Source organism: Hippocampus guttulatus, chromosome 4 (assembly GCF_054856545.1).
Source record: "Hippocampus guttulatus isolate MCC_2025c chromosome 4, RoL_Hgut_1.0, whole genome shotgun sequence".
Classification (NCBI taxonomy): domain Eukaryota; kingdom Metazoa; phylum Chordata; class Actinopteri; order Syngnathiformes; family Syngnathidae; genus Hippocampus; species Hippocampus guttulatus.
In genome coordinates this window covers 27,069,991-27,201,734 of record NC_141264.1, presented here as the reverse complement: position 1 = coordinate 27,201,734, position 131,744 = coordinate 27,069,991, and the positions used below count along the sequence as shown (strand labels likewise).

Genomic DNA, 131,744 nt, shown 5'->3' with positions numbered 1-131,744 from the left:
CCCCCCCCCCCGCCTTCCAAAAACACGCCGGCTCTTCGATGCCGGTTATTTGTCTGGCGAGCGCACGCGGAAAACGGAGCCCCTCCACTCGATCCGGTTCCGACTGCGCGGCGCCTTTTCTTTAGCGAAGGTGGGGAATGGCCTTTGTGTCACGTTCATTTTGAGGGCTTGCCAAGAAGAAGGGCGGGGCTGCTCCAATTCCTTCTGTCCTTTTCTACGGTCGACATCTCACCCAACTGGAAAAGCTCCACTTTTTTTGGGGGGAGGTGGCTTTTCCTCCCCGGACGAGGCCTACGGTGACTCTTTTTCTCCGCGAGCGTCACCCGACTGGTCCGTCTGGTTGCCGAAGCGACTATGCAAACGCCAAGTAGCCAAATGACACCGCCGGAGCCTGCGCCACGGCCGGCTGTCACCGTGACAACACGAGAGGCGCGGCCTGTTTGAGGGCGAGGCGGCATTTTCCACCGGTGACAAACGCGGGGCGGCGTTCGGAGTCCTCCGAGCGGAGTCCCCCCCCCCCGGGGCGAACCGCGGAAGCATTTACAACTCCGCGTGAAATTGCAGCCATCCGTTCGCAACGGTCAGCGGTCTTCATCGTCCATTTGACTCGCAAAGGCCATTTGTCTTCACATTAGCAGGCAAACGCGACAACAACAATCTAAGGAGAACGAAAAATGGTAGTTGCCCCGTCACAAACTTGAAGGGGAGGGGGCAGTCCGGAGCCCGGAAATGGAGCGCATTTCAACCCCCACGTCACTTGACGAAAGGATTGTGACGTGGAAGTCACAACCGAGAATCTATGACAGGCCACAAGAGGGAGCCGGCGTGCCGCTCTTTCAGCGCGACTTGCTGAAGCTGTTCATAGCGGCCGGTGCCGTTCGGTGGTGGGCTTCACTGGGAGGGGGAGCGCCCCCGCCGCCCCCACAACAAAGGCCGTAAAAAGCAAAAGCGAGGCCAAAGGTTCATCCTCGCTGCAATCAGCTTTTTTTTTTTTTTTTTTTTGTGTGGCTATGATGCTGATGGTGACCCTCGCAGACTGGAAAAGTCCCACGCGCCCGAATGTCGCCGCCAATGCCCGGCGGGGAAATCACACTGAGCCTCGCCGCCCCCCACGCACGGGAAGGCAAAAGGGGGTCGTGCTTCGTCTGTCTGTTGATGCGCGCTGCCCTCTAGTGGCGACTATTCCAGCAAGCCCGGCCGTCCATCCGCGTGATCCTCACAAGGGTCGCGGGGGGATGCTCGCGTTGAAATGTGACGACGGCGGCAGAGGTCACCGTTGGGGGTCGCTGGGTTGAGATGCGCTCACAAGGCGCAGACCAAAAAGGGTGACGCGACGGGCAAAAGAGAAGAAAGTGCCGCAAATGAAAGTTGCCGGCAAGGAAGCAGACTCCCATTCCAAGACTGGCGGTGCCCAAAGGCCTTGGTCCAGTGCCAGCGAGTAGTGCTGGCTGGGGGGGGGGGGGGGGGGGTCTATAAATTGTCGCAGAGTCACACCAGTTAAAAAAAAAATGCACGGCGAACGCACCTACACAGAAAGCTACACATTGGACTCCAAGCCGCATTTTGGGGGCCAATCCCCCCCCCCAACAGTAGAACTCGGGCCGATACCGCAGATCCGACGGCGAACGAGTTCCGGTTGGTTTCAAAGCTTCCACTTCGAACGACGCAAAAGCTTTTCTTTCGAGTTGAAAATGAATCGGCGCTGGCTCGCATTGTTAGGATCAAAACCGGCCGTAAAAACTGAACGACGGTTCAGAAGTTTGGGATTGCGATCGTCACCGGTCAGTGGAAATTGTCGCCGGGAATGCAGCAAAGTATTTGGCGGCCGCCAAAAGAAGTCAAAGAAGAAGAAGAATGAAGTTTGGACAGTTTTAATTTGCGCAAGAACAACAAACCAATTGTCTGTCTTATGTGGCCAAAACTACAGAATATCATCATCTGTCAAAAGGCATACGGCCAAATATTTTTAGACGCAGGAATACGGGTTCGATTGACAGCTTTCGAGGGTCCGATTGAAAAAGGGACCCGAGAAAGAAAGTATCTGGAAACCCCGAGTGGCTACAAAAAAAAACAAAAAAAGTCCATCCAAATAAAAATGAAGACGACATTTCTGAAATGGGCATCCAAACTCCATTTCGGGCCACCGCCTGTGATGAAAAGGAGCCGCGGGCCGCCGTTTCGTCAAATTCAAGCTTCGATCGTCACCGCGGAGCGGTGGAGGCTTTGGCGCGCCGCCGCTTTGGATTCGATCCGCGTCGGTGCGGCTTTTCGAGAAAATCGAATCGGGAAGGAACGCGAAGCGGAGAAGGGGGAAAAGGGCCGGCCGGCGGCCTTCGATTGCGAAGAGCGTCGAGGCCGAGCGCGGAAATGCGCGCGCCGCCTCCGGAGCGACCGCAAGTCCCGCGGCGGGGGCGGGAAGAGGCCTCACGCTTTGAGTCTCAGCTCGGGCCGCACCAGGGTCACCAGGCCGATGAGCGAGGAGAGCAGGCCGCAAAAGGCCAGCGCGCCCGGGTCCGACCGGTAGATCCCCAACTTGTCCAGCGGGATGGACAGATCGCAGGCATTTTTGACGGTGTCCAAGAGGACGGCGGGGTGCGATTTGAAGGCGCGCAGGAGCAGGAGCAGGAGCGCCAGGGCGTCCAAATGAGGGATGACCGCCGGGGCCGCTCGGGGACTCCGGCTCAGATGCAAAATCATTCGGGGGCCGGAGCGCTCGTCCCCGGCCCGCCGCAGCGCCGGCCGCAGGAGGAGGTACGCGTCTCGGCTCAGGCTCATGACCAGCGAGAGCAGGTAGAAGCGCGAGGCGCCGGCGCCCCAGCGGCCCCGGTCCAGATTGGGCAGGAGGCCCGCGCCGGCGGCCCACAGCGCGTTGTCGCACATCAAGTAGAGGGCGCGGTTGACGTTGGCCGCGGTCAGGCAAAGGCAAAGCACCGGGTCGGAGAGCCGCGCGCTCCGCTTGGCCGCCTCGCCGGCGTCGATGGCGTTCCCCAGCCTGAACACTGACAAAGACGACACGAGATGAGGGAGGGAGGGCCTCCGCCCGTTCCTTTCATCGGCTCGCCGCCGACAAGGCTCACTTCCAAATATCCCCCGATGAGCGCGCGCGCGGAGACATTTTGGCAGGGAAAACCACGTTTCCGACTGCATTTTCGGAATCGGAATCGGAATCACTTGCCACTGGAATGGCACAAATGGAACGTTCTTCATGAGAACATTTGTCGACATTTGTTTGCTACGGAGGATTTCAAAGGTGCGTCGAGTGCTCATTCCGTGTCGTTGTTGTTTTTTTAGAAAAGTCCACCAAAGTGGTGGCCTCTTGTCACATGCGTCTTGTTTTCTTTCCCAAAACGGATGGTCAGGCATGACAATTGAAAATAGGACTGTTTGGAGACTTGACGGGATCTTTTGGAAATCATAGGCCGGTCTGATCAGCACGCAAACTAACTTTGACATGAAACTTTTCATGAGAAAGAAGAAAAAAAAAAAGAGCTGGCCCCGGTACATTTACGCAACGACAAATCGATCGCTCGCTTCGAAAGACAGAGTTCGCCGTTTCGAGGTCAAATAGGAGTTGCAAATATTCACCTCAAACGCGGCGCGTACAAGTTGCGAACAAACAAGCTCGGCCGTACTCACACTTTCGTCCGACACTCAAGTTGGCCTCCAGACTCTTGAATTTGGTCACGAGCTCCTTTCGCCGGGACTGGTTTCGCAGAGCGTGCGCGCACAGGGCGGACGCGAATTGGGTCGCTCTAAACAAGCGGGCATAAGACGACAGTTGTCGACCGAGAAATACTTGTCGCTTTTCTTCCCTTTCTTTTGCCACGAACTGACCTGAGAAGACGGTCCCTTCCCTGGCTCTGGTTGATGACGTTTTGCAGCGCCTCCATGGCTCGACTCGGCCCACTTGTTGCACGGCGCGCTCTTTCCAGCTGAAAACTTACCCGGACTGAGCGCAATGCCCAGCGACCGTGTCGCTCCGCAACGAGGCTCGGTTTTCAAGAAAAACAAAGGACGCTTTGCATCGACCGTTTAAAAAAAAATCCACTTAAATGACGCTCGTTTCTCGCTTCGCAAGCAGGTGCCTTGGCTGGATTCTTTCAACCCGGAAGTGTTTGCCTACGGAAGCCGAGAAAGTCTCCGTCACGGTCGATACGCTTGACCCACGGGATAAAGTCCACACACGAAGAAGGCCGGAACCGGCATCGAACCCGAGACCTCCGCGCTGTGAGGTCGGCGCGCTCACCGCTCGTGAATATCAAAAAATGAAACGTCCAAAATGCGGGCCGAGACTCGCTTCCCGCTTTGAGAGCTGCAGCGCCTTGGTGACACTCGCGTTCGCATTTCTGCCACCTCCAAACGAAAGCTGCTCGGGACAATGTTCGCAAGTTGGACGTGAGCTCACCTCAGTCGCCCGGTGCAGAAGGCCGAGCGTCTTCCTCGACCTGCTCGTGGCACCCCCGTTGCCGTGGTAACGAAGCACCTTCTCACAGTGACCGGAGGGGGGCGCGCTCTCTCTCTCTCACGCACACATCTCGCTCGCTTTCTTCACTATTCATCATTGACTTGTTGGCCTTCTCTTCTTTCCGTCTCTCCCCTTTTCGAACTTTTCCCTCCCATCTGTTTTTATCCGTGCCGTGAAAGAGTATTTGCCCCCTTCCCGATTTCTGTGTTCTTTACATACTTTGCACACACCAAGTTCTCCGTGCATCAAACCAATTTTAAGATCACACAGAGACAACCCGCGGAAATACAAAATGCCAATTTAATGAAGGGACAAAAAAAAAAAGACAAATCCAAAGCGAGCCGCCCCGATGCCCAAAAACAATTGGCCCCCGGACCTCGGAACGGGTTGGGCCACCCTCGGCAGCCGCGAACCGGAATCGAGCGTTTGCGGAGGAATTGCGGCTCACTCGTCTTCGCAGAACGGCTTCATCCATCCATCCGTTCTCCCATCCGCTTTATCCTCGGGGGGTCGCGGGGCGTGCCGCGGCCTAGCCCGGCCGTCTTCGGGCAGTAGGCGGGGGACACCCCGAACCGGTTGCCGGCCCGCGGCGGGGCGCACCGAGACCAACGACCATCCGCGCTCACACTCACGCCGCGGCACAATTTCGAGTGTCGAACTCTTGTTGAATATTTTCACGCTCCCGCGCGAGGCTGTGCGAACCCGACTCGCCTCGCAGCTCGCGAGCGCCGTGGATAAGAGCGGACGCCGCGAGGGCGGGACGCGCGTCCGCAATCTGGAACGGCTTCCTTTTCTCTTCCCTTTCGAGGATCTCCGAAGGCGCGCGGGTTTCCGTTCGCCGGCATCTCATCGGTCATCGGGCCCGGCGGCGAAGTCGCTAAGGAGTTTACGGCCGTCGGTTCTGGCAGATTAGGCTTTTCTCCTCTAATCCCGCAGATTAGCGCCCGCCCGAGGGTGTTCTGCGGCGCCTGCCTCGCATTCGATCGTTGCGGGAGGGAGCGCGGCTCAAATGGCGCACTCCGTCCTCGCGGGGAGTACGCAGGCCCCGGCGCTTCGTCGCACGTGGGTTTCGGCCGCGCCGCGCCGTCCGCATCCAACGAAGCGTCGCTTGCATTTCGGGTGGTATTCCGGGGCGGCGCCGTCGAAGCCTTTGGGGGCGGTCGGAGGCGCGGCGAGCGGCGGGCCGCCGCCTAAATGGAGCCGCGGCCCGGCTGCGAGGAGGAGCCCGCGCGGACGGCGGCCCCCGAGGGAAGGGGGCAGCGGCCGAGCGGGACCGAGAAGGATGGCGGCGAGAGCCCCGGGGGAGACGGCGCTCGGGACGACTCCGAGAGGCCCCGAGTCCGAGGAGGGGAAGGGGCGCCGACGCCCAAGAAGACGGTGCGCTTCCGAGAAGCGTCCGCGGAGGAGCCGCCGCCGCAGGGGGCCGGAGAGGAGACCGACCTTTTTCCCGACTGCGCCCCGGAGGAGTGCGGCGGCGTCGCCTTCGAGAAGCTCTTCCAGAAAGAAGACTGGCAGCGGCTCACGGGTAGGACGCGGCCCGCCTCGGCGTCTCCGGCGCTCCTCCGCAAGCGAGCGACGGGGGCGCGCCCGGCGCGCGGCTCCGTCGCTCGACCGCGAGCTTTGCGATGCGCTCGCGGGGACGCGCCGGTCCGCCGCTCGCCCGAGGTTTGCCGCTTCATTCGGAAGAGCTCTCGTCGCCGAGACGACGGCCCGCCCCGTCCCGCCCGCAGACGACCGACTGCTGCGCAAGAAGGTGCTGGAGCCGGCCCCCCCCGGCGCCCCTCGGCCCGTCTGGGGCCAGCAGGCCGCGGTGAAGATGCGGGCCGTCCTGGAGGACCGCACCGTCGTGGAGAAGGACCGCAAGCTGCTCTTTACTATCGGCGAAGGAGACGTGAGCCGGGTAAAGACCCGCCGCCGTCCGAGAGCCCAACCTCGGCGTTCGCCGACTTCCCCGGCTGAGGAATTTGGCTTTCGTCAGCGCCTTCGTCCGCGCGGCCTCGGTGCGATGACGAAGGGCCGCTCCGTCGGAAGACGGCGACGTGCTTTTGCATCCGTTGCTTCCGGGCAAGCGGGGGCGACGGGGCTCGGCGCTCCGAGAAAAGTCTCTTCTCCTTTTTGCCTCGCAAAGAAAGGAGAGGAGAAAAAACACGCTCCGTGTCACACGGAGAGCTAGCTAGCGCGGACTTGACTTTTGTGCGCTCAAAACAAGGCGCTCTCCTCGTTTTGCCGACTTGGCGACACGAACCGAAAAAGAAAAATAGCAAGCCGTCCCGTACTTGCAAAGCAAACCGGGCGATGACTCCCGTCAACGCTCTCGTTGGTTTCGCCGTCAAATTGAGAACGGCGGAGTGCGAATCTCTCCAGAAGGTCGCCTGCCGGGAAAGGAAAAAAAAAAAAAGGGACGGTGGCCACGCGTGACCGCAAACGTTTGCGGTCCGCGCCGCTGCCTGCTCGGCGTTTTCCGGGAAAAGCGGCCTTTCCCTGGCGAGAATCCAGGCCGGCCTTTCGCTCGCAACGTTTCGGAGGGAGCGCGGCCTTCTCCGTTGAACTGCCCCCAGACGGCCGAGGCGCTCCCGCCAGAACGAGCGGCAAAGCCCATTTCATCCTTTGCGTTCTCTTTCATGTCAGCGCTGCGCGCGCAATTCCAAAACGCCCGCAACGCTTGCGAGGACGAGCAAAGGGCCGCTTGGACGGCCGCCACCTTTCTGGTGAGAAAAAGACTCGACGGATGCTTCTCGGGGCGGCCGCAACGGATGGGCGGCGTTCCCGCTCGTGTCACTCGGCAAATTGCGCTCTTGTCACGAGGCGCCGCGCTCATGTCCTGTCCCGTCCGTGTGCAGGCGCTGGAGGAGGGCGTCGTGTCCATGCGCAGGGGCGAGACGGCGCTGCTGCTGGCCGATTCCCGCTACGCCTACGGGCCGGCGGGCAGGTGAGGCTGCGGAGGAGCGCCGCCGTCCGTCTTTTCTCTTGCCGGCCGGCGTTCTACCCGTCTGAGCTTTATGATCCGGATTGGGAAATGCTTCGGACAAGTCGCGGCGTCGGAAAAGGACGACGTGGAACGGCCGACGAAGGCCTTGACATCATGCTCGTCGAATTTGACGTTTTTTCCAAAAAATATTGTATCGAGCTGATTGTAGGGCGGCGCGCTTCCAGCGAGCTCGGCACATTTGGCTCACCGTCTGAGCTTCGACTTTTTGGGGGGGTTTTTTTCAATGTAAACCGCTCGCATACGGAAAAAAAGGGTTGTGTTTCGGCGCCGTTGCCGTTTCACTGCGCGTCGAGTGACATGAGTCAAAGTGCAGAAATAACGCACGCTCGACGGCACAGGACAAAAGCAAACGTTGGGGGGGGGGGGGGTGCGACCGTCACCCAAGGTGTGCTCTTACGTCAATGACAGCCTTCGTACGTTGAGGCGTGACAACAAGCGGCCTTCGTTCCGCGCCGGTTTTCAACTGGCCGTTTGAAATCTCTCGAGGCGCGCGGGTCGTCGCTCGCTCGCTCGCGTGGCGTCGCGAAACGGCACCGGCCGGCGGCAAATTTGAATCCGAGACGGCTCGCCGCGTCCCCGCACGTATTCCGGGTGGCGATTTGAAAAAGGTCCCGCGTTAGCGCTGGTCGACCGGCTCGGGAGCGGCGCCGTATCCGTTTGGAGCTTTGCGTCTGTTTCCAGAGAGCCCGACATCCCCGCCGGAGCTCCTCTGCTCTACCGGCTGCAGCTGCTGGACGTCAGCGACAAAGCGGACCCGCTGAACCTGCCGCTGTCCGATCGCATCCGCGCCGGCAACCGCAAGCGGGAGAGAGGCGACTTCCATTTCCGGCGGGAGGAGTACGGCATGGCCGCGCGAGCCTACCGGATGGCCCCGGATGCGCTCGCCACCTGCGGCGGGGGTAGCGCTTCTCGTCACGTGTCCGTCGGCGCCGCGACGCCGGCGTGAAAACCGTCGCAACCGCGCCGGCGCCGGCGTTTCCTCGCCCGCCGCGCGAGCGAGCCGGCGCTCCGGTAGCCGCCGACAAAGCTGCGGCCCGACCGCGCGAAGCGCTCGCCTCCGTTCGCTCCACCCGTCGGCGCGGCCTTCTCGACGAGGCGCCTCAAAGTGAACGGCGCCGGCAAATCCCCTCCCGGGTCTGGAGGCCAATTTCCGGCAACGCCCGTCGTGACCCCGCAAAGGCCGAAAGGCGCAAATGCGGTCGCTAACGCGGACGGGTGGTCGGAAAGTTTCCTGCCGCGCGCGCGGGGCGGGGCTTCGGGGCGCCGCGCCAAGTTGTCGTTCAACCTCTCGCCAAACGACCCCCCCCCTCCCCCCCAGATGCCGGCGAGGAGGACGAGCGAGAGGTGCGCCACTACCGGGTCAAGTGTCTGAACAACCTCGCCGCGGCGCTGCTCAAACTGGAGCGGCGCCGGGAGGCGCTGCGCGCCAGCCGCGACGCGCTGGCCCTCGAGCCCGACGACGTCAAGGCCCTCTACAGGGCGGGAAAGGTCGGGTGCCGCAAAAACCCAAAAAGCATGGCCTCCGACTGACCCCTTCTGAAAAACGCTTGCGGGCTTTTCTCAGATCCTGTCGGACGCCGGCGACTACGGGGAGGCCGCGCGGCTGCTGAAGAAAGCCTTGAAGCCGGAGCCCAGCGCCAGGGTGAGACAAAGGTCCCGGCCGTCCCGCGAGCGACGCCGGCGAGAAACGAGCGGCCGGCCCGAGCTCCTTTTGTCGTCGGTGCGTTTGTCCGACAATTGGGTCGGCGTCGCCGAGCGCCGATCGGATGTCGCTCCAAAGACAAAAAGGGGACGGAGCGCGGGGGCGGACGCGCGGCCCCCCTCCCGGCTGGTTTTTCTCGCATGCGACAAAGTCGGCGAGTTGTTCTTTCTCAAAGATGGACTTTTTTTTCCTCAGGCCATCCACGCCGAGCTTTCCGAGCTGGTGAAGAGGCGGTCGGGCGGCGAGGCCGCACGCGATGGCAAAGCGGAGGCCGCCGAGATGTCGGGCGACGACGTCGCGCCTTTTTCCCTCCCCTCCAAACCAGCATCGGTCAGATGACGAGCAAAGAAAAACAGACGACCCCCAGGGTGTCCCTCACCTGCCCTCACTTGGTTGTGTTTCAGCCCATCCGGTGGAAGCCGATGGCGGGAGCTCCGCTGGTGGCGCTGGGCGGCTTCGTGGCATCGCTCAGCCTCCCTGCGAGGAATTGAACAATTGAGCGTCCTCCCTCGCTTACGCCTCCTTTTTTTGTTCAATCGCAGTCATTCTCAGGGACGTCCGCACATTTACTGTACATATGCGCGCGGGCAAATAACGGAGGGACTGAAAACGGCCGGCCTTGAAAAAACCAAGGTCGCTCATCAAGAGAGAAAAGGCAAACCTTTCGGAGGAAATCGAGGTCGACTGGCAGTTTGGCACGCGAAGGGGCGCGGTGAAGCTGACCAAATAGGAGCAAGCCTTCCTCGGGAGCCACCGACTTGTTTGTTGGCTGTCCGCTTCGAGGTCTCCGACCGAACACAAAACAAAGGTCGCGCGCTCAACTCACAACAACCGCAGAGCTGCGCTTCGACGGCCGCAAAGGGAAATGCCGAAGGTTTAATTGCGCGCGCGTCTCTGCGGCCGTTTTGCGATCGGCCGTGAAGCCGGCCGCGGCCATTTGAACGCGACAGAAGCGACGAGTGTCGCCGGGTCGTGGGCCAAGGCGCACCGGCGCCCCGCGAGCGATCGCTTTCCGCGCCGAGCGGATGTCCGGCCGGCGCCGCCCCCTGGTGGCCGAGCGCCGTCGGAGGCGTGGCTCGACCGAGGCCGGGGCCCTCGACCCTCGACTCCGCCCGCACGGATTCGCTCGCCCTTCCAAATGCGGTCGTGCGGCGGGGCCAACTTGGCGACTTTGTCGCTCTTTTGAGAGACGGCGGTCGGCAGGAACGAGCGGCGGTAGCTCTCCTTCATGCGGCGCGGGCGTATGGCTCTCTGGCCGAAGGAGCCGCCGGGGTGGCCCGGAGGGGGCGGGAGGGTCCGTCCATCGTAGCTAGCATCCTCTTGTTGCCCACCTCCTCCTCCTGATAGCGGAGGAGGCTTGGAATTGCGACAAGAAAGGGAACCGGAATCGACGAAATAAAGTCCGTTCGTAATTCGAAACCTATTTCGGGTTTTTTTCAACTCACCTTTTGGATCTCCCGCGACGTGACTCCTCTTCGACAGCCTGCGCGCGTGGTCAATTATGCAAATTGAGGGATGGCGTCGGTGAGCGACTTTCAGGACGGCCGACGGGCGCTTTCCTTCCCGAGGCGTCGGCGACCTCCTTCAAACGATCGGCTCATCCGCAGAAGCCTGACGGCGATCCTGATGCGAGTCCCGCGTGTTGGATAGCTGCCCTCCGGGAGCGCATTCGGACACCGCCGGCCGAGACGCTCAAAAGCCACCTTCGCTCGGACGCATTTTTTCGGGGCCCCGAGAAGACGCGGGAACGTGCTTCCGGGTTCACCCCGAACGGACGTCAAAACGGTTCCGCCCCGACCGACGAGTCCCTTTCATTCATTTTCCGCCTTCGATGCGACTCGATTAAGAACGCGCGACGTCACAAAACGGCATATACGAGGAAAGGGCTTGACCCCAAAAATCGAAGAGGGAAAAGACGCCGCTTCCAATCCGTGTGGGCGGAGTCAAGCTCTGAGGTCCGAACCCGTACCGGGCCGGGCCGACTGAATTGAGGCAAAAAGGCGGACCGACACACTCGATTCCTCGACGTTGCGTCATTCCCGCGTTTTTTTTTTTTTTAAACACAATAAGAGAGAGCGCCATTTCCCCCTCGGGAAACCAACAATTGAAGCGGAATTCAAATGTCAAGGTGCCACCCTATTCGATCACGAGCACCCGAATCCCGAGTTGTCACATTTGAAATCACTCTCCCGAAAAATGTCCAAAAACGGAATTGGCCCACTCACGTTCACAGAGTTTGATCGCTCCGTTTGTCGTGGCCAAAAGACAGAGGGAAGCGCAATTCGGAACCGATCTTAGCAGAAATTTTTATTTGAAAAACATGCAACACTTGTCATTTTTAAAAAGTGCAATGACCAGTGAATGTGTTCAGATTGCTCGACCGCATACACCGAGGTCAGATAAAATAGTTCCAAAAATACTCCGTTTCATTCCACCTCCGATTTTAAAATGGGGGAGAGAAAAAAAAAAAACTAATCACGTGCAGGTTGGGCTTGCAAAGCAGTAAAATGCGATTCGTGAGAAACTGTGGAATGGGTAAAAGTACTTACGAGCCCAAAAATACAAAAATATACAGCATCTTTGTACAGGTGGTCTTTCCAGGCCATGAAGAGAAAAACTAATAAAATTCTATCTCCATATACAAAAAAAAGTCTCTTTTCCAAAGTGCATCTAGAGGCGGCAGCAAGTGCCAAAAGTCTTCCTGGCATTTGTGGCCAAAAGGTCCACCGGAGACGTTTTGTGTTTCACTTTCACCATCTTCTTCACTTCTCTTCAAAGGGAACGAAGGAGAGCGGCACAAAGTCAGCACGGCGAACGAACCACGTTCCCAAAGGCCGACAAGCGGGAACCCCCCCGCCCCCCCAACCCACCTGGCCAGATGGAGCACCGCCTCCACCACGTTGGTCCCTTCTTTGGCGCTGGTTTCGCAGAACAACGCGCCGTACGCCTGCAACGCATCAACGGTGAGGCTGAACGAGTCATCAAAACGTGTTTCCGCGGGACCGTTGGATGAAAAGGTCACCTTGACGGTCAACCGATACATCGCTTGAGGATTGCGCGTTTGTGCAAAATGGAAAGAAAGAAACGGTCACAAATGAAAATGCAATCGCAGAAACAAACAAAACAAAAAGTGCACCGCTTTCATCGTTCAGCCCTCCCGCACAAATTCAAGCAGAAATACTGGCGACGCCGCACCCGCACGCGTAGAGCGCACCCGTGAACGAAGCCAACACGTTAAGGTGGAAAAACGCGCACGGTGGACACGCAAACTCGGGCACGCGCGGACCCAAACCGAGGCGTGCCGTGCCGCCTTAACGCGCGAGCGACGGGCACAAACAAACTTTGGCCGGCACCTTCCCTTTTGCGCCGGATGAAAAAGGGCCCTTATTTCTGCGGCCCCCGCCCCTCCCCCTCATTCGTCGGTGTTTCAAGAAATGGGTTTCCTACGATGCGGGAATATCAATGGCGCGCAGGTACGAGCGAGCCGCTCTTCCTCCCGCTCAAAACAAAACAAGGCGGCGCGGCGGCGCATCCCCGATGAGCTTCGGACGTGCAAAAATGGAGAGAAAGAGCAAAGGGAGCGCCGCTCGGGCCTACTCCACCGACCGTGGCCAACTTCTCTCCGTGCAAAGTGCTGACGCAGCGTCTGGCGGGCGTCTGGCCTCTCATGTCCACCTTGTTGCCGATGATGCAGACGGGAACCGCGTCCTCGGTGGCGTCCTGGATGAGGAGCGCGAGACGTGAGCGGCTTTGGCCGGGCGCGGCGCGGCGCGGCGCGGCGGCTTACCTGGATCTGATCCAGCCAGTCTCGGATGTTGAGGAAGCTGCTCTCCGAAGTCACGTCGTACAAGAGCAGAACGCCGTGAGCTTTGCGGAAATAAGAGCGGGCGATACTGCGGAACCTGCGGCCACCAAAACAAAAAACAGGGCCCGGCCTTAACCGCCGGCCAAATCCACAATTGCTTTCCCTCAACCAAGTCCAGATGCCGGATACATTTGCACGAGTTCAATGACTTCATTTTCTTTTAGCTCCCTCCAGTGGCAAGCAGAGGCATCGCCGAAATAGGTGTGGATTTTTTTGGAAGCCGCTACTCGTTGCGGGCATCCGAGTACGAGCGAGCGGGATGGCTCCTCGCGGAGCTACGCATGGTATTGATCCGGGCGAGCGACCGCGGCACCTTTCCTGTCCGGCCGTGTCCCAGATCTGCAGGTTGGTCTTCTGGCCGTCCACGAGCATCTTCTTGATCTGGAAATCCACCCCTGACGGCCGAGAAAAAGACACCGGCGTCACCTCCGACGTGGCGGACGGCGGACGGCTCGCGGTCGCGGGCATTCGCGCGGAGGGCCACGCACCCAACGTGGTCTGGATGTCGGCTCTGAACTGGTTGAGCGCCAGCCGCAGCAGGAAGCTGGACTTGCCCGCGCCGGCGTCTCCGGCCAAGACCAGGCGGTACATGGGCACGGCGTCGTCCGCGTGGGCCGCCTCCGGCTCCGCCGTCTGAGTACCGCCCCAAAAAAACAAACAAACAAAAAAAAAAACATTTTTTCTTTTAAATCTTCCCTTATTTTTGCAACTTCCGGCGCTTTTCTTCAAAGATCCGATTTGGCTGCCCAGTCTCAAAATGTACTCTCTTACACACACACAAAAAACAATTTCACGCTCTTAATGAACAACTGTTCATTTATTGAATGAATCAATGAATGAATGAATTGTTTCCTCTCCCTTGATTATTGCCGACTCGAATAACATTTTTCATTACGATTATCAAATGACGATTTCCAAAAAGGGACAAAAAGTATTCTTCACAAATGAAGGTTTGTCGTATTTTTGCTCAGAATTCGGAGACCTATCCGGCACGAAGCTTGGCCGTCGGTTGGACTTCTCGTCACTCGCAAACGTAAAATGCTCCGTACGTGCGCTCAGAGCGCCGCACTTTGTTTTCAGCTCGGGATACGCGGACGCTTACCAAAAAGCGACGTGATGCGAGAGCGAGGACTCGATGAGTTTTTGGACTCCTTTGAGTATGTCAAAGGCACTCGACTAGGACATCCAACGATGACCCGTGGTTTCCTTTCCTTTGATTCTAGATTTCCTAACTGGTCGCCATGTTCAATCAATCCGTCGTTTCAAGTGCTGAGCTCTTGTTGAAAGTATGAAGACTAGTCGGTCGTGCGACATTCCGAGCTATTCGGCGGCCAACTTTTTTTCCTCGAGGGTTGTCCGCTTTGACTGCCATCTGGTGGTGAACTAACAGAACGCAACGACCTCAGCTTTGGAGTCCACGGAGGCGCGGGTGGAATTGTATTTGGGGGGGGGGGGGGGGGTCGCCGCCCTCACGACGGACACGGTCGCGCGCGAGACTTTGACCGCGTGCCGCTCGGCCCGTTGCGTGCCGCCGAGTCGGCGGACGAGTTGCCCGGCTGCGAACCGGCTTCAAGCCTTGGCCGGTTTGCGCCTCGTGAACGTGCGCCGGCGGGCGGGGCGGGGCGGGGCGGGGCGGGGCGGGGCTTACCTCTTTGGCAAAGGCGGACAACTGCCTTCGCATGGACGACGCGTTGGAACTTCCCAAGCTCTGCGCCAAGGACAGCCCCGCCTCAGACTTGGTGTCCAGCAACTGCCGGGTGAAGACAAAGAGCGAGTCCGATCATGCCGACCGGCCAGGTTCGCCCCCCACCCACCTCGCCGTCGGAGTGGGCGCAAGAGTAGCTGCGGTGGACGGTCTCGGTGGAGCCTCGGCCGTCGTCCGTGTCCAAGTCCATGTCGGTGTCCAGGTCGCTGACCGAGCTCTCGCTGGCGTCCGGGGGCAGCGAGACGCCGCTGTCCAGGTATTTGTCGGCCCACAGGGACACGTCGGACATGCCGGAGCTGCCGGCAAAGACGAGTCGACGACTCCCAAGGTCATTTCAAACATCGCAAATAGGGTCGCGATTGCCGCCGCCGCCGCGTTTTAGACGGGAGAGAAACTTCCGTCTAAAACGTGGCAACAAATCCCCTTCAAAAAAAAAAAAACCCCGCCGAGGCCGCAGAGCTGAATCAAAGGGGACAAAAGGGACAATGTTGCATTTCTCCCTCCAACTTGACTCGTGAGACTTCCCCTCCATATTTTTCCGTGTCACTTCCCGCCATTCAACTTGCGATTTCCTCCTGCGAAAGGCGAAGCTCGGAGCCGACCTGTTGTGCTTGAGGGTGCTCTGCCTGACGGGCTTCATTCTGCGAGCGGGCGCTTCATTCTTGGCGGGGACCTGGCGGGGAAAGCAGGGCTCAGCGTCGGGCTCAGCGTCGGCCGACGGAACGCGCGACCGCAAAAGTAGCCCGGGCGGCGCTCGCCTTGCGCTTGACTTCCGATGCCAACGCCGAGCGCAAGCCGTCGTTGCTGTCGCACAGCTGCTTGTTCATGTCCCTGCCGGGAAACATTGGCCCACACGGGGGTCAGTTGGGGGGGGGGGGGGGGCATGCATACATCCGACAGCAACACATGTGGTTGTTGTTTGAAAGAAAGGGGGAAAAAAAACAGCAGAACCAAACTTGCAAAGCGGCACCGACGCGTGGCAAGAAAGGACCTTACTGTAGAATCTGGACTTGGCTGGAGTAAGACTCGTACTCGATCACCATCTTCTTCAGCTGGTTGGTTTCTCTGCGGCCACAAAGCAAAAAGCCAGGCGTGACGACGACGACGGACGCGGAGCCGGTGGGGCGGCGGCGCCGCCGCTCACCGTTCGCGCTGAGCCCGCTCGTCGGCGTACATGTCCTTCAGCTTGTCCAGCTCCGAGCGCAGCGCGCCCACGTCGGTCCGGGCCTCCAGCAGAGACGAGCGCAGCTGCTCGTTCTCCTGACGAGAGACCGGAGCGGACGGGCCGGCCGGCGGTGAGCGCCGCGCGCCTGCCTGCCGGCCCGCCGCCGCTCGCTCGAGTGCCTCACCTGGGAAAGTTGGCCCACGTGTCGGCTCGCGTCGAGCCGCTCCTCCTCGGATCGGGCCGACCGAGACTCGGCTTGACTCTACGCCGCAAAAAAAACCCCTTCATCCTTCACTTTAGCCAGAACCAAATATTCCTACCACCAGAAAGCCTTGAGAAAATGCCGAGTGGAAAAGGACGACCACAAAGTCCGCCCTTACAACGGCGGAGTTGGACTTTTTGAATGAAGAGGAGCCACTTGGATGGAAGGCGCCGGCGTCTTTTCGCGAGCGGCCGACTCGAGCGCCTTCAAAGCGCGCGGTCCAAATGGCCTCCTTCCGACGCAGTCCAGCGTCTCCGCGACTCAAAGCCCAGAACCAAAAGGGTCCTTTGCTTTTCTTTGACGGCGGAAAAGCCGCGATCCAGCTCCGGTGCGGCGTCCCGGCATAACACGACCGCGGAAGGTGCCTGGCTCCGTCCCAGAACCCGTTTTTCTGGACGCCGCGCCCGCCGCGCGGCGCGCGGCGGGAGGGCGAGCGGAGGAGCTCAAGAAAGACATCCGGGAGCCGGTCGTCAACCGGCTGGCCGGAAATTTGCTTTACGCTTCCGACGGGGAGACGTGACGCGGGCCTCCGCTTCCGCCTCGGTTGGCACGCGCGGGCACGTTTCTCCAGCTCGGAGCTTTGTTCCGACGCCGATGACGTCGCCCCCTCGGCCCGCTCCCAACCGGCTCGCCGGGCTCGGAATTTTTGGCGCGTGAAAAGCGACGGAGCCGGAAAGCCCCAGCGCCAATCGACTTGGACTTTTGTTCTGGCGGAACGCGCGTCTTTTGCTTCTACTTTTGACTCCGAGCACAAGTCGGTGCTCGTCGCGCGCAGCGGGTCACCAGACTCGTACTCGTCGCTACGGCGCGCCCGCGCTTTTGGCCCCTCGATGCGGCTAAATTGCGACTCGCCCGTCGCCCTCGTCCGAGACGGGCTTTGAATCGGACCCGAAAAGCCAGGCGACGCTCTCGCCCGCCCGCCTACCCGCAGGAGTCGGTCCGCGGTGGCCTGCAGGTCCGCAATCTGGTCTTCGTGTTTGCGCCGCAGGTTCCACAGGACTTCTTCCATTTTCTTGCGCTCCTTCGGACACAAAAGCCAAGCGGTCAGAGAAAGCGCGGGCGCCGCGCGCCACGCCGGCGTCTCGGCCCGGCCGCGCGGCGCCCGCCGAGCATTCGCACATCGAGAGGAAATAAGCCGTCGAGGACGGTGCGCTCGGGTGCCGCGCGTTGGCGCTCCCGTCCGGAACCGCCGCGGACGTTCGCCCCCCCCCCCCCCCCCCCGACGCGTCTACCGGTGGAGTACGCGCGACAGCCCACCACAGACTTTGGCTGGGGTACAATCGCTGTTACAAAACAGTTTAGTTTTTTTAGCGGCGCTCACGTCGCGGAACGCGGCCGAGGCCGCCGCCGACGGGACGAGCTCAAAGTGGCGAAACATTTTCATTGAGCGGTTGCTCAAGTACGACACCGGTTATGAGGTATGGCGCCGCTTTGTTGGGAATGCGACCCGGGGCCTCCTCTTTGACAAAACGTCAGCGCGAGTCACGATGCCGCCGCGCGCGGGCCGAGCCTTTTGGCGCTCGCGCGTGCGGCCTCACCTCCTCCTCAGCGCCCGCGAGTCGCTTCTGCACGTCGTCCTCCAGTTGGGCCGGCCGGCTGCCGCTCATGTCTCCCGCTCTGCTCGCACACAAACGCGCGTCAACGCGCGGCGTCGCTCCGCTAAGGCAGACCGTTTCCGAATACGCCGGCGAACGGCAGGTGGGGGGGCGGAGCGGAGAACAGGTAGAGCGGCCCTACTTCCTCGAGCGAGGAATGCGACTTGCGGCGGCCTCGGCCTCGCCTCGCCGGCAAAACAACCGGGGAGACTCTTGAAGAGAAAAACTAAAAATAGTCTCTTCCTGGTGCTAGCAAAAGCGGCCTCTCATTTCAAGATGCTTTGTGGAGAGCTTTCAATAAGCGCACGACGAACCAAGTTTTGGGTTCGTCGGTGCTTTCTCACGTGACGCGGCGGTTGCTCGAATCCAAAAAGAACCAAGCCCGCGTCGCCGGGCAGCCCGCTCAGCAAGCGTTTGGATCGTCGGCGCCAGTCGGGAAGCCGACGCGTCGCCTCGGCCCGCCCATTGTGGAGTCGCAACAACGAGAAAGAGCCGCGAGCGACTCCTTCCAAAGAGCCGCCGCTCATTCAAATGGCATCTCTTCAATGAACAAATGGTCACATCCGCATCGCCAAATCACAACGGCACTGCAAATGTCCCCAGCGTGGGACAAATAAAGCTTATCTCATCTGCTGGCGCGTCGTGGCCTTCCATTTGGAGCACGTTCTCTTTTTCGGCATTTCGTTTGACAAACGCCAGCGACCAAGCCGACAGAGCGACAACGCGATTGGAAATTCAATGGAGAATCTCCTGGACATTCCCCCCGCCCCCCGACGTCCGCACGCCATTTCATCGCTCACCCATTTGAGACAAAACGCTTCTCGTCAGTTCTCCAGGGAAACGTTTGGCACCAGTTCTGAATCCGCCCTTGCTTTTTTTTTTTCTTCCTCCCATTGAAGGGTCGACAACGGCAACTTAACGAATCGGTTTGGCAAACGACGTCGCCGTCTCGTCTGGAGCCGGCGGTCCGCATTGGCGACGGTCCGCGTGGTGCAAAAGTCTGCCGTGGGAAAGTCGAGATGGCGGCAGGAAACCAAACGGGTCGCGACCGAGCGCTAACGACCAAGTGCTTTCGGAGATCATCGTCGTCGGGGGGCACAGCTTGATGCACCTGCGCACGGAGCCTTGCGCTCAACCGGACCGGTCCGGCGCCAATTCTGACGGGATCGTCCTTCCGACGGGGGGGGTTCCGCGGTTGACTGAAGGCCCGTGAGCACGTCGGCCTGACGGCGCGGGGTTCCATTCCCGCCCCCCGGCCTTCCCGTGTGGCGTTTGCACGTTCTCCCGGTGCCCGCCCGGGTTTTCTCCGGGTACTCTGGTTTCCTGCCGCATTCCGGCTGGGAACGGTTCTCTGTCTGCGCGTGCCCTGCGATGGGCCGGCAAACGGTCGGGGGCGCGCCCCGCCCGCCGCCCAAAAGACGGCCGTGACCCTCGCCAGGATAACGCGGCTCCGATCGCGGCCGTTTGAGACTTTTCCGAACGTGAAAGTTGTCGAGACGAGTTGCCTCACCGCCTTAAAGTGGCCTCCGGCCGCTCGCGCCGCAGTCCGCCGTCCGGGCTCTGGCCCACCAGCGAGGAGACGACTTGCTCGTGCTGCTGCAGCAAAAGCGGCTCGGCGCACGCCTCCGGCGTCCGGTGAAGATCTGCGAGCCGCTCGCTCAGGCTTTTGCGCAACGGGGGAGAAGGGCAGCCGGATCGGGGCCGCGAAGACGCCAATCCGCGCATTTCGGCGACATCGGCGGCGGCTCGAGAGCGACGCCGCCGATGTCGCCGACGCGTTTGAAACCGAGAGCTACTTCGCGTCACGTGACCCGTCGTCTCACCGTCCTCGGACACCCGTTTCACGACGGAGGGAAGCGCCACGCGTCAAGACGCAAGCCTTGATTTCCACCAATGTCAGCCGCGAGGCTCCGAGTAGGACACGATGCGAGTAAGGTCAATTAGGTGTGCCCGCGTCACGGTCGAGGAGGCCTTTATGCGTTTCGCTGGACATTTGGGGCCATACCCGATGATGCATTTTCGCTCAGGGTTCACGGCGCAGAGTTATGCTTTCATCTTCCAACAGGTGGGACGGAACATGAAATATTCACCCGAGGACTCGAACACGCCAGTACAGTATTTCCCGATCTTGAGCGCGTGGGAAAAAACCCCGCAAACGACGCGAGCGCGACGTGGTCCCGCTCCTCCTCACCTTGGGCAAAGAACGCGTTCGGCATCGAAGCGGGCGGCGAAGTCCGCCGCCTCGGCCGCCACGCCTGCCGGAACCTGGCCGAGAAGCTGCCGTAGTCGACGCAGCCGTCGTCGTCCGCGCCGAACTTGGCGAACAACGTCCGGATCTCGGACTCGGCCGCGTCGAGCTCCCGGCGCACCGCCGTAAAGTCGTCCGGCTCGATTTTGCCCGACTGGTTGACGTCACAGGCGCGGAAGAGTTTTCGGAGGTCGCTCGGCTCCACGTTTGACGCACGCGCCGACTTCAGAAACGTCGAGCGGCCACTCGGCCGGCTTCTTCTTCTCCCATCGTCCAAACGCAAACACACGCACGCGAGCGCACGAGGGCGCGAGCGGGCGCGTCTCTTGAAGGTGAGCTCCGAGCGCCCGATTGGCCCGAGGAAGGGCCCGTGGGCGGGGCCGCTCGGGATTTAAAAGGACCCGGATGTGCCTTTGCGGATGTGCGCCTCCTCACAACGTCCCGCTTTGTTGCTCATCCGCCACCGCGTCCTATTTCTTTTTGCGAGAGGAAAATAAGATGAGAAAACCTTTATTCGTCTCGCAATGGAGAAATTCCCGATTCACAGCAGCAAAGTTATGAAAGGAAGAAGTAGAACAACAAAATATAGGAGCTCGAGGAAATCGAGTGCGGCGCAGTTGAAGAAACTATCCGTTTCATCTTTATTTGGAAAATGAAAATATAGCGCCTCTTTATATGCGATACAAAACTAATGAAGAGAAACAAGAGTGGATTTTTTTTTTCTGTTGGTTTCCCAATTTGTTTACACCGGCAGCTCAATTGACAAAATACGACTTTCGGTGACATGTCCCACTGACGAACGTGAACGGCGGCGTGCCGCGGGCAACTCTCGGCTCCGACTCCACCGAATCGGTCCCAAAAGGAGTCCCGATTGCCGACAAAGAACGCGATGCTCTGCCGCGGGGCGGCGGGAGGGACGATGAAGTCACGTTTTCCTTGATCCGAACGCTAAACCGACTCCACGGGTCACCCCGTGAGGGAGTCGAGCTCGGGTCACGGTTCTCGCGCCGTACAGAGGCGCTCTGAGCTACAAGTTTCATTCGTTCCACGACCACGCTTGGAAGACAAAACATTGGTCTCTCAAATCCTTCGGGATGTGCCCCGCCCACGCCGAGAAAACGAAAAAAGCGCACGCCTTCTAAGGACGTCGCGCCGCTCCATTTGGGGAGTGCGCCTCGGCCACCCGGGGCGGCGCGATACGGCCGCGAGCTTCGACTGCGCACGGAGCCCTTCAAATCTTCCGTCCGCTGAAGTCATGTCAGAAGTTCTTAGCGAAGGACCCGCAAAACGCTCGACGGCCGCGAGTATCGGGATGTCGTCCGGCTCCGTGTATCGCCGCACCATTTGCGCTCGAGCATCCGTCGCCGGTGGCTGCCGGCGAGGCCGTTCTGATTATTTTGAAATCCACAACGCGTATTCGTCTTTGCTTTACGTTTCATTTGGCGGTCGAGTTCAACGGTGCTCGTTGCTCAGATTTCTGCCTGCAAATCTGAGCAAAAAATGGAACCGTAGGTCATAAAAATAGGTCCAAAAAAAATCCCAGAAGTTGGGTCACTCATATCCGGAGGCATCGGCGTGCATACTTTTTGTTTCCTTGAGTGTGCAGAAATGCGTATCTTGGCTGAACAAAGGTTCTGAAAAACTGAAACGCCGCCAAGAGTGTTTCAAGCTCGCCTTGGTCTGCGAGCGACATTTGATATGCCGCCCGAGCCGCCTTTGACTTTCCGGACAAAAAGGGTGAAAGCGGGCGATCGCCGAGGGGTGAGCCAGAGGGCGATCGCCGTGCGCGGTCGAGTCAGAAATGCGGCGCCGCACGCGGCCACGGTCCGATATTTTGCGGTCAGTCAGTGCTCGGCGATCGGCTCCACCGCAAAGCTCGAGTCCGTGACGGAGGCCGACGTCTTGTGCCGTCAGTGAGCAATTGTAATTTCACCCCCCCCCCCCGCCCCCCACACACACACAAAAAAACCAAGTCAGGCATTTTCCAATGCCCGTGACCAAAGAAAACGCTCGCATGGCTCATTGTCGTTGCGTGCTTAAGTCGGGAAGTTCGGAGCCGGCATCGCCCGCATCCGCCAGCGTCGCGGTGGTGACCACGGCGTCATTGCGCTTCCTCTTCAGGTCGACGACGTTCCGTGACGTCGCCGGTCGCGGCGCGCCTTTGCGTAGAGCGCCCAGCTCCGGATGCCTCGGCTTGGTCTGGCCGCGCTCGCTCAAGTTGACGGCGAGCCGCGGGCCGCTTTCTCCCAGCTTGGAAAAGTTTCTCTCGGCGGCACGAGCGCTTTTGTCGAGTCGCCGGCGGGCGCGACGACTTTTTCCCCTTCGGCCGAAAGAGTTGGCGCGGACGTCTCGCGTCGAGTCAAGGCAACGTTCGCACATTCTACAAAGACTCAAGCGGCCGCCTAAACCGCCGACGTCACTCTCGCCGGCGTCGGGAGATCCGCGTATCATTCCTGGAGTGGCCGCGCCCCCGCTGGGAATAATCCTCCCTTTGCCCCCGACCGCATTGGAGTCCAAAAGCAAGAAACGGAATGTCTGAGCTCTCGCCCGTCGTCTCGGCTTGACCCGGCGAGAAGTCCGCTGGCCTCGGAGGGGTTTGCGTCCCGTCGTTTGGCTTTACGCCGGCGAGTCCCTGATCTCGGAGGCCGGTCTGACGCGAGGCCGCGGGCCGGCGGCGGAGACCTCCGGGCGGCCCTCCCGCGGGGGCGGGGGCCCGGCGACCGACTCGGAGAAGCTCTCGCCGCCGTCCGGCGACGGGCGCCGGGGGCCCCCGCGGTCCGCCGGCAAATTCCCGGCGGGCTCGGCCGCCGACGGGGGCCTGTAGATGAGGAAGAGCGCGAAGACCGGCGGGGAGAAGGCCAGCAGGGCGCACGCGGCCACCGGCTCGTTCCGGTAGGTCTTGGCGGCGAGCCGCGGGGAGCGAAGCCGGCGCTCCCGGCCGCGCGCGCAGTAGTTGGCCAGCAGCCGCCGGAAGCCCCCCCTCCAGCGACCAGCGCTCGTAGGTCTCTCGGCCGCCCGGCCGGGCCGCCGCCGCCGGGCCCCCCCTCCGAGCCGGGGTAATGCGAGCGGCCCGACGACTCGCCTCCGCGCCAGCTTGGAGCGCGGCTCGCGAGGCAGCGCGCGGAAGGTGTCGGCGGGGATGACAACGGTCCGGCAAGGCCGCGCCCCTGCCCGCAGGCAAAGCCACTTGAGCTTTTTCCCGCAAATAGTCGGCCATTTGGACGATTCCGGTTCTTTTCGGTGCGGGCCGCGGTCCCGCATCCCACCGGAACGGATCGGCGCCTCACTTAGGTGCACGCGCAGACTCGGCGAAGCGCGCGCCGGCCGCCGTCTCGTCGCAGACGGCCCGAGCGTCGGCGTTGTCCACGTCCCGCCGCAGAAAGCTGCAAAAACAAACGGGACTGAAAAAGACGACTTTGCCGCCGTTCCTCTTCTTCCCGAAATAGCGGAAGGCCGCGTACCGGTTCGGCTGCGCCCGCGTGACGTCGACGCACCGCCTGCCATTCCAGGCGCAGTACGGAGAGGATGCAGTCCCCGCAGCTGGCGTAATTGCCGCAGTTGGCGAGCGGGACCGAGACCGGTTCGGAGAAAGTGGAGACGTACAGAAGACCCCGTCGAGGAAAGGGGGAGGAAAAAAGAAAAAAGAAAACATGGGTCCGGCGGAGGCCTTCGCCGTTCCGGTCGCAGGACGACGGCCCGGGAAGACGGCGCGCGGGCGAGCCGGTGCCGCCGAGAGGCTTTACCCTTTGCGAGTCCAGCTGCGGGTGCCGCACGGGCCGCGAGTGACGGAAGAGCAGCGGCTCCTGGATCGCGTGCATCTTCTTCTTCACGCTCACGGCTTTGTGGAGTCGCCCGTCATCTACAAACAAGACGCGCGGCTTCAAATCGAGGGGCCGCCGCGCTCGCTCGGCGTCGGCGCTCACTCGGGAAGAGAGCTCGCCCGCGATCGTCGGCTGCCGGGGCACCCGTAGGAAAGCCAGGGGGAGACGACCTTTCCGACCTGTGCCGACGAAGAGCACGCGGTAGGCCCGGCCCGCCGCCACGTGATGGACGGCGATGCGCGTGTAGCGCGCGCGGCGGTTGAGCAGCGGCGGCTGTCCGCGCAGCACCTCGTCCGTGAGGAAGTGGTCCTTCGCGAAATTCGGCGCCTTGTCCGGCACCCGCGGCGACGACAGGACGCCTCGTTTCCGGGCCGCGTTGGCGATGCACTGCGAGGGGAGGCGGGGCAACGAATCATCACGAGAAACAAACAAAAAGCTTCCGGCTTTCTCGTCAACTCTCGATCGAGACATCTCAGCTCAGCTCAAAATAGTGGCCCCCAAATGCCACGTTTGGATTGTCTCGTCAATACATTTCCGGGACGGCGCCGGCGGCAATTGATTTGACTCGGAAGAAATGAGACGGCGCGGCCGGCAAAGACGAGTCAATGGAGCGACGCCCAACGCACGTTGGCAGCCGGCCGCTTTTTGGACTCGGCCAAAAGCTTCCGAGCAAAAGTTGCGGCCGGAGCGCGGTTCCCGGGTCGTCCGGCGGGGGGACTCGCCGCTCCCGGCCGGGGCTCCGGCACGGCTCCGTTGAAAGTGGACCCCTGCCGCGTTTCTCGGTTGAGCTCGCGGTCTCGGCCGTCGAAGGCTTTGCGCACCCGCTCCACGGTGAAGGAGCACACGGCCGAAGTTCCCGCGGCGCCGTTGGACCTGTCGAACGGCGGCCGCAAGCGTACAACAACTCGGTGGACGCTCGGGGGGAGGGGGGGGGGGGGGGGGCTTGCCCCATTTTTTGTGTCTCTCGGTCGAGAGAGCGCTTTCGTCCTCCTCGAGGCGGAGCTGTTCCCGGCGCGCCGTCCTTGTTTTGCCACCCCGTTTGGGAGCGGTGCCTTTTTCCACCGATTCTCCTTTGGACCCAAACGTTGGTCGGCGCGGCGATCGGCGGCGGCTTGAAATCGCTTTGCGGCCAGCGGCGCCTCCGACGACACAAAGCTCCCCCAAATGGTTTTTGCCGGCCCCCGCCCGCCGCCCGTCACCACCGCGAGGGGGAAGCGCTTCACCCATCGGAGGCCCGGAGTGGGAACTTGCCAAAGACGAGCTTGTTGTTTTTCGGAGGCCCTTACCTTTCGCCGGCGCTCCCGCGCGCCGATGTCGGCGGGGTCGAGGGCAAAGAGAGCCTCGCGGGCGCCCACGTACAGCGCGCCGTCCTCTTTGCTGAGCAGGAGCGACGTGAAGTTGAAGAGCCCGCCCGCCGAGAACCTCGGGCACCTTCTCTCCTCTGCATGTGCGGAGCGCCAACGCTTGGTGAATGGCCGGCGGGTCACTCTCTGTTCAGCAGGGGGGGCACCCTAACCGTAACCCGCTCTTTGAAGAGGCACCCAAGATCACGTTTGGTGACGACGTAGGCGCCGAGACGAACGAAAGCAGGAAAAACTTTTTGGGTAAAACGCGACAGTACGAGGAGGCGCCGCGGCGGGCTGAAATCACCGTAGGAGAAGGCGAGGCGAGGGGTGACGTCACGCTGGCCAGCGACCCGGCGCAGAGTCACAACGAGCAGAAGCGCGCAGAGCGGCGCGGCGAGGCGGCCCATCGTCAGCGTCCGCACGTCACCCGAGCGCGGGCGGCCGGCCCGCGCGCTTGGCCTTCGGCGTCCGGCGTCCAAGGTTTCCGCTCTGTCAGGGGCGCGCCTCGCCGCTCCGGAGGGACGGCCCGCGCCTCATGGGCCTGGCGCCGCGTCTCCGCCGCCGCGAAGGCTCCCTCGGAGATCTGCGCGGAAAGGAAACGGCGAGATTAAAAAGCGGCGAGCGACGAGAGATCCGTCCGGGCCGTTCTCCAATCCGCCGACGTTCATCGGGTAAAGGTGAAGCGACCCCACTCGGGAGTTGTGGGACAGAGCGGCTGCCGTCGGGTGCATTTTAGGCCTTTCGTCGTAAGCGGCGGGTTGCCGCGCCGAGCCCCGCGTGGGCAAAGCTTCACGAAGCCCTCAAGAATGACACGCGCGTCACAAAAAGCCCACCTCGCAAAACGAGCGCCGACGAAGCGTCCTACGTTGGCCTTGCTCGCTCAAAAGCAGGCCCATGTGCCCCCTAGTGGCCGAGGCGTGCGCAAGAAAAGGAGCAGAACAACGGCCGTTGGACTCGAGTGGTCACCGTTTGTTTCCAAACGCTCCGCTTCGCGGCACCGTTGGCGTTTGTTTTCACGCAGCCCAATAGTCACTGGAGGGGGGGGGGGGGGGGGGTCTTCTCCCAAAACTGGCATCTGGCGGAAACCTGATGCCCGCGAGCATCCCGTTTCAGGTTTGTGGAGACGCGGGTGGTTTTGGCCCGTGGCCGCCACGTGACCAAAACGTTGGAAATAAGAGGCCCGGCGAATCTGATCGCAGATACGAGTGAGCGGCGCGCTCCCATCAAACGCTTGAGCCGAGGTTGACCGGACGCCATTCAATCGGTCGGGAAATTCAATGCCGGCGTCATCCCCGCCTCAATCAAAAGCGAGCCGCGGCAAAAGCCGCCGATGTTTCGCTCTCAAATCTCGCGACGGCAAACGCCCGCCTGAGGAGGACCGGCGTATATTTCTTGAGCGGGCAAGCATGCCGACTTTTGGCCAAGCGCACCGGTCTGAAGAAGAGCGAGACTCGTGACGCGCGAGACTCGTGACGCGCGCGCGCGCGCACGCAAGCTAGCTGGCAAGAGCCCCGGCCCGAGAACAAGGCTCCCTCTGACGGCCTAACCAGCCAGATGCCACTCCGCGCTCGCCGACTGAATCCTCCCTTTGACCCGACGGCGTGCGCGGCTGCAGATGGCCCCCGTTTGGCAAGGCTAATGTTGTCAGTCGAGGGAAAGCTAGGCGGCGGCGCTCCTTTGGACTGGAAATGGTGACGCAAAGCGAGAAAGTCCCGGCCGAGCGGCGCGGACGGAGCGCAAAATGACTTGTGGAGCGGGAGCTCTCTCCACTTTGGCGGAGATGCGGTCGCCAGACGGGAATCGCACGGCGTGCTCGCGCTTGGACGCGCGACGGGGATTTGGTCGGATGCGCTCACCGATGACTTTCCTACAAACAAGCGAATGACAAACCGCCCTTGTGCCGCCTTCGCAATCGTCCAAATAGTGTGGAACGTTGACGTCTGCCCGACGCCACTTTTCCTCCCTCCGTTCCTCCACGCCGGAGGCGGCGCGCGTCTATTTCGGGTGGCAAAAGCCCCCACGCGGAGGCTCGCGGCGCCCATTTTGGGACGGCAACGTGAGACGCGTGCTCGGGTGACAACAGGTGCGCGTGGCGCACCTCCTCCTCCCCCGCCTGGCTCGATCTCGGATCTTATCTTGGGATGCCGCGGTCACCGTCTCCCAAACTTGTTTTGGGAAGTCCTTTCTCATCTCCTGCGTTCGTGAGCACTTTGTGCCGCTTTTGAAAAATGAAAGGTGCGATGAAGGACGGACTGAATGCGAGTCATGCCGCGCCGTCGTGTCGCTGCTAAAACGCTCTATTCTATTTAAGAGCAAACACACGCACCAAAATAAATAACTTGCATATCCTCTGGCGTAGCGAGGAATCACTATTTATCTCATCACATGAAAAAACAACGACGTTTGTAAAATGAGTTTTGCTTTGAATCGAGTCCACTTTGCCCCTAGAAATGAACGGCAACGCCACTCATCCGTTCCGGCCCTCACAAACAAACACACCGAAAAATGCCAGAGTATTGCTGGGCCTGTGCGGGTTTTCTCCGGGTACTCCGCTTTCCCGCCACATTCCAAAAACACGCGTGCGTGAATGAGCACTCAAAATTGCGCGTGTGGACGGTTGTTCGTCCGCGATGGGCCGGCAAGCGGTTCGGGGCGTCCCCCGCCTACTGCCCGAAGAAAGCCGGGCTAGGCCGCGGCACCCTCGTGAGGGTGAGCGCATCGGAAAACGGATGGATCGCTTCAAATGCGGCGCATCGAAAGACTTGAGACCGAGATCAATCCTATCAAAACGTGGCTTTCTCCCCCCGACATTTTCGCCGGGCGGGAAGCGAAGCCACGCCGCCCGCACGCTCGTCCGCCAATGAAGCGCTCCGGCGTCGGTGAACGTTTGGCTCATTCCTGGGCCGCTAACTCGCCCGACTGCAAAGATCAGCGACCCCGGCGGAAAAAAGGCGCCCCCCCCCTCCCCCCCCAGGTGGGACCCTAAAACCGTGACCGTAGCGTCAAAACCCAAAGGGGTCTCGGCTATGCTTTATGGGGAAAAGAGTCGGCCAAAACAAGCGGTCGCACGGATGCTTTCCAAACAAAAGGGGGTGGGGGGTAGATGTAAAAAGTCCCGAGGATAAATCGCTTATGAGCGCCATCTACATGGGGGCGGACTCGACATGAAATATTAACTCGGCATCCGACTTGAAGGCAAAAGCGCCGACGCCATCCGGGGAGCGAAAAGTCGGAGCGAGAGTTGACGTCACGCGTCAAAGAAATCCGCACGCGGACAACGACGCGCCAGCTGCCGGTCTCGTCTTTGCGCGCGGCCGCTTTTCAAACTAGTCGAAAAAGCGCTGAGCGATGACGTCACCCGGTCGGTTGGACGCGCGCGCCGGAATGACGCAAAAGAGGACGAGACTCCGCAGCGGCGCGAGCGAGCGGAAAGCCCAAAGCGCACGCGCGCAAAGAAATGACGGCTCGCCTCATTTTGTCCGGTGACGTCCGGCGCGTTTTGAAGTCGGTGTCGAGTCGGCTTGAAAAATCGAGCTGGGGACGGATGCTTTGATTCGGTGCGATCAAACGCAACCGAGTCGATTCGACACGAACCGCCAAGCGCACGCCGGCGAAGCGATTGCCACGGCAGCCGACGACAAACGCTTCCGTGAGCGGCGAAGCGCGCGCTCGGCCAAAGCCGGCCGGCGGCTTCTCTGGCCTCTCCTCGCGCTCGCTGCGTGCAGAGAGTCTGTCTTTTCTTCAACGATTACCTTTCGGCAGAAGAGGTCCGACGCTCTCGGTCAAGGGGTGACGAGCGGCCGAGAAGCCCCCGCAGGCAGGAGGACGGAGGCGGCTGAACTGGCTGGCACAGCATCTCACACGTGCATCCGGGACGGCACACCGGAACGGGGAGGGGGGGGAATATATATTTTTTAAAAAACCCCAAGCAGGAGTGGGGGTTGCTGGAGCATGACATCATCGGCTGCGCTCAGCGCAAGGGCTGGGCGCGGGCGAGCAGGCGGCGGCGCCTGCGTCGGATCAGCCGTCACCGCCGACTTCGTGGGACGCGCGTGTGAGCGGCGAGCTTGCTTCCGGGTGCTCGCAAAGCACGCGCCGATCGTCAAGCCGGCCTCGCGCGCGGTGAGCGGCTCTTCGGGGCCATTTGCGCCATCTCCTCGCCACAGTTGCCGCTGGCTCAAATCGACACGACAACTGCTCGCAGGCGATCTCGTTGTAATGCGCGTCTGCACCTTGATGTCCTTGCAGCAAAAGCAAAGGCGTGCCTTCCTTGGGCGAGGCATGTCCGGCTGCGGCCCTCGGGGGCCCCTGTCCCGCCCCTTCTACCAGCCGGCTGAGTTCAAACGATCGGCCGGCCTTGAGGCGGCCCGAAGACGAGCCCCATCGTTTGAATTGGCTGGGGGGTGGGGGGGGGGGTCGCGTGGACAACCCGACTTTGGCCAGACCGGCCTAAGGTCTCGTGACCCTTTGAGACCGATTTGACCCCTCACGGTCGACCTCACGGTGCAGAGGTACCGGGCTCAATTCCAGCTCCGGCCTCCCCGTGTGGAGTTTGCGTGGCTTTTCTCCGGGTCCTCCGGTTTCCTCCCACATTCCAAAAACATGAACGGCAGACTGATTGGACACTCGAAATCGTCCCCCGATGGTTGTTCATCCGTGTGCGCCCCGCGATGGGCCGGCAACCGGTTTAGGGTGTCCCCTGCGGGATAGGCTCCGGTCGCCCCCCCTCCCCCCCGCGAGGATAAAGCGGATCGGAAAATGGATGAGTGGATGGAGACTTTCAAGAATAAGAACGACTTTCAGGGAGGAAAAGAAAAACAAACACGGGGATTCCGAATGGGCTCCGGTTTGCGTCTTGGAATGAGCAGCAGGAAAAGCAAAAAACAAGTGCAACCGGCGGCTTTTTGGGCGGAGCCAATCCACCCCCTTCGAAAGTTCAAAGCCTGGCGACCGCCCCGCCGGCGCACGCGGCTCACGGCATCGCTCCCTTCTGCGTGCGCACGCACGCCCGCCTCTCAAAGAGCCCTTCTTGAAGCTCGCGCAGCCAACAGGTGCGAGATGAAAAGCGCGTCGGGTCTCCTCATTTGGCAGGTCACCAGAAAGTGCCCCAACCTATCAAGCGCCGCCTGCGTTTGACGAGACCCGGGAGACGACCGCCAATGAGGAAGAAATTGCTCATACGATCCAACGCCGACCCAAACGGCGTCGTCGTCGCGACCATCGGCTTGCTAGCATACAGTATGGTGCCCGACTTGCAAAGACCCCTTTTTTTCCAGTGAGCGCTCATCTCAAACATTCATTTTTGACAGGCATGTAATCCCACGACAGTTCCGTTGCATATTAGTCTTTTTTTTTTTTTGTGTCAGAGGATCGCCAAAATCTAGGCTTGCGTGTATGGTCAGACTGTCCATCTACGTGTGTTGCCGCACCTTTTGTGTGGCTCGTCAACGACGTGGCGTCCAGAAATTGCGGAACCGTCTCATCGTAGCTTCCGGCGGCTGAGCGCACGCCATGGCGAGCGCGGCCTCTTCCTCCTCCTCGGAACAAAAGGCGGCGGCGGCGGCGTCCCACTTCAGACAAGCCTGCACCCGCGAGAGGCCGTGACATGGTGAGACACAACGTGAGGCTCGACGTGACGTAACAGCGCCAGTAATGAAGTCGCATTGTGGAGCCGAGTGACCACTTCAGATTCTTTTTTTCCATCAAGCTTGCAAACAAAAGGCACCGGCGTACTTCCGGTTGGCATCAAGAAAAAAAAAAAGTGGATGACCACTGATTTGAACCCATAAGGCTGATCTAAACTTGCAGTGTTTGGTGTCTCGCGCCGTCAGAAATTCGCCCAAAAACTTTGTTCCGTGTCCTCAACGGAGGAAGCGGGAAATGGTGAAGGAAGGGCATCAAAACGGACTCGGTATGACATCGTCGGTGAAACGATTTGGGTTCGAGGAGATCGCGTCCCTTAGGCTTGCCGCCGTCCGCCCCTCCCCAAAAAGGGGAAAAAAAAAAAGGGGGCACATTTCTTGGGCCGGTAGCCCCGCCTACTGGCCGAAAGGTGGAAGCACGCTTTCCGCCGCCGGACTTGATGGGACGACTCCTGGCGGAAGAAAGAAGCTTTTAGCCTCCGTTCGAGACCCGGGCGGCATGCAACTAACCTGGCCTGAACTCTCCAGACGTCCGCGCTACAGACGCTCAGCGTCCGCGCACTTTTAAAGCAGCGGGAATGAAGAAAAAGAGAGTCGCGTCGTAACCAGGAAGAAGAAGCTGATTCGGAACAAAAGTTGCGCGCCTCGTAGCGCATATGGAGTCAATGACAGGTCCACGCAATTGTACGGACACGCATATCATTGGATCACTTACTTTTGGACATTTTAGGGGGTTCCTTGCGGTCTTCGAGCAGGCGCCTCTGGTGAAGACACGGCCGACAATGAGTTACGTCAATGAGTGACGACGCGCCCACTTGGCCACCGCTGGCTGCAGGTGATCACATGACATTGCTCGTCCAATCGGTGCCGCGGGAAATCGAGCGTCTGACCGTCGTCATAGTACGTCGGACCGTTTCAAAAGCCTCGACTTATGACACGTAATGAATTGTGTGGACTTGTATTTTCTGAGGTCTATTTTTACTTTCCACTAATGAAGGGTTCGCTACGTCAAACGGTGGCCGAACGAGACCCTCGTTGCGAGGCACTGCCCGTGTTCGGAAAACGAATGGATGGGCGTCCTGTTTCAAAACGATGCCAAACGAAATGGCCGCTCCTCACCCGGGGAAAATCTCATTGACTGCAATGTCAACCTTCCACCAAGAGGGGGCACTAACAGACCGGAAAAGGACACGGGCGGTTTCGACGGGGCGAGCTGCGATCACTTGCCACCCTAACTAAGCTCTGCTGAAATCCACCCCGCCCCGCCGTGTCAACTTGACACCTTTTTGAACTATACAAGTGTGCCGCCATCTCGTGGCCGATAGTGGAATTCCACCCAACACAGACCAAGGGGAGCCTAAAAATCGAGCGATTCATCTGCCACCAAAGAAGAGCGCCGTGACCCGGGAACGTGCGATGGATAGCGTACCCCGAGGGGTCCCCCAAGCCTTCCGCTATTTGGGTTTCGGCCTTTTTGGCTCGTTGGCGCGGGATGCGAGCGCCGAGCGGTCTCGGTGGACTCGTCTCAATCGACTTCCCGATAAGTAGCGACTGCGCTTCGTCGCCCGCGTGCCGACAGCAAAACGGAGAACGGGGGATGAGTCGTCGCGGTCTTTCTCTTCCTCGACCGTTGCTCTGGGAATCGTATCGTTGAGGAATTGGCATTTGAAGAAGTGGATCGGGCCCTCCCCGCTTCGCTTCAGCGGCACGCCGTGTCGTCTTCGGTCCTGAAAATCTCTCATTTTCGCCCATTGCCGAGAAACGCGCCGCCACTCTCCTCCGCCCCCCCCCCCCTCGTGACTCTCCTTCTCTTTCACTCTTGCCTCTTTCCTTCTTTTCTCTCATTGTTTTTCTTTTTCTTTCTCACCAAGGGATCCCCTCCCTCTCTATTCAGCGTTCCCCGATTGTCTTTTTCTGAATAGCGGTGGCGCTCGTTTCTGGGAAAGGGAGAAGGTGACGCTTGACGGGGCGGGGCGGGGGGAGAGAGCCAGCCAAGAGGAGCCGCCGAATCCAACCTGCTGCCGCGCCGCCCGCTGTCGGCGTCCCTCGGAAGGAGTTTGTCGTGGGACTCGAAGACACCCCCCCCCCCCCCCCCCCTGCAAAAACAGAGCGATCCGGCCGCCGGGCAAGTCGGCGACTCGAGCGCCGGCCGCTCCGAGAACGGAGCCCAGCGCACGTGGCTGACGAGCGTCAGCTTTCCTTCGCGCCTCGGCGCTCGGGCCGAGCTTCGCTTGAGCCGAAGATGAGCCGGGCACCCCCCCGCGTTTCCTGAAAACAAAGAAAGCGACCAAAAAGTCCCCACCGAAGCCGCAGCGGCCAAACCTCCGGCGGGCCTCGGCGCGTCGTCTGGACACGCACGCGGCGAAACTCCGTCACTGCACGGATGGGAAACATTTTCGCTTTTCTTCTCACCCGTAGAAACAAAGCAAAACGCGTGACGGGGGCCGTCCGGGAGAAACTCCCTCCTTCGGTTCCCCATCTTGCCATTTGCGCTTTCCGCCGTCTTCGGGATTCACGTCTCGTTTCTTGTCGCGGGACTTCTCCTCGCTCCGCGTCCGGCGCTTTTGGGGATCCGGCGGCGGTTGTCCGAAAGCGCTCGAGAAGTGTCCAGTCGACCTTTCGGGGCGATCCCATCCCACGACGTCCCGGCCGAGTCGCGCCGCGAGAAACGTCTTTGCCTCCGCGGGGCAAACCGCACCCAACGCTCTTGCCGGCCTTGAATTCAAGCGGGGGGAAAAGAAGGCCGCCGCGGCGTTTCTTTTGGTCGCGCGCGGACACCCGGCGAAACGGAGGAAGGGCTTCATCGGCCCGTTCGTCTCCCGACGCGGGGAGACGGAAATCCGCGGCCGCGCCTCTCCCGACGGCGCGGGAGCGCGGCGGCCCGCGCCCGTCCGCCGAGACGATTTCACGCGTGACTCCGCGCCATTGAAAGTGGGCTCGGACGAATTGGAAATGATGAAAAAACCTGCAATTGACGGGGAAAGCGATAAAGGCGACCCCCCCCCCCCCCACACACACACACAGTCTATGGAAGTAAGGAGAGGAAACGGCGGCATGATGGAATGGCAGGCTTGAAGGGGAGAGAAAGGTGAAAGACGGATGAAAGTGAAGAGAGATAAAAGGCGCAGCGAGTGAGGAGGCTGCCGGATAAAGCGGGAGGAAAAGGAGGCAGAGATGAAAGCAAAATGAGAAAGATAAGAAGCGAGTGAGCGAGACGGAGAGGCAAACGGAGGAAGAGATAGATAGTGTACGCGGCCCGCAGAGAGGTAACCATGGAAACAAGGGGAAGGTACAAAAGGAGAGATAGACAAAGGGCTTGATTTCAACAAGAAGGAAACTTGCCGCAAAGAAAAAGTCATTGCCCCCCCCCCCCACCCCCGCCACATTTGTTAGCGCCGGCTGCAGGAACCGGGCCAAAAGGAGGAACGTCGGCGTCGCCTCCGACACCCTTCCGTTGCGAATCGCTCCGCGCTTCGGGAGCACCTTGAGTGTTAATGGCGTTGGAGGGGGGGGGGGGGGGGCCTCACCTTGAGCTGGCTCCGGGCCGCCGGGTGGGACGCTCGCCGCGGACGTCGTCGAGTTCTTGCAAAACGGGCGTTTGCATCGTCATCGTCAACACGTCGCGGTTTGGCCGGGGGCTCGGCTGTCAAAGCGAACATCAAACAAAGGGAAGGGCTCGTCGATTCATCCGCCCATCATCTCCTCGGGAGGCTCGCGGGCGTCTTGGGGCGGTAGGTAGGCGCAGGATCTACTGCGCAAATCTCCTCAGTCGCCGAAGGCCGCGCAAACCCCCGAAATGCGCCCTTGTTGGGGTTTTCAAACAGGCGTGTCGGGTCACGTCAAGGCCGTCGGGTTGGCTCCTTTGAACGGGCCAACGCTTTGGGGGGAGTCTCGCGGCCTCCGCGAGGAATCTCGGCCCTTCTCGGAGTCCGGGCGAGCCCGACGTCAACGCGTCGGCTTCGCCGCGGCGCTTTCACGTCATTCTCCGTCTCTGCGGTGCAAACAACGCCGATGCGCGTCGTCGCGCGTGCGTCCAAGGCCACGTGGCGTGAATGCAAAGTCTTTGATTGAACCCGTCCCAAACTATTTGTGACCAGAAGAGGTGTCGTCAAAACCCAGACGGCATTTGGGGGATGCGAACGAAGGGGCCATTTTCATCCCTCTCGGGGGCGGGGGCGTGGGCGGCCATTTTGTCACTTGCAAATGACTTTCGGCTCGCTCGGGGCTCACTTTTATGCAACGCGCAGGAAAGCGGCGAGCCGAGACGCCCGCCGTTCGGTCAGCGGAGACGGGCAACATGGCCGCCCCCCGAGATGGATCCAAAAGGGCCGCCGCTCGCCGCTCCGTCGGGACGGATCCCCCAAACAGAATATTCTTGCCGATGCCGCTTTTTTTTTCAAAACTTCCCAGCGGGAGGATCCGAAAACACGAAGGGTCGGATGCTGTGCCGCTGCTGTGACATTGCGCACTTATTAAAAGAACTTGCTGGTGGGCGTTCCAGGTGAGTCGATTCCAGCCCCCCCCCCCCGCCCCCAAAAAAAATATCTGAAGGCCTTTGCGATTTGTCTCCGTCTCCACGCAAGTTGGAGGCAGAGCGAGGTTTGTTTTTTGGTTTTTAATCCTGTGGTTTTTCAGTCTCTTGTGACAATCGCCTCCTTCGGCCCCCCTCCCACCCTCCCTGTTTTTCTCTCTCACTCACTCTCCCCATCCGTTTTTTTTTCCCCGTCTTGATCTCTCTCTCCTGCCCCCCCCCCGCCCATCTATTTCTCGCTCTCTCCCTTCTGCTTCCTTCCATAGCTGCGTCTCCCCGCCACCCCACACCCCCCCCCCCCCTCCCGTTCCTTTTATATCCTCCTTGCTGAATGCTCTTCTCCTCTCCTCCCTCAACTCTGTCTTTCCTGCTTTATACTCGGTGGGCTTTTTTTTTTTTTCTTCCCAAGCTCTCCGTGTTGTCTCCAAGCAGAGCAATTTCATTGCTAATATTCCGTCTTCCCATTTAGGGCCTCGCGATGAATGGAGAGGGAGGCTCGTCTTTATTCTTTTTTTAATTACGATGATGATTTCTTTTGGCATCCCGTCTGCAGGAGAGTTGCTGTGAAAAGAGGAAGAGAATGAAAATTAAAAAACCCCACAGGACGAGCTTCAATCAGAAGCCGAGAGATTCTTGCGCAGACGATGGTTTATTTACAAGCCGAACCGCCTATGTCTGCTCTCCTCACGGTGGAACACCCCCCCCCCCCCCCCACCCGCCAATCACCTTTGTTTGCTTCCACGAAACCGCAAACGATGTCATCTGCTCGGCGCGATGCGACTTTTTGCCTTCCGGGTCATTTGACCAAAAGCGTACGATGCCGCGTCGAGCCTTCTTCTCCGATACTCGGCGACGTGCCGTCGGCTCAACGATTTGGAGGGGGGCCGTCGCGACCGTGTCCGCGGCCACCCGCATTCCGACCTCCGCGTGCTCTGCGTTCACGCGATCGGCGGGGAAAACTTCCGTCCCTCGGAATCGTGAGACGAATCGGACGCGGCGACGTCTCGTACGAGCCGCCGTCCTCCCTTCTGCTCGTTTGCGACATACCTGCTGGAAACCGTCCGAGGGGGTTGGATGTCCGGAAAGAGACGGCCGCGGCGCGTAGCGCGGTGGTGGTGGTGGACCCCAAAAAGCAACCGGGAGGGAGGAGCGGGGTGTACTTGAAGAAGTGCGTTGATAAAACACAGAAAACTAAATCCTAAACAAAGTCCAAAGAACAAAACCAATCCAAAGTAACAAACCAAACCACGGCAGAAGCTGAAACCTCAAGAACAGAAACACGACCGCAACAAACCTGACGGGAACAATGACCCGCCACCGAGCGGTCCTTTTCAAGCACTAATTAGCTAACGACCAACAGGTGTGCGGCTGCGGGGGGAGCCCTACGGCGCCACCCGGCGGTCACAAACCCAATCGTGACGGGCCGCGCCTCTGGGCGGCACTTTTGCGAGCGTCTCCCTACCCGCTGGATTTGCCCTCCTCCCTCGCGCGTCCCGCCGGATCACATTTCTCGCTTTCTGCAGGAACCCGGGAAGAAAAGAAATCAAGTCGCGGAGTCGGCGGGCGTCCCTCACTTCCCGCCACGCGATGATCGGCAGCTATAAAATGCGTGACAAATGCCGTCCATCCGGGGCTGCTTATTGGACACGGTTTGCTTAAAAAAGAAAAATGAGCGCGAAGGCTGCGGGCGAACCCGCTTTGAATGCGGACGCCTTCGACGGCCAAGACGAGCCGGCGCCTCAATGGCTCCGAGTTCAAAGGCGGCGTCGCCTTCCTTCTCGGTCTCTTTCGTCGTGTTTGTACAAAAGCGCTCACCTGAGCTCTGTCGCCATAACAACGCTAAACACGAGCCCGCGGTGCTACCGGCGCGGCAGACGCCGAAAAGATGTTGAATTCACACAGGCGAGCGCATGTGCACGCGCTGGAAAAAGCTGAAGATGTGAAACAAGCGTAGCGACAACTAAGCTCCCAGTGCTCCCACGGTCTCCAAATGTCCTCTCCTCTCTCTTTGTCTTTCCAGCGACTCGCCAGCGTGCGTACGAGAGCGGTTGTTTGCTTCCGACGGGGTCGCCCGAGTCCGGTCCCGGAGAGCCCCGACGGAGTTCGTCTCCTTCTTGCGACGCGCTCGGTCGCGACCGGGCTTCCGCGAAGCTTGCCGACGAGCCGGTCGTTGGACGCGGCGAGTCCGCGAGGACCGGACTTGGCCGCCCCCGGCCCACCGCGCCGCGCTCTCTCGTCCTCCTGAGGACGAGCCGTCGAGAAAACGGATGGATGGGGCACGCGGGACCGCGGCCGCGCGACGAAGCGGGCGGAGGGATGCGAGGAACGGGATCGACCTCGATTGCTCGTCGCGCTCCAAATCCGGCCGAACTGAGAAATACTCACCACTGCCGTGAAAGAGAGAAAATCGCGGCGAGAGGCGAAAAATCTGGAGCGTCGAGAGTAACCGGGCACCCGGCGACGGGCGTCGCGAGCAAGGCCGGAATAATCCGACGACCCGTTGCCGGCGCGGCGGCTTAGCGACGGATGCGGCTCCGGAGGGAACGCCCTCCGCCCCTGCCGCATCCTGAAAAAAAAAAAACCCCAAACGGGACAGGATGGTGGCACATTGAAACGAGCGGCGCACGGGCCCGATCGCCACGCTGATCATTTGAATCGCTCGTGCGGGAGGAGGGAGACACGGACGGGCGTCCGGCAGGAGGACAGGCGTCGGACGCCCCCGCTCGACGGATCCGTCTCCGAGCGCTCTTTTCTCAGCCGCCGTCGCCCCTCGACAAACCGGATGTGACTTTGCTGCTTTAAGGAGAAATGTTTCAACGCGTTGTCTCAAGCGAGCCGCTCGCTTCCTCCTTCCGCCGAGAGAAAAAACTTTGACCCACATCACACGGAGGACGTGACGGCGCACCGCGTGCCCGCGCTCCGAAGCGCAAGCGGCAGCCGCCTTCCAAAGCGGACGAGCGGAGTCCACGCTCCCAACACGCGACACCTTTGGGAGGGGGGAGGCGGGGGCTCACCAAAGCCCTTTCTTTTCCCTCACTAGTATGCAGAATTTAAAAGTCGTGAATTGATCTACCGCGCCGGTCAAAATGTGTCACGCACCTGAAGCGGAAATAAAAAACAAAACGAGCCTTCACGGCGAGGAGGAAAGTCTTTCTTTTTCAGCGTTTGAAAATGGAATATTGTACCGAGCTACGCGGCGCCTTTTCTCGTGATGCGATGCCGTCGAGGCCTCGCGGCAAATACGTCCCGTTCCGAGCCCCGCGACTTGTCATCCGGCGGAAGCCGCGCTCGCTTCTGAGACGCTACAAAGTGTTAGCGCGCGACGCACTAGCCGGCGCGTGCTAATGTTAGCTTCCGAAATCGGGCGTCGGCCGCGACGTGCCGCGCCTCCTTTTTTTGGGACCATCGTCTGGAGTTTTTGCGCCCGGATGATCCGAATGCGCGTACCCGGCTTTGGTCCCACTTAGCGCAGCGCTATACGCTGAGCTGAAGGCTACGGCGCTCCAGCCCGCCCGGAAGGCCCGGATTGTCGCGGGCGTGCGGGTTTTCCTCGCGGCTCTCCTTCTCGGCCGAAGATCGCGAGACAAAGCCGCGGCCGAAGCGGGCCACGCTCCGGGTGACGCGGCGACGGGACGGCCGAAGCGTTTTGGAATCGACCCAACGCGGAGCTCGCAATGACCGCCTGCGCCTCCCGCGCAAATGTAGCCATTTGACCGCGTCCGCCTTCCCGTTTCCACCCACAATTCCACGGCGCGGCCGTGTGAGCGCACCCCTTTGAAAACAAAAAAAAGGCAGACGCGTCCGAGCATTTCAACGGCGCAATTGGAGCCTCTTTGAAATCTGCGATTCCTTCTCTGCCTTTTTGGACATTCTTGACCGTTTGAAATACGTCCAAATCCATTTTGGATTCAGGAATGGCACGGACGGCGAGCGTCCTCGCGAGGCCCTTTGTCAACCTTTGACCGGGGGGGGGGACGAGGATCCGGGCAGACAAACATCATTTTTCTGACTCAGATGTATGTACAGCGGAGCCGGGCGGCGAACGACGTGCGATCTCGCTCGAGTAGCGGGCCGACTCAACGAGCGCCAACAGGATGGGAGGGTGGGGGGGCAGTTCCCCCAAGTCAGTAAGAATTTGTTGTTGGCCAAAAGCGGAGTTGTCTTTGGCCTTCTCCCCACGGGCGAGCGTCCCTTGTTGTTTCTTCCGTGCGCTTTCTTTGTCTTTCAGGCTCTTATCTCTTTGTTTCTTCCCTCGCTCTCCTTCTATTTTCTCTCCCTCGACTTCCTGCTATCAAGCACCCCCCCCCCCCCGCGCGCACGCACACAGTCCTTCCCATTCCCCGTCTCCCCCTCCCCTTGCTCTCTCCCTCTCTCTCTTTTTTCCTTCTCCCGAGCGCCGATGACTGATCAAGGTTTTCAAGGTTTGCCCTTTCCTGTTATTTGGTGCCGAGTGGCAACTGGCCGTGCGTGCGCGCGCACTCGCACGCGCACGCGCACGCCACACGTCTCGCTCCTGCGTTTGTACCCGCAGGTGTTTGACCGAGCCTGCGGGGCGGACTAGGACGAGCGCTTGAATTGCGGGGATGCGGCTGACCCCCCCCCCCCCGCACACGCGTACAGGTCCGCGTCAGCTTGCTAATGTGAAAGTTGAGTGGTCAACGCCCGCGTCTCTCGGTCCCTTTGCTCTCCAAGTGCGACAGCGGCCGCCTGCGCCTCAGCCTCTCCCTCGTTGGCCAGCCCCCCCCCCCTCCCCCCACTTTTCACACCTCGCCACGGCCTTTTTCCAAACGCTTGTGTCCCTCCTTCTTTCAGGGCATTGTCTCCCTCTTTTCCTTTGAGCGAGCTGACCGCGCCAGGTAGCAGCAGCAGCAGCAGCAGCAGCAGCCGGTCTCTCCTTTCATACTCGTCCTTTTTTTGCTGCCGCATTCCCTCCTTCCCTCCCCCCACCCGGCTCTCTCTTTCCTCGCTACCCTTTTTCTTTTCTGTCTTTCAGGCACCCCCCCCTCCTCCTCCTCCCTCTTCTTCATCCTCCTCCACTCAGCGCCCCCCCCCCCCGCTTCTGCTTCTTTCTCCCTCTACGCCTCCCTCCCTCCTTCCGAGCTGCTTTTCTCTCCTTTCTTTCCCCTTCTCGTGTCTTTTGTCACTCTTCCGTCTGATTTTTTTTCCGCCCGCCGCTGGACACACTTCGTGCTGCCTCGCTCGTTAATTAGCGTGAACGTTTGAATGTTGAAATTTGCCAAACTGTCCGCTCAAGTTCAAATGTCGGCAGCCGTCCGTCTGCGCCGCGCTCCCGCCGGCCCGCGGCGCGCGCGTTTGCGCGCCGTCGAGCTTCCGACGGGGTTCAACAGGTTTTGCGTTTGAGCGTCCGCAGACAAGAGAAGGTCGCGTGAAGTAAGAGCGGCGCCCCGATTCGCCGGAAACCATTTTTTGAGATACGAGACGTTGGATCGTTTTCTCGGCGCAAACTTGAGACGGGAGCGCTCGACGGCTGCGGCCAAGTCCGCTCGGCTCCCTTCGCTATCGGCGCGGGCGCGAAGCGAATGCGGAACGATCGACGGAAAGCTCGGAGCTGTTCAATTTACTGTCAAACTCAACACGGAACAAAGAGAAAGGGCCTTTTGGAACGCTTGTTTAGCCTCACGCTAACGAACACCGCAAAGCGCTCTCGACATGCTAACAATTAACGCCGAAGGGCACGTTTGAAGACAAACGCTAACAAAAAAAAACGCTCGCATTCACTTGACTAAGGGCGGCGTGATTTGGGATAGGAGTAGGCTGGCGGGACCAATTGGGGGTCGTATCTCGAAGCGGCACTCCGGTCACTGCGCTCAAGTTCCGATGGAGCGCGTGCGCGCCTCCGCGCGGAAAAAAAAGGGTGTTGAAGGGTCACGCTGGATTCAATGTGGGGGGAGAGGGAGATAAGGCGCGCGGCCGTAGAGAGAGCAGAGGGGAAGAGAAGTGAGATGGGAACGAGAGGGTGGGAGGAAGAGAAAGGAAAGGGGTGATGCTCTGTGTGCGTGTTTGGCGGGGCGTGGGGGGGGGGGGGGGGCAGGCACAGTCAGTTGCGATAAGAGCAACAGTAAGAGGAGGAGGATGAGCCGCGGGACCGCCCCGCTCTCGGGCAGCCATAAATAGGAGGCGGACCGTCGGAGTCGGCCGCTTTCTCGCCCAGGATGAGGATGAGATCCCCCGAACGGCGGCTCCAGCCTCACTCCGGCAGCGACGCGGTGAGTCGACGAGGAAACTCGCTTTGCGCCCTTTTTTTGCCGGCGCGCGGCGCGCAATCGGCCCGACGAGTCTCCGAGGCGAGTGTCGGCGGCGCGTCTTTCCGCCGGCAACTTTGCAGCGCAAAGTGCGCCTCCCCGCTCGCTCGCTTTTTTCGTCTTTCCTCTTCGGCCAGCCTTTCGTGACGCTTTCTCTTCTTTCACTCGGTCTTTCCGTCTCCACGGCTCGCCCCCCCCCCCTTCACTCAATCTCCCTCCTCTGCCCCCTTTCTTTCTTTCTTTCTCTTTCGGGCCCTCCGTCTCATTTCTCTCTTGCTCTGACAACATCCCTCCCTCCACTCCTCCCCAGCTCGCAGCTCTTTCTCCCTCTCTCTCTTTCCCTTCTCACTCCCACCCAGTCACTCCTTTCCTTTCCTTTCACGCACAAACGCACGCAGTCCGCCTCCGCCCGCCGACTTTGAAAACAGTGGTTCCAAGCGGCGTGGCCGCAGGTGGACTCTCTTTGGCCTCCCACGCGTCACGATTGCCCTTCCGTGGCCACTCTCGCCCCCCGCGTTCACGTCGGCCTCGCGACGCGTGGAGCAACTCGCCGCCGCGGGTTTTTCGGGTACATCCGGCGGACAAAAACCTCCCGGGACCCGCGGCCCATAATTTGCATCCTCGCGCCATCGTTTTCCCCGAGAGTTCTGCACCGGGCGGGAATACGGAACGGGCGCCACCAACTGCCCCCCGCGCTCGGCTAAGGCGCCCTTTGCCGCGGCCGAGCGGGCGTCCGGAACCCCCGACGCCAGGCGGCCCGCGGGAAGTGCCGGACGGTGGGCGGAAGTCGACTTCCCGGCCGGCCCCGCGTCCCTTCCCGTCTTCTTTATTACTCTCGGGCGGTGTCTGTGGTATTCTGGCCCTCGGGCCACGCCGTGCGGCGGCGACAGAGGAGCCCTGAAAAAGGCTCTCCCGGAACCCTTCGAGGTCCGGCGGGCGCCGCCGGCATATCGTCGCTTGACGTCAGGCCGGCGCGACCCCTTCGCTCGGCGGCGGCGGAACCACCGGCGGAGTCGTGAGGCTCAAAAAGGGGAAAGGTCGCGTTTGGCGAGAACCGAAGGAGAGGTCGCGTCGGCGGCCCCGATTCAAACGCCGGCTTTCTTCCAGGGGGAGGAGAGCGGCCCGACGGCGACCCGAGGCCGGATGGACGCCGAGACGCAGACGGAACCCGTCGTGGTTTTGTCCTTGGCCCAGGCCGCGGTTCTCGGACTCATTTCCCAGAATGAGGTTTTCGGAGCCGCCGTCGGCTTTTACGCGGGAGACTCCAAAGGGGACGAAGCCGCCGAGTACGAGTATGCCGATCAGCTGATCGGGGCCAACGGGGACTACCTGCCCGAGCCCGCCGGGGAGCGGGGACGGCCGAGCCCCCGCCGAGCGGGGAGCGGGAGCCGCGGAGAGCGGGCGGCTCGCCCGCCCCGAGTTAAAGGGGAGCCGACGGAGTCCGAGACGTCCGGCGCCTGCGCGCGCGCGAGTCGCGGCGGCATCCCCGCCGACGCCGCGACCTTCCCTCGGCGCGCCGGAGCGAGCTCCCCGCCCCGAGGACCGCACCCGGAGGAAAGTCGGAAGGAGGAGGCCCTCGATCTTAAGACCGGCGCGGACGGCAAATACGCGCGAGCCGACGAGGCGGCGTACCGGTCGGCGGGGGACTACGAGGAAAGCGGGCGGGCCGCGCCGTGGTCGGACCCCGAGGGCCTCGCCCGGCGCGTGCAGATGGACCGGCTGGACATCAACGTCCAGATCGACGAGTCTTACTGCGTGGACGTGGGCGAGGGCCTGAAGCGCTGGAAGTGCCGGATGTGCGCCAAGTCGTACACGTCCAAGTACAACCTGGTCACTCACATCCTGGGCCACAACGGCATCAAGCCGCACGAGTGCGCCCACTGCGGCAAGCTCTTCAAGCAGCCCAGCCACCTCCAGACGCACCTGCTCACCCACCAGGGCGCGCGGCCCCACAAGTGCGGCGTCTGCGAGAAGGCCTTCACGCAGACCAGCCACCTGAAGCGCCACATGCTGCGGCACAGCGACGTCAAGCCCTACAGCTGCCGCTTCTGCGCCCGCGGCTTCGCCTACCCCAGCGAGCTGCGCAGCCACGAGGGCAAGCACGAGAACGGCCGCTGCCGCGCGTGCGGCCGCCGCGGCGCCGACTTCGCCGCTCACGCGCAGCTCAAGCGCCACCCGGCCGGCCATCGGGGCGCCGCCGCCTACCGCTGCGGCGAGTGCCGCAAGGCCTTCGCCTACCGCGGCCAGCCGCGCAACCGCGCCGTCAAGCGCCGCGACGTCCGGCCCCACGTTTGCCCCGAGTGCGGCCTGGAGTTTGTCCAGGTGCACCACCTGCGGCAGCACGCCCTCACGCACAAGGTACGCCCGCCGCCCAAAACGCTACGCGCGCGCGGGTGCGTCTTCAAAAGCTTCGGAACTTCTCCTTTGGCTCGCTTCCTCGCCGGCGCGCGACCGAGTGGCGAGCTGCCGCAAAGCGCTTTGCGTGTCCGATCGAATGGCCCTTTTTTTCCTCTCTCGCCGTCTCGCGATGAAATCGGCTCGATTCCGCCGGGAGACCGGGGGAGTGAATTTCCAGAACGGCGAATTAAAGCCGCCACTCCCCAAACGACTTCCGCGAGGTATCCAACCGCGAGGCGGGGCAAAGATGATTCGGCATCGTGTCCGAGTAACTCGTTCCTCAGATTCCGCTCTTGATGGCAAAGTATACGAGGCGAGTCTGAAAAACTCCAGGCCCGGCGTCACCAAACCTATCTTGCGAATCCAACGGTTTTCAATCCACCTCGATGTGGTCCGAGTCTTCAAAACGGCTCGCCCAGAAAGCCTCCTTCGGACGGGGAAAGAGAAAGAGAAAAAAGGCCCCCCCGCCCCCACAAGAACAAAACCAGGTGAGTGTGGCGAGGTCCTTTCTCCCGGTGTGGCAAACGCAGCCGCAGAACGCCGCTCGCTCGCTAGCATCGGAGAGGAAACATTGTGGTTGGTGACATCAGGCCCGGAACCTTTTTGGGCTTTTTTGTTTTCTTCTACGGACTTGCCGGCGACGCGACAGATCGCCGATGCAAAAACAGCCGCGCCTCGAGATGCGAGTTCAATTGGTCCCGTCAACGGAACGGAACCGACCGTCCGGTCATTGCGCTCGTCGCGACTACGGATGAATGAGATAAGACGCGTAAATCGTCTCGCATAAAAAAGGAAAGCGGAAGCCCCAAAGCGCGAAAGAAAACTCGGAAGCGCCCGCATGACGCGGAGGCACGAGAAACGAGGCCTGGAATACTCGCACGTGCGGAAGATGCTGAAAACGCTCGTGAGCGCACGCGGTATTTGGAAGGCGATGCTCACCCAGACCCCCCCCCCCCCCCATTAGGGAATGAAAGAATTCAAGTGCGAAGTGTGCAGCAGAGAGTTCACCTTGTCGGCCAACCTGAAGAGGCACATGTTGATCCACGCCAGCGTGCGACCCTTCCAGTGCCACGTGTGCTTCAAGACCTTCGTCCAGAAGCAGACCCTCAAGACGCACATGATCGTCCATTTGCCCGTCAAGCCCTTCAAATGCAAGGTACGGCCGGCCGGGCTCCGCCGGGAAGACGGCGAGCGGCTCCGCCACGTGGGCGCTGCGCTCTCTTTTGGCAGGTGTGCGGCAAGTCCTTCAACAGGATGTACAACCTGCTGGGCCACATGCACCTCCACGCCGGCAGCAAGCCCTTCAAGTGCCCCTACTGCAGCAGCAAGTTCAACCTGAAGGGCAACCTCAGCCGCCACACCAAGGTCAAACACGGCATCGCGGAGGGCCACGGTACGCCGCCGGCCGGGGCGGGCAAAGTCGCGGCGCCGACGGAGCGGTCCGGGCTCGGCTCTCGAAAAGGTTTGGCCAAAGCCGCCGTCGGCCGTAGCCGCGCCCAGGTCCTTCCACGGAGACTTTGGGCAGCCGGTCATTTGGAGTTGAGGAAACGCGTTTCTCGGCGGAATCGGGAGCAAACATTGATGACATTGATGCGTCGCTTCTTTTACATTTGCCCAAACAAATGTTTGCTGCGGCGGGGAATATTCTCCAAACAACGCTCGGCATCCCCCCAAAAACAAACCCCAACATACCCCGATTGAAAAATAACAATGTCGTTGAAAAGAAGGCATTTCGACAAACACGGACAGAAATAAGCGGGGGGGGGGGGGGGCAAACCTAGCGGAGCGGCGTGCGGATGAGAGCCGCCCGTCCGTCCGTACGGGCGCGCGCGGGGAGGAGCGTCTTCGGCCGGGCTCCCGTCACATTTGCCCTCTTTGCTTCTCCGTTCAGAGCCGCCGCAAGACACCGAAGCGCCGCGGGACTACGAGGAGGAGGCCTTTCAATTCGGCGAGCGACACAACCGAGCAAACGGCAACACGGGAGACGCCGCTAAACTTTCTCAAATGGAGTATTAGGGCACGTGTGGCAAGGGAGCCGCGCGCCGCAGTACGGCGTGAGTTAGCAAAGCCAGCCCAAAACCAAGATGAGGGATGGAAAATGACTTCTTTTTCGGGGGGGCGAGGGGGGGTGATTTCTTGGGTTGTTCTTCAGGAAACCAGCGTGGAGGCAAAAAATGCGGAGGGGGAACACTTTGTTCCCCAAGCGGTGCTCAATAAAGACAGAATCCGAGTTCCGATAAAGGCTCGTTCTTGTTTGGCAATTTCGAAAAGCAAAAACCGGCGAGGACTCGTCCTGTCGGATGGCAAGAGCAACACCGCCCCCTAGCGGACGGAGGAAGGACGGGCCTTTCCACACAGCCGAATGTGCGAGTCCTGCGCGCGCGCGCGCTCCAAATGAAAGGCGCGCGCCCCCACTGATCCACAACCGCACGCACGCTCAACGATTCACAGGCAGAAGTGAAGAGTGACAAACGACAAGGCGGCATGACTGCACGACGTTCCAATGAGGTGAAAAAGCTCGCTCGAGAAGGGCACCGCGCGGCGCGTTTCACTCACCAAACTTCCGCCGGAGCGATCCGAATCACGTCTGCGACGTTCACTCCGTCCCATCGCAGTGACCGGCGACGTTTCCTCGCATTGGACGATCTCCCCCTCTCTCTCTCTCTCTCTCTCCTGCGGTTGAGAGGAATGACGTTTCATCTGCGCTGTATGTTGCACATGGAGCACATTTGACAAGAAACTCGACTTGAACTTGAGTTGGACAGCCTGTGGAAAGAGCGGCACGACGCACCTATTTCGGCTTTCAGAATTCACCGGCAGCCCCCCCCGCTGGCAGCACCCCTGGCAACTCCGCGTCCATCGAATAGTCTGCGAATGTCATGATTGGAATTAAATGTTTGACTGGAAGCGGACAAATCTAAACGCGGGGTGGGGGCTTACCTTGCTGCCACGGGCGCCGTCAATCTTTTGGGTCCAAATTCAGACCGTGCGAAATCGCTTCCCATCACGCTCAAGTGACCAACGACAACAGTCAGTCGGGAAACGTTCGATACTTTCCGCCTCCCCAAAGCGTACCCCCCCCCCCCTCCTCCAAACACGGTTTACATGTGTACTGTGCATCACTCAAAATAAAAATGCTATGAATGGGTGGTCTCTGTTCATTGATTTTCTCAGGGTGACCCGTTCTTTGAAAACAAACAAACTAAAAAGAGGCTCGCCCCTCCGAGTTGAAGTTTCCCGTCAAACGAATCACCAAAGCAAGATTTCAAACATCGTCTCTTGAAAACAACCGTACGGCTTGCGCTTCTCGCCAAGAACACCAAGCGCCTGACCCAGGCCAACGTTTGGCACCCGAGTCCACGGACGTTTGAGCACCGATCGGTCCGGCTCGACGCCGCGCTTTTTCCACACACTTCCGAGCTCCTTTCAAATGTGTGCTCCGATGTCAGAAATGTCTTTTGTTTTTGCCTTTCATCAGTTGGCCATCGGTGCCGTCAAGCAAGACGCGTCGACGGTCAAGGGAAGTGACGGCTTTCCCTTCCTTTCTCTTTCGCCCGATTTGAAGGAGAGCGGCTTCCCCAATCGGTTTGCGAGGCCGCCTGTTGGTCCTCCACTGCCCCCGCGTGGCCAAGACACGCCGCGTCACCCTGTGACGCGCGATCGACGCGTTCCATTCTTGACACCGGTGTCGTGATGCACCTCGGATACGTTTCAGGGAAGACCAGGCAAGATGCGGGGTGGGTCAAACAGAGGGTTTTTATTGCAGCTAAGTCTTGGCTCAGGCATGACACAGCACGGAACACAGTACTTCACTTTACAAAAATAAAACCTGGCAAGACAAGGGACGGTGTCGGGGAGGCGGGAAGTGCGAGGGCAATTGCGCACCGTGTCGCGAGCCCCCGAGGAGCCCTCGATACTCGCAGCGCACAAATCCTTCAGATGAAAATGCCTGTGAATTGGTTGACCTTTAAGTTAAAAATGAGGTACAAAAAGAGCGCCGCGCCGACGCCGTCTCCGCGTTCGCTGCAGTCCTTCACTTGCCCAGAGCCTTCTCCAAATTGGTCTTGATGGCGTCCAAGAAGTCCGTGGTGTTGACGTAGTGCTCGTTCAGCTTGACGCTGCGGGGGGAGGGAGGGGACGGCCTCGATGTGAGCCAACCAAACGCGGCGCGATCATGAAACGAGGGGAGGGGGGGGGGGGGGGGGGGGCTCGCTTACTTGGACAAGCCGTGGATGCAGCCGGCGAGATCCTTGGTCATGGTGCCGCTCTCCACCGTCTCCACGCACACGCGCTCCAAAGTCTGGGAGAACCTGAGCATTCGCACGCGCATGGTGATTTCCACGGAAAGCCGAAAAGAGGCCACCCACGCACGCGTCTCTTACTTGATGAGGTCGGGGTTTCCGTCCAGCTTCCCTCGGTGCTCCAGGCCTCTGGTCCAGGCGAAGATGCTGGCGATGGGGTTGGTGCTCGTCGGCCTTCCCTGAAAATCAACGGCGAGGATTCCGGTCAGACCAAAACCCGCGCCGGCGGCGCGCGGGCCGAATTAAGCGTCGCCAATCCAGCCGATTGGAAATCAACGGGGATCGGCGCCGCCGGAGAGGGCATAACGAACCTTTTGGTGCTCGCGATAGTGCCGGGTCACCGTGCCGTGGGCGGCCTCCGCCTCGATGGTCTTGCCGTCGGGGCACACCAGCACGGACGTCATGAGGCCGAGAGAGCCGAAACCTGAAGCGCGGCGAGGTTACGCCGGATGGCGGCAAAAGACGCGCGCGCGCGGCGGCGGCGGCGGCATCGGACCTTGGGCGAGGATGTCCGACTGAACGTCACCGTCGTAGTTCTTGCACGCCCACACAAAGGCTCCGGAAGACTTCAGCACTTGGGCGACCATGTCGTCGATCAGCCTGTGCTCGTACCAGATCTTCAGTTTGTCAAATTCGGGCTTGTAGTGCCTTCGGAGAGGGGGGGGGGGGACACACACACGCACGCACATTCACAAGGAGGACGGCTTTCGGCTTCTTCTCCGACGCGCGGAAGAAAGCAAAATGTCCGCACGATGCGGCGGAATCTCCCGGAACGTTCCTCGGATGGCAACGGGACCAGAATTGGCGTTCGCAACGGAAACCCGGGTCCCTCTGCCGTACGCCGAGGATCAATGCGGCGCAACGGAAGCGAAGCGAAACATTCGGGCTTCTCCGCAACCGCCGAGATGTGAGGAAACGGAGTTGAAAAGGTTCTTTGCATCAACAGCACCTCCCCCCGGCCCCCACCCCTTTTTTTTTTTTTTAAATCATCAGCATTAGCATTAGGAGTAGCCAGGCCAATCAAATGGCGGCTGGCGTCCCATCCGCCCGCTGCGCCGGCACTCACTTTTGAAAGATGTCCTCGAAGATGTCTTTAAATCGTCCGTCGTACGCTTTAAGAATGGTGTTCTTGGTGCTCATGTACAGCGGCCACCTCTTGCTAATGGCGTACCGGAAGCAGCTGTGCGCAAAGCCGCTTATGGACTGAGGAGAAAGAGAAAGAGCAAAGACAAAGGAGTCGTCGGCCGTCGGCCCGCGCCGCTTTCGATCGGCCGCCGAGGCGAACGACCTCGGCTTTTCTCACCTCGTCCGTGTTGTACATGCCCATCCCGCAGCCGCCGGCGGGGAAGTCGTACACCTCCCACTCCTTGGCGGCGCCGCCGTCGGCGGGCGAGAAGACCATCTTGAACTTGCCGGGCCGGTCCACCACAAAGTCGGTGGCCCTGTACTGGAGCAGAAGAGCCCGCCGTTGGCGCGGCGCCTCGGGCCGCCGCGCCGGCGCCGACGGCGAGTCACCTGGTCGCCGAAGGCGTGTCTGCCGATGGTGATGGGCCGCGTCCAGCCGGGGACCAGCCTGGGGATGTTCTCGCAGATGATGGGCTCGCGGAACACCGTGCCGCCCAGGATGTTGCGGATGGTTCCGTTGGGGCTCTTCCACATCTTCTTCAGGCCAAACTCTGCCGGGGGAAACGCCCGTCGGTGCCGCGGACGCTCGGGCCCGCGCCGGCCGATTGATACTCGCGCGATAGCGCCTCGCCAATCGCCCGCCGGCCCACTCCACCGTTTTTCAAAAGGATTCGGATTATTTGGAGCCATGGCGCTCAGGAGCCAGGCCAATGCGATTCTCATACCGCGCGACGTGACATCGATAAGCTTTGGGGTCATCCCGGTTCGTCCCACGTGCCGCCGCTCGCCTTTTGACCGGCGCTCCGATGTCTCGTTTGGCTGTGTGAATTCTTTTCGGACAGCTTTTTGCGTACGGCGCCGGTTGGTTTTCAAATAGACTTGGAGTCCAGTTGACGGCGTCGCCCGTTTTTGAGGCGAGTTGCGCGCGACGGCAGTTGGGCAGACGGCAAATGATCCTTCCCAACAAAAGAGCCGAAGCCGCCGCTCGCCAAGTTTTCCGTCAAATCGGACATAAACGGCCGCGCCTCCGGGCCCCCTGACAAAGTACGCGGAATGGAAAACAAAACGAGCGCGGAGGGATATTTCGACAACGGCGCAGACAAACGACACTCGCGGGCAAGGTCGATTCTCCACGCCCGACGGGCGAAGTCTTTCCGCGACGGCCGATCGCGAGCGCGTCTCCTCGGCCTTTGCCGAGACAAAGCTTCTCGCCAACCTTCCACTCTGGCCTCGTCGGGCGTGATGGTGGCGCACTTGACGGCCACGCTGTACTTCTTGGTGGCCAGGGCGGAGTCGACGGTCACCTGGTCGTCGGTCTGGTCTCGGTAGGGCAGCCCCAGGTCAAAGTACTTGAGCTCCACGTTGACGTTGGACAGGATGAGCTGCGGCGGACGCGGCGCACGGAGCAAAGTCAAACCTCTCCCGGACGGCCCAAACGCAAGGCGCAAAGAGAGACGCCTTTCTTTCGGGTCGGCGGCGACGCCGGAAAACGCCGGGCGAGCCCCGCCCCCTCCCATCGGGGACGAGCTCGCCGCCCGCCGGCTTCCGAGGAACGCCGCTCACCTTTTCCTTGATGAACTCCCAGATGATCCTGGTCATTTCGTCGCCGTCCATCTCCACCACGGGCCGGGCCACTTGGATGCGCTTGTCGCCATCTGTCGATCGCAGCGGCGGGTTCAGCGGGCCGGATCGAGCGGGACGTTCGAGCACAAACAAACGAAAAAGCGGACCCCGGCGACGCCCGCGTCCGTTTGTCCCGCCCGGACGCCGAGGCGGGCGCGCTTCGGCCCTAATCCTGCCGGCAGACGGCCCAAATAAATCCACGGACGCGAGCGACGAGCTCACCTTCTCCTCGGCGGTAATCTCGTTAGAGCATTCCGGCAGAAAGGAAAAGAAGCACGGCGACGGCAGAGCGCGATCCACAAAAACGCAACACGGGTCCCCAGACCCCGGAGAGGAACGAAAACGGGAGCCGCTCGTCGCCCCGCAGCACAAATGGCCTTTTTCAAACGGTCACGCGGCCGTCCAAAGGAGCCAAGCGCGCGCCCGGGCGGCGGATCCTCCGGACCGCGGCGGCGGAATCGATGATGGCGGCACCTCGGCGAATCCCGATCAAAAGCCAAGGAGGCCGTCGTCCTCCCGTGGCGCGCGACATCGGTGACTTTGAGCGCATTTGCCTTCAAAAGGGACATCTGACCCGCCGGCGGCCACGGGAACACCCGTCCAAAGAGCCGCCGACATGCCGGCCGGACATGCAAAGGTCGGCGGACGACCCCGAAATAAACCCGCGAGCAAAGACTGGAAACGCTGGCGTGCACAATCAAGAACTTGACGCCACAGGACTGAGATTTCAGTGGCAGCGACTTGGCTTCTCTCACGAGAAAGGCTCGCTTTGATTTGCCCTTTGACAGAATTGACATTCAAGCTTGTTTTTTTTTGTCGAGTTCAGCACGCATCCTTCCAAAAAGGACCCAAAACGCCTACAATCCCAACACAATCAGGCCCGGTGAGCGTGCGACTAAAGCAGGTCAGGTCATTTCCCGCCCTCGAGCCATTGGGGCTCTTCTTCTTCTCCTTTCACCAAATCTGCTTTGTCAGCATCGTGTTCAAAGACGGCGTCCCCAAATGGAGTCCGGTTCCCTGTGAGGAGCGAGCCAAGCTCACATTCGGTCAACTCCTGTCAAGACCAACCGAGCGCCTAATGAACAAACAAACCCCGAGCGTCCACATTTTCAAAGCCAGCTGCAAGTAACCCGCACGCCATCTCCGGCATCGGTCGCGCCGCACGTTTGGTGCGGCGCATCCTGGGAAAAGCCAAATTCGAACCGCGCCAGGCCCGGGCCGACGAGCCTCGCCGGGACCGGGGTAAAGCCGCTTCAGCTGCCATCACAATGCAGAGGGGGGGGGGGGGGGGGATGTTACATAACTGGGGATGGATCAACACAGCGGGCTCTGAAGGGCGCTACAAAGTCACGCGGGCCCGCTAGCCACCTGCAGCTAAGATTTAGAAAAAGGGAGCGCGGTTGGGAAGCGTCTGCCTTCCTTCCTTTCTTTCTTTCTTTCGGTTCACACCAAACCATCGACACGGACCAAGCAATTCAATCGGGCCAGTGTCCGAAAGGGTTAAGAAGCCCCTCGGTCACCTCAATCGCCCTTTCAAGTTCACCTGACGCAAACGCAAACGACATTGAGCAGGAGCGTCTTTGTGAAAGCGGCTCACGTACGCGGCGGGATCAACTGTCCCAAGAGGCCGCATGTCGTGTTTTCGAGGCTCTTGGAAGGGGGGCGGCAGATGTCAAACGGGCTCTGGCGCGAGCAAGCAAATATTTTAATTGGCATGCGACGAACAGCCGCGAGTCCTTCAAGTGGCTGCTTTACTTGAACGGGCCGGGCCGTGTAATCTGCTCGGGCAATTTTGAGCAGCCTGCAGAGGTCAGCTGACAACGACGCCGTCTCCGAGCGTAGAATAGAACGGACAAACATTTCACGAGCGGATCAACGACATCGCGATGCACTTTCCAGACGACTAAAAATAGGGCGTACGTATGACGTCAGCAGCCGATTTGCATTCACGCACCGTTTCCTCGCTCTTTGGTGCGTTCGGTTGAAAATGAAGCGAGATGAGACACCGGGGGTCGCGACGGCGAGGAGGCCGCAGAGGACACCGGCGGCCATTTGCGACCGCGAAGGAGCCTCGTCCGCGCCGCCCGACCTTGGACCAAACTTTGCACCAAAACTCATCTCGCGGGGATGACGGCGCATTTAAGGCCATGCGATTGGATCATTCATCGCGCCGTTTGACTTGTCGGCCCCGATTAAAAGCTAGTCATTTGAAGGGATGGTCCAATCGTTTCAAGGGTGCCGGTAGGCTACGTAATGCCTTCTTCGAGGCAAGCGGGCGCCGGTTAACGTTACAGCCCGACGGCATTTTGCGCACCACCACCCCCCCGCGCCTAATTACATTGGCAAGTTGCACAAACTTTGAATGGAGAAGACAAAGACGGGCTACCGGCTCCCGTCGGCCCTCGATGCCAACCACCCACTTCGAGTCGAAGCGACGCGTTCAATGGCACCCACTCGAATTCAAAATACCGACGGCGTCGAAACAACAGCGTAAACGCGACCGAATCGCACGCGAGCCCGGCTAGCACGGCCGCCGAGCCGAAGCGGGCCCCGCCGGCGACGAGCAACCCGTTCGGAGGATGCCCCTCCGTCGTTCGGCTCACTCACAGTTCCTTTGTTGCAAAGTCTGCCGCTGAGCGGCCGGGGCGAGCGCCGCGGGGTGTCTGGAAAAGGCTGCGGCGGCGGACCTCGACAGAGAGCTGAAGACTTTCAAATAGCCGGCCATGTCTCCCGTGAATACGATGAGGACTCGACGCGCCTCGAAACTCCGAGCGAAGAGGAAGGAAGGCACGCGGCGTCGCACGGCGAGCTTATAGAAGCACCCGAGCGGCTGGACCGGCGCCGCCCGTCGCCCCGCCTCCGTTCATGAGCGCATGCGCGCTTCTCCGATTGCGACGTACGCGGTGGCCGCCATCTTGGGCCGGGGCTGCGGCAACGGTCCCGCTCATCCGCGTCACGAACAGTATTTCTTTCGCTTTGAGCATAAGCAGACTGAAATCTGGAAAAAAAAAGTCACAACTCGTAGAGTTTCATGCGGGTTGTTTTGACGATAACCCCAGACGCGTGGCTACAATACAAAACAAAAATCGGTGTGCCTTAAAAATGTTTCTCCACAAGTTCTTTTAATCATCAGTTGGAAAACCGACCCAGACGTATCAATATTAATATCCATTCATTTCCAACAGCGCTTATCCCGAACAGGGTCACGGGGGAGTTGCTGGGACACCTATCTCAGCTGACTTCAAGAGGACAACACTCTGAACTGGTCCCCAGTCAGTCGCGGGGCACATATAGAGACAACCATTCACAAGCACGTCGTCACTGAGTGGAAACTGATATCAAGATTAATATTAAACATATTATTTTATACTAATATTCATTCGTCATTTGCATAGCTTGCAGATAGAGAAACAGATGTTCAACACAACGTCCTAACTTTGGAATTGTGTATGTTATGAAAGCCCCAAGAATAAAATTACCCACGTGTCTGGGTATGATAACTACGTGTCTGATGTGACGAGCTAACGAATCAACAATCCGTGTCAATTCGACGAATTCCGATGAATTCATTGTAGCTAAACACAGTGACCTCGAGACAAGTCAATGAAAGAAAAGGCCAGCACTCCCGGTTCAAGATGGCGGCTTAGTCTCACTCACACGTCGTTGCTCACGCCGGAAGCTTTTAATACTGGTTCCGAAAGTCATCTTTTACAATTCAAAATAAAGGTCAGCGCGTTAGCCTGAGCTGACTTTGGCTATGTTTGAGGATCGGAGTTGGGAAGGGCAAAGACGACTGAAAGCGTTTTGTTGAGTCCGGGGGATTTCTGTCTCGGGAGGATTCCCCGCAACGAAGAGACTCCACGGTGCTGCCTGCCACGTCGGTGAGAGGACGGCCTTCACCGACAAATTAAGAGGTACACCCGCCCCCTCTCTCTCTCTCTCGTTTTTTAAAAAGCACACAATATGACAGCGTGTTAAAATGTTGATTTTTCAGTGTTTACTATTCAAAAAATATTAATATTAATAAGAAGTCGCTTGGGCTCATATTTTGTATGCACCTCTGCTGAAGCAGTTGATGGGAGGCGTGCGAAGTATGGTCTCTCTGAGGCAACGTCAAAGCTTCGAGGTCGTTGCATCCTATTACTTCACCACTAGATGGCAGTACATTTCACACACCCGATCTTCAAGTCCGAGTTTATTGATGCTTACTTACGGCTCACAAACACCTGGCGGTCCGGAGGCCCCCGTTTGAGAACCTACGTTCAAATTTGAAATTTGAATGGAAAAAAATAAAACATTCTTCTCTTGCTTGCCTAACCCTACTTTCAAGTCAAGTCATGTTTACTTTGAGCGGATCATCATCATCATCATCAGTGATGAGGGCAGGCAGACTAACGATCAAACTTGCACAGAATATTTTTCTCCGTCCAGGGTCTCAACCGCGATCTGTCGCAGAGTCACAAACGCTTCGCTTGGCGCTCGGTGGGGGAGACAGAAAAGGTTCTCGCGCTTTCGGTGAGGAGAGAGCCCATTTGTGTTGCGCAATATAGCGGCCGTCCACGCGACGCCTACTTCCTCGGCCAAGTTGCGCACGTATCGCGTAACGGACACAAAGTGACGAGAAGCCATGCGATAGCTACAGCACAGTCTAGCGTACGATCGGCCCGACGTCGCTCAACTCGTCCATAACGAGTCATCAACGGTGGCGTTGCACACGCGGCTTCCAAAGCGCTGGCTTGGGACGGACGGCTCCCCTCGCGAAGCGGCGCCTTTGGCCGCGGGCGCCTCCTTTTCACTCGGCGTCGTCGGGAGGCGGAGGTTTCCGCCGGGCGTCCTTGTCCTCGAAGGTCACCTTTTTGTTCCTCTTGGGCTCGATCCAGGAGTTGCGGATGACGGCGTTGTCGGGGGCGGGATCGGCCTCGACGACGGACACCACCCTCTTCTTCATCTTGCTCCTCAGGACCTTCTGGAACTTCTGCCTGGCGAAGGCGTAGAGCAGCGGGTGGAAGACGGTGGTGCCGTAGGCCATGACCAGGAAGCCCAGTCTCAACTTGACCATCAGGTCGCCGGGGCCCAGGCTGAGGATGAGCGCGTTGAGCACGGTGATGGGCGTCCAGCACAGCAGGAAGGTGGAGACGATCAGCAGGGACATCCTGAAGACCCGCCTCTGCCGCTCCCGCCTCTCCCGGTGGCGCTTGACCGCCCGGCGCAAGGCGATGATGACCGACACGGAGGCGCGCATGCCCAGCGCGGTGGGGTTGCGGCCGCCGTCGCCGCCGCTCCGGGACGCCTCGGCGGCCTCCCGCCGCGGCGACGCGGCCGTCGCCGACGGGCGCTTTTTCCGCCGCGCCTTCTTCTTCTGCGAGGCGTGGAAGCGCGCGCCGATGCGAATGTTGAGGGCCCGCAGGATTTTGGAGTAGGTGATCAGCATGACGGCGGCGGTGAAGAAGAAAATGGGAATTTGAGCCACCAGGTGGTAGTAGAGGCCCGCTTCGGCGTCGGCGGCGCGCTCCCCCAGGGTCTGGTTGAGTCGGGCGCGGCCCCGCGCCAAGAAGCCCGCCTCCGCGAAGGGGACCAGGAAGCTGACGAAGGACAGCAGCCAAACGGCCGCCATGAGCGCCAGGGCCCGCCGCGCGGTCAGCACGCGGTTGGCCGGCTTGACCGAGATGTCGTAGCGGTCCAGCGTGATGGCCAGCACGTTGGCGGCCGTGGCCACGCCGGCGAAGGACACGCAGGCCTCGTGGAAGCGGCGCAGCGGGGCCGCGTCGCCCCCCGGGGAGAGCAGGACCGCCGCCACGGTGAGGGGGATGCAGCAGAGGCACACCAGCGCGTCGGCCACGTGGAGGTTGACGGTCACCATGTTGCTGACCGAGCTGATCAGGTTGGACTTGAGGCAGTAGAGGGCCAGCACGGTCAGGTTGGAGCTCAGGCCCAGGAGGATCTCCAGCGTGAGGAACGCCGCCAACGACGCCCGGAAGCCCAGCGGGTAGCCGGCGGGCGCCGCGCGGCCGAGGGGCTCCTCGTCGTCGCTCGCCGTCACGTTGCTCATGCCGCCGATGTGCATTCTCCTGCGGCCTTCCGGGGAGACAAAGGGCACGCGTTGGCATCCCAAACCAACCGCCGCGGCATCTCGGAGCGGGCGGGCGTTTGGGTTTTATCGACGGGTCGTGACAGGGCACGGGGCAAGTCATATCCATGTTACTTTTGCCTTCGACGCTAGCGCTAAGCGCATGCTTTGGTTGGCGCTCGCCGGTGCGTGTCGCCGCTCTGCGCGGCGGAGAAAGTCGCCGTTGCTTCCAGGCTTACCGTAACGTCCGGCCTCGTTTCTTTGAGCGAGTCGGCGGGCTTTGGCGTTTTTCTGAGCGTCGCGCTAGCCGACGTTCGTTGACACGCTTCGGGTCAACATTTTTGTGTCTAACGACGCGATGCGCACTTGGAAATTGCTTTGCGTACAGTGAAAGGCCCTGAAGCCAGGCACGCTAAAAAGACGCCGGCGCCAAAGGAAACGGTTGCGATTGAAACGGAAGCTCGGTCGCGGACACCCGTCGCCTCGAGCGACTTCACAACCGCGCGACATTCAACAGCCGAGAGTTTCTTGAACGGTGACGCGTGGATATCTCCGAATGAGCTTCCGGGAGGACTTACCCTTGCCTCCGGCACTATCTGAGTCGCGGGCTGGTGGAATCGGGCCGGTGAGCTTCGGGTCCAGACATCGAGGGGCTTTTCCTTAGCGGGCGCGCGCCCGTCCGTCCGGAGGCCTGCCGACTTTCGCTCGGGTCCTCTGAGAGACTTCCGGGGGACCGGCTGCTAGCGCGCTTCTGCGCTCAGGAGCAGCTGGCGGTTTTGTCCCCGTTCCGGGAGAGACGTCCAATCAAACAAAGCGAGCCCGGGCGCCGGCCCGGGGATCCGCCGGCTCGTGTTCCGAGAGCGCGCCGGTCGGTGGGCGGCGTGTCCGCGATCGGCGCTCACGAGGTCGGCGCGTCCGGCCGCTCGCCCCGGCCCACGATGACAGCCCTGCCCCGACGGCACTAATGGAGCGGGCCTTCGCCGTCCGCCTCTTCTATCCGCACGCGGGATCGCAGAGGCGTCGCGCCGGCGTATCCGAAGCGGGTCTCCCGCCGGCTCCTCCGCATGCCCGAACCCTCGCCGACGGCAGATAGCGTGAGCGCCGCGGATTAGCGGCGCGTCCGATCGGCGTGGCGTGCGAGCGCCGTGACATTTGCGAGAGCGCAATTTATCGTCGCCCCCGGGAGTTGGGAGAGAGCGGGATTTTTCAATCCTGCATCTGAGGCGACCTGGGGAGAGAGAAAGAGCGAGGACATGGATGAGAGGGGAGGAGCTACCAGCGGGGGATGCGTGGCTGAAAAGAAATACACATCCGCGAGCGAGAAGGTCTCATTTGCATGGCCTGCGACGTCTCGCCTGCGTCCCCGCACATCGCCCCGCACATCTCCCTCTCTGCGACTCCCCCCCCTTGTATTTGGGGACAATTGACCACAATTGATTTTTGCCACACAAATCATTCGGCGGAGAAAGGATTTGGCCGATGAAACGCTTGCGCAATTGGCCCCGATGTCGGGCAGGCGGAATCAGGCGCGCGATCCCTCAGGCGAGTTGTCAGGCGGAGGACTCGGACTCCACGCGAGTCCTTCTCCAAGCCGGGATTGACCCCCCCACTCCCCTGCTCCACGAGTCTTCCGACGGATCGCCGTCCATCTGGTCAAAGTGCTTCTCCCGTTGCCGTTGACTTTGGAGTCCAAGCCGGACTTCGCGCTGGCCTTTCCGCAAGTGGAGAGCCCCCTCCCGAATGGTCCGTTCGGGCGTCCCGGTCATTTTTCGGGAGACGTCCCCCTTCCATTTTCAAGTCCTCTCATTTTTCTTTTGTTCTCTTGTCCAATCTCGCGTCGCTCTCCGATTGAATTTTTCTCCCGCACATCCGCCGCGCGCGCATCGGAGCGGCTAGCTTCCGTCCTCGAGGCTACGAGTCGCACGACGCAAAAGACGCGACCGTCGCCGGACTCGTCAAGGAATGAGTCGCGAGTTGCCGGTCCAACGGCGGACGCGCTCACCGTCGACGTCGACGGATGCTCCGCTGACGACGTCGCTCGTTCTGACAGGAGACGGCGAGGGGGTCGGTCGGCGGCGGGCTTCTCCTCCTCCGCCGCTCTCTCATCCACGCGGGCGGCCCAACGCGCGAACGCTCCTCGTCGTCCGTCGGCCGTCTGGACGGGAGTGCGAAGCGCGGCGCTCCCGCTCTCTCTCTCTCCCTCCCTTCCTCCGTCTCTCTCTTTTACTGCGGAGGTTTGCGGCGCTCCCCCACTCCTGATTGGTCTGCCGTCATGGCTTTAACCCCTTTTGTTCTCACTCAATCCGGCCACGCGGGGCTGTCATCGGGGGGGGTCCGCTCGGATGCCACTCAACTAAGCCCGCAACCGGTGGCGGCAAGTAACCAAGTCGAAATGCCTCATGAGGCGGCACGTCGGCCGATGTGTACCGAGGACTCGACTTTGATCTTTTGGTCTTAAACGAGTTCAGATGCTTACGCCCCAAACCGAATGGCGACTGACAGATGATCACGATGGCCACTTCCGGTTGCAAAAAAAACAAAACGGATGTCGCCCCAAAGCCGGCAAGGTTGACGTCGCTGCGAACGATGAAAATGAGCAGCCGCCTTTCTGCTGCCCGTTTGTCACGTGCGATTGTGGCATCGTTGAATGGGTGCCCCCCCCCCCACCCCCTTGAGGAGCCCAGGGTGACGCTCGCCTCTAACCCGAATGTGGAGGCCGAAGCTTCGAGTTGGGAAAGTCTCAACCCGACTCGAGCGTATTTCTCGAGCACTTGAAAACAAGCGTCGCCGTCTTCAAAGTGCTGCGCGGGGAGCAAATATCAGACGTGCGACAATAAAACAAGAAGTCAGAAGAAAAAGCACAAAACAGTCCAAAAGGAGGACAATTTGGACGCCGAAGGACGTTTCTCGACATTGTTTTAGCATCGATGCTACGACGGCGCCACAAATGTGATTCGTCGAGGTCCCGACAGACGTGCGCCACTCTCGTCCGAGCCGTCCGAAAAGTTGAAGTCATCGAGCGCCGGCGCTCCGGTGGCATGATTTGAAACGGTCGCCGCGCGACGACCGAGGACGGTAAAGGGCCGCTTGATTCCGTGCAAATGCTACGCCGGCACGGTCTTTTGACTTTTCCAGCAGAGTTATTGACATTGGGGGCTCCGTTTTGTTATGCTTGTCAAACAAAACGGGCAGTGGGCGGAGAAAATCCCCCCCCCCACATCATGTCACATCGCTCGCAGGCCCTGAAAAGTCAACCTCCCCCCCTTCGGCCATTTCCACTGCCAACAGCCGACACGCGCAATGTTGGCTCTTGCATGGTGAGTAGCGGAAGGCGGCGGCGCCGATGTGCCACAACGCTTTGATTTGCGCTCTTGAGGACGGCGCTCAGACTTCTCGCCCGATTAAGAGCGGCAAATGACGGGGCCTTGACGGCGGGGCAACCGAAGCGGGACGCGCGAACGACGCGACGGGCCGTCGGCCTCGGCCGGAGACGGTCGGCCTCGCCGTCCTCTGGCGCGTATCACGCCACGCCGAGTCGTTCCGAAACGGCGAGCGCTGTCGGCTCCCGCCGGGTTCCGAGCCGAGCGGGGAAGAAGAATCGGCCCCCGGCGCACTGCCGGATCATCGCTCAAGATCCGTTTGCGGAGACTGTGATGGCCAAGGAAAATGCTCCAATTTGCCCCGCCATTCCCAAGAATCCTCAGCGCCTTGAATATTTCATTCGGCTCCCCCCCCCCCCCCAATTAGCAGACATGGATACGCTGCACGCGGCCGTCGGCCGCCAAGTGTGCGCATTTGCGTGATGACGACGATCACCTTGATGCGTGTTCTGGCCAAGCGCGCGTCCCAGTTTGGGGCGGGGGGGCGCAGATGCGCCGCACGGAGCCGACTCCCTCCGAGTCCGGCTTTGCGAGCCAAATAAGCACCCTTCCTCCCTTTGGTCGAGCGCCGCCGCGACCGGCTCCGGATTGCCCCGGCGACAGAACGAGGCCAATACGGATGGAGTGGCCCCTTCCCAAAAAGCTGTCCCGTCATGCGATGCCATGCCTATTTTATCTCGAACGAACGAACGCTCGCGGGTATTTATAACACCGCCGGCGCATCGGCACGCGGACGTCGACAATTCTGCATCGATGCGGCGGCAGACCAAAATAGATGATGCGGCGTGTCAGAAAAAGTCCAGGCCTGCCCCGACAAAAGATTTCCAGCCCAAAACAACAAAACGGACATCGTGGCCTTTACTTGGTGAAAGTTGCCGCAGGACGATTCGAATGGATTCCTAATGAACCGAGCATCTGACAGTTCCCGGCCATTGCTGGAGCGACCTCCTCGCCCCCCCCGCCCCCCTTTCTCAAGCTCAAAGAGGTCATCGAGGGGAGACTTTTTGACCAAAGCAGGCCAGCGGACGCGCCGACAGCCAGGTTACCGTAGCGCTAGCTCGCTGCTACGACACGGTGCAGATGGATTTAGTGGACCTAAGGGGGAAAAAAAATAACCCACCCTGGATTTGATATCCCGGAAGTTCAAGTGCATCATTTCAAAGTCCAAAAAGAAAAGCATTTCTGTCGCCGAAAGCTGCCGCGTCGACACCCGGCGGGCGTAGCGACGGCCTCCTCGTCTGCGGAGGTGGAAAAAGAAGTAAGGAGCCTATTTGGTAAAAGTACAAAGTTCAGGTATCGGTGTTGGAATGTGGGGAGTCGGGGTCAAAGGTCGTCAGAAAATGGAAAGAAGGAATCAAATCGGCCCCAAAGCGGAGCTCGCCACCGCCGGTGGCCGGTTAGCGCGCGTTGACGCGGAGGCGAGCGGCAACGAGGAAGAGGTCGGCGGGCGTTGGCCCACGTCGAGGCTCTGAGTCGGCGCCGAGCCGGCGAGCGCTTTGAACGGCCTTTCGGCCGCCGCGCGGGCTCGCGGCCAGGAAAACGACGAGCATGGCGGCGCCGGCGCCGCCGGCCCGCGCGCGACAAAGAGCCGCTCACATCGGCGCCGCGCCTTCTCGCCGTGACGCGCGCCCCCCCGGGTCCAAACAACGCCGCGGCTTTCGCTCGCCGCGCCGACTCCCTTTCGAAAGCGGGGGACAATTTCAGCCTTGGCGGACGGCGAGATTTGCTCGCGTCCGTCGGATATGTTTCCCGAGCGCGCGCTCTTTGCTCTTCGGCGATTCCAATCGCCGGTGCGCGTCGCTCGTCCGAGTGGGCTTGAACGAGCTTTGCCCCCAAGAACCGATCGGAGCGCGGAAAATAAAACGCGGACGTCATCCGGGAGCGGCGCGCCGGCCCCGGGCGGACGCGGGGGAAATCGGATCGGTCGGTGGATGTCGTCTCGCGCCAGGAGAGTCGATCGGCGCGGCGAGACAAAGAGGCCCCGATGTGATCGACCCCGTTCGCCCAAACAGTCGTCCCGTTTCGGGGAACAAATGCAGTCGTACCTCGGTTTCCCACTTTAATCCGTTCCGCAAGGCTGTTCGGAAACCGAAAGCACGCTCTTCATTAAAAAAAAAAAAACATCTTTCTTGAACACGTTTGCTCACAATGGAACGCTCCACGAGGAAGGAAGGCGAGACGAGTCAAGCGGCGCGTTCAAGCGCGCTCAGTTTGCTCGAGAACCGATTTTCGGTCGTCATCCGAGGCCTAAATAATTTGGAGGTTTTTGGTGGAGAACAGAGACCAAGCGAGCTTTGACCGTATTGGAACGGAGGTCGCCGAGGCTGTGAAGCTCGGCCGTCCGGCGACCCCCCCCCCCCTCCCCCCCTCCAAGGCATCCGAGAGGCGCCGGACTTCCCGTCAGGGCCGGCCGGCGCATCCGTTTGCGTTGGCGGTGTCAGTTGAGGCGTGGGAACGCACGCTGGGGACACGGCGCCGGCGTAGCGCGGCCCCACGCACGCAAACATACGCGCTCGCCACGTACAGTCGGCCCCTCCTCCAGGCCGCCCGGCCATCGGATGTCTCCTTGCGCCGCCCCCCCGGGAATGGTTGTTCCCGGAAACTGCGCAGCTGCTCTCCCCGGTCAAACTCTTTCATCGGGGACGAGGGCGGCCAACGATCGGTGACCTCTTTTGTACCGGCACAAACGCATCGTCTTTTGTGACCCCGACCCCCCCTCAAAACGGAATCGCTCACTCGGCTTTCCCGCCGGCGCAGCGTCCGTACAAATGGATCGAATGCAAACAATCCCCGTTTCCGAAGACGAGAAGAAATCAACGAGCGGGAGTCTCGGGAGAAGAGAAGACGATCGGACACCGAAAAGGTGCCGTGTGACCTTTCGGCGCAAATTAAAATGCCCTTTCGCGTTTCCGCACGGAAAGGGAGACGTGGGGTGGGGGGGGGGGGGCGACACCTATTTAATTGGGACGCATACGCCGGTGGTATTTCGGGGCTTCCTTTCGCACCATTTCCATAAATAGAGCGCCGTCGCCCTCTGCGAGCGGCGCTTACGAGTCGGCCGCGACAACTGCGAGGAGGACAAAAATAGCTTTGCTCCAAATGGAGTGATTTCAAAGGCGCCAGGAGCGACTCCTGCCGTGTTTCAACGCCTTCTCTTGAGAAAAAAAGCAAAACAAAACATGCTGGACGTGACCACTGTTTCATGTCACCGGAGGTTGAAAAAAAGAAAAAAAAGTCCTCATCCTATTTTAGCAAAGCCAGGCATAGAAAGTCCATTTTCAAATGGGGGGAACCCGAGCGGCCCCCCCCCCCCCCACGCTCAAGTCAAGTACAGGAAGAAAGCAAATCTCGTTGGTGTCAAGTTCGGTGGTGTTTGCGCTTGCACTTAATTCGTGCGTGTGTTTGGAACGTGAGAGGAAAGCAGAGTACCCGCAGAAAAGCCACGCGAACGGAAGCGATGACGGAAGGGCGCTTTCAGAGAAGCTGACGGACGGACCGATCGAGCGGTTTGACGGGCGGCCGGGAGGGGGTCGGCCAACGATGCGAACAACGTCAAGTGCGACGGCACCGGCGGCGATTGCTCGGCGCAGACGTCCGCCTCCGACGGACGCCGACGCCATTTTCCCGCGGAGGCGGCGAGATGCGCCAAAAGGCAAACGCGTTCCATTTCCTTGGCCGGCCCGCTTGTGTGATGCGTCGTGACGGGGCCTCTTCCTTCCGCGCTTTGATTTCGGAGAGTCCCTCCCGTGTCTTTTTCCCCCCGAATGACCGGGCCGGGTGGCGTCGGAGGGCGCGCCCCCACCCGCGGCCGATCGGCACTCGCCTCCCGCGGATCGGAGCCGCGCCGATCTGCCGGCGGGCGCCGGATGATTCTGGCATTACGAGTGCCATCGACAACACGCTTGCCATTTTGGCAGCCCCCCCCCCCCACCCTGAAGACAGTCTGCATGAATGAATGAATGAGGGAGATTGCTGAGAAGTTGCGTTTCATCCGAGCACGCGCGGGCGGGCGCCAGAGATGGCGAATGGCAGATGGCGAGCAGCGGCGGGCTCTTGTCAGCGCGGCGTCACACGCGATTGAGAAAAAAAAAGAGAGAGGAGAGGAGTGAAGGAATGGATGAGACGGGGCCATCTGCCTGCAGCACTCCACCAAGGTGTTGTTTTGAAAAGTCCCGCCTCCACCAGTTGGGCCGCAAGACGCAACAGCAAAAGCACCACTGCGCTTTTGCCTCCTGCCGTTCTCTGTGCCGCGCCGTTCGACGACGGCACTTTGTCCTCCTCTTTTTTTGGGCATTTCCGTGACCGACGCTCCGCAGTGGCCGGCGAGGCCTTCTCCCCCCCCCCTGCAAGAAGCCAGTCTCTCCTTCGCCTTTGCTTCCTCTGGAGCGGCGTTTCCTCCCCGGAAGCCGCGCGCCCGAGCACGTTCATCTCGATCCGAGCGTCTTTGTGAGCGCTGGCGCTGTCCAACGCATCGGCCGCCACCGACGGTCTCTGAGCGCCCCCCCGCCCCCGTTGCGCGCCACCTTGGCCACTTGCCCTCCATTTCCAACACGGTGCTTTCAATCGCCCCCTGCGGTGATCCTGCAGCGCTCTCAGATGCAAACCCCCCCCCGCACACACACTCTTTCTCGGCGCACATATGCAGACAAATTCCCCGATGGTAAGACAAACAATCTCGGTTGGCTCCGTCTCGGCTTTAGCGGGCGGTGCGCATTTTTCCGCTCCTAATAAAATGGCGAGCGGAGGCCTCTTTTCAATTGGCCACCGTTTCAATTGGCAGTGAATAAATCAGTCGACGCCGACGCGCGCCGGACGCCCGGCCCTCCCCGCGCCGCCGGCAAAGTACAAAGAAAACATCGGCGATGGAGAGCGCCCCCTCCCGCCCCCACCCCCGAATGCTCCGCCGCGGCCGAGCCAGAAGGGAGGTCGAGCCCGGGCGCTCGTCTCCGGAAAGGTCCGGCCTCTTGAACTTCGCTTTCCCAAGGCCCGCCAGGCGGGGGCGTTTGGCAACCGGAGGATGGCGGCGCAGTCTCCCGTTCCCCAGAGGAGGCCGGGCCATCGCCTTCGCCTGCCGGGAAGATCGGCTTTCGCCGGCGCCGGCCTTTGACCGCTTTCAATTCGCGATTTGGATCGATTTTGCAGAAAGGCGCCTTTGGTCTCCACTCGATGGGAAGCAACAATGCTTGCTTTACAATTTGGTCTTGGGGTGTCTGCCGTCTTGACTTGGACATTTCGGGGGGGGGGGTTCTTTTTTCAAAAGGGAAAACAAAATGCGATCCTCTAAAAATGTTGAATTGAATTCAAAGTGAATGAAATGAGGGTATTTGGTCCAAATGAAGAATTTGATGAGAAGATGAAATTGGAAAAAAAAAAAAAAAGGGCATTCTTGCCCAGGTGTGCCTCGGCTCATTTTGAAATGCGCACTTTGTCTGTTCTCCAACCGCGCGACGACGAGCGCGGAGTAAAAGTCCTTCACGGCGCAAGCAGACGGCGCTTCGCTTCTTCTTTCCGACATTCACAATGCCGGCAAGCTTCTTTCCTTTCTTTTTTAGAAAGGTGTGGGCGCGGAAGAAAACAAAAGCCTGCAGGCAAAGCGCCCCCGTCAACACGGCGTCTCGTTTCGGAGCAAAAGACTCAGCGCCGAAGGCTTTGGCCGCAAAACATGGCTTTGGATTCACGAGTGGCCAAAACCCCAGCGAGCCGAGTGCCTTCGGCGGAACCTTCGCGTCATTTTGGATCCCGGAAGTCAAATGAAAGCCGAGGTCGGGCGACGCTATCCGGGCTGGGCCGTCTGATCGCGCGATAATTGGCGCACCAATCGGATTGCCGTTCTTTCCGATCGCTTGGTTTCAGTCGGACTTTGTGGAACAAACTCATTCGGATTTTCATGGCCGGAGATGCCACGGAAATGCAACTTGCTGCCCCGAAATGCCTCCTTGTCACAGTCGCGAGCCTTCAATTGAATCGTCCAATGTGCCGTACGTACGTGGAACATACAGCACAGGTGACGTTTCTTCCCTCTCCACATAAAACGAGAGGAGGCTTCGCGTCACTTTGTTTGTTGATGGCTTCCCCCTCACACCCTACCTGAGCGTTGTTCTTCTTTCACGAAGGCTGGCAGAGCCACTTGGCTGGCGAACGCGTCGCTCTCAGTCGTGGCACAGCCATCCCGTCTTTTGCCGAGCAAGTAGGCGACAATCAATCAGCGGACTTGGAATTCAGCCGTGTTCTTCAAGTTTGCGCCCTCTGTCTGCAGCGCTGGCAATGTGCCGCTCGGGTGCTCGGAATTGGCGACTGACTGCCCATTCCTTCCCTTTGGAAATGCTCATCTTTGTCCCACGAAAATGGCGGTCGGTTGCCCAGTTCCCTTCCCCGTTTTGCGGACGTGCGCGCCATGCGATGCCTCGTCAATCTCGCCTCGCTTCAAAATGGCTCGCGCGCCATCTTCAAATATTAGGCCCAACGGCACCGCTTCTCGAAGCGCCCGGGTTCCGCGAGCTGGCCGCCAACAATCGTAGCGTTTGATCGGAAGAACAACAACAACAAGAGCGTCGGTCGGGCAGAGCCAAATGCAGGACAGTACAGTAGCCGCAGAGGTTCTCCCGTTTCGCGCGAGCGCTTCCTCCCTCGCTCGCTTCATCTTCGGAAGTCGCGGCCGCCCCGCCGCGGCTCGTTTGGCGTTCGGTCCGTTCGCCCGCGTCGGGCTTCTTCTCTCGGCCCTCGTCGATTGATTTCGAGTCCCAAAGCAACGTGGGAAGGGGGACCGGGCGCTTTTCCGCCCACGGCTCCGAGCGGCCCGGCGCCGTTGATCGGGGACGCCCGATCTACTCGAATAGCTTTAATCGTAGTCGGCGTCTCTGGTGAATATGATGCGCGATTAGTGGAATATCGCTTGAGAAGATGTTGGCGGCGCAGCCGCAAGTCCGCTTATGGCGCAGAGATGAGGTGTCGGCGCCTTTTTGGGTCCCAACGATTGCCGAAAGAAGAAATGTGCTCCGATGACCTTTGGCGATGTCACCGCGCCTCACGGATGACGGTCATCCGTGTCAATCGTGTGAACGAGTGAGGTCACGCAAGACCGTCCTTCCCATTCGTTGAAAAAAAAATATCACGACGCGCCATCGTTGGCCACGGACGTCATCTGAGCACAAGAGCACAAATCACACCAGAGGGCCCGTGCGGGGTTTACAAAAATGATTTATAATATGATACAAAGATAGGGTGTGCAATTCCCGGCTGCGAAATCTGTACATTATCAACACGGTTGCGACCCGAAAGCGCCCACGCGGCCGTCGGGCAGCGGCGGCGCGGCGCCGGCGCATTTCCGCCCCGCCGCAAAGGCCGGATCGTTCGAGAGGACGTGCGCCGTCGTGACCAAGCCGATACCGCGCGGGGCGGGACGCCGAGTTACCGAAACAAAAAAACAAAAAATACATTGCAATCGTGTTCAAGCTCCATTTCATTGAGGACGCCACAAAGACAAGATATTGGCCGCTTTGAGCAAACTTGGAACGCGGCGGCGACGACGCCTTCCAAGAAACGCCGGGCCAGGCGGCCTTTGTTCGGCTCTTCAACGGCGTCCGGCGCCCCCAGTGCCGAGCGACGCGACGTCGAGGAAGGAAAGCGTCGGGGGCGAAGCCGGCTTTGCTCGGGAGCGGTGACCGAACCGGTCAGGCAAGGTCCTTTGAGACGCCGGCTCACCCGCGGGACGTTCCCGGCGGGCTTCGATGAGCAATCCTCAACTCTGGCCGTACAATTGGGCGTTGGCGGAACGAAAAAGAAAGCTTCCCGCCCGGCCAAAGTATCTTGCCTTTGTAGCGTATTCGGTGAAACGCGGGCGGACGGTCGCCGTCTGCTTTTAGCGCCCGACCCGGCGACCCGCCTCCTCTGGACTTGTCGGGATATAAAGCGCAATGGGGACGCTCGGCGGTCGAGCTACGGCGCCCGTGGGCTACGCGTGCCGGGCGGATGGCGGAAAAGGGGCTTGCGCGACATTCTTATCAAAAGCGAGCGAAAGGCTTTGCGCCACCCGCTGACAAACGGCACGCGGGGCCAGGAGAGAAAGGCGGCCGTGCAATCCCCGCGTCGGCTTTCGCGAGACCGAAGCGCGCGTAGCGCCGCCGGCTAAAATCCGGAGCAAAGAAGAAGAAGAAAAAGGCAGGAGGTCGATTCCTACCCAAAGAGGCGTACGAGGTCCTTTTGCATTAGCGACAGAGTAAGAAAATCGACGCACTTGGTTAGTGACTACTTTCCGACGTGGGCCCCGCTTTGGGCTTTCCGTGCGAAAGGCGCGGCGGGCGGGCGGGCGGAGACGACGTGCCGGGCGTCGAGGGGCGCGTCTCCGTCGGGGGAGTCTTCTCAAGTCTGCTGGGAACCCTTTCCAGGTGACGGGACGCACACACACGCAGCGTGACTCTCCGGGCCGAGGCGACGGCAGGCGAAAGGTCCGGCCGCGCTTACCGAGTTGGTCCTCTTGCGCTTCCAGCAGTCGGGATTGAGGCGTTTCTGCTCCTCGGCCAGAGCCTTGGCCTCCGCGGTGTAGGAGCGCCGCTCCTCGCCCTTCATCTTCTTCCACTTGTCGCCCAGGATGACGCTAATGGCTCTGCGAGGCAAGCGGGCGGCCGTGTCTGGCAAAGCGTCTCTGGACGGCGGGGGGGCGGGGGGTCCGGCGGCGGCGGTCTTACCGGTTGTCTTTCCCCGGGTACATCTGCGTGTACTCCACTCGGTACTTCTTGGCAAAGAGCATGAAGGCGTTCATGGGCCGCTTGCATTTGGCGGGCGCGGCGGGCGAGGCCCGGCCCCTGGCCGAGCGGGGGGAGGCCGAGCGCTCCGCCTTGTCGCGGTCCGGACTGGCGCCGCCGCCGCCGGACAGGGAGGTGCGGCGCTGGCGCGCCATGCTGCTCAGGACGTACACCGCCGACGAGTCCAGCGGGGTGAAGTCGTAACTGCGAGGCGGGCGGGCGCGTCGGCCGTCACTCGACTCGGACTCGGCCGCGACCCGGACGGACGGATGGCGACTTTGCATTTTTCCAAGTTGGCGGCACCCTTACCTTCTGAAGGTATCGAAAACCACCGAGTCGTCACACTTAATGGCGTCGGGGTGGTTGGGCGGCAGGCAGGTGTCCCCCAGCCGCATCTCGTAGCAAGGAATCCCGTGATGCACCACGGTGAGGCTCGGATAAAAGGAGGCCCACCCTGACGGCGCAAGGTGCCGCGAAATCACCCCGACGGCAGATGCCGAGCGGCGGCGGCGGCGGCGGCCGTACCTTTGCCCCGCACGAAAAAGGGATGGTCCAGTCGGCATTCGGCGCCGAGAAGGCCGTCTTCGGGGGAGCCGGGGTCAAAGGTGAGTTGGAGCACCGCCCGGCCGTCGGACAGCGTCTCTTCGTGGCCGATCAGCTTCAAGCCCTCCGAGCCGAATCTCTGAAACGGCGCAAAAGGACAAATCCGGCGCGGCTCCTCCAAAAGGAGCGAGACGACGTCGAGGCGGAAGTGACGACAAACGCGGGCCGTCGGGCAAAAACGCAACGCGGACCGAGAAGACAAAACAGGACCCCGAAGACCGACAAAAATAAAACAATCTGACCATCAACGCCGTCGGCCCCGCGCTTGTTTTCAGTTGGGGCAAAAAAACAAAAAATCCCGTCTTCAACAAGGAGGCGGCCAAACTCGGCCCCCAAAAACGACACGAGCAGACTTGGCCCATAAAAAAGACCGAGACATGTCAGAGAGGGAACTCGTTTAAGGCGAGGTGGCGGGAAAGCGTCGCCCGACGAGAATTCCGTTCACGTTTTGAACGGCGGCAGCCGGCGCCCTCCCTGGCGAGAACGGGAAGCGCCTCTTCGTTAGCGCCTTGGCCTCAAGACCGGCCCCGCCCTGGCGTTCGGCGGCGGGAAAACGAACCGACCAACCTGAAGCGAGGAGCAAGACGGCATCAGGCTCTCGTCGTCCCAATCCTCGTCGGAATCGACCAGCTCGTCGGCCTCCTGCCACTCCACGTTTGGGCTGCGATGGAAGCGCAGGCGGGTTCCTGCCGCGCACCAAATCGTCTCAGCCCCGGCGGACTTGCGACTACATTTGCGGCGGGCCGCCTTTCCCTCGTGGCTTCGGGCTTACGAATGGAGTGCGACAAGCTAGTTTGTGCAAAAAGGGGGTGGGGGGGGAGTCGCCGAGCCATCGCTGACAAAGCTGACGATGGAAATAGGGGGAAAAAAACCACGACCAAATCGGATCGCATTCGGACAAAAAGGTTAAAAAAAAGACTATCGGGCAAATGCGGCGGCGCCAATCTGGGACAAAAACGGATCCAAACGGGACAAGGGCCGATCCGTATGTCGCACATAGAAACAAAATAACAGCCAGAATCACGGATCAAACGCAGACAAAACTTCTTCTGAAGAAGGGCAAAAAAAGATACATTTCAGACTTTGGCGCGAAAGCTAGCCAACGCAAAGGCAATTTTGGACTCGGCCGGCAAAAAACGTTTGGAAAAACGCCAAGGTGCGAGAAGAACTGCAAATATCTGGCAAAGCAAGCCCCGATCGCAAATCGGACGGAAAAAAAAGAAAGCGGAGGGCGAACGGACTGCTTTGCCGTGTTTGTATTGGACTCCGGCGCTGCTCGCGAGCAGGCGGCGTTTTTCGCCGTCTGGAGGGAAGGAGCCCGGCGGTGGCGTGTCGCGGAGGAACCTTTGAGGAAGCAGTGCCAGGCGGTGGACGGCCACGAGTGGGACCAGGCCATGTCTTCGTCATCGGAGAAGGACGACGACATGGAGAAGACGCCCGACTCGGACTCGCTGCTGGCCTGCGGAGCGGGGCGACGACCCGGCGTCAGAGCGACGCCCGGCGGAAAAAAACAAAGCGAGGACAAGAGTTACCCTGACGCGCCTGCGCTCCCTCAGGTGACCTCTGGAGGGGGTGGGCGCGCTGCTGGCCAGAGGGGGGCGGGCGTAGGAATGGAGACTGCTGCTGTTGCCGAAGATGTGCACCGGAGACGACCTGTCGGTCCGAGGAAAGAGCACGACAAAGGCGACGGGTTGAAAGCGTTTCCGCCGTCCCGCTTCAAAGGCTCGTCGCGCGCTCTCAACGCTCACTCCGCAAGCTCAAGAGAAAAGAACAACGTGCCTTGCGTTACCGTACGAGTGAGCTCGGGCCCTTTTTTCGGGCCTCGCCATAGGAGCAAAAATGCGACTGCCGTTCAAACTCCCTGACAGCGCCAGGAAAGCGACTCCTACAACGGGCCGATCGATCGGTGGGCGAAAAATAGACACAGATGTGCTGTCAAAAAAAAATCTTGACTTTAAAAATAAAATCGAATACAAAAATAGATATATATACAATTGTTGGTCAAAATGACAATGCCCCCCCCCCCACCAAAAAGACAGCAGCTGACGAGAAAACATGGGGGAAAGCATGCAACTAGAATGGACAAAACATGACAAAAAGCGGGCAAAAAGGGCAAACTCAGCCAGACCAAAACAAAAAAATACTTTTGTGTTCTCGGTTGACGATACTTGCGGGGTCCCAACCTCCACTTGAGCCAAGCGCGCCCCCCCCCCCCCCCGGCCCCAGAGCGAAAAAAAGAAAAGGGCGCACCTTTTGTAGGGGGCGTCTTTGAGCAGCGGGCTCTGAGGGCTGGTGGCGATGTTGGCCAGCTCGGCCAGCCAGCCGCCGCCGGCGCCGGGCTCCTGGTGCGACACTCCGGCGCCCAGCCGGAACACGCCGGGCGACCTGCGGTCCTCTTCCACCGCCCGCAGCTCCGGCATGTCGTCTGCGCGACGGGAGACGGTGAAAGCTCGCGGGCGAGCGACGGCCGCAGGAAAGCCCCGATTGGGAGTCGCGGTCGCCCTGCGCTTTGTCGCTCGCCTTAAGCCGGGGAGCGTTCGTCGGAGCAGATGCATTTCAGACTCGGGATGATAGCGTCGATCAGAATCAGAATCATCTTCATCGGCCAAGTGTGTAGAACACGCAATGAATTTGTCTGCGGTCATAACAGCAAGCTAGCGTAGGTCGCTTCGGCTAACCGAGAGAGCCGGCTCGAAAATGCCCCCTTCTCTTTCGTGGCGTGCCGTTTGGCAGCCGCCTCAAGGTGCGGACTTTCAGTGGCCTCCCCCCTCATTGACGCTCACGGTGCCGGCAGGATGCTTCCCTCGTCTCGCGTTTCAAGTGGCGCCGGCAGGGAATTTGAAACGCGGGCGGGACGGCGAACGGCACTCTATCCGCACGCCGCGGCGCGGCTCGCTCTCCGGCGCGGCGCTCACGCAAATGCCAGCGGGGGCGCCTCCCTTACCGAAGTCCATGCGGCAGCCGGGCGAGGACGGCGAATCTTCGTGACACTTGAGCGGGTCGTACATCTCGTCCATCGTCAACCGGCGGAGTGGGCGTCAACTCGCTGGGATTGCGTCATCACATCACCTGCTTTTTGGGCAAAAAGGGCAAAGTTAAAAAAAACAACACGGGCGACCGAAACGTGCATCGGCGTCGTTTGGACTCTCTTCCTTTGCCGCGCGACAAAACGCCTCTGACCAAGACGCGGCGCTGTTCGGCTTGCGTACCGTACCCGCAGTCGCCTCTGCGGTTTCCAGATATTGACCGTTTTACTCCTTCTTTTTGTGTCAAATGAACAAAGTGTTTCCGATGCTTTTTACACCGACGTTCAAACCTCTGAATGCCATGAGAGCAGTTAAACATGGCAGAAAGGGCACTAAAGGTTTTGTCACATGAGGCTTTTAAAGAATGAGTACGAGGCTGAAGGGGGACAAGTTCGGCATTCGCCGACGTCCAGCCGCTTGTTGTGCGATATATTTTTTGACGCTTGATTTTCACACATGCGCAAGTGCCACCGAGAGTTAAGGCCTGCGGGGGGGGGGGTCTTGTTTAGAAAGTTGTGAGGTTTCGTGCGCATGCGCACCAGAGCTCATTCATTCCCAACTGCGCAGCCTGCTCGACAAACTGCTGCCAAAGTGCCAATTCCACGCTCGTCAACTCAAACGGACGACGCCGTTACGACACTTTTTCAAACGAGTACCTGGAAATGGCGGAAAGATAGAGAAGGGCGCTTGTCTCAGTCCTTCGCCGCCTTTTCGCTGTAAACAAAAGAATGTCAACAAGTTGGGGCATGACGCAACCTCGCTGGCTGGCCCCCTCGCTAATGAATGACATCGGGACACACGATGTCAAGCGAATCGAACCGGTTCCGCGACTTGACTCGCCACATTTGCATCGCTGTCAGTGACATAAACAAGGCGACGCGAGAGGCGGAAAAACACACACACACGCACACACACACGACGTTCAACCCGCCGTTCGCCGTCCAACAACCGTTTGACAACCTCGCTAACGTCTCTCGGCGGCGACGCAAACACGCGGCGTCAGCGCTTGTCCCGCTCGAAATGACTTTGGAGCTTTATTTCTTCGAGGGCAAGACCAAAAAAAGTAGGCGAACATTCACTTACCAGACGCGTCGCCATTAGGCAACTCTCTGTGGTATTCACTCGACGGCTCGGAGGAGGTTCTCCAACTAACACGTCCCATTGGAGAACTGCGCTGTCAATAACTCAAAAGCCGCGATTCTATTGGAATCCGCGTTTGAGGAAAAAATCCGGGGCGGGGTGAAGTTTGTTGACCGTCGTCTGATTGGACAAAAGTCCACCGCCGTTGCCGCCCACAAACAGCTGATTGGCAACAACGTGAACAATACCGAGTTGTTTTTTTTCCTTCTTTTTTTTTTTTTTTTAAATCGCCAATGGGGCAAGTTCTCAAGTACGCTATGTGCCAGTACACCACCGCGTACTCGTTCACATACGAATACATGCTTGGAATGAGTAAGTGCGTATCAACCAGTTGACGTGAACATGGTGATGACGAGCGCGTTCAGACCACAAATCGAAAACCCTCATGAGAAAAAAGCAGTCAAATTGCCCGGAAGTCCGCGTGCATTCTTGAGCCACGTGACCGACCGTGTCCATGAAAAATCGAAGAATGTTTTGCTGTATCTTTGTCCCAATGATCAGCTTTCTTCCTTCTTTTTTGCCTGCTCTGAAAAATCAGTGTTGTTTGACTTTTTTTTTGGTTTTTCTCTCAATTTGTTCGTCGTTTTTGTCACTTTTCTTGCTCGTTTTTTTTTTTTTTTTTTGCCCGTGTATTTTTTGTCCAAGCTTTTGTCTGGTTAGTCAAATATTATTCAGTGTTTGTTAATTGTTTGTTTTTTTGACGATTCTGTCCGTTTTCTGTCCCCATATTAGTTATCTTTTGTATGATTGACACATTTTCAGATTTTTGTCAGTATTTGTTAGTTGTCATTTCGATTTTTTGGTTAATATATTTTAATTCTCCGGATGACATTTTGGCCATAAAATCTCATCCTTCCATTTAAATTTTGAAAAGAAGGACTGTGCTGGGATAACGCAGGAAACAAAGTAACGCAAAGGTGGATTTATTTTTTATTGACAAGGAACGTGAAACATACAGTCATCATGACGGCTCAGTGAACTGGGTTTGCGGTGAAGAAAAAAGTACCTGCGCAAGGGATGAAACGAAAAATTATTGTCACATTTGATTTGTTTTCATTTGAAGTGGACAACACCCAAAAAAGTTCACTTCTATTCACTTTCAAATTGATCGGCGCTCCCGAACATTGTTGTCGTCGAGGTAGACATAAACATCGTCTGGCACGCACACACCCCCAAAAAATCTGCAGGACTTGGATTCCCCCCCCCCCCCAAATTTTTTTTTTTTTAACATGGCCACACATGAGAATAACTGAAGCAATTGCATGTCCTTCCTTCTGATGAAATTGGACAACACTGTGTTGGCAAGTCTTAAAAAAAAAAAAAAAAAAAAAAAATACCCGCTATCTGTCTGAAGTTTTTTTGCGAAAGAATACTAGGAGGCCACTGGGCACGCACATTTAACACAGAAATATAAATGTTGAGGTCCCAGCATGTTGACATTCCGTCTGAGGCAAAAAAAAAAAAAAAGAAGTGCTTCTTCAGCCAACGCCGGAACCAAAACGGGACACCAACAAAGGTCAAATGCGGATGGAAAGGGAGCGTCAAGTGACTCCGCTTTGGCGTACGTGACTGGACTGCAAAACACCTACTGTACGTCTCGTCGTGATCGTCCTGTAAGAAAAGCTCTGTTGGTTTCTTTCGCCCTTTTTTTTTTTTGTGGAAGCGGACACGGGAGGGGCGGCCGAAAAGCCTTCCGCCGAGCGGTCTCAGGCGCACCGCTGCTCGATGTCGGCGCCGCTTCCGAACAGCGTCAGGAGCTGCTCCTCGTAGTTGGCAATGTTCCTTTTCATGATGTCCATGCACGGGCCCAGGAGACGTTCGAAGGCTTTCACGTCCATCACTGAGGAGCGCAAGAAAACGCCGTTAGCCCTTTGCGAGATGCGCGCTCCAGCGCTCCCTCGGTCCAAAGCGCCTCTAAAGGCCGCATCTCCAAATGTTGTTTTTTTCTTTTCACGGTTCGTTCAATGTTGCAAACGGTCGCGGAGACATTCGCAAACAGTTTTTCTCGTCGCCAACCCCCCCCCCCCCCCCCGGCTCCTTATCTCGATTTGAAATCGGAGAGGCAAACGGGCGCCGTCGTTCTCTCCGGCTTCTTTCATCCCGGGCGGCTGCCTCGAGTCTCGCCTCTCCTTTCTCTCCAAACGGCCTTTCGTGCCTTCGTCACAGACATCCACGTACTTGACTTTGGGGTCAGCCGATCCTCCATCGAGCATCTCCAGTTGGTCCAAAACGCTGCGGCTCGTCGGAGGAAGCGCGTCCCTCCTACCGTGGCGGGGCTTCACTTTTGAAGATCCGACAATTTGTTTTCCAATCTCGAAAGGGGCCGGCCCCCCCTTCCCTCCGGCAGCTCCCGCCCACTGCCTCGGGCCCGCGTGGGCCCGGACGCCATCAGAGGTAGCGAGAACTAAGCGGAGGCTCCGAGGGGGTGGAACGAACGTTGGGCAAGCCCCCCCTCGCTGCCCAGCGGAAAAAAACAAACCTCATTTCTATTCTTTGGCTTTTGACTTTGACCGCGCTCTCTCGGCGGCCTTTGTTATTTGTTCTCCTTGCTCCGCGTACGGCACTTTCTTTGAAAGTCGAGTCGACTCCAGTTGGGAATGCGGATCCGCGGCGCGATTGCAAAACGCCACTCGAGAAAAGCCAGGCGAGCGCGGCCCCGTCCCGGAAGGGCATTTACCCAAGCATTTGACGCTCCCCACGGCGTAGGCGGAGGCGGCTCTGGGCTTGTTGGTGACCAGCGCCAACTCCCCGAAGTACTGGCCCCGGGAGCACGTGGCGATTTCCACTTCCTCTTCGTCCTGCTCCTTTTTCGTCTGCAAACAGAGAAGCGCACGCAACGGGCGCTAAAGAGGAGCGCCGACACCAAGATTTTGGGGTCCGGCCAACGCGAATGCGGGAGACTCCCAAGCTTGTGAAAAGAAAAAGATTTCATTCCGGTAATCGGAGCCCTTTAGGGAAACAAGAAAAATGGAGACTTTCTTCTTGGAAGACAAAATATTTTGTTTGAACTTCAGTCCTTTGGGCAAGGTCATCTCTCGCAAATGATGAAGCGGTACGGGCCTCGCCAGTTTGAGAGCCCGAGTGCCGTCGCACAATTAAAACCGAGGGAAAACCCAAAAGTGCTTTTCCTCAGCGTGAAACTCACCCTGCTCCTCTTCATGGTGATCCGAACTCGGCCGGACTCCACGATGTAGAAACAATCGGCCGACTCACCCTGACAACCAAACAAGGTCATTGGAGATTATTGCAAGTATTGTGAACGGCAGGGGAGGGCAAACCTAAGGTCAAAAGGTCATCTTTTGAAAACGTACAGATGGGCCAATGCATCTGTGGATGAAGTTAACATTTGAATGTCAAATGTTTCAGAATCACGTGACAAAGTCAACTGATTGCTTTAATATTGATATGACAATAATAAAGCAGATTATAGAATATGTAGTGCGACCTGTCATTCAGAGCTGGTATCTTTCCATCAAAAATGAAACTTGCTAAAGTTATTCCAATCTATAAAAGTGGAGAAAGACATCGGTTTTCAAATTATAGACCGATATCACTACCACCACAATTTTCAAAAATATTAGAAAAACTATTTTCTCGCAGACTTGATAGCTTTATACAAAAGCACGCGCCGTTAAGTGAGAAGCAATATGGCTTCGGGGGAAAACGGACCACCTCAACGGCAGTTATGGAGTTTGCGGAAGCAATAGCCACTAATATAGACGACAAAGAATTTACTGTTGGGGTTTTCCTAGATCTAAAAAAAGCTTTTGACACAATAGATCACAGTAGATTATTGAAAAAACTAGAAAGATATGGCATTAGAGGTGTAGCTTATAAATGGATAAAAAGTTATTTAGAAAACAGATATCAGTACGTGCAGCTCGACAATAAAAAAACGAATCAACTGAAAATCACTCACGGAGTTCCTCAGGGGTCAGTGCTTGGTCCAAAGCTATTCATCTTATATATATAAATGATATCTGCAAGGTCTCAAAACAATTTAAATGTGTCCTATTTGCTGATGATACAACTTTCTACTGTTCTGGAATAAATCGGAAACGGCTCCTGACAACCGTAGAAAATGAATTCAACAAATTAAAAAAACTGGAACGACAGAAATAAATTGTCACTTAACCTGAAAAAATCGAAGTTAATTGTTTTTGGCACAAGACCAATCAAACACCAAGCTAAAATTAAGGTCAACTCAATTGAGATAGAAAGAGCGTATGAAACCAAGTTTCTCGGATTAGTAATAGACTCCAAACTATGTCGGAAGCCACATATCGATAACGTAAAAAGAAAAATAGCCAAAACCGTCGGGATCCTCTACAAAACCAAGGAAGTATTCAATAAGAGATCTTTGTACACATTATACACTTCATTATTATGACCATATATGACCTACTGTGTGGAAACGCCTGCAAAACAAACACACTCCCTATTCTCAACCTACAAAAAAAAGCCATTCGAATTATTAATAGATCAAAATATACGGGACCCACAAATCCACTATTTATCAAATTAAATACGATGAAATTTTATGACCCGGTTGACTTTAAAACCGCCCAATTAATGTACAAAGCACACAATAACCCGCTCTGCCAAAACATTCAGAAGTTTTTCGAAATTCGAGAAAGCAGCTATGATTTAAGAGGTACCGACTTATTCCAAAAACTCAAAACAAGAACAAACATCAAGCAAAGAAGTGTATCTATCAAAGGTGTTCATCTGTGGAATAATCTCCAAACGGACCTGAAAATGAGTAAATCGCTTGCCGAGTTCAAAAACAAATTCAAAAAAATAGTACAAACAAGCTACATCAATCAGAGTCAAAATGATCAATTCAAAACATGAAATATAATGATAAATCAGAACTAAGTTGATAAATAGAGAAAGGTATTGAAATCTCCATTATGAAGACAAGAGAAAATTGACACAAGAGTGTCAGGGTGTGGAAGTATATAATCCCGATACAAACCAAAAGTTGTAAAAATATCACGGTTAAGGCTAAAGTAGGAGCCTTAATGGAGACTTCTTTCTTCTCCGATTGATATAAAAATGATTTATTAGATATAAACACATAACGGGGTAGGACTAGATACGTTTTTTTACTTCTTCCTACTCCCTTGAACATAATAACTGTGTTGAATGAAGATTGATTTCTTTCTTTTTACCTACCTTATTTTCTGTCAAATTATTACTGTATATATGTTTTATGTTCAATAAACAAACAAACAAAGAACAAAGGAATCCCAGCACATTTCACATTTGCGTTTGTCCCCCGGGAGCCATTCTCGGGAATTTGCCGAATCGCTCCGAAATTCCCGTTTTGTTGCTTCCGTTCTTTGTGAGGAGGCCGCAAGATGGCGCCAGAGGCCGTCTCGCCGGAAAGGAGGACTGTACCGTACGTCGGTGGCATGGAACTTGAGCGTCGGGTGCCGCGGCTCAACCGAGACACAATCTTTGGATCGTGGAGGGGAGCTCCGTTTCGCTCGGAGTCTCGTGCGTGGACGCGTGCACTTATTACCCTTTTTTCTTTTTTTTTTTTAAACTCGTGTCATCTGTAAAACGCTCACGTTGGAAGATCCCGGTTTGGGATTTATGGACAGATTAAAGTGTTCGTATCGGCGATGATTAAAACATTCACGGGGGAGGCGTCAACGCGTGTCAATCGTTCATTCTCATTTTGTATGTTATTATTTAATGAAGGAATTATCGAACGGCGACATTTTCGGTCTTGATCGATTCAAATTTGACAATTTTTCAAATGACAAATCATTTTTAAAAATACACGGGGGGGGGGGGGGGTGGAGACATTTTAATGAACCGATTTTAGGATGCGCAACAAATTTTACCTGCGCAATAATCCGCTGCGAGTCACAGTACACTTTAGTCGAAATCACATCCGCCACTTTCATCCTCTCGGAAAGCTGCGGGCAGACAAAATAAGACAGGAAATCAATCAATACAGTCGAGAAAAGCAATAAGCTTTTCGCGATTTTTTCAGTGTCACGGCATGCCGCAGCCAGCCAAGCCGCCCCCCCCCCCCCCCCGCAAAAAAAAAAAGAAGAGTGGCGACCTCCAGCGATGTGAGCAGCGGAAGCGTTTCAATGAAGGCCTCGTACAACTTCCTCTTCTTGGCGTTGTTCTTTACGATGATCCTCCGAAACGTCAGACGGTCCTGGGGAGAGAGAAAAGAAAAACATCGGAAACATTTTTGCCGCTGTCTGGACGACTTCCGTTCAAATCTGAAGCCAGGCGAGCAGATTGTCACGCGCATTACCGCCCCCTTGTGGCTCACGTGGTTAGCCGACACCGGAGTACTCGAGGTTCACGTCTACGGCGGGCGGGCCCAGGAAGCGTGAAAATCTGCGCCCGTTACGTACGCATCAGAAAAAAAAAGACATTGAAATGCTTGGAAAGGCACGATGGCAAAACAAAAATACGGCCAAGAAGCCGCTCCGAGCCACAACTCAGGCCCCCCCCCCGCGCTCAGACGCACACCGAACCGCTCAGCTCCTCACATGTCACTCACTCACCGGGGCCCACCCCTGAAAGCAGGGGTGTCAAAGTCGGGTCCTGGAGGGCCGCCGTCAGGCCGCACGTTTTCCAAGCCTCCCCGTTGCGACGCACCCGATTGAAATGAGCAGATCATCGGCGAGCTCCGCGCGAGCCTGACATTGAAGCTGTTCATTTGAAGCGGGTGCGTTGCAACATGCGGGACAGCGGCCCTCCGGGATCTGACTTTGACACCCCTGCCTTAAAGGAACGCACCCACCACACAAATCCAGCACCACATCTAGTCAAGCGCTTTCTTTCTCCGTGTACTGCCGTTATTCTTTGATTTGACTGCCGACGAGTTTTCTTTTCCTCAACTTTTTTGCAAACATCTTTGTTGAATGCGCCGGTCGTATTCGCGGGCCGACCCCACGGATAAAGCCGGCTTCCGGCTCAAATGAAAACGGACGCGCGGCAACGGAATGGGACGGACGTGCTCGCCGAGCGCCGGTCACTCACGAGGCACCAGAGGGCTCCGGGCGAGGCGGCCACGACGGTGGCCGCCCTGGGCGTGTTGTACATCAGCGCCAGTTCCCCGAAGCTGCCGCGGTTGTCGTAGCGACCCACCAGCTTCTCGGCGCCCTCCGCCTTGACAAGAACGCTGAAGGTCCCCCTGAGGAGGGGGGAAAAAAAGACAAAATGGGACACACGCGCGGGGAGAGGAGAGACGACGGCGGCCGCCGAATCCGCGCTCACTTGGGTTAGCCCGTCAATCGACGGCGTTTCGCGCTAGCTGGGTTGCGAGTTTTCGTCTTCCGGGGTACAATGTGGAGTGTTTTTTGCCAAATGGCTCCATGGCCGAATTTGTCGGGGGGGGGCCCCCGGTGCTAATCCCGCTGAATAAACAGCGCTCGGCGTCATAGCGCGTCGGGTCGCTCGACTCAGGAAGTGGCGCCAAAGCGCTTGGAGCGGAGGGGGGCGCCGTACCGGCCCTTGACGTTAGCGCGGGCCGGGGGCCGCCGTCGTCTCTCCTCTCCCCGCGCGTGTGTCCCATTTTGTCTTTTTTCCCCCCTCCTCAGGGGGACCTTCAGGCGGCCGTGTGACCTTACCTCTCGATCACATAAAAGTTGTCCCCGTCATCGTCCTGGTCAATGACGCGTTCGCCTTCGGCGCAGAACTTCTCAAACATGGCGTCCAACACTTGCGCCATCTCTTCCTGGGTAGGCAGAGAACGCAACGTCGGTCATCCGATGCCGCTGACGTCTTGGCCCGTCGATCTCCTCTTCCTTTGCCGATCGGACGGCCCGCGACGCTTCGTCCGCTCTCTCGGCAGCAGGAAGCGCTGGATTTCGGCCCGCGACGACGACCGCGTGGTTTTTTTTTTTGGTTTTTTCCGACGTCCTCCGATGGCTCGGTCGGGGCGAGCCCCAATCGGCAAAACCGCATCCCCGCACATTCGTGCAGCCTTTTTGTTGACATTGGTTGCCCATTTTGTTCCGCTTCGAGAAGAGATAAATGTCGACGGTGTTATCGGACGACGGGGGGTACTCACGGGCTCCAAATTCTTGAAGAGGAGAATGTCCCGGCACGCTTCCTGGAGTCTCCGTCGCTGCTCGTCCGTTTTGGGGTGGGCGACCTGCACGTCGCGATCGGACGCCGATCACTCGGCGGCGCCGACAAAGCAAGTCTCATTTCCCCTTCCGTTGCCCCGAAACGACGGGAGCGCCGAGCCGCCGATGCATTTTTTTTCTCGGGCAAATACGCCGAAACGTCCTCGCCAGGACGGCGCGGTGGACTTGGAGGCGACGCGCTACCGACGGCGGGCGAAAAGGTCGATCGTGCGTCGCAGCCGGAAGAAAAGCACGCCGTTAACTCATTCGCTCCCAAAGACGTCTTTTCAGACTTGGCTGGTGCCGGATGAGTTAAGAATCCCGCGTATGTCATCGTGAAGAACGGCGTTGACATGGATGATTAAAAGAGATTGAAGAGGTTTGGTCCCCCCGCAGCGATGCTCGGGATGGCCCGTGGCGGGATGGCAAAACGGAAAGCGGAACGTGCCGTGGTGCTAACCGGTTGCGTTTTTCAACGAACCGCGCGGAGGACCTCGTTGATCCCTCGCTGCGATTTCCCACCTCCTTTGCCGGCGGCTCCGTTGCAACATTTGAAAGCGAGAACGGAGCGCGGCCTTTCAAGTCTTTGGCGCCGACTGCGATTCTTATGCGCCCCACCTTTGGAAGGCGTCGGGACTTGATTCCGCATTATAGAGAAAGAAAAGAAGCCGCATCCCCTCCGCAACCGCTATCGCCGAGGCCAAATGCCAGAAAAAGTCCCTTCGAAGGCAAATTCCAACGTACTCGCCAGTCCAAATGTTTTTACTCCACGTTGGCAGCTCTGCGCTTCCATAGTAAGTTCGCAATATTGTTCAATGACACAAACAAGGAGCAAAAAAGAGGCCATCGCTGACCAGGAGAAGAACGCAGCAAGTAACGCGCTTACCCTGGGCTCTTTCTCCTCATCGTCTTCATCGGGGTTGAAGGCTTCGGCGCACACTGTCCCACAAAAGGGCGGCGTGTCAATTTCCGTGCGTTTCGGCGGGAAAAGAAGATTTGAAAGAAACGGCGAGGGGAAAAAAGCAACGCGGCCACCAAACGAATGAAAGCGGCGTGCCAAGGCGCCGCCGCGTCTCTCCATCGGGGACTTTGGACGGAGGACGGAAGGAAAAGGACGGACGCGGCGGTTGTCACCGGGGCCCGTGGTGGAGATTTGCCAAGCGGCGACGCCGGAACTCACCCGACGCTCTTCTGATGAATCTGTTCGTGGTCGGCGCTGGCAAAAGACAAGAGAAATGCGCAGTCCGGTCAACGGGCGGCTGCTTTTTCTTCTTTTTGAAAGCTTGACCTCATTTGGATTATTCAGCCGTTTACATGGAGAGCTCCGCGAGGACGCCGCTGCGCGCTCGCGAGTGCCCGCGCGCTCCTCCCCCGAGCCAATTTCAAAGACGCGCGGCACAATGAAGGCGCAACGGCCCTCGGCGGGCTCGCCTCGCCTCGCCCCGCGAAACAAGGCACCCGCGCGACAATACATCAGGACGGATTGTTTCCGGCAGTCGGTTGGTCGAAGTGAGCGCATCAGTCCGATAGCCGCTCCTCGACAATGTTTGGGGTCCAAACGTGTCCGCAAAAGAAATGAAACAAACAAAAATGAGGCTTTTTCTCGCCCGGTTTGGATGGCTTACGTTGATAAAGAACAAAACAAAAAAAATGGAAAGGACTCCCGGCCCGAGCGCTCATGGTCGGGTCATTGTGTAGTTGTTTTTTTTTTTTTTTTTTTTTTTGCTTCACTCATGGTTTTGTTTGATACTTTGGATTCGTTTCGTTTTCAGGACTTTGTTTGTTTAGGATGTAGTTTTCTGTATTTTATCAATACTGTTGTGAACAGACAAATATGCTCTCAATTAGTTCCTGTTTTACTTTGAAGGATCTGTTCCAACTTCCGTTTTGTCCACTATATATATATATGCTGTGTGTGTTATACTTGACTATCACCAATTCTAATAAAACAAGAGACGTACGGCGCAGATTTTCCCTCCGTTTATCCAGCCGCCCTGAGGGGTGACGCGCGGGTATACTGTATAAGTAAGCCGCTGACAACAAATGCACTTCAAGTTGACCCCGCTCCTCCCTCCCGCCTGCTTTTTGGGGTCCACCAACACCTCGCGACGTGACAGGAAATAGGCTCGCTAGAAGTTTCCCTCGTCCGACATGCTGCCAATTCAAATGATCGGCTCATCGGCGGCCCCCGCGGAAAAGCCTGAAAGCGAGCTCGAAGCAAGTGTGTCGGAGGGGGGGAGGGAGACCTCGAAAACGGCGGCTGCTCTCCGAGAGCGCGCCTGGGCCCCCCTGCCGGATGGTAACGGAAGAAGAAGGGGGGAAAAAAAGAAAAAAGACACGGCTGGGATGAAAATGAATCCCCCCCATCAGGGTGAAATGACGGGGAGAGGGTTGCACCCAAATCCGTAACTGAAGCGGATCGAAAAGAGTGGCCGTGACGTTGACTGCGTTTTCTTTCTTCGGCCGCATTGTCTGCTGAGCTAAGCTCGCTCCGCTCACACGGAGCTGTCAAAACAACGCACCCCTGACGCCCGCTAGCCCCTTGAGCGCATCTACCGGCCTTTTTTTTTCTTTTTTTTTGGGCGACTCACGCATGGGCGCGCTACGTCACGCACACGCGAGCCGCCGGCCGGGCCCGCTAGAGATCGTCAACAAATGCGCCTTGGAAGACGTTTGCACGCTCCATTCGGATGAGCCACTGATCCGAGTAGCATTTGATGGCGCCGGAGCGCTCGCCGCGCGCATTACGGTCGCATCCGCAGTGGAGGAGAGTCGAGCGCGTACCTTGAAATTCTTCCTCTTCGTCGTCGTCGTCGTCGTCGTCTTCTTCTTCTTCTCCGTTCTCCGAGTCGATCTGCATGGCCTCGTCGAGGAAGTTGACGGCCTTGCCGGGGGCCCTCGGCGGCGGCTCCCCTCCACGGTCGTCCCCATCCGGGCCCAAGAGCGCCCGGCGGCGGTTGCTGCTGCTGCTGCTGCTGCGGCGGCGGCGGCTCTCGCGGTCCTTGAGGCGGGTGAAGTACTGCAGGGCGAAGTCGAGAAGGTCCCCCGGCTGGTTCCTCAGCACTTCCACGGTGAAGCTCTGCAACAGCTCCGTCAGGCCCGCGGGGATTTCTATACTCATTCCTGTAGGGCGTCGAGAAAGGCTCGAGGGACAACGGCGGCGGCGGCGGCGGCGACGACGACGGCAGCAGCAAGACTCGAGAGGGCCGTCAAAGATGCGCTTTTTGCCCGAGAAAACGCCTCCTGGGCCCGAGCGGCATCATCAGCATCCTCGCCTTCTCCTTCCTCTGACGGCCGTGCAGGAAACCCACGCATGTGACCCGGGTTTCCATGGCAACGCCCCATCCAATGACCGCGCGGACGAGCCGCGGAGCTCCAGCAAAATACCGGACGCAGAAATAGAAAAAGTCAACATTTGTGACCGAACGGCGTGCCATCTGTCGCCGAAGCGCGTCGTACGAGGCCGGCCTCACATTTGCCAAAAGATATCTTGATGATGCTCCTCCAGACTTTTGGAAAAGACCGAGGAGTCCAAAATGGAACCTTCTGCAAGCCGTGCGGCCCGTTACGTACGGGTACGCCCGCGGGGAAAAACGGTGCACCGCATTTGATGGATAAAAAGAAGAGGATGCCAACCGTCAAGCGGGCTCCGATATGGCGCAGTTGACGAGTGGGCCGCAATTCCTCCGCAAACGCTCGATTGCAGGTCGCTATACTTTTCTCGCATGCGCGCAGGGAGGTTGGGATTTTTCTCTTTTGTGCCTCAATAAATTGAACGCTCATTCACAGACCGCATTTTGTATTTCCGCCGGTTGTCTCTGGGTGGGAGGAAATTTGAACAACCAAAACCGGGGTGTGATCGATATGCAAAGAACCGACACTTGCACAGCCCGCGCGCATACACGCGTTTGTCCGAAGGAAGCCCGACGCTTTTGCGTTTCAAGCGTACCTTCTACCTTCGTGCACTTGCACTCATCGTGCGCAATCCTCGTACCGTGCCTCCAAAATGACTTTTCAGGAGATTGCGCGTTTGTTCGACCAACGTTTGCTCATCAAGGAGAGGAAGCCATTTTCAACAACTCGCATCATTTGTGAACCGAACGCGCGTGTGGCCTGACCAACAACAGAATGCGTGCGTGTGCGTAAAAGACAAACGTCAACCTTCCTTTTCCCAGGAAACATTTATTCAATCAAGAGACAGGATCTTTCCATCAACACGTCAGTTAAATATTAACAAATTTACAGGTGTGAGGAATGTAAAAAAAAGAAAAGAACCCCCCCCCCCCCAAGCGCTCCTTAAAAAACAAAACAAAAGCCCGACCGACCCAGGACAAGCAACCACGGGAGGAGGCTGCTCTCAGTTGCCCGGCTTTACTGTTCCAAGTGCTCTCCAGGTGGCCTCACAGTTCGATTTTCTCTGTCATGACCTAGCAGGAAATCAGGAAAGAACGTCAAACGCAAGACTTGTTGCCGAAATGCAAGGCGCTCTGCTCTCTCTTACCACTTTGTCGTCTTCGCCATCGTCCAGGACCTCCTCGTCGTCGTCGTCGTCATCCTCGTCGCCGGCTTCCTCGTTCCGGTCCTCGGCCGGCTCCTCCTCCTCCTCGGGCTCCTCCTCCACCTCAAGTGAGCACAAGCACGTGTGGGCACGCGTCCCGCTCAAAGTCGGAGTCGCCGCGCGGCTACCTGCTCCTCCAGCGGGATGTTCATGCTGAGCCTCAGCATGCGTTCTATCCTGTCGCCGTACGCCTTGGTGTCGGCCAGCTGGTAGCCCGAGCGCAGGGTGGCCGTCTCGAAGAGGACGGCGGCCAGGTCCGACGCCGTCTGGTCCTCGGCGTCGTCCTGAACGCGCACGACAATTGAACGCGACGCTCGTGCACTTTCTCGGGTTCATTTTGCAATCGGAGGCGGGAACGAGACACTTTGCGTGAATGGCGTTCTCGGGTGGATTCCTTCATCGGCGCACTTACGTTGACCCGCTTGAGCATCCGCTTGATGAGGGGATGCTTGGGGTTGATTTCTAACGTCTTCTTCTGACTGGCGTAGTAACTGCAAGGTCGGGGCGCAACGTTAGCGGCGGCCGAGTGGCTTTCGGGGTGGCCGACTCACTCACTTGGTGGAAATGTCTTTGCCCGTCTGGTAAGCCTGCGCCTTCATGATGCGCTCCATGTTGCCCGACCAGCCGTACTGGCTGGCCACCAGCGCGCAGGGAGAGTCGGTCAGCCGCTGAGACAGGACCGCCTTCTCGATCTGCGCAACAATTCAAACGCGTGAGATTGAGCCAAGGCCGGGATTCGCCCTCCTCCGTGTTAAACGCGTTGAGGTGAAAGGAGGGCGTCATCTTTTGGAGGAAAAAGAAAATATATGTACACGGTATACATATATGCCGTTACGACTATCCAAAATGCTTTTACCCCCCAAAAAAAAACCGATTTGAGTCAACACCTTTCGCAGAAAGCCGACGAAATAAACGAGACACTCCAAACAAGACCGATGACCGACTTGAGGCCATCTTTAAGCGCGTCTCTCGTCCTTCCGTAGTTTGGTCACCCGCGATTTCACGTCGTTGATCGGTTCAGCAACGAGAATGATGTGAACGTTCACAAATGCGCCTCCCGATTGCAGATCGGCGCCATCGGCTCTTCGATCCGAGATGTGAAAAATCTGACCTTGTCCTTGAGCGCCTTGTCCTTGAGCCAGGCGGTGAGCGGCTCGTACTCCTTCTCCTGCGCCTCGCGCTTCTCTTTGGCCTCGTCGCTCTCGTCAAACTTGACGCCCTCCTTGGCCACGTTCTGGAAGCGCTTGCCGTCGAACTCGGGCAGCGCCTGGACGCAGTACTCGTCCACGGGCTCCGTCAGGTAGATGACCTCGTAGCCCTTCTTCAGCAGCCTCTCCACGAAGGGCGACGCCTCCGCCTGGAACGCAAGGGGCGGTGAGGACGGCGGAGGCCCCGCATCGCCCCCGCAGGGGGATGGCGAGGGCTCCGTTCGCGGCGTACCTCCTTCCTGTTGGTGCCGGCCATAAAGTAGATCTTGTCCTGCTTCTCCTTCATGCGCTCGACGTACCGCTCCAGGCTGGCCAGCGTCGTGTCGCTGTTGGACGTTTGGAAGCGCAGCAGCTTGGCCAGGCGGGTGCGGTTGGAGTGGTCCTCGATGACGCCCAGCTTGATGTTGGTGCCAAACTCCTTCCAGAACTTGTCGTCGTACTGCTCCTCGGCAATCTTCTTGATCATGTCCAGCGTTTTGCGCACCAGCTTCTTGCGGATCACCTGAGCGCAAGGGAGAGAAACCCCAAACGAATGACTTTCGATATTCAACGTTTCTTTTGTTTTAACGTCATCAAAAAAATATTTGTCGAGCGACGGGGCCGCGCAGGCAGAAATGGCAGGATTTGCAATGGATTCACCTTGAGCAGTTTGTGCTGCTGCAGAGTCTCTCGGGACACGTTCAGGGGGAGGTCATCGGAGTCAACCTGATTAAAAAGAAAAACGAGGAATTGAAAAAAACACCATTTCGAGCCTTCCGGCATAAAAGGCGAAATGAGCACTCACCACTCCCTTGACAAAGTTGAGATATTTGGGCATCATGTCGTTGAAGTCGTCCGTGATGAAAACCCGCCGGACGAAAAGCTGCGACGAGACGACGCGCGTCAGCAGCCGGGAGAGACTTTGTAAATCCGCAATCGTGGTTTCATGAAACAAATGGGTTCTAAATAGCGCAAAAAGCTCATTCGTGTTTTGGGGAATCCAACCCCAAAAAAGAAAAAAAGAAAATTGTCACGTTGATAACGAAGGAGTTTGTCAAGCTAAATTCTTTGGAGTTACGACAGACGATAAATGAGCGCATCAAAGCCAATGCTTGTCCTTCGTGTTCCGTTGAGTTGCGCCATCGACCCGCGGCGCTGCAACAAATGCAATTGTGGTTTTGCACAGGAGGGCGCACCCGCATTTCCGACCAGACGGACGACGCGCTCGAAAATCAAACCGTGTGAAAATGCCGCAAAAACTCACTTCAGACAAAAGCTCTTTAGAATCCGAGAGTCTCCGCGTGATTTAAGGGGCCTTTTTTTTTTTTTTTTTTTTTTTTTAAGTTTACCAACCAAAAAGCTGTTGACAAGGAAAGAAAAGGAGCCGCGTTTCTGTTGGAGTGATGCAGATGCACGTTGGAGCGGCAAGGTCACCTCGAGCTTTTGACGTTTGGAAAGAATGATTTGTTCATTTTTCACCTTTGCACACAACAGTAAGGTCACACGGATACGCTGCCGTGACAAAGTATTTGGCCCCACTCCCGATTGTGGCATAGCTACCACACGCATACAAAAGTTTCAAATCCATTTTAATGACCTTCAGAGACAACTGAAGGTCGTACAAAATGCAGGGGTTTCCCCCCCCCCCCAAATACAAATACTTTTTCACAGCACTGTATTATCTTTGTAAAAGGGGAAAAACACCAACAAGAAAATTGTACGGGCTTAAATAAGCTTGAGCTTGTGCCATGATTTGCCCTCTTCTCAAAACTAAGCGGTCGCAGCGTTTCCATTTGGTCCCGCTTCACGAATGACTTTGTTGAGCGCATCTTTGGCCGCTTTGCGCCGCGGGCCGGAAACCTTCGCGCGCGCGCGCCCTCACCTTGATGTAGTCATTCTTCTTGGAGCCGTACTCGTCAAAGAGGCCGCGGGGGGCGGCGGTGGGCACGAAGAGGATGGACTTGAAGGTGACCTCGCCCTCGGCCGTGAAGTGGATGTGCGCCAGGGGGTTCTCGCTGTCCTGTTGGGAGCCGCGCTCGTTAGGTACGCCGGCACGTGCTCGCGCAGACATTGACCGACCGACCCCCCCCCACCCAGGGCTCAACGGGTTACGCCGCGTGGCTATTTTTGCCGGCGTCCGTCTCACCTTGGAGAAGGTCTTGTAAAAAGCGTTGTACTCGTCGTCCTCCACCTCCTTGGCTGGTCTCTGCCAGATGGGCTTGATGTCGTTCATCAGCTCCCAGTCCCACACCGTCTTCTCAACCTGCCGATCGGAAAACAAGCCAAGGACGAGTTATTTCTCCCCGGCAAAAAAAAAAGGATCGGCCTCTGACGGTTGCGTCCGACGTGGCACCTTTTTGGTCTTGGGTTTGTCTTTGTCCTCTTCTTCCTCCTCTTCCACCTCGGCCTCGTCTTCAGAGGCTTCTTTCTCGGGTTCCTCCGTCGCATCGGCATCCTCGTCGATGGGCTCCTCCACCGTCTCGGTCTGACGGGTACAAAGACAAAACCCAACGATCTCAGTTGGATCTGACGGCGACCAATTTCACCCCCCCCCCCCCATGCGCGTCATGCTAATGAGGCGTCGCTTTCAAAGACTCTGAATGGCTCGCTTTCACGCCGTGACATTGTTGGAACTTTATTTGCCTAATCAATCGCTCCGTGGCTTGTCCACAAAAATCGTTGGCTGTTCCCATCAAATGAGAAACTGAAGCCGTGACGTACGCATTTCTGAAAACGGGTCGTCCCCCACCCCCACCCCTCCGGTGGCCGTTTTTCAGCGGCCCGCGAGCGGACAAAAGCAAGTAACCTTTGACATGGGCCACAGGGTTGGAAATAAAATGTGCTGAAAATGCGCCACTGCTTGCCCCCCCCCTCCCCCGAGCAAAGAGGCTCCAAGATGCGAGCGGGTACCTTGCTGGCCCAAACGTAAATGGGGAAGTTGATGAACTGCGAGTATTTCCTGACGAGATTCTTGATGGTCTCCAGCTCCAGGTAGTCCGAGGCCTCCTCCTTCATCACCAACCTGCCAAAGGGACTGGAGGTGAGCCGGGGGGGGGCACCGCCGCCGGACACATTTGAACCTACGTGATGGTGGTTCCGCGGCCCAGCGTGTCGCCGCGGGGGTCCTCGATGACCGAGAACTGGTTGGAGTCCGACTCCCAGATGTGCTGCGTGCCGTTGTTGTGCTTGGAGGTGACGATAACCTTGTCGGCCACCAGGAAGGCCGAGTAGAAGCCCACGCCGAACTGGCCGATCAGCTCCGAGGTGGACCGGTCCTCGGACTGCATCTCCGTCATTTTGTTGAGGAACTCGCTGGTGCCCGACTTGGCGATGGTGCCCAGGTTCTTCACCAGCTCTTCTTTGGTCATGCCGATCCCCGTGTCGGTGATGTGGAGCACGTTCTTGTCTTTGTCCGACTGCGGGAGGAGGGGACGCATTTAGAAGGGTTTCGCGTCCCGCCGGCGGACGGCGGCCGCGGCGCCCGCGCACTTTGATTTTGATGGTCAGCTCTTCGTTGGAGGCCAGCGCGTCGTCGTCGGTGAGCGACAACAAGCGAATCTTATCCAGGGCGTCGGAGGCGTTGGAGATCAGCTCCCTGAGGAAGATCTGAGGGCAAAAGAGTCGTGAGCCGCGAAGCTCAAGCCCGGACGGCGCGCGCCCTCCTCAAGGCGCCCCCCCCGCTCACCTCCTTGTTCTTGTACAGGGAGTTGATGATCAGCTTCATCATGCGGTTGACCTCTGCCTGAAAGGCGTGCTTCTCAGACTTTTCTCGGAGTTCCTTGACCTGGGCTGCGTTCAAGCCGTCCAGCTGGATGGCTTCCTCCTCCCTGCGCGAGAAAACAAAACCCTCCCGGGTGAGTCGTCGCACACCGGCGGGCGTCTGCGCCCTCGCGGTCCCTCCGGCGCGGTCTTCGAAAAGTGCGGTCACGGGAACCTCGTTCAAAGCGGATTTTCCAATTCATTCATTTATGGATTTGGATTATGTCGTAAAAGAATGTCTTCCGAAATTATAGTCGAGTTTAATTCACGTTTAAAGCAGTCTTTTGCAATTTTGGGGCCCAAGCACATATTTTACACTCCACCGCTTAATCGTGTCACCGCTGCCCTCTTGGAGCAGGCCTTCGCTTTGCCCTCAGTTGGGTTGCCTTTGGCAAGCCATAGCTGGCACCGATGAACCGAGACATTATTTGTCGTAACCAGGAAATTTGCAGAAAGTGAACGTTGGCCAAAGCGTCTACCCCGGTCTGACTATCGAGTTAGACGCGTTGCTAAGGTTGGAGGGGCGCCGTCCTTGACTCGCACTGAGGTTCAGTTCCAATCAAGATGTTTCCTAACCTCTGAACCACCTCGTCATCGGTTTTGGAGCCATCCCTGCTTTTGCCCAGGTCCTCTTCCACGGTGCCGTCCACGTCCAGTTCATCCTCTGCCCTCACGGCGCCTAAAATTGAGGATGGGAGAGACGTCACGTGTTAGAGTCCCACCGAGTGGATACAGACAACGTTAGTTTCACGCTGGGCAGGCACGGGATTAGAATTGCAGCAACCAGATTTGAGCACGTAGGTGAAAAAACGACGACCCTCACTCAAGAATAACACGGGAGTACGAAAGGATCTGCCATTTCAAGCAAAAACAAACCAAAAAAAAAAACCCCCGTTGGCTGCAGATAACGGCAGTGACACGTTAGAAACTTTGGGAAAGCAGAGTGAATACATTCAAAGGCAACTTGGATGTTACGCCGCTGTGTACAATGACTGACCGATGCTAATACGGGGCATTTTGACGAGAATTCAAACAAGGCGTGAATGAATGTCGAGCAGTGATGGAAGAAGTAACAACGGCAAGCAAATCTAGCTTAGCGGCTAAAGCTAGCAAGTTCCCGGTCGGCGACAAACAGTACGGCTGTGTAGTTTACTCACCGAAGGCTAGCAGCCCGAGTAGAAGTCCTAAAAGGCACGCTCGCTTCATTTTGGGATTAGAGCTTGATTGTGAAGGTAGCACCTCGGCTCGGCCAAAAGGTGACGGGAACGCACGCCGTACCGCCGCTCCACGAGAAACTGACAATGGGCCGCCCTCGCGAACACTGTACACTTAAATGGCTCCCGCTGGACCAATGGCGGCGCACCACGCACGACCGTCGACCAATCACAGAGGAGACAACGCTGCGACGGGGACGAATCGGCGTCATCAACATAAGGCTATTCTGTCGAATCGTGGCTCGTCACCATTGGCCGCCGAAAGAACCCCCCCCCCCCCCCCCACCGATTTACGTGTTCAATTTGATTTTTTTTTCGTCACGCAGCAAGTGTTTTCATCTTACGTGGGTACAGTAATGATAGAAATTAATGTGAAGTTTAACCAGTTGAAAGCGATTTAATACTTAAAGACATTTAATACTACTACCGCTAGTACGTAGCTTCAATGGACCATATTTCATGGGGGAATTACTGATTGAGCCATACATACATTCTAGGCATTGGGTTACATCATGTGTAAAAGTGGCAACAGAACGTGGATTGACCTCAGTGCAATTTGACTTCAACTATGGCACGCGGCGTTTTAGAAATCATTCCCCGCAGCCTGCACGTCGTCTAGCTCAGTGGCCCCCCAACCTTTTTTTGTGTCACGTACCAGTTGAGACTAGTATATGCTATTCGCGGACCGGCAACCATTTGTTTCATTGCTTTTAACTTCCTTGTTTTAAAGCACCGGCACTGACGACAGAGATAATTCAACACTTTATCGACATTTTTTTTGCATTCCTTTCAGTTTTATTCAATAGTATAACAAATGCAGAATAATATAAAATAACACCGTATACAACTATCAAACGGACCAAAAAGGAATTATAAATGCGCCTTACAATGTAGACATAATCATTTTTAAGTGATGCCCCTACATACGGCGTTTAGCATCACTGCTACTTGCAAGTGGGACTGATTAAAAGATGACACGGTTGATTGCTGCTTTCATTCGGTGGCTGCCGGCTCGTCGTTAACGACCAAATCGCAACTGTTTACGCAGGCACGCTGTGCAAACAAGCTTTCAGCACGATCACTTGGGCGCTATTCTTATTTGTCACCGCTCCGCTCGGACTCGGAAGTAAGTCGCTGATTGGCTGTAGTCTCGTCAAACACGGAAGTGACGTTTACGTGGCGAGTTTCGACATTTCGTCGCTATATTGTATTAAAAAATCGCTATATTGTATTCGTCGATATATTTAAGACAGACCTCCGCTATCAAATGATTTTCTTATTCTGCACACCCTTATTTATGCTCGTGGCCGGAAGCGAGTCGCCGATTGGCCTTGAGCTCGCCAAACACGGAAGTGACGTCCGCGCCCTTTCATGTCCCGAGACTGTCATCGCGGTTGGCGCGCGGCGGGGTTGAGCGACCTGCGCCTCCTCCTTGAAAGCACCGGCGATGGGGCACTTGTCGGCGCCCCTGTCGTGTCTCCTGTCTCCGGGGATCGCCAGCCTGCTCCGACGTCCCGTCTTGAAGGCCTCCCACCACTTCAGCGCGGTGTCCCGCCGCGGTCGCGGGCGGAATGACTTGCTTTCCCGTCCGCGCGCGTCACCTCGGACCGACTGCGCTTCGTGTGCGCGCAGCAGCTCGGCGGACGGCTTGTGGTCTGTTTACAACCACACTAAAAGACACACCCAAGGTAGGAGCGCTAAATCAAAGTTGACGCTTACCGTCATTGATCGCGTGTTGAATCGACGGCGCGGTGCCTTTCGGTACGCCAGTCAGTGCTCGCCGGGGTTTGTTTATTCCACTGCGGAGACTACCAAGTGAAGTGAAATGACTCGAGAGGGGCATTTATTTGCTTCAAGCAACTGCGCAGTAAAATACAGAACCGTGACAACGATTTTGAGCGCTACTATCTGAATGGGGGACGGACACCACCCGAGGGGTGAGACGAGGCCTGCACATTTGTCATTGCAGGAGTGTGTATGAAACCGGTAGTCCTTTGCATTCTCAGGTCGAAAGAAGGAGCTCTCAGTTACCAAAAGCGCGGTGCTCCCCGCTTGAGTGCCCTTTTGGGGGGAGCTTATTCTAAGTGTCAAGGAACTATGTCAACTCAGTCAGGGGGATTTATTAAGACCAAAGTGGCGCTTTGCCACCTCGCGGCATCTTGGACCAATAATGATGGTGAGCAATGTTGAGCGTTTTTGATTAAATGATTTTTTATTTTTATTTTTATCTCCAACGTCAACGTCATTGTCGTATCTGTGCGGTCAGATGTCATGCCGTCCGTCTCCAGCGTCTCCGTGGACCCCGACAGCATCTTCGCCAACAACGAGATGAGCCTGCGGGACACCGAGGTCTACGGCTTTGACTATGACTACACGCTGGCCTTCTACTCCAGTCACCTGCACACCCTCATCTTCGACATAGCGCGGGACATCCTCATCAGCAAGCACAGGGTGGGCCCGGCCGCGGGTGTATGTGCGTGTGTCCTCTCGGCAACCCGCTACAGTTGTTTTGCCCGACACCCACCCCGCACTGGGTGACAATCTGCGCTACAGGGAAGCCATCTAAAAAAACAAAAACCCAGAAAATGTCACTCCTACCCCGGCATTTCTTCACCGGCTCATATCAGAGTTCTTTTGAAGATTCTCTGATTGGTTTTTCCGGCCTCACCTCCCCCCTGTCGGAGCTCCTCCGCCTCGGGTCGGCACGGGAGCAGACGCTATTTAAAAAAAAAACAACAACTGGTCTTCAAACTCATTTCTATTCTTTGAATTTTTGGCTTGTTTTTTTTTTCCCCGCCATCTTTGCTGTTCATTTTGCATGCATTCTTTTTGCCCCACGTACGGCACTTTGTGTACAGCGCTGTTTGTTCTCAAGCGCTCCAGAAGTTGAGAAATGCGATTTTTCTTTCAGTATCCAGAGGGTCTGCGGGCTTACGAGTACATTCCCGACTTTGCCGTGAGGGGCCTTCACTACGATGTCCAGAAAGTAAGCGGTGCGCAAGACTTGATTCCGTCTGATCCAAATGCATCCCGGCGGCATGTTTTTCCGCCAGTGAACCTCGCCGTTGTCGCGCTAGGCGCTGCTGATGAAGATCGACGCCTTCCACTACATCCAGCTGGGCACCGTCTACAGGTATGGGCCACGCGAGCAAGGTCGCCGCATCAATCGAAGCGTTCCAAATGAATGTAACATTTCATACGAGTGAGAGAACCGTTCCTAATTTCCACCGGCTTTGTCATTACAGCAGGGCAGATGGCCACTTTTTGGGCATTTCATGTATTCTTTGAACGTACCGAGTATTTTTATTCATTTTTTCCCATGAAACTGTCCTCCAAAGTTATTTTCATGCAATCGACATCACTTCATTCTCTTTGGATACGCACAGAATCGCATTTGAAATGGAGGCATTGTTTTGAGTTTGTACCGAGCGCGTCGCGACGGCTCGCGAAACGGATGCGGCTGCGTCTCGGCCGCTGAGTCACGAGTCTGTCTCCAGGGGTCTTCATCCGGTCCCCGACGAGGAAGTCGTCGCCATGTACGACGGCTGCCACGTCCCTCTTGAGATTATGAGCGATTTCTACGGCAAGGTAAGAAAGCCGTCCCGTCCCGTCCCGTCCCGTCCCGTCCGGCGCCGACGCCCGCGCCCGCGTCTGCACTCTGGTCTCTCCCGCAGAGTTCTCACGGCCACTCCATGAAACAGTTCATGGACATCTTCTCGCTGCCGGAGATGAGCCTCCTGTCGTGCGTCAACGACTTCTTCATGAAGCACAACATCGACTACGAGCCGGTGCACCTGCACAAAGACGTCAAGGTGAAGCGGGCCACGCCCCGGCAAACGCTTGCCCTCCGCCGTTCGCGGACTACTCGCTGACGTGCGGTGGTATGAATTGGCCGACCCTACGTTTGGCTGACGCCAAAATTGACGGTGACCGAAGATAGATTTGACTCGAGCAACTTTGTTTGCACCGAGCAGCGGCTGACAAAACAGGTCAGTTGTTCGAGATAAGTGTCAAAGAAGAGAAGCGCGGCGTCGCCGCGCGGGCAAAACCGGCTGGAAAAAAATGCCAGTTGTTGCGGTTGCAAAAAAACCCCCCCGCAAGCGCTCGGCGGCCGTCGAGCGGCGACAGTCGAATAGCGCCGAGAACGGCTCGGCATGAAGGACAACAAACGCCGTCCGCCAAAGCAAATGACAAAAATAAGCCACATGAATCCCAAATCATTTTCACGTGACCGCCATCATATTCCAGGTTGCCGCATGCCGAAGCAGTGTCTAATATCAGCGCCATCTGGTGGCATCTTAGTGTCAAGCACCAATGTTGAACCCGGGGGCCTTGCCTCATGGGGGGGGGGGGGCTGTGGTGGCTTTGCCGCCATCTTGCGGCATCCATAGGCAATTGCAAACCTTTTCAGCGAGGCCCTAATTCCGTGCGCATTTTTTGAATGTACTCCTCGACCCCCCCCCCCCCCCCCCAATGAAAATCACTAAGTGCGATGTGGCCTCTGCCGTGGGCTGACTCCGTTCCTCGATGGGTTTTATGCTGCCGCGTCTCGTGAAGGCGCATCGCGAAGACAGCCGTTCATCCACCCAAGTGTGGTTTCGCAACATGCGCGCGATAAAATTAGGAAGCCGAGCGGCCGGCGGCTTCCTAATTTTGGCTGCTGAGACCGCCGCGTCTAAGTATAAACGCGCCATCACTCCTTTGGCCGCGTGCGCCGCCGGCTCCAAAAAGAGAGCGGCGCTCGCAGCCCGCCACTCTTCGTCCTCCGACGGAGCGGGGGGGGGGGGGGGGGCGCTGTCATGGCCGGGCCTTCATTCTGGGTGACACTCAATCATCTTTGATGGATTGCTGTCATTAAAAGCTCACACACACACACAGAACGTTTCAATAGCAACCCTGCTGACTTTTCAAGGTCGCCGTTTTGACGCTTTGTCATTCCAAATCGCGGTGTAGCCTGCCTACCTAAAGATACTTTTTAAGCACTCCTGCAAAAATGGAATCAATCTAAAATGTCTGGCGCGTTCTTTCCTTTCACTAAAGCTGCAAACGTCCTGATTTTTCAGCCCTTGAAACCAAATTTGAACTCTTGAGTTCAAAATTGAAACCAACCTATGTTCTGTGAGCAATTACATTCAAAAATGGAAGAAGGTAGAACGGTCTTTAAAAAAGAAAAAGTGATGAAGCGAGCCCGCGCCTCGTCCGCCATCTGTTTGTGCGCGCCTGGACTATCTTTGCCCAGACACCCGCGAACGCGGATAAAGGCCCGCGGCGACCGTTATTGCGGCCAAAGAGCACATTTTAGCGCACGCGAAGCCAACGTGCTTGGATCCTCGCCGACGTTGATCATCTGAATGGACGTCCAAATGCTCATTCGGGGAAAGGCGCGGCTTATTTCCCCGACTTGGACAGCGCAGGAAAACAAGGACGCCGCCCGTGCTAATCTTCATCATGTCGGGGTGCAGGGGGAAGATGCCGGCAGGATAATCCCAGAGGGTGGACGAAAGCCGATTGTTCTGGATGCAGCTGCCTCGTCGGACCTCTCAGCAGTAATGACAAGTACAGCGCCCCCAGCTCCCCCCACGTACATTTTGCAAAAAACAAGGACTTTTTCCCGCAAGGCTCTATCGGGTGGCGTTCCGTTTTGGAAACCAAAAGGGAGCTGCCGCCCCCCCCCACGAGGAAAATCCTGATTGTGTTCTTCTTCATCAAAGAGCGCGACGATCGGACCGGCTTGTTGACGCTGACAGTTTCCCGAGCGACGATCCCGGCCCGGTCGCCTTGTTTGTTCTTTTTCTCCTCCCGCCTTTGATTTGGCCCCGGATGTCCTTCGAGCGCTTCTTGTCTGGACCAAAAGCATTGACACAAAAGGCAAGGTCCGCGAAGTCCCGTTTGAATTTCCTTTGGGCCGGACACCGTTCCCCGTTTCTCTCTGTTGCCGGCAGAGCGGGGGAGGGTTTCGTTCCAGCCGGCCCCCCCGGCTCCATCTTTCCACCCGTTTTTGATTTCACGTCCCCAAACGAGCCCCGTTTGCGTCGCCCTTCAAAAGGCAATCGGAGCTTTGCGGTCGCCGGCCGGCTCCCTTCATCTCCTTTCCTCATTTGTCTCCGCGGAAGCTCCCGAAGCAAAGAGCGCCGCTCGCGCAGCCGAGCGCTCCGCGCGACATCGCCGAAGTCGTCGTCTTGACTTCTTTTTTGTTTGTCTCTTTCCTGCTCACAGGAAGCCATCCGAGATGTTCACGTCAAGGGCATTATGTATCGAGCGGTGGAGGCCGATATCGGTAATGGGCCTTTGCGCGTCCAGAGTGAGAGCAAACGTTGTCAACTCATGCAAACATTTGCACCCACGGGGCTGCGCTTTTGCAGGGAAATACATTTGCTACGGCGAGCAGAGCCACGCCGTGCTGAAGAAGCTGCGCGAGCACGGGAAGAAGATGTTCCTCATCACAAACAGCCCCTTCGACTTTGTGTAAGCGCTCGTGCTTCGTCGCGTTATGCGTATCGCCAGTTGGGGGGGGGGGGGGGGGGGTGATTGCCTCGCTAACTGACATTTTTGGCCCCTTGGAGGATTGCTGTACGTTGTACAGAGAGCATATTTGACCCTGATCATTTGGTGGAGCGGAAGCCCCGTGTCGTTCATCCATTGATCCCATTTCAAAATGCCCGATGAAATTCCCCACCGAAAACGTCGGATTGTTTGACCGTGAGCCGTTGCTCTCCGTAAATAGTAACGGCGTGCCCCCCTGCCCCCTCCACTCCTCAGGGATCGAGGCATGAGCTACATCGTCGGCAGCGACTGGAGGGACCTCTTTGACGTCGTTATAGTTCAGGCCGACAAACCCGGTTTCTTCAACGACAGGAGAAAGTGAGTGCGTCCGCGTCCCCGTCGTCGTTTGATGTCTTTAACGCCGTGCCGGACGTGGATGGCCTCGTTGTCCAAAGTGAGCAATATTTGCGCTCGGCAGGCCGTTCAGGCGCGTGACCGACGAGGGCGCCCTGCTGTGGGACCGAATCCACAAGTTGGAAAAAGGGCAGATCTACAAACAGGTGCGTCAGATCAGCCCCGCGCGAAGGCCTTTGACGAATGGCTCCCGTTTCCGTCACCTGAAGGGGAACCTCTACCAGTTCCTGAGACTGACCGGCTGGCGAGGATCCAAAGTGCTCTACTTTGGCGACCACATCTACAGCGACTTGGCGGTAAGAAACACCTCGGCGCATCGCACCAAAGTTGACTCCGAGGCGGGGTCGGAGGGGAGAATCCGGCCGGGACGGGGGTTGCGTTCCGGACCCGGGGCAAGGCTACGTGCTTGTTTTCCGTCCTCTCCGTTGCATCCGGAGCATGGAGAATTGCCGGCCCCTTTCCCACAGGAGGGCGATGTCATGCTGCGAGGAGCCAAAAGGGTGTCGTGACGATCCTCGTGCCGCTCGAAGCCACCAGGGGGCGTGTTTGCACCACAGCCGACCGCGCCGTCAATGGCGAGACTTTGTCGTCGGGCATTTTGGCCAAAGGACGGCATCTCTGCGCTAGCCCCTATCCGTTTGCGCCGCCTCGGGTTGAACGTCGGCCGTTTCCGGCAAGGCCGCGTGCTCCGATCCACCCGAACCCGCTTCCGGAAAGTCGCCGGCACGCGCAAAGGCAGGCCCGCGCGGTCGGCGCCGCGCTCCGTGGCCGTTTCTCGAGAAGAGCGCAAATCCGCCGAGCTGCCGTCAGCCGCCGCCCACGCCCGGAGGCCGGCGCGGACTCGCCGACGGCGCGCGGCGCCCGCGTTCTGTATTTTCGATTCCTCGCGCGTTTTGTCGTTGTTTGGGAAAAGCGCGTCTCGATACGCCACAATGTGTCGACGGTGCGCGGGATGGCGGGTATGGCCCGCAATAAACGCGGATCCGCCGCGCCCTAAGCGTCCGAGAATAAGCGTCGCCCTAAGCGTCGAGCTCCCAACGAGGGCCCGCCATCTCTGCAGCCGTGACGGCCGGCCGGCGGGTGCCTCGGAGCCAAAGCGGCCGTCGTGAGTTTTGCAGCCGCGACGGCGTTCTTCCCGATGGGCGATGGGCTCTTAGTGATGTTCACGAAAGGCGCCGTTAACATCTCTGGCGCGACGCCCCGCCGCCGGTGGCTGGCGGCCAGCTGTCAAACGGGTCACCTCGCTGATTTAGGGAGCGATTGCGCGTGCGTGCGCGCGCGCACCGACCGCAGCGTATCGGCGAACGGATTGCACGGCAGCGGAGATCATGACCGCACGTTTCTGGCCCTCGCCAAGTTTCCCGGTTCAAAGCCAGAAAAGGGGAGCTTCCCCAAATGCAAAGAGTCTGAACGGAAGACGTGTTCACGCGGGATGCGCTGATCCCAAATGCGATTGCCAAGCAACGGGCTGCGCTTTGGCCACTTCATCCACCTCTTAATGGTGCCGTTCTCATGTTGGCGTTACGGGAACGCTGATACGATGCCCAAAAAAAGTGTCGTCGACGTCCCTAAAAGATTGAGCGGGAAATATTCAAATGGGCCCAAGTCGATCACCGGGGGGGGCGGAGGGGGAAATGGAACCCGGCCCAAATGTGCGCCTGTGTGTGCGTGGGTGGGTGTTATGAATCTGGGATGCACGCCGCACCCTCGGCATCCCATCCATTTCGCTTTCACAAGTGTACGCTGTGCATCCCCGAGGGTTGTTCGCGGTCGGCGGTCCGCCATTGCGGGCGGCGATCAGAGCCATCGCCATCGAATGAATGATTCTTTTTCTCATTCCAAACAAAACGTTGTCGCGTGTACAATCGGCTGACGGCGCCGGCAAAGACCGGCCGTCGCACGTTTCGCTCCGCGGCCGCCGATCGCCGGGGTTTGGCTCGGGCGCGCGAGACGGAAAGGTGACGGACGGCGCGCTCTTTCCCCGGCCAGGATTTGACCCTGAAGCACGGCTGGAGGACGGGCGCCATCGTCCCCGAGCTGAGGAAGGAAATCAAGATCATGAACACGGAGGAGTACGTGCACACCGTCAGCTGGATGCAGGCTCTGACCGGCCTGATTGAGCAGATGCAGGTCAGCCCTTTGCCGCTTGGCGTGCGGCGCGCACGAGGCTCACGACCCGACGCCGCCTCCGCAGGTGCGCCGAGACGCCGCCTCTCAGGCCGTGGTGGGGGAGTGGATACGAGAGCGCGAAGCCATGAGGTGAGCCGGCCTTTGACCTTTTTTTCTCCCCTTCATTCTTCATTGCAAACTCGGCAAGCGTCCGCATCGTTTGCACACGCGGCCGTCCGATCCAAAGTGACTCGCGGCCGCCGGCTCCTTTCCCGGCTAAATGATCAAATTAGAGTCCGCCGAGACCATTTGCGTCAAAACCCCCCCCCCCGAGCGCACCTCGTTGACGGCAGTCCACGTCAACGGCGCCCCGCGTCGAGACTCCCGTCGATGGCAAACGCGTTTCAAACGCGAAGCCGAGCGCGTCGACGCGGCGAAAGGTAACGCCTTCGCGTGTGCTCCCGGCAGGCCGCTGACCAAGCAGATGTTCAACCCTCAGTTCGGGAGCCTCTTCCGCACGTATCACAACCCCACGTACTTCTCGCGCCGGCTCTCGCGCTTCGCCGACATCTACATGGCGTCCATCAGCTGCCTGCTCAACTACGACTTCCAGCACACCTTCTTCCCGCGCCGGACGCCGCTGCAGCACGAGTCCCCCTTCGTCCAAGGGCAGGCTCCCGCCGCCGGGCCGCCGCCGAGCCCCCCGCCCCCGGCGGGTGCTCACGAGAGTCGGCGCTAAAGTCTTTTTGGTCCTCGCCGTGAAACTCGAAAGGAGCCGTCCGCCCGCTTTTCTTGGCCGCCCGACCGGGGGGTGGGCAAACCGTGGCTCCCGGGGCCACGCGCCATCCGCTCCGTTCTTGAATTCGGCCCGCGCGGCATTCGCACGAGCCATTCGTTAAAAAGAAATAATAATAAGAATCATTTGTAGCGGTACCTTGTCATCGAAGAAAGAAGGCCTTTTGGGATGCGACAAAAACATCGCTACATATTTTCTTCGACAACATTTCACATTTTCGGCAACAAATGTTCCAAGACGAGATTTGATCTATTTCTGAAAAGAGTCACACGTAAGTTACTTTTGCGAAAAAAATCGGAACAAATCAGGAATTTTGCCAAACGTAACGCGGTCATCGACAGTCCCTTTTTTGATTTGTTGTCTGAAAGCGAACGAGAAGCTGACGAAGGCGCCGACGCCCTTTCCGTCCGCTTCGTTTCCAAGCGCGCCGAATTATTCAAGCCAACTCTCTGACGTGGAATCGGCATTTTCGCCTCCGCCCGTTTTGCAAAGGAAACGTGGTCCCTTGAGCGCGAGGCGAGGCTTTGCCCACCCCCGCAAATAAAGGAGGCGGCGGTCACCCGAACTCCTTCCGTGACCGCTGCGGTGATATTCGGCCGCGGCGTTTTACGACACGGGCTGCCTTCACGATCACGCGTTGTGTCTCGTAGCCTTTTTTTGCTTTTGTGTCGCGTTTGGGCCGGAAAGTGACGCGCACTCGGTTACTGAGCACTTTGGAACCTCATTTTTCTTGGTTTTTTTTTGGGCGCCGCTTGCGGTCTTGAAGCCGGCCCGCGCTGAGCTTTATCCCGTTTCATGTTGCAAAACGCGCTTGATTGTCAGAAATGCGCTTGAATGCTGTGTTCTCCTCTTGTGATTTTATTTGTGTTGTTGTAGATGCTACTTTTTTGGGTGGGGGAGGCTGCTATGAGAATGTCGAAAGGGGACAGACAGTCCGCAGGAAAAGGGACCCTCGGATGATTTGCCGACAATTGTCAGGTCGCCGGTGTGAAATTAAACCAGCAAGTCGGCCGTTTGTCTCGCGTATTTCTGAAAGGGTTCTTGAATATATACTGTAGGCTTCACTGAGGGCGGGGATCCAAAGTCCGGCGCGGGCGCCGTTTGGGGCCCGCCCGTTAATTTTTTTCCTCCGTCGCACGTCGCGCCCGCGGTCACTTTTGGGGAGCCCCTCGTTCCAATCGGCATTACGGCCGCGGGTTTTATGGGACTTGATCCGCCCTCCAAATCCCGTTAGCGGCCAATTTGTCATATTGCGCGGGGCGGGCAGCTGCGCGGCGGATCAGGGGCGATAAGACGGAGCGGGCGGAGGAGCCGAGCACTCGCGGCATGGACGGCAACGGCACAGGGTGGAGCGGGGAGCCGGCCGAGGCGCCCGCCGCCTTCCCCCGCGCGGGCTACAGCGTGCTGGCCTTCCTCATGTTCATCAACACGCTGCTGAGCGTCTTCAACAACGGCCTGGTGCTGGCCGTGTCCCTGAGGAACCCCGGCCTGCTGCGCCCCGTCAACGTCCTGGTGGTCGGCCTGGCCGCGTCCGACCTGATGATCGGCCTGTGCGGCTCCCTGGTGGTCACCGTCACCAACTACCGCGGCTCCTTCTTCCTCGGCCGCGCCGCCTGCGTCTTCCAGGGCTTCGCCGTCAACTACTTTGGTGAGTGGCCGGCGCGACCTTCGGACGGGAGCCGCCGAACGCGAGCGGCGGCCGCCGTTCGCGTCGTACGGCGCGGCGAGGCGTGGAAGGGGGGGCCCGTCGACCGTTTCCCAGCTCGATCGCTTCGGCCGCCGCCGGTCCGGCATCGCAGTCGGGAAGAAGGAGGGCGTCGGCGGAGTCGTTTGCCGCGAGATCTCGGCCCCCGGGGCGGAGGGAGCTACGGAGCCCGAGCGGGATCCGGGGGGTCCCGAGCCCCGGCTTCCGTTTGGCCGCGGCGGTACTTTGCTTCTTCGTCCGCGCGCTCCCTTGCCCGTCGGGGCTTCGGAAGCGGCGGAAATGTTCCGCCCGCCCGTTTGTTGCCATCGCGTTCTCGCCGTGACAAAGGCGGTCGGCGAAAAGCCGCCCGAGACGGAGCCCGCCACCGAGTCAAAGCGCAAAGTGGAGTCGTGACGAGACGAGACCCCCCCCCCCCCCCGCAGGCCTGGTGTCGCTGTGCACGCTGACCCTGCTGTCGTACGAGCGCTACAAGGCGGTGTGCGAGCCGCGCGCCGGCCGGCGGCTGAGCATGCGGCGCAGCGCGACGGGGCTGGTCTGCGTCTGGCTCTTCTGCCTGTTCTGGGCCACGGCGCCCCTGCTGGGGTGGAGCGGCTACGGCCCCGAGGGCGTGCGCACGTCCTGCTCGCTGGCCTGGGAGGAGAGGTCCTGGAGCAACTACAGCTACCTCATCCTGTACACGCTCACGTGCTTCCTCTTCCCCGTGGCCGTCATCATCTACTGCTACTCCAAAGCGCTGGCGGCCTTGCGCGAGGTACGCGTTTCGTTTGACCGCCGATTCCGTACGGCGGCGGGCCGTCCCTTTGCGGGGCCTCAGCCGCAGCCTTTTGTCGGCAGTTGAACGAGAGCGTGGAGGCGCAGGCGGGGCGCTCTTTGCGCGGGGAGACGCGGCGCGCCACCAAGATGGTCCTGGCCATGATCGTCGCCTTCTTCGCGTGCTGGCTGCCCTACACGGCCCTGTCGCTGGCGGTGGTGCTGCGGCCGCGGCTGGCCATCCCCCCGCTGCTGGCCACCATGCCCATGTACTTCGCCAAGACCAGCCCCGTCTACAACCCCGTCATCTACTTCCTCTCCAACAAGCAGGTGAGAGCGGCCCGCCGGCTTTGTTTTCCGCTCAAACCGGCCGTTTCTCTTTCCCGGCGAAAGAACTCGCGCGACGTTGATGACGCGTGAGATTCGGCCGTCGCCGTTGAGAAAGCTTCTCCCGTCCTCCCGTTGACATTTGGAGGTCCGAGACCTCGCGCTCCATCAAACGGGAAGCGACCGCCGAGCCGAGACCGGAGCGGTCGCGCAAAGCCGGATGCTCGGACGTCCGCGCGACCCCGGCGAGGAGCGGTCGGCTCTTTCCGCCGGAAAGGAGAAAATACGCTTTCGGCTCCCGGGCCGCAAACGTTCACTCGGGGGCGAGACGCAGCCGGAGCGTTTTCCGCGTTCCTCGGCAAAGTCCCGGTGGCCGCGTCACCGCGTTGTCTTTGTGCCGTCAGTTTCGAGACGCCACCCTGGAGATGCTGTCCTGCGGCCGCCGCGCCCCGCGCGGGAGCGTCGGCGCGGTCGGCCTCGCCATGCGGCCCCTCAACAGGCGGCGCCCGCCCGGCCGCATCGCCGGGCGGGGCAAGGTGCTCCCTCTGTGACGGCCCCGGCCGGCGCCAACCTTCCCGGGAGAGCGGCGCGGAGGTGGGAGGAGCAGAAGGACTCCAAAGCAAGCCAGAGGAGTCCTTCTGCCGCGCACTCGAGCAATCCAAGACAGGCGGAGTGTCCTTCTCCTCACTTCGTCTTGTCCGTGACAGCCTCTCGTTGGCCACTTGATTAGGTACACCCACGCCAGCTCGTCCGCAATTCTGCCTTTCGGCGTCACAAAAATGACAATGCAGTGCAACCTCGACTTAGGGCTTGCTTGTATGTGTTCCCTTTCCGAGCTCGTTAACGACTCGGTGACATCTCTTGAAAGGAAACGGTTGGTCAAAAGCGTCCTGCTCTCATGGTGTCTGTCCAAAGCATGAGCATTAGGAGCATCAATAAAAGCTGATTATTAAAAAATGGATACAGTATATATGTAGAGGTATAAAATCCCCCCCCCCCCGCACGCGCTAAGTGGTGCAGGTGTACCCAACGTTGCGGCCTCAGAGTCCCCTCCGTCTTTTGTGCGTTCCATCTGGTCTTGTCTTGACATGTTTCCGTCAATAAAACGCGTCGTGCAGACTTGCGCTTTTCAAATCCGGCCACAACAAGTCGCCTTCTCCTTTTTGTCGACACGTGCCTGGCAAAGTTGTGGATTTGAAAGCGGCGGCTCGTTTCGGGAAGCAAAGAGCATTTCCCACTCGATCGGAAAACAGGATTACGCCACGCCACGCTGCGATCCTCCGGCCGCCTCGCCTTCACGACCCCAACGAGTCCCATCTGGCCCCGCTCACGGCCGCCGGACGGCCAAAGCGTTGCTATGCCAAGTTGGTTGCTACGCTAGGTTGTCGGTTTCCCGCCGCTCCCAAGAAGAAGAAAATGGTACGAGAGGGGCCGCAGATCTGTAAACGGGGTTTTCTCCATCGACGCTAGCTCAAATAAATGTCCTCGTTGCACAAAAGGCTTTCGCCGTCTTGGTTTGGCCCGGACAAGACGCTGCGCGTTTTCGTGACGGCTTCCTTCGCGTCCGCCTCGAAAGCGCGAGGCGGACGCGGTTGATCCCGTTTGCAAAACGCCGTCGCGCTCCTTTTTTTCCAGCCGTTGGCATTTCAAATGATGTCCATTTGGGGGGGTTTTAGCCCGGCGGCGCCGGCCCGCTCTCGCGTTCCGTGGACAGACGAGCCGAGCCACCCGCGGGAAGCGCGGACAAACTTTAATCCAACAGAATTTCGCAATGACGGCATGCAGATGCTTCATCCAAGCGCGCGGACGGACAAAAAAAGAGAAGGCCCACCGCGCTCCGGAGCAAACTCAATCTAGAAAGAAGAGGATCCGACTTCCCCATCGCTCCAGTCCCGTCGATATTTACAACGCGAAAAAGTCCGACAAGAGCTCACCGGTGTTGGAACGCGGCGGCGCACAAAAGAAGATTCTTTCGACTTAACGCGGCGCACGATGATTGCGCACCATATATCCGAGATTTGCTTTCAATCTAAAATCGTGTTCGATGGGGGAAAAGCATGCGGGTTTTTTTTTGCCCCAAATATTTGGATGTGTCACTTGAACGCTGACGCTTACCATCTTGTCACAATCGAGTCTCGGCCCACGCAAAGCAAGAAAAGAAACAAAGCAAAAAAAATCTCATCGCTTGTAAGTCAAGGTACCGCTATGGATGACGAACGGAATTTGCGGGGAGGGAATTCAACGAGTGCGCTGTGCTTTGTCAATAAAGGACCCCCCAGAAAAGAAAAAAAACCCCACTGCAACAAAGACATTCCAAAATCAAGAATTTCTCCATACGTGGTGGCAACAATGTGTTGTGCTGCATGGGACAAGATGTGCTGGTCACTGTCGTCGTCATCCACGCTGACCCCCCCCCCCCCCCCCAACTAATAATAAAAGAAAACCCATGCGGAGAGAGTTTGACATCAGATCAGATCACCGCTCGGAAACAAATTCCTCCGGGGTGACGGATGGCAGGTTCATGCTCGCTGGTCCCGTCGTCTCCTTGAGCACGGGGGTGTCGAGGTCGGGGCCGATGGGCGTCTACAAGGCCGAGACTCGCACAATGTTGCTCCGAGAGTACGCCGGGGCGGCGGCGGACGAGCCGTCGCCCTCCGGCGGGGCGGCCGGGCTGACCGCGCGGGGGCCGACGAAAGCGTCGGCGCATTTCAAGGGCGCGGTCTCGTCCGGTTTGGCGTTCAGGCTGGAGCGGCTGGCAAAAGACAAGCGCGGCGACAAACACGCGAGTGAGCGAGCCCACCGCAAACGGAAAACAGCCACAAAGGCGTCGAGCGGATAGACGCCCGCGAGCGAGCGCGTTCTGCTCGGATGCGCGTGTCTTGGGGGAGCGCTTCTTGGAAACCTGAAAATAAGCCTGACATCTGTGCTAAGTTCGGTTAGCCTGTCAATGGCATTTCCCATCATATGATAGCGTTGAGCTAGCGGGGGTCGGTTCGATAAAGTGAGCGTGTGCTTTGGTGTCCCAATGCGCGTTGCTTGGTTCCCTTCATTTGTACGCCGGGCTCCCTTTCGCTTTCCATCCATGCTAAGTTCAGGCCTTTGGCGTTCCGCGTTCGCACGAAGCTAGGCAACGTTGCTTCCGCACATTGATTTGGAGCGATGCAACATTCCGATGTTCCTTTTCTTTTGTTTCAGGTGTCGGTTGTACGCAAAACTTCAACTAGGAGCGACAATCGACAGCCTGAAGCAAACGCGCCGGGCCTCTTCTTTGGCGAACCGCGCAAGCGAGTCTTTCTCCACTCTCTGCGTGGAACGGGCGAGGGGCATAATTGTGTGTTTGAACACTTTGACAGGTGCGTCACTCTACACGGCATGAGGCGTCGCAAGAGATCTGGTGGATGAGCGACAGCACAAAAAACAAACCCCCCAAAAATCTCTCTTCCCACTTTTTTTTGGGGGCGGGGGGGGGGCTTTTCTGAACATGGAAACAATGAGGGCAAATGACTTTTTGACAACCGCTCGCTCCCGACGGCCTCGCGTAGCACGCGACCATTGGGACATGTCGTGCGGCCGAGGTCCGAGACACGGAAGCGTATTGATCGGCTCGTCTGACGGCGCGACCGAAAAAAGTGCTTTTGGAAAGATTGTCTTTGATACGACTGTCGGCAACGTCGGCGCGTTTGTGGCCGTGTAAAGCACGAGAGAGAAAAGTAGCGACGTTCTCCCGGTAGGCGGCCCGTGCAAAACAAGCAACGGGCCGCCATCTTGGAGAGTGAGGATAAAAAGGAGAGCGCCGGGCTACCTGTTGGCCACGGGCCTCTCGGGGAGGCGGATGGTGCTCAGCTCCTGGTTGTTGGCGCTGGGCAGGCCGAAGCCGTTCTTCTTCCGGTGGCGCCGCGAGCAGCACGAGCCCAGGCCGCGCGGCGGCGACGACGACGACGACGCCGACGCCGACGACGTGCGGGAGCCCGACCTTTTGATGACCGAGATCTCCGTGCAGTTGGCCTGGAACGTCTGCTCGTCCACAAACTCGTGGTTCTGCGGGGAAAGGGACGGCCCGCTTCAAGCTACGGGATGACGTGACCCTTTGGCCTCAACCGCGCGACCGACGACGGGTCGACGTCGCGCTCTAAATGTCATCGGGGAGTAGCAAAGTCGAAAAGCGATGAGCCGCGAGCGGGCGCTGACAAAATCGGTGCGGGGGCCCGCCCCGCTCAACACCCGCGGAATCCCGGTGACCGGTCGAAGCGTTTCTCCTCTTCCGCATCGATATCAGCCAAGCCTCTATGTGACGCGAGTGCCTCGATGGAGCGGTCGGTCCGGCGAACGCCGCGAGCAAGACGGTGATTTCCCAATTAGCGCCCGGGCCTCGTCTGCCGCCGTACAAGCGGTGACCTCCGACCCCTCGAAAAGCCTCTCCGGTCGAGCGGCTCAATGAAACAAGCGCACCGGCGCGTTTGGCGGGAAGGCTGTTTCCGGAGGCACCTTCTCGCGGCGTGTCGCTGACGTGCCGGAGGGAGGGGGGGGAGGAGATGGAGGGGCAGAAATATCCCCCGGCCCCATTCGCGGCTATTTTTAGCTGCCGCCGCATCCGGATGGATTCCGCATTTAGCGCACGGATGAAAAAGCTCCCTTCGCTTGGAGTTGTACGACAGTAGCCGACGTTCATCCGGGCCCGCCCGCGCGATGCGGCTTTGCGCGGGCGACCTGCTTTTTGACAAAGAGGGAAGGCGCGGACGTGGCCTTTTAAAATTTGTTTTCAACAAATAAAAGCCCGGTGCTCCCGCCACCGATGAGGTGAATTCGTCTGGGAGCTTTGTGAAAACGCAATCGTCACGTCGATTGGAAAATGCCTCAAGGGGCCCACAAAACCATTGAAATCCCGCATCCGGGGCCAAAACCGCACAAGACCCGCAAGAAGCATTTCAAATGACGAACGCGACGGCCTGCGGAGGCGGACGGCTCGCAGGCTCACGTCGATTGCGTGTTTGGCCGACACCCCCCTTCGGAGTGAATGGAACAATGTCTCCGGCTCTACTTTTGCCGGTTTGCGGCTTTGATCCCCGGATGCCGGCGGATTTCTGGAATTTCACCGAAAAGACGACGGAAGCGGCCGGCGAGGACGACGCGGGACCTTACCGTGGTCTTCTCCAGGCAGTGCAGCAGGTGGTGGTGCTGGCTCTCGAAGGGGGGGCCGGCGGACTTGGCCACCAGGGCCTGTCCGGCCTCCTTGCAGGCCTTGGAAGGGCACAAAGACACGGCGCAGATCGATGAGCGAGCGGCTCGGGGCGGTCGCCGCTCGCCGCGCGAAGGGCGTCGGGCGACGACCGGCTCGGCCGAGAGGACGCAAATGCGCATCTGCAGCACGGCGGCGAGCGCGAGGGTGTCGCGGAGATGCGGGACCAAAGCCAAAGGCTTTTCCTTTCTCTTTTGTTTGCCTCGAGAAGGACCGTGGGAAAGTCCAAAGGGGCGATTCCGTGCAACGGCGGCGGCGGCGCGCCCGAGACGCAGAGACGGCACAGAACCGGAAAACCGGCGACACGACCACCACCGCGGCGGCGCCCGCCCGCCCGCCACACACATTGGATGAAGGTCTGCGCGGCTCTGGCACGATGGAAGGCGTTAGTCTGCGCTCGCAGCCGGGGAACGTTGTCCAAAGAACACACAGCAGCTCGAAAACAGAGTTTAGAGGAGATGCGAGGCTACCCGGGGAAAGACTTTTTCTTCTCCTTCTTTGCTCCCCTTGCCCTCGCCCTTGCCCCCCTTCGCCTCCAAACGCTGTTGGACAGGCATGCAGAGCCGGCTCATGAGTCTGACTGGAATGGCTGCGCTCCGCCACCAGGCGAGGAGTGCGCCTGCTGCGCGGACACAGAAAGAAAGCCGGCGAGAGCGAGAGCGAGAGAGTTGACCAAGCATGTCGATGCCGAGAGGCGAGAGAGCATCACACGGAGGCGCTGGGATGCGAGTGCGGTGGCATGAAATCCCCCCCCCCCCCCCCCCCGGGCCCGGACCCAAGCTTGAAGAGCAGAGCGGCATGCAAGCGTCAGCCAGGCCCCCCCCCCCCCCCGTTACCTCCTCCAGTGAGTCGATGGGGAGCCCGTTTTGTTTGTAGCGCATATAGGCAGCGGTGCCCCGAATCTTGGCGGCGCGGATTCGAGCGAGCCGAGTTTTCTGTTTGAACAAACACACCTCGCTTTTAGCCCGCGCTCTCCGACCGCTTGGATCCGTCTCCCCCCGCCCGCTACCCGGCCGGGGTCGGCTACGCTTTCAGACCAAATTCCGACGTGACCCCGTGGTCCTCTCTCGGCCGACGCGCCGCACCGCGAGCGCCATCTGCGAGGGAGCGTCGGTGGCGTCTCTGCGCTGCGCTGCGCTAGGAGGGGAGGAGAGCGCGGGGCGATTCCCGTACCCTCTGGGCCCGTCGCTTCTCCGCCCTCTGGCTCTGGTGGTAGATGCGGCTGAAGTTGGACACGATGACGGGCACGGGCAAGGCGATGACCAGCACGCCGCTCAGCGAGCAGATGGAGCCGAACACCTTCCCCACGATGGTCTTGGGCACCATGTCGCCGTACCTGCGAGACACGGCGAGCCGACCCGACGGCCGCACGTTGAGCAAGGCCGGGGGTCGCCGACCCCAAAAAAACAACTCAAAGCCTTCCATCAAACTTACAATGAAAGAAACACATGCTGCATGGATGGCTGGAGGAGACTGGACTGTTATTTGTGTTCACAAACGCCCCTGTAGAATTTATTCTGTCATTTCCTCGCTTCGTTACTTTCGCTTTACTTAGCGTCAGTGAAGTGATCATTAACTTCCGTTTTTCCGAGGCTGTCTTTGAACGCCTCTCGAGAAGAGAGAAGCCACGGAGTCGGACGCAGACGTGTCTGTGTTTGTCCGGATTGTTCAAAGCAGAAATAAAGTGGACGTTTTAAGAAACCGACACCACGGCTCTCCTTTTTCGGAGCTGTAACATGTACCTATATCTAGTTGAGCTGTATTAGCCTACGTTCAAAATCTTTTTCCACTTTCAAACATTTTTTTTATAAAGCTCCAGGGAGCCGCTAGATGTCGCTAAAGAGCCGCGCGTCGCCGACCCCCGAGCAAGGCAAAAGCGAGCCCCGGTCCTCGCTTCCTTCCCAGCCCTCGAGTGTGAAATCAAAGCGCCTTGCCGTTGTCTCCCTCTTTTGGTTGGGCGAGCCGCTCTGGACTTTTGGCCCACCGTTAGAGTTCGGCGCACGTTGGCCATTGAATCTCCCAAGCAAACAAACCCCAAAAAAGAAGCCGGTTGCCGACTCCTGGCCAAAAGTGGCCGGGTGGGGAAAGGAAAGGGCTCCAAGCGCCCGCCCGGAAAAACCGAGTGACTGGAAGCGGACTATCGCCGCTTGATGGTCGGCGCCTCCCTGTTCTTCAATCCTGCTTCCTTTTGTCCAACGAGGCGGGCGAGCTTTTGTCAAAACCTGAAAGCTCTTTCAAGTTGTCAACCCCAAATAAGAGCAAAATGTGTCTCCTCGAAATAGTCGCAGCCGGAGTTTTTGTCGCACGTCTTTGATGTTATTTTTCGATAGCCCCAAAATAGTCGCGGTGACCTCGGCGCGCTTCACAAAGGCGACGTGAGACATTTGAAGTGGGTGAGCAATAAATAGGACTCGCGTGAAGCGTCTTCTCGACGGCCTACTTTCCACAGGCCGTCGCGATGCGCCGCGACGCGCGCGCCTGCCGGCCGGGCCCGTTCCTTCCCGCCGTGACCGCGCCGCCCCCGCGAGCGAGCCCGAGTTACAGCGATTGGTCCGACGCCGAGGCGGGGTAAAAAGCCGCGGGTGAGGTCTTTGCGCCTCTTTGGCAGCCTGCGCGCGGCAGTACCGTAGCCCGGACGGTCGAACCAACGAAAAGACGAAATTCTACCGGATCTTGCGCAACAAGTTGACAAACCGTCAACAGGGCAGAGGGCCTTGTCTCTTGCTTTTGCCTTGACGAAAGCCACGCGCCGGACAATATTGTCTCATTACTGTCAGAGTGAGCACTGCTGACAGCGTTTCCAGGACTACTTTTAGCTCACAGCATATGAGAGAGAGAGACAAAGAGACTGCATTGCTCTCGTGTTTTAGTAAGACAGATTAGATAAAAAGAGAGAGATTGCGATAGAGAGAAAGAAAGCCATGTTGGAGAGGGGGGGGGGCAAAGAGAGAAAGGGATGGCGAGTGATAGAAAGGGAAAGCTAGCGTGAGGCAGAGAAAGAGAGCGGGAGATAGGGAGATAGGTCTCCAGAGAGCGCGTAGCGAGCAAGAGCGCGATAGATCATGGCGGCGCGAGCGATAGCGAGGGACGGCGCGAGCGATACAAAGCGAGCCCGCCAGAGAGATGGAAAGCATGATTGCAAAACAGCAAAGTTGCGGACTAGATGGCTAAAGATGGCTTAGCGAGAGAGCTGGCCGCTTGGATGGTTAGCTAGCGACGTGCACTTCCTGATGACAAGAACGGGCTCAATACAAATGGCTTGAAAAATGACTTTGGAGCACGTTGGCAACGTCACGCTTTGTTTTGCTTCTGGTCGCACGTTTGCTGGCTACACCCAAACACACTTGGGAACGCGTGTGTACGCGTGAGTGAAAAAAAGGGCTTGTCATTTGACATCTAGTTAAACCAATCCCCCTTCCTATAAAAAGCAATCTTGTTGCTTGATTGTCTTCCAGAAACCCGTGTCTGAAATCTGACTGCCATCTGGTTCGTGGGAAGCGAGAGGACAGAGAGGAGATGAAAGAAAGAAAAAAAAGGGAGCCCTAACTGTAAGACTGCACAGAGACGTCACTTGTTCATTCCTCCTTTCGGAGACAGCGCGCATCTCTCATCATCTCTACGTTCGGACTTCAGATAGTGTCATGTTCCGTTTGTAGTTAGATTCGAGGAGACTTTAATTTTGGCAAAACAAACCGGAAGTACCTTGTCATGTTCCGTTTTTGGTTCGATTCTACGGCACTTTAATTTTGGCAACACAAACCGGAAGTAATGGTTTCGCGCTCGCCGTTGTCGTTCATTTCTCATTTTCTTCTTGAGTATATGCCTTGGAAAGCATCGTGTGTAAGTTGAACCCTGTTTCGACCGCACTTTCATGATGTCTACCAAACCGTTGCTTCAGTTCTAGTATTGGAAATATGCAATATTAAGAACGATTTTCCGTCCGTTTTTGCTATGCCACATTAGCGCTTGGGCTATCCATATTAGCATATGGACTACTGCGTGCTAGTTGCGGCTATTTTAATGCTAACCGTGCATATTTGGGTTATTTCCGTTCCAAGCTTATATTGCGTTTTGACAACATGTTAACATTACAATGTACAGTGATGACACAGAGACGTTGAGTTTGAACGGTGTGAAACATCCCCCCTTGTGTGTTTCTATTTCTCTGTACAGTTTTACAAACATAAGGAAAAGGAAACTAAAGCTCCATCTCAACGTTGAGGATCCTTGGTCTTTTTTCGTTGTTCGCTATCTGTTCACGTCTCGGACACGGACAAGTAGGACAGAAGAGATAGAATTCAATTTTTCAGCCGGTACGGATGCCGGTTGTAAATAACGACAACGAAAACCACGACGATGATCTTGCCCATTTGCCGATGCATGCGCAGCGCAGACAAACGAGCTCTCGAGATGTTTGTCGATTGGCAAGCGAAGCAACGCTTTTCAAAAGGCGCCTTATTAGTCTTCTTTTTTTTTGTATGACAATTCGAGCTTTCACTTTCACCTCCTGTGCCTTTTTTTTGGATGGAGATACTCCAAATAGTAAAAGAGCAAATGGAAAGAGGATGCTCAAAGAGTGGATTTGTCGATTGATTGGCGGGGCGTGAATTTGGTAGCTGCTGGGCCTTCAGTGCAGAATAAAGGCACCTCACAATCACATTTCAGTTGCACAAAGCGGCGACGCGACACAGCCGGGCCGCGTCCGCCATCGGGTGGATTTCATCATTTACACTCATCGGTCGCGATGATGAAATGTGCCCATGCGTCATCGGATTTGGATTTCGCCAAAAAGAGGACCCTCGGCCCGGCCTGCAGACCTTTGGATGATGGCCTTCTAACTTGAATCTATTTCAAGTCTGCCTCCTCTGGACGGGTAGCCCCCCGGAAACGGGGAAGCGGGCTCATTTTCGGCTCCGTTATCGGTACGTGTGGCGCCCGCTCTACAGCAGAGCTGTTGACCGTTAGCAGCTTTTAGAAATGCAATAAAAGCCAATGGGGAGAATGTGGAAAAGAGAGCCCGCCCGCTCTCGTCTTCATCTCATTAGCAAAATCTAACGAGCTATTGAAGTCGCTGGGCCGTAAGGGGCCATCCGATGAAACGTGCCACGCTCCGGACGTGAAGAAGTCCATTTCGGCCGACGGCACTCGGATGATTCCGCCGCTCGTTGAAATCACAACGAGACGGGCCGCAACGCGGCTAATTTCATCAGTCAAGGAGGCATTCGGATTGGTCAACTGACGAGAAGCAAGCGCGGCGCGGCACAGGCGGCCTATCTGGAGCAATCCGGTGCACTTGTTCCGTGTGAATCATTCTGGCAATGAACCTCAAATGAATTTCAAGCTTAATTTAGCATTCCGCTGCGTTTTGCCGCCTCGCATCCGCACCTGAAGGAGGAAAAGGAAACTCCCGCTGAAAAGTCCAACGTCATCCGCCGTGCACGCAAACAAGCGGAGCCGAGATCAATTTGTCGAGGTGGTCAAGAACACGATGTTTCAATCTCGACGGCGGCAAGGTCATAATGGCGTGCGATGGCCCCCCGCGGGCTCAAAACGTCCCCATCTTGACAACACGACGCTGACCAATCGAGAGAGCCTGCTTTTCTTTTTAATCCTGTCATGGCGAGGAGCTCAAATGGAGCGAGGCGCTTCTCTGCACCTTCTGGAGGAGCGCCATCTTCATTCCTCCTTGCTGACAGCTAAATAATAGATGTACCAAAAAAGAAAGAGGGGGGGGGGGGGTAATTTTCATGCCGGTACAGCTCCGAACGGCAAAAGAAAATGGATTGCACTGCCCGCATGTCACAAACTACCACGAGCGAAATGAGATGTGGGCTTTGTAGACTTTAGCGAGTGCCGCAGAAGCGGCCTTAAAGCGGGTCACGGCACATCAAGAGCGCTGATAAAACATTTAGCTTGTACAAACAAGAGTGAATTGGCCACACGTGACCATGTTGTTCGAGGCGGGAAAAAAAAGAAAGAAAGGAAAATGCAGCAAACGGAGATTTGCTGCCATTTCCAGATAAACGAGGCCGAGTCCTCGCTGAACAAAAGCAGACCCGCTCTGGTGGGTGATACGTTTGGATTATTGATGAAACAAATGTAAATCAGCCTTTTTTTTATTTGATTTTTTTGCGGGGGGGGGGGGTCGGCCATTAAATATGAAGCGCGGCGATGTGTGTGTGTTTATCCACCTCTATCAAGAAACGACTGTGAAATGTTCCAAAATAATAATAACGACGATGATATGAAGGCCACGGAGACAGCCCGTGCACTCGGCGTGGACTTTGCGCACTGCCATCCTCGCCAAATCGGAAGCGCTGAACCCAATCCTCGACACGCGCCCATCATTCTGCAGGCCGCAACCCGGGAGCGCAGCAGCCAAACTGCTTCCTCCCCCGTGTTTGGACACCAAAGACCGATGGGATTAAGAGTGTGTGGGTTGATAGGACTCTGCTCTGATGCTATCCTTCCGATAGATACCGTGACGGAGGATGGGGGGGGGGGGGGATGCCTACTGACGCTTAGATTTTCACCACGGGTGATAAGGGAGCGAAGGGAAGGCCGGCAGACGCTACACAACATAATAGGCAGATAGCAGAGCAGAGATAGCAGGGGAGCCGGAGAACGGGGCTGATTTGGTGCCGTTCGTGCCGCAGCGGAACCCGAGCGACGCTGCAAATGATCGCCGCGGGGCGGGGCAACGGCGAGACGGACGCAGCGGCGACGCTTGCTCGCGTCTCCGGGAAAAGTTCCCCGCAGTTGTAAAAATGATTCCCGTCCACATGGAGCGGCAACAAAAAAAAGCAATGTGCTATTTGACTGGGCAGGAAGGAACACGGAACGGGAGTGCTGCGACTGAGCGTCTCGAAGGACTATTTCTAGTCCAGAATGAGATAGCATCTACATTGAGTAGCTTCACATTTGCTGAGGACATCTCCGAAAGTAAGCATTGCTGAGGACAAAAAGGACGGGCCCTAAGATTGACCCCCGAGGAACACCGCAGGAAACTTTTCACCCATTGCATGAGGATGGACGGCTTGATGAACTGGCCACTGAGAACCCCGTCTGTCATGTGGAATAGAATGCCGATCCGTTGCGTCTCGACGCCAGTCGGGCAAAATGGCGTGCGCCAGATGAGCTAGCGCAATTTAGCTGTTGCCAACGGCGGCGCTGTCGATTCAGTCTCGCCGCGTTTGTGTTCTGAAGACGCACGGCGTCGCGTCACGCTTCGGCCCGCTAACGGGCTGCTCGAGAGGCACAAATCAAGAGATGAAAATCCGCAAGCGGAATGTCATCAAAAGTGCCCCGCAAGGAAAGCGCAACAAAGTCAAGGGAACGGAGCGTTCGTGTACGCGGTGGTCAAAATGACTGAGGAGGCCAGGCGGCGTTGAGCCTCTCTTTCATCCACGCGGACGCAGATGAATCATTTGGATTCACGCCTCACATAAAGCGGCGGGAAAGGCGCCTCGGCTCTGCCTCGCTCGCATATCAAACGTATCTTCCCTCGGCCCGGCGAATCGCGGCTTAACCCTCGGCTCCCGCGCAACCGGGCGGCTAGTTATCGCATTAGCATGCACCCTCTCCCATTTGGGAGATCTGCTTAAGAGAAGGTGATGGAGGGGGGTGGGGGGGGGGGCAAAGAAGCTTTCTTTCTCCCTTCCTGACTTTGATTCAACCTTCCGCCTGCCTTTTCCATCAACGAGTCGGGGATGAAATGCCTCATCCGCTTTCTTTTCCTCCCCTGTTCTCCGTTATCATGTCGGGAGAGACCGGCTTGACATTTTCCCTGAAGCCGTTCAGAGGACGCCTGCTGACTCTTGAGAAACAACCGCTGTACTATGCCGGGGGAGGAGGGGGGGGGGGGGGGGGAAAGTCTCGGGGTGACCTCCGTTAGATGTTAGGCGGTTCCCGTTCTGGGCATCCTTTTGTTGAATCGGAAAATGAACGGCTGCTCTTTTATATTCATTGACCGGGATCCAAATATATCGGTGTGGCCCAGTTCGTCTACGAAAGTCCAGCTTCTGCTGACAAGCAGAAGCCATTAGTTGGCGCTGTTGCATCTCTTTGGATCTGAGGTAAGCACAGCTTCTGAGTCGAAGATAAAAATGAGGGGCCGCATTTCAGTTTGTTATTTGGATTATGAGGGAGCAAAAAAAATAAATCCAGGAATCCTCTCCGGCGGCTCCCGAGCGGTCCGGGGCGGCCGGAGCGGCGCCACATGCTCGCGACTTCACGCGCACGAGGGGGCACGCGGTGACTTTTTCTATTTGAGTTCTTTCTGCTGTCAAATCACAACACGGCATCAAAATATGAAAGTATAACTCGAGGCCTCTGGCTCGAGTTATACTTTCGGTCGAGCGAAAGGTCATTTGGGCGATGAAAATTGGTTTGGGCGCGTGGGCGGCGGCTTCGCCATCCGCCTTTGCCACTTTGGTGGCCGAAGTTGACCCGGGGCCACAGAGGAGGACGCGCGCGCCCCGAATGACACGAGTCCCGCCGTTTTGAACCGCCGCAGAGGACGGACGGGCCTGCTGAGGAATAACGACGTCGACGCCGCCCGAGAAAGGCGCCGCATCGGCCTGCGAAGGAACACGTGAATCCGGCGCCAAGCATCGGGACTGAATGAAGGTTCTTCATTTTAATCACACGACAGCAGCGCCCGCCCACTCTCCCGCGGGGTTTGCTATATTTAAGCACGGGTTCATTTCTTCTCCTTTTTTTAGGGGGGGGGGGGGGTGGTCTTGGCTGACGGCGAGGCAATTGCTTTGTGGGACGTCTGCCCTCGAAGACTCCGAAGGCAGAAGGAGATACAGTATTTATACATGAGACTGCAGATGTGAAGTTGAAATCCAAGGCCGAGCGTTTTGAAGGTTTGCCAAATGGCAAATTTCCTGCCGTCGCACCCCATCTGCTGGTCTTGTTGTTGTCACGACTGTTTCTCTCGCAAGAGAGAAGCAATGTCGCTCCGGTCCCTCGTCTCCCAGACTCGACGGCAGTCGTCAGGGAGAGGCGGAACCGGTCCCATCGCGCGTCTGCCGTTTCCGCTTTCGCTTGCTTCTAATTGGACTCTTCCATCTGTCGGGGTCCACAAATAGCCTTGCGGGGATTCTGTTGCCAAAGCATCCGATCCAACGCTCGCACGCGCCGGCGAGAGTCCGCTCGGAGGCTCGCCGTCCCGTCCCCGCGCGCTGACCAAGTAGAGGCGCCTCCCACGAGGCCTCTCCGTGCTGTCGATTCACCAAATAGCAAAGCCATTGAACAAAGGGCGAGCGCCGTCTCCACGACGAAAGTGGGACGGCCGAATATGAGGACAAGATTCATCGTGCTCGTTTCTGAAATGTCCGGAGGGCGGAAATAATGCAAGTGGAGGACGACCGCCCGTCTGCCATCAATCCGGCGTGGACACGAGGAGGCGGCCGCGGGAGGGAAGCCGTGTTGTGTCTCGTAATATCAGAAAGGAGCTGGAGGACTCTTTTACTACAAGCGTGCACTCTTCACTACTAACTACCGTGGCATGCCGGATAATGAAGTTCTTTGACTCATAGCATCACCGAAGCGTTGACGCCGCGACGGTGACGCCGACACGCACCTGCGACAGAAATTAGCGGAGGGAGAAATCCGGCCCCGCTTTGTCTCCGCTCGGCCGAGCGGCTATTTTTAGCGGCCGGGAAACGGCCGCCGTGCGTCAGGGTGACGGGCTGACGTCCTTCTTTGCGGCGGGACCCGGCCCGCCCGATCTAAAATCGGGGTCGACCGAGCCGATCGGAGCTTCCTTTACGTTCGAGGTTTTCATTGCGGCGCGCCGGCGCCGTTAACCTGCACGCCGATCGGTCTCCAAGAGCCCGCCCGCCCGCGACCATCCCCGCGTCCGTGCCGCGGAGCGCCCGCTTTCCGTCTCGTCGATGGGCCGCGCACCAAAAGAGAAGGCTCCGCTCATCCGCCGCCACCAAAGTTTGGGCGCAAAGCGTGACGAGCCGCGCCTTCTGTTCATCGGTTACATTGGTCGCGACGCGCTCGGAGGTTGAAAGGTGCTCGCTGATGGAGAACGTTACGCGCCGGTCATCGTTGACTTGGATTTTCTTTTGCGGGCTACGAATGAATGTGAAGGCCGAGGATGGCCGCTACCTTCACTGGATTTGTTTCCTCTTTTTGTTGTTTTCTTTTGGTGACCTTCGCAAGCCGCTATTCAGTCATCGGAAAGGGCACAGTTGGGTGCGAGGGCTCGTCGGGCGACAACGGTGCCGACCTACGAGGCTTCGAGGTTGTCACGATTGGGTTTGTGACCGCCAGGTGGCGCCGTAGGGCTCCCCCCGCAGCCGCACACCTGTTGCTCATTAGGTAATTAGTGCTTGAAAAGGACTCCCGGCCCGCACGCTCATTGGCGGCTCATTGTTGCTGTTTGCTACTGTCATGTTCGTTTGTTTGCTGTTCCTTTACTGCTGTCAGGTTTGTTTCGGTCATGTTTTGGTCACGGTTCTGTTTTAGCTTCGCTTGTTATTTTTGTTTGCTACTTTGGACTATGATTGTTTTTGGATGTATTTTTCTCTGTGTTTTATCAATACACTTGTTCAAGTTGACCCCGCTCCTCCCTCCCGCCTGCTTTTCGGGGTCCGCCACCACCGCGCAACGTGACAGAGGTCGTCTTTGCACAGCTCGGTTACGGGAGCGCTGGTTATCTTTTGATGGATCGGAGCCGATCCTCCATCAAGCGTCTCCGGTTGCTCCGGAATGCCGCCGCTCAGCTCATCGCTCCTACTCTGCCATCTCTTCACTGGCTCCCGATACAACATGGAGACCGGTGGTCTTCGCGGTGCCTCAAAGGTTTAGCTTGGGCTGCAGTCGCCCGTTTCTGGATAGCGAGCCGGCGAGAAGGGGCTCTCAAGGATGCCTTCGGGGCCCGCGTTGAAGAGCGGTCGGCGGGGATCGAACCCGGAACCCGTTTTGCTGTCTGCGCCGTTGAGTTGCGCCTCCGGCGGCCGAATGTGAAAAGTGTCGCGGTTGTCATTTCCTCGCTAAGCGCGTGTCCTGCCTTTGCCTAGTTCACCGCTGCCGGTGAAAAAGGTCATCTGAGGGAGAGCCATCCTCACAACAACCGAGCTCGTAGCGCACGATACTGTCAAATGCTCTTCTCGTGTTGAAGGTCAGGTCTCGCTTCTTTGTCACGACGTTAAATCGCCTCTTGCCCTCACTGACGCCGCATCTCTTTCGGCGGCGCATTGCGGCGCGCCGGGCGCGCGACTCGACACAAATTACGACTCGCCCGCGGATGTCAAAACAAACAAACAAACAACCAAACCGCGGCCTAATAGCGACGACAGCGGTATGGCGGGCGCCGACTGTTTTGTGTTTGCTCTGCTGTCCCACGCGCCACAGGACAGTCATGACGGGGCCTCTCCACCCCGCCCCCAGCTCCCCGGCACCTTCTGGCTCCTGCGTCTGTGCTGCAAAACGGCGCGACCTCTTAAACGCCAGCTCATCGTTTGCCGTCGTGACCGCTCGAATCCGGCGGGCACGATGACGCGCCGCTGCGGGGAGCGCTCGCGCTAATGACACTCATCGTAATGATCGGGCGGCCGTTGCGCAACATCCGAAAGCTCGCGCGATCCGCGCTCATTAGCGGCGCCGTTCCATGCGAGTAACAAGTGGCGGGCCGCTGACTTGCCCGTGTTTGATGCCGCCATTTATTGCGCTGTGATGATGCGACCACGGGGGGGGTTTCTTGCACATTCGTTCCTCTGTTATTTCGATAATTGGGTCCCTCTCCTTGCACGCTAATGACTTTGCTGACCTTGCGCTCAAGTCCTCGACGGAAACGGCAACGGCAAAGGGTCCGATCCGCTCGAAAGCCACCCGAGAAGCGGGAGGCGAGAGCGCAAATCAACGCACGGTGTGAAACGGTTTGCGGCGGCTCCGTCTTGACTTGATTGTCGAATGACTTTGTTATTTTTTTTTCTTCAGCGGCGGTGGCCATCGTTTCCCAGACGCGGAGCTCCTTCCGGGCAAGTGACGACGCGATGCCAAAAGCTACCCGTTTGATCAGCCAAATGCGGAGGGGGCCGATCCTTTTCTTTACACGGCACCGTCCATCTCAATTGGCGAAATGTTGTGGCCGAGACACGGACGAAACCTTTGGGTGCCGCGTCGTCTGACGGGGTTTTTCCTGCGTTAGCCTCCAGCTAATTTTGTGCCACGCCCAGCCCGAGCGATTGATACAAGGCCTTCCACCAAAGTGATGAGGAGGCACGATGCGCGTCTGCATACGAACGGCCATTTCCATCGCCGTGTAAACGCTGAGGAGGAGCAGCAAGAGGAGGAGGCCGCCACGCCGTTTTTACACCGGGAATTTATCATTTGCGCATGATTTGATCCGCCGCTCGGCCGGCGCGGTCTTTCAATCTCGTATCTTTTAGGGCTCGGCGGCCGAGACGGGAGGCGGTCACGGAAAGAGGCGATCTATCGCGGGCCCGCCGGGGCTCGCTCGGGCCTTTCTCGGCCCGTTAGATTGGACGGAAGCCGAGCCCCCGGCTCGCAAAATGCTTTCCTTCGACGATGAGATCGAGCCCTCATCTTTTTTCACGGGGCAGATTCTCTCGAATCTCCTTCCAGAAAATTCCCTTCACCTCCGACGGAGTCCCAAAGAAGCCGACGGAAACGCCGAGCGGGTCCGAAAAGGACAACGAGAACCAACCTGAGGGAGCGAGCACGCCGCCGCCTTAAAAGGCCACGAAGCCGTTCTAGCCCGCCGTTACAAAAACATGGCGTCATGACATCGTTGAGCAAAATGTGCGGGTTTCCGCCGTTTTGTCCAGATTTCAATTTTGCTTCCGCTCAATGGATGTTGCGGCCACTCGACCGTTTGAGGAAACGCAGACACGGAGACGTCTGGGCTCCTCGCTAAGATGCGGCGATAGCGGCCGTTCTATGCGGAGAATAAAGAATCGAGCAATAATGGCCCATCCCGACAGGCCACGGCCACTTGTGAAGGCGCATCAAGAGTGAGGGCAACGTGTGCGCGGCGCTGACCAAAAAGCAGCGCGCGCACGTGCGCCTCCGTCGCTCCGTAGGCGCTCGCGCGCCAGCTCGGCCCATTCCGACCCCCTTGCGAGTCGCGCTCGATTCTCTCGCGGCTGCTCTCGGCAGCCGCGCTCCATTCTACCTCAAATCCCCCCCAAAAATTCCCTCTGCGGCTCATTCGTCTGGGCGGCGTGGAGCGTCGCGAGACAAACAAGCAAAGAGCGCCACTTCCGATCCCATGGGGGCCAACGATAGCGTTGCCGTCTTTCAAAGTCATCCAAAGTCGCGCTCGCACTGCAAAGTAGGACGCGACGATCCGTCGCCTTCGAAGGGAGTCGGACAATTGGCACTTTCCAAACGGGCTCGTGAGCTTCGACGGCCCACTTCCGGGGCTAAACACGTTGCCTGGTCCCCCTGCCCCCCCCCCCCCCCGCCCCCACCCGAGTCAGTTATCATCGCCTCGAAGATGCGACATTGCCGACGAGTCTCGTACACGCCAGGGGATGACGAGAAAAGGCCGAGAGCCGGGCTAAACGCTATGCTAACGTGGGCTAGCGTCCGCGACGCGGCGACGGCAGTGGCTTTTCGCAGAAGGTTGGCTGGAAAACAACTTTAAACGGCCAAATAGCGGGCAGGAAATCGACTGGCTCAAGCGCAACCGGCAAGATGAAGAACAAATTGCTCCAGAAAAATTGAAAGCGGCTCCTCCGACGCGCTCGGCGAATGACCCATCGGTCCGGGTTTTGAGCTTTGGCCGCCACCGAGCCAGGAGGGCGAACGAAGAAGCCGGGATGGCTCGGCGCCGCGTCATCTGGCCGATAAATAAGCAGGATAAGAGGGGGTCGTCCGGCTCCGGGCGCTAGATCGGCACGCGTGACGCGCAGCTGCGCGGCGCCATTGATTCTCCGCCGCTCCTTTCCACCCGGGCCGCCCGCCAAGTGCCTCCGAACAGGAACCCCTGCTCTCGCAACGTCTGCTTAAGCGCAATCAATGGGCCATCGGCGGGAGGCGGCGCGGGGAGGGGGGGCTCTCGCGGGAAGCCCGCGTCGCGAGCGCGGGCGGCCGCGAGGCGCGCTCGGCCGTCGGACGGAGGGCGGAAAGCTTTTCCAAAGGGCTTATTTGCCTCGCCGAGAGCGACCGCTCGGGCAGTCGCGAAGATGCCGGCGCGCAAGGCACAAGGACTGCGCTTGCCTCCCAAAAAAGAGAGAAAAGTTGGATGACGGCAGACGAAGCAGAAGAGAAGGTCCCCCCCCCCCCCCCTCCGCTTCTCGCCGCGGTTGGTCGTTGTTGTTCCCACCGAGGAGAGCAAAGAGACGGCTCCTTCCTCATCCATTGCCAACCGAGCCCGTCAGAGCGGATCGCGGTGTCCGTGCGCGAGGGGTTGGCAAATTGACGCGAGTCCTCGCCGCTGCTGCCGGCTGCCTTCGACATCGCACTGCGGATATGCCAGCTGGCCCGATGCGGGGCCGCAGGCTGCGCCAGTCGTTTGGGGCCCAAACGAAACCGCGTGCGCACTTTCATTGCGGGTCGACAAGGTGAGCCATGGAATTGGCTCCGCATCGCCTCCTGACATACTCCGCACACACGCACACGCGCACACCTTCACTCGCCACTCAAAAAGTGAGAGGTTACAATGAGACTATTTGCGATGACGACATCGGCCACTCCGCTGGCCGGTGATTATTTTGCGAAAAATGAAGCACGGGCCCGGCGGCGTCATCTCCAAGCTGCCTCCTTGCCGTTATCCGCCGTGCGTCAATTGAACTCGTCACGGCGTACCCGATTTCATCTCTGACGATAATCATCGCGCAGCGCTTGTTTTGCAATGTTTGTTGTGGCTTTTTGGGGAAGGTGTGCCATCAAACCCAGAGGAGGCGGAAAGATATTTTTAAACACAAACATACCGTAGATATCCGTTTTTTTCCCCCCCGGATTATTATTCCCCCGACTGTATAAGCGGCGATCCCGCCGCAGGCGGCCAAAGCCCGCGTTCTGCCGCTTTATTGTTTCCACCAGGTAAAAGAAACAAAGAAAGGGGGGAGGGGGGGGGGGGGGTTGCGGCGGAAGCAGATGGCAGCCCGTCGGAACAGCGACACGACTTTTCAGCGGCTCGGCAAGCCGAGCGGTGCCGAACGGTGGCGACGGCCGCCGTGACGTGAGGAGGTTCGCCGCGCGCGGCAGAGCGCCGCCCGTCCAAATTCGTTTGGAAACGAGGAGCGCGTCGCCCTCGGTCGGATGATTTGAAGCGCGCGGTGGAGCTAACACGCCACCTGCCCATTTATTTCACACTTTCGGGTTTCCCAGAAGAGGAACTCGGGACACGCGTCGCTCGGCTTCTTTTTCCCGGTCACGGCCGCTCCAATTGCCCGCGACGGCGACTCCTTCGAACGGGGGGCCGCGTGTTGCGAATTGCGCACAAAGGGCAAATCCCGACGGAGGGCGCCCGGCTTCAACATCCGTCGGCTCGGTCGAGGGAAGAGCGACGCGAACGCGCGTTCCGAAACGGGACGGACGGCTCGGACGTCGTTCGCGCCGGGCAGCGCGGCACCTACCCGAGCGTGGTCATGGTGACGATGGTGTACCAGAAGGCGGCGGGGATGCTGGTGAACTTGCTGGCGGCCGAGCCCTTCTCGGCGTAGAACATGACGGTGGCGAAGATGATGATGGCCATGGTGAGCGAGAAGAGCAGGAAGCCCAGCTCGGAGGCGCAGCTCTTCAGCGTGTAGCCCAGGATGCGCAGGCCCGCCGAGTGGCGGGAGAACTTGAAAATCCGGAAGACGCGGAAGACGCGCAGCGTGACGAAGGCGCCGCTCACCTGGTCGTTGTCGCTCATGACCAGGCCGACGTAGTAGGGCATGATGGCCACCACGTCGATGACGCTCATCACGCTCTTGGCGAACTTGTAGCGGCTGGGCGCGGCCGCCAGCCGCAGCAGGTACTCCGCGGTGAAGATCATGACGCAGGCCGTGTCCAGGCAGAAGAAGGCCAGCGCGTAGCGGTCGCCGCACGACAGCCCCTGGTCGCCGCGGCCGCGCGGGGCGCCGCAGGGCACCGTCTCCGCCACGTTGGCCATGACCGAGACGGCGATGAAGAAGCCCGTCACGTAGTAGAAGACCAGCGCCAGGGTGCTGGTGTGCGGGTTCTCGAAGGCGCGCCACAGGTACTCCCGCGCCGTCAGCTTGAGGGGCGGCGCCTCGCCGCCGCCGCCGCCGTCCATCTCCTCGTCGTCCTGCAGCCGCTCGGCGTTCTCGCGCCGCCGGTCCTTGTACTCCTCGTAGCAGCAGTCGCCGATGATCTCCGGGATGATGCCGAAGAAGGCCAGCTCCTCGTCGTAGGCCGAGATGCACTCTTGGCGCGGGTAGTGCAGCTTGCCCGTGCGGTAGAAATTCAGGATGTGCCGGAAGATGTCCGGGTCGCGGTCGAAGAAGTACTCGCGGCTCTCCTCGTGGAAGAAGAAGTCCTTCTCGCCGCTGCCCAGCAGCGTGTCCGGGTAGCGCTCCAGCGTGCTCCGCCACGTCTGGAAGCGGCTGCCGCTAACGTTGAGCAGCAGCAGAGCGTCCCGCCCTTTGGGCTTGTCCCGCGGGGGCGGCGGCATGGGGGCGCCGGCCACCGGCATCCACCCGATGGCCGCCGCGCGGGCGAACGGCAGCCACGCCGCCGCGCCCGTCGCCACGCCCGCCGCCATGCTGTGACCCTACGCGCACGCGGCCGCGCAGACACGCGCGCGCGTTATCGCAGTGCGGCCCACGCGCGCGGTCGCTCGACCCTTGCGGCGAAGCGATTAGCCGGCGTTGGCGTCGGCAAGGCGAAGAAAAAAAAAAAGCAACGAGCGTCGCCTCGCTCACCTTCGCGTCGGCCGCTCCCTCGACCGCCTCCAAGGGGAGTTTAATCCGATCCTGGCGGGAGACCGCTTGCCGTATCGCCTCCCATCGATCCGCGCGCAGACACGCGCAGGCGAATAAAACGGCGCGCTAACGTCGCATCAACAAGTTCAACAAAAGCGGCCGGCAGCCTCTTTGCGGCGCCAAGTGAGCGTTTGCTTGGGCGCGCTGCTTCGCGGTGTTTTTTTGCTTCCCTCTCCCCTTCGGCTCCCTTCCTTTCCTCTCCGAGCATGCGAGGGGCTCCCCCCGGCCCCCTGGTTGCGTTTTCTCCTCGATAAAGTCCCGTTCCTTGGCGTCTACCGCAAGAGCACCCTCCCCTTCGCTTCTCTTCTCTTCGCTTTCTCACGAGCGAGCCCGACGGGAGCGGAGAGAAAGAGAGAGAGAGAGAGCGCGAGAGGGGGAGGGAGGAGTGGTCCAGAAATTCCTCCGCTGCCTCCCAGCCACGGGAACTCATCGTCGCGTCGTCATCGCACGGGCGGCATCGCCAAAAGCCTCCGCGGGGGCTGCGGCGCAACCGCCATCCGTTCGGGTGAGGACAAATGTCACTTTTCCGACACCGAGCGACGTCAAGCCTTCATTGGAGGCGCTTCGGAGCGGCCCCGTCACGATTGGGTTTGTGACCGCCGGGTGGCGCCGTAGGGCTCCCCCCGCAGCCGCACACCTGTTGGTCATTGGGTAATTAGTGCTTGAAAAGGACTCCCGGCCCGACCGCTCGGGGGCGGCTCATTGTTTGCTCTTTCCTTCTGTCACGTTGAGGTCATCGTTATGTTTTAGCTTCGGTCATGTTTTTGTTATTGAGAGTTTTCAGCTTCTGCCATGGTGTGGCAGGATTGGATTCGTTTTGTTTAGTTTTCTGTGTTTTATCAACACACTTCTTCAAATACACCCCCGCTCCTCCCTCCTGCCTGCTTTTTGGGGTGCAACGTGACAGCTCGCCTCCAAAGCTGCGAGATGGTGGTGGTGGGCCCCAAAAAGCAGGCAAGACAGAGGAGCGGGGTGGACTTGGACAAATTGGATTCAAACAATGAGAAAACTCAATCCAAAACAAACAAAGTCCAAAGTATCAAAGCAAAAACGTGACAGAAGCTAAAACGTGACGGTGAGCAAAACCCGACGGCAGCAAGCGACAAACAACGAGCCGACAATGAGAGGTCGGGCGGGAGGACAAAGAATACACGCCCATTGTGTTCACCTATCGGTTGCTTCAAAAAGGGCGAGAGCATCGGCAGACTATTTAAACGTGCCCGTCGCTAGACGTCTCGTTCGTTCGAGACTCGGGTGACGGCGTCCGTCGAAGCTTCTTTTTTGCCGCATGTATTCTTTCCCTCATGTTTTCGCTCCGCGTTTGGAATTGCTAGCCGCGAGCGGCGCCGATCGATGGCGCGCTTTCGATGCGGCCCGCCGGATTCACGCGCTTCACAAAGGTCAGCGGCGCGGTGGGACGGCGCCGCCGGCTGGCCTGACATTTCGCAAAATAAGCATCATCGACAAAGCGTCTCCCGCATCCCGTAACGGCGCGCGCGCGCCGTCTCCGGCGGGGATTTGAGACGGAGCGCGCGTCCGCGCACGCGGCCGCCGTCGGCGGGCCGGGAGGGATGGCGAAGCGTCGACGGCCGAAACGGTCAGCCGGGCCAGAGTTTTCCTCTTCACCAAAAAGAAAGCTCCAATCTCAATGACGCGTGAGTAGACGAGCCCAATGTGGCGGCGCTTGTACGAAAGACGCTTTGCGGGGTGGATTCGAGCAGGGGGCCGCAGGCGGGTCGCGCCGACGCGGCGCGCGGGCCGTACTCCAGGAGACCGACGCGCTCCGCAAAAACTCCAGCGAGTATGGCCGTCCTGCAAGTCAGGGGACGCCGCGAGGTCATTTCACACGATTGCCTCCGACCGGTCGACGGATTGCCGCTTTGTCGTCCTCGCGCGCATCCTGAACAAGGTTGAACAATTCATCTTGGCATTTGGCTGCATTTTTTTTTTTTTAAACGCCAGTCAATGCAGATTGGTCACCGGCAGTTGCTAGCAGAGGTGAGACATCAACACTAGTTTGGAGAAAAGCAGCCGGCGCACGATTCTGGCGAGTCCTGTCCAATTGCCGTCATCCCGGGCAATATAATAAAAGGGCTTTTCCAAATACGCCGCTTAGCTTGCGCCATCCAAAAGCACGTTTTTATTTCGCTATCTATCTATTTTTGCCAGCGGTTTCCAACCGTGACATAATCTGCCAGGCCGGCCCGCCAAATTGTGTTTGTTGACATTATCAACGGCTATCACTGAAAGTCTTTTGGGATTAGGTTGCGTAACCGCACGCAATTTGTAAACGGGGTCCTTAAGTGTGCTCGCTCACAAGGCGGGCCACCCAAAACGCGCACGCGCGCACTTGAGCGACGGCCAGCGGCTTTCCTTGGCGTGTTTATTTGACGGGGCCGATGCAAAAGTCACGCCGGCGCCATCCGTTTCACGCGTTTCCTCCGGTAAGCTGAAGCGAGAGCCGTCGTTTGGTTTTGTTGCGTTTTGTGCGCGCGGGTGGGGGCTCGTCAATGAAAGGCCGACGGGAGCCTTCGGTGAAACGGCAATCGAGATCAAAATACGCCAGCCCCGAGCTTCCATTTCGGGCCGGGAAAGACCCCGGCGTGTTCTCGATGACATCCCCGGCGATCGTCTTCATCATCCGCCGCCGCCGCCGCCGCCGCGGCTTGGCCGACACGTCATCCCTCAGGCCCCCCGCGCATCTGTCGAAAAGAGCAGGCCTCCTCGCTTCTTGATCGGCTTTGTCAACGTGTGGCCCGCGCTCACCCGAGAAGCGATTTTTGTCGCATGGCCGTGTTTTAGAGAACTTCACGTAGATACTAAGCGTTGAAACAGACATTTCAAAAGGGAAAAAAAAGGACTTGACACGGCTGTGGCGGGAGGGCCACCTTCCCGGGGTCTTTGGCGGTTGCCTGGCAACAGTTGCCAGCCAATCTATGACCCCGGACGTACAGTCGCAAAAACCAAAAAGCGATCCAACTGGCATAGCGTCTTCACGATGGGGTGCGTTTGCGTCCAGCTTTTCAAGTGCCGCTTCCGGCTTCCTTTTGGTGCACTTTGGTCTCGTTGCTAAGCTAACGTCGGGGCTTTCTTAGCGCACGGCCCAATTGATCTTTGGATTGAAATCCACCGCGGGCGTCGTTCTCAAAACTCGGGGCCGTCTCACTCCGGCCGCTGATCTCGGACTCGCGCGGAATGCGGAAGCGCAGATCGGGGCCACGTGCCATCGGCTCAATTGCGTTCACCTTGCGAGCAAATCGTCGCACGTAAGAGCCTTTAATGACGGAAAAGCGCCGCGCGGCAAACCAAGGAGTGAGTAACCCGCCTATTGCGGATAACGGCGAGGTGTCGGGGTTGGATTCCGCAGGGGGGCCGAGCCTCCGCCGAGAGTTTTGTCATTAATCAAAGTGCCACTTTTTCCCGGCAAACTCTTTCACTGTGAGTCTTATCTGATGGTCTCCCGTGTGCAAAGCCCTCGCGCGATGTGAGCCCATATCTTAATTACTCCAACAATCCCTGATATGCCCCCCAATGCACGCCCCCGCCGCACCCCCCCTGCTCGTGCTACTTCTTCAAGAGACAGAAAATCATTTTACAGCTGAGCAGATAAGTCCCCGCGCTCCCTTTAACGACGCCGGCCCCTCCCTCCCCCATCCTCAACGAGGCTCATCCGACGCCGTTCTAATGACAGGCAGCCGGCGGAGGTCCTCGTTCCGCTAATTCTTCACCCGCGGGGCGGGAGGAAAGAGGCGGCCCCCAACAGCCCGCATGCATTTTTCTGTCTGAAGCCGCTCGCAACAATCTGGCTCTTCAAAGCAGACGTACGACGCCTTCTGCGCGTTCAAGGATGGACATATTTGTGGCGGTGCTTTGGGCGATCCGATTGACGAGGGTTTTTCTTTTTTTCACTCTGACTTGCAAGCGCCAACTTGAGATAATCGGGACCGATTTGTGGCGTATCATCAGAGAGCCTCTTCCTTCTGTGCTTTTATTTTGCCGAGTCCACTTCCAGGGACCTTCTGTGTCCGTTTTCCTTTCATTAGCAGGCTGGGCCGGAGGGTGCGCCCGCACCTGCGGCTGATCAGCACTCACCTCCTCTGCTGATCTGCGAGCGGTTGCCAGGTGATTCTCGCATTCGAGTGCTATCCAGGCCATTGCTCGTGCACACGCTTGCCAT

General features: G+C 58.3%; 14 protein-coding genes across 30 annotated transcripts; 4 read left to right on the top strand and 10 right to left on the bottom strand.

Moving 5' to 3' along the window:
* Positions 1-1,855: 1,855 nt before the first annotated feature.
* pex11a (peroxisomal biogenesis factor 11 alpha) lies at positions 1,856-3,979 on the bottom strand. Its single transcript, XM_086108668.1, has 3 exons — positions 3,835-3,979; positions 3,637-3,752; positions 1,856-2,999 (listed from the first exon to the last, which is right to left on the bottom strand). The coding sequence occupies exons 1-3, from the start codon at positions 3,888-3,890 to the stop codon at positions 2,425-2,427; spliced, it is 747 nt and encodes a 248-aa protein (XP_085964794.1). The 5' UTR covers positions 3,891-3,979; the 3' UTR covers positions 1,856-2,424.
* Positions 3,980-4,462: 483 nt separating this feature from the next.
* fkbp16 (FKBP prolyl isomerase 16) lies at positions 4,463-13,866 on the top strand. The gene is made up of 9 exons (XM_086108667.1): positions 4,463-5,990; positions 6,196-6,365; positions 7,306-7,394; positions 8,136-8,353; positions 8,773-8,942; positions 9,019-9,096; positions 9,352-9,486; positions 9,561-12,119; positions 13,186-13,866. The coding sequence occupies exons 1-8, from the start codon at positions 5,660-5,662 to the stop codon at positions 9,645-9,647; spliced, it is 1,278 nt and encodes a 425-aa protein (XP_085964793.1). The 5' UTR covers positions 4,463-5,659; the 3' UTR covers positions 9,648-12,119; positions 13,186-13,866.
* Positions 11,451-20,062, bottom strand: LOC147207075 (ras and EF-hand domain-containing protein-like). Of its 2 annotated transcripts, XM_086108666.1 has the most exons (16): positions 19,940-20,062; positions 17,692-17,770; positions 17,079-17,174; positions 16,076-16,153; positions 15,871-15,986; positions 15,723-15,791; positions 15,485-15,557; positions 15,329-15,399; positions 14,836-15,022; positions 14,670-14,771; positions 13,510-13,654; positions 13,335-13,416; positions 12,944-13,058; positions 12,763-12,876; positions 12,027-12,103; positions 11,451-11,926 (listed from the first exon to the last, which is right to left on the bottom strand). In XM_086108666.1, the coding sequence occupies exons 2-16, from the start codon at positions 17,758-17,760 to the stop codon at positions 11,827-11,829; spliced, it is 1,494 nt and encodes a 497-aa protein (XP_085964792.1). In that variant the 5' UTR covers positions 17,761-17,770; positions 19,940-20,062; the 3' UTR covers positions 11,451-11,826. The 2 variants fall into 2 exon arrangements, with proteins under 2 accessions (XP_085964792.1, XP_085964791.1); XM_086108665.1 differs by lacking the exon at positions 19,940-20,062 and having other exon boundaries at positions 17,692-17,831.
* On the bottom strand, positions 19,251-22,375 carry LOC147207074 (uncharacterized). Its single transcript, XM_086108530.1, has 3 exons — positions 22,029-22,375; positions 19,940-20,379; positions 19,251-19,613 (listed from the first exon to the last, which is right to left on the bottom strand). The coding sequence occupies exons 1-3, from the start codon at positions 22,373-22,375 to the stop codon at positions 19,255-19,257; spliced, it is 1,146 nt and encodes a 381-aa protein (XP_085964656.1). The 3' UTR covers positions 19,251-19,254.
* Positions 21,957-26,059, bottom strand: LOC147207073 (uncharacterized). Its single transcript, XM_086108529.1, has 7 exons — positions 26,029-26,059; positions 25,856-25,962; positions 25,591-25,746; positions 25,104-25,328; positions 23,740-24,204; positions 23,458-23,536; positions 21,957-23,379 (listed from the first exon to the last, which is right to left on the bottom strand). The coding sequence occupies exons 1-7, from the start codon at positions 26,057-26,059 to the stop codon at positions 22,613-22,615; spliced, it is 1,830 nt and encodes a 609-aa protein (XP_085964655.1). The 3' UTR covers positions 21,957-22,612.
* A 15,354-nt stretch (positions 26,060-41,413) lies between these two features.
* Positions 41,414-46,559, top strand: znf710a (zinc finger protein 710a). 2 transcript variants are annotated; one of them, XM_086110277.1, is made up of 5 exons: positions 41,414-41,563; positions 42,707-43,957; positions 44,961-45,152; positions 45,227-45,389; positions 45,888-46,559. In XM_086110277.1, the coding sequence occupies exons 1-5, from the start codon at positions 41,510-41,512 to the stop codon at positions 46,010-46,012; spliced, it is 1,785 nt and encodes a 594-aa protein (XP_085966403.1). In that variant the 5' UTR covers positions 41,414-41,509; the 3' UTR covers positions 46,013-46,559. The 2 variants fall into 2 exon arrangements, with proteins under 2 accessions (XP_085966403.1, XP_085966402.1); XM_086110276.1 differs by having other exon boundaries at positions 45,227-45,458.
* A 1,175-nt stretch (positions 46,560-47,734) lies between these two features.
* idh2 (isocitrate dehydrogenase (NADP(+)) 2) lies at positions 47,735-53,899 on the bottom strand. Its single transcript, XM_086110288.1, has 11 exons — positions 53,653-53,899; positions 50,986-51,077; positions 50,639-50,804; positions 49,813-49,973; positions 49,601-49,744; positions 49,364-49,500; positions 48,794-48,945; positions 48,609-48,721; positions 48,379-48,476; positions 48,214-48,306; positions 47,735-48,114 (listed from the first exon to the last, which is right to left on the bottom strand). Exons 1-11 carry the CDS (start codon positions 53,768-53,770, stop codon positions 48,030-48,032), a joined length of 1,359 nt encoding a protein of 452 aa, XP_085966414.1. The 5' UTR covers positions 53,771-53,899; the 3' UTR covers positions 47,735-48,029.
* Positions 53,900-54,146: 247 nt separating this feature from the next.
* On the bottom strand, positions 54,147-59,675 carry LOC147207070 (G protein-coupled receptor 22-like). The gene is made up of 3 exons (XM_086110289.1): positions 59,115-59,675; positions 57,691-58,340; positions 54,147-57,120 (listed from the first exon to the last, which is right to left on the bottom strand). Exon 3 carries the CDS (start codon positions 57,107-57,109, stop codon positions 55,838-55,840), a length of 1,272 nt encoding a protein of 423 aa, XP_085966415.1. The 5' UTR covers positions 57,110-57,120; positions 57,691-58,340; positions 59,115-59,675; the 3' UTR covers positions 54,147-55,837.
* Positions 59,676-67,671: 7,996 nt separating this feature from the next.
* On the bottom strand, positions 67,672-74,051 carry hbp1 (HMG-box transcription factor 1). 9 transcript variants are annotated; one of them, XM_086110287.1, is made up of 12 exons: positions 73,946-74,050; positions 73,519-73,576; positions 72,781-72,908; positions 72,087-72,261; positions 71,369-71,489; positions 71,181-71,295; positions 70,404-70,522; positions 69,759-69,915; positions 69,543-69,687; positions 69,177-69,437; positions 68,953-69,094; positions 67,672-68,868 (listed from the first exon to the last, which is right to left on the bottom strand). In XM_086110287.1, the coding sequence occupies exons 3-12, from the start codon at positions 72,851-72,853 to the stop codon at positions 68,851-68,853; spliced, it is 1,326 nt and encodes a 441-aa protein (XP_085966413.1). In that variant the 5' UTR covers positions 72,854-72,908; positions 73,519-73,576; positions 73,946-74,050; the 3' UTR covers positions 67,672-68,850. The 9 variants fall into 9 exon arrangements, with proteins under 9 accessions (XP_085966413.1, XP_085966405.1, XP_085966408.1 ...); XM_086110279.1 differs by having other exon boundaries at positions 67,672-69,094; positions 73,946-74,051; XM_086110282.1 differs by lacking the exon at positions 73,519-73,576 and having other exon boundaries at positions 67,672-69,094; positions 73,946-74,041.
* An 868-nt stretch (positions 74,052-74,919) lies between these two features.
* On the bottom strand, positions 74,920-85,902 carry prkar2b (protein kinase, cAMP-dependent, regulatory, type II, beta). Of its 4 annotated transcripts, XM_086110252.1 has the most exons (11): positions 84,895-85,890; positions 83,291-83,326; positions 82,997-83,049; positions 82,053-82,136; positions 81,610-81,716; positions 81,020-81,173; positions 80,082-80,183; positions 79,858-79,932; positions 77,148-77,216; positions 76,680-76,815; positions 74,920-75,842 (listed from the first exon to the last, which is right to left on the bottom strand). In XM_086110252.1, exons 1-11 carry the CDS (start codon positions 85,229-85,231, stop codon positions 75,709-75,711), a joined length of 1,287 nt encoding a protein of 428 aa, XP_085966378.1. In that variant the 5' UTR covers positions 85,232-85,890; the 3' UTR covers positions 74,920-75,708. The 4 variants fall into 4 exon arrangements, with proteins under 4 accessions (XP_085966378.1, XP_085966376.1, XP_085966377.1 ...); XM_086110250.1 differs by having other exon boundaries at positions 74,920-76,815; positions 84,895-85,902; XM_086110251.1 differs by having other exon boundaries at positions 82,997-83,326; positions 84,895-85,198.
* A 370-nt stretch (positions 85,903-86,272) lies between these two features.
* Positions 86,273-92,940, bottom strand: hsp90b1 (heat shock protein 90, beta (grp94), member 1). The gene is made up of 18 exons (XM_086110248.1): positions 92,772-92,940; positions 92,191-92,293; positions 91,541-91,682; positions 91,345-91,461; positions 90,940-91,271; positions 90,766-90,877; positions 90,209-90,340; positions 90,002-90,118; positions 89,738-89,875; positions 88,661-88,738; positions 88,516-88,581; positions 88,109-88,378; positions 87,780-88,025; positions 87,224-87,360; positions 87,081-87,159; positions 86,797-86,952; positions 86,612-86,731; positions 86,273-86,537 (listed from the first exon to the last, which is right to left on the bottom strand). The coding sequence occupies exons 1-18, from the start codon at positions 92,818-92,820 to the stop codon at positions 86,511-86,513; spliced, it is 2,421 nt and encodes an 806-aa protein (XP_085966374.1). The 5' UTR covers positions 92,821-92,940; the 3' UTR covers positions 86,273-86,510.
* Positions 92,941-94,159: 1,219 nt separating this feature from the next.
* nt5dc3 (5'-nucleotidase domain containing 3) lies at positions 94,160-103,645 on the top strand. 3 transcript variants are annotated; one of them, XM_086110246.1, is made up of 14 exons: positions 94,160-94,516; positions 95,095-95,279; positions 95,740-95,814; positions 95,906-95,961; positions 96,326-96,416; positions 96,503-96,640; positions 99,045-99,105; positions 99,191-99,293; positions 99,588-99,689; positions 99,790-99,871; positions 99,935-100,021; positions 101,715-101,797; positions 101,920-101,984; positions 102,303-102,450. In XM_086110246.1, exons 1-13 carry the CDS (start codon positions 94,276-94,278, stop codon positions 101,981-101,983), a joined length of 1,368 nt encoding a protein of 455 aa, XP_085966372.1. In that variant the 5' UTR covers positions 94,160-94,275; the 3' UTR covers position 101,984; positions 102,303-102,450. The 3 variants fall into 3 exon arrangements, with proteins under 3 accessions (XP_085966372.1, XP_085966370.1, XP_085966369.1); XM_086110244.1 differs by having other exon boundaries at positions 94,168-94,516; positions 96,530-96,640; positions 101,715-101,855; positions 102,303-103,645; XM_086110243.1 differs by having other exon boundaries at positions 94,170-94,516; positions 101,715-101,855; positions 102,303-103,645.
* Positions 103,646-103,803: 158 nt separating this feature from the next.
* Positions 103,804-106,560, top strand: parietopsin. The gene is made up of 4 exons (XM_086110247.1): positions 103,804-104,278; positions 104,758-105,086; positions 105,170-105,415; positions 105,817-106,560. The coding sequence occupies exons 1-4, from the start codon at positions 103,957-103,959 to the stop codon at positions 105,961-105,963; spliced, it is 1,044 nt and encodes a 347-aa protein (XP_085966373.1). The 5' UTR covers positions 103,804-103,956; the 3' UTR covers positions 105,964-106,560.
* Positions 106,561-107,147: 587 nt separating this feature from the next.
* kcnd2 (potassium voltage-gated channel, Shal-related subfamily, member 2) lies at positions 107,148-127,894 on the bottom strand. Of its 2 annotated transcripts, XM_086110241.1 has the most exons (6): positions 126,215-127,894; positions 111,822-111,984; positions 111,485-111,583; positions 110,552-110,650; positions 109,215-109,450; positions 107,148-108,164 (listed from the first exon to the last, which is right to left on the bottom strand). In XM_086110241.1, the coding sequence occupies exons 1-6, from the start codon at positions 127,345-127,347 to the stop codon at positions 107,996-107,998; spliced, it is 1,899 nt and encodes a 632-aa protein (XP_085966367.1). In that variant the 5' UTR covers positions 127,348-127,894; the 3' UTR covers positions 107,148-107,995. The 2 variants fall into 2 exon arrangements, with proteins under 2 accessions (XP_085966367.1, XP_085966368.1); XM_086110242.1 differs by lacking the exon at positions 111,485-111,583.
* Positions 127,895-131,744: the final 3,850 nt, after the last annotated feature.

Excerpts from the sequence above, each read along its gene's own strand:
- LOC147207070 (XM_086110289.1), bottom strand. The coding sequence starts at position 57,109 with ATGCACATCGGCGGCATGAGCAACGTGACGGCGAGCGACGACGAGGAG.
- prkar2b (XM_086110249.1), bottom strand. The coding sequence starts at position 85,041 with ATGGGGACGACCGTGGAGGGGAGCCGCCGCCGAGGGCCCCCGGCAAGG. Across the intron at positions 83,327-84,894 it reads CGAAGAGGAAGAATTTCAAG|CGCCGACCACGAACAGATTC; the intron begins GTACGCGCTCGA and ends GTCTTTTGCCAG. Across the intron at positions 82,137-82,996 it reads ATGAGGAGAAAGAGCCCAGG|GTCGCCCACCCCAAAACGGA; the intron begins GTAAGCGCGTTA and ends CGCGACGTGCAG.
- LOC147207073 (XM_086108529.1), bottom strand. The coding sequence starts at position 26,059 with ATGGGCCTGCTTTTGAGCGAGCAAGGCCAAC. Across the intron at positions 25,747-25,855 it reads CTCTGTCCCACAACTCCCGA|ATCTCCGAGGGAGCCTTCGC; the intron begins GTGGGGTCGCTT and ends CTTTCCGCGCAG. Across the intron at positions 25,329-25,590 it reads GGCCGGCCGCCCGCGCTCGG|GGTGCCCCCCCTGCTGAACA; the intron begins GTGACGTGCGGA and ends GGTTACGGTTAG.
- parietopsin (XM_086110247.1), top strand. The coding sequence starts at position 103,957 with ATGGACGGCAACGGCACAGGGTGGAGCGGGGAGCCGGCCGAGGCGCCC. Across the intron at positions 104,279-104,757 it reads CTTCGCCGTCAACTACTTTG|GCCTGGTGTCGCTGTGCACG; the intron begins GTGAGTGGCCGG and ends CCCCCCCCGCAG. Across the intron at positions 105,416-105,816 it reads ACTTCCTCTCCAACAAGCAG|TTTCGAGACGCCACCCTGGA; the intron begins GTGAGAGCGGCC and ends TTGTGCCGTCAG.
- LOC147207074 (XM_086108530.1), bottom strand. The coding sequence starts at position 22,375 with ATGTGCGAACGTTGCCTTGACTCGACGCGAGACGTCCGCGCCAACTCT. Across the intron at positions 20,380-22,028 it reads GAACTTCCCGACTTAAGCAC|CGGCCCCGCCCACGGGCCCT; the intron begins GCAACGACAATG and ends TTAAATCCCGAG. Across the intron at positions 19,614-19,939 it reads GAACGCGTTCTTTGCCCAAG|GCGTGGCGCTTCCCTCCGTC; the intron begins GTGAGGAGGAGC and ends TTGCGTCTTGAC.
- znf710a (XM_086110276.1), top strand. The coding sequence starts at position 41,510 with ATGAGGATGAGATCCCCCGAACGGCGGCTCCAGCCTCACTCCGGCAGC. Across the intron at positions 41,564-42,706 it reads CTCACTCCGGCAGCGACGCG|GGGGAGGAGAGCGGCCCGAC; the intron begins GTGAGTCGACGA and ends GCTTTCTTCCAG. Across the intron at positions 45,459-45,887 it reads CGGGCTCGGCTCTCGAAAAG|AGCCGCCGCAAGACACCGAA; the intron begins GTTTGGCCAAAG and ends TTCTCCGTTCAG.
- LOC147207075 (XM_086108666.1), bottom strand. The coding sequence starts at position 17,760 with ATGAGCGGCAGCCGGCCGGCCCAACTGGAGGACGACGTGCAGAAGCGA. Across the intron at positions 14,772-14,835 it reads GCGCCCACTCCGACGGCGAG|TTGCTGGACACCAAGTCTGA; the intron begins GTGGGTGGGGGG and ends TTCACCCGGCAG. Across the intron at positions 12,104-12,762 it reads ACGGAGAGAAGTTGGCCACG|GCGTACGGCGCGTTGTTCTG; the intron begins GTCGGTGGAGTA and ends GATGCGTTGCAG.
- idh2 (XM_086110288.1), bottom strand. The coding sequence starts at position 53,770 with ATGGCCGGCTATTTGAAAGTCTTCAGCTCTCTGTCGAGGTCCGCCGCC. Across the intron at positions 48,722-48,793 it reads GTCGGACATCCTCGCCCAAG|GTTTCGGCTCTCTCGGCCTC; the intron begins GTCCGATGCCGC and ends GCCGCGCTTCAG. Across the intron at positions 48,477-48,608 it reads ACTATCGCGAGCACCAAAAG|GGAAGGCCGACGAGCACCAA; the intron begins GTTCGTTATGCC and ends GTTGATTTTCAG.
- fkbp16 (XM_086108667.1), top strand. The coding sequence starts at position 5,660 with ATGGAGCCGCGGCCCGGCTGCGAGGAGGAGCCCGCGCGGACGGCGGCC. Across the intron at positions 6,366-7,305 it reads GCGAAGGAGACGTGAGCCGG|GCGCTGGAGGAGGGCGTCGT; the intron begins GTAAAGACCCGC and ends GTCCGTGTGCAG. Across the intron at positions 9,487-9,560 it reads TCCCCTCCAAACCAGCATCG|CCCATCCGGTGGAAGCCGAT; the intron begins GTCAGATGACGA and ends GTTGTGTTTCAG.
- hsp90b1 (XM_086110248.1), bottom strand. The coding sequence starts at position 92,820 with ATGAAGCGAGCGTGCCTTTTAGGACTTCTACTCGGGCTGCTAGCCTTC. Across the intron at positions 88,026-88,108 it reads CCGGCACCAACAGGAAGGAG|GCGGAGGCGTCGCCCTTCGT; the intron begins GTACGCCGCGAA and ends CTTGCGTTCCAG. Across the intron at positions 86,732-86,796 it reads ACATCCCGCTGGAGGAGCAG|GTGGAGGAGGAGCCCGAGGA; the intron begins GTAGCCGCGCGG and ends TGCTCACTTGAG.
- hbp1 (XM_086110279.1), bottom strand. The coding sequence starts at position 72,853 with ATGGACGAGATGTACGACCCGCTCAAGTGTCACGAAGATTCGCCGTCC. Across the intron at positions 72,262-72,780 it reads CGGCTGCCGCATGGACTTCG|ACGACATGCCGGAGCTGCGG; the intron begins GTAAGGGAGGCG and ends CCCGTCGCGCAG. Across the intron at positions 71,490-72,086 it reads AAAGACGCCCCCTACAAAAG|GTCGTCTCCGGTGCACATCT; the intron begins GTGCGCCCTTTT and ends TCGGACCGACAG.
- kcnd2 (XM_086110241.1), bottom strand. The coding sequence starts at position 127,347 with ATGGCGGCGGGCGTGGCGACGGGCGCGGCGGCGTGGCTGCCGTTCGCC. Across the intron at positions 111,985-126,214 it reads GTCACCATGACCACGCTCGG|GTACGGCGACATGGTGCCCA; the intron begins GTAGGTGCCGCG and ends CGTGTCTCGCAG. Across the intron at positions 111,584-111,821 it reads AGAAGCGACGGGCCCAGAGG|AAAACTCGGCTCGCTCGAAT; the intron begins GTACGGGAATCG and ends TTGTTCAAACAG.
- pex11a (XM_086108668.1), bottom strand. The coding sequence starts at position 3,890 with ATGGAGGCGCTGCAAAACGTCATCAACCAGAGCCAGGGAAGGGACCGT. Across the intron at positions 3,753-3,834 it reads GGAAGGGACCGTCTTCTCAG|AGCGACCCAATTCGCGTCCG; the intron begins GTCAGTTCGTGG and ends CCGCTTGTTTAG. Across the intron at positions 3,000-3,636 it reads CTTGAGTGTCGGACGAAAGT|TGTTCAGGCTGGGGAACGCC; the intron begins GTGAGTACGGCC and ends CGTCTTTGTCAG.
- nt5dc3 (XM_086110243.1), top strand. The coding sequence starts at position 94,276 with ATGGGGCACTTGTCGGCGCCCCTGTCGTGTCTCCTGTCTCCGGGGATC. Across the intron at positions 95,280-95,739 it reads TCCTCATCAGCAAGCACAGG|TATCCAGAGGGTCTGCGGGC; the intron begins GTGGGCCCGGCC and ends TTTTTCTTTCAG. Across the intron at positions 101,856-101,919 it reads GCCTGATTGAGCAGATGCAG|GTGCGCCGAGACGCCGCCTC; the intron begins GTCAGCCCTTTG and ends CCGCCTCCGCAG.